The following is a 142983-nucleotide window of genomic DNA, read 5'->3' on the forward strand; positions in this document are numbered from 1 at the left end:
ACCTCCTCGGCAGCAGCTCGTTGCCGTTCCGGGGCGGAGCCCCTTTTCTTCTGCTTCACAGGCTGCTAGTTGGCTCACCTGGAGCGATGGACCATGACCTCAGGGTCAATTCCTGGCACGTCCGCGGCGACCAGGCGAAGACGTCAGCGTTGTCCCGCAGGAAGCTGACGAGGTGATCCCTCTCGCAGGCGCCAAGGCCGGAGCCGACCTGCACAGTTAGCTCAGGAAAATTTTTCGTAGTGGAACTTGAACAAGAAGCTCACCGGGCTCTACTTGCTTCTTCCAAGGGTGTCCCTCGCATCGAGGGTTTCTATGGGTAATGAGGGGCCCGTTGGCTGAATTGTTGCCCCGGTTGGTTGCTTTACTCCGTGGGCCGCCATGTAGCATTGCTTGGCGACCAGCTGGTCTCCGCGGACCTCGCCTACTCCTTGGCCGGTGGGGAACGCATGAGCAGATGGCGGGTTGAAACCACGGCTCGAAGGGCGTTTAGCCCTGGCCGCCAAGGATGGCGTTGTAGACTGAGGGCAGACGGACCACCAGGAAGTCCGTCCTCACAGTGCTCTCCCGGGGAGCGAGGCCAACTGTGACAAGGAAGCTGGCCTCCCTTCAACTGGGACTGAATCCCGTGAACCCACCAGTGGGGCATTATTCTCCGGAGATGTCCTTCTGGCAACCCCATTTTTTGGTAGGCATGATAATACAAAACGTTGGCTGAACTTCCATTGTCAACTAGGACACGCTTTACATCAAACCTATTTACAATCATAGAGATGACCACAGCGTCATCATGAGGGGTCTCGACCCCTTCTAAGTCCTCGTCCGAGAACGAGATGACTTCATCAGTGCGTGGGCGCTTCGGGGGTGCTCTCTGGGCGGCCGTTCCTGCCGAGGCCCTCCCAATCATGTTGATGGTGCCGGCAATGGGCCTGTTGTCGTCCGGATTCTCGGACGGTATGGTATTCTCCGCCGGCCTCCTTTCCTCATGTCGGTTCCTCACGAACCGGTTGAGTACTCCCCGACGGATGAGTGCTTCTATCTCATCCCGGAGCTGGAAGCAGTCCTCCGTGTCGTGCCCACGGTCCCGATGGAAGCGACAGTACTTCCTGGGATTACGGGGAACTCCCGTGTCTCGCATAGGAGGCGGGGGTCGGAAGAAGTCCCGACCCTCGATTTCCATCAGGATCTCGGCCCGGGGAGCATTGACAGGCGTGTAGTTCTCGTACCTCCCCGGTACGTCCGAGGCCGTGGTGGAGACCTCGGTCGAGGAGGGTCCTCTGCTGAGGTCGTCCCTGCTGCCGGGGCGGGCTCCTCAGCCGGGGGAGATTCTTCTCTCGACGGGGATCGACTCCTTTGTCGGCCTCGTCCTCGCGGCGTTTCTTCTGCTTCTTTGAGGCGGGCTCAATTGCTCCCCGCCTGAGGCGACCGCCTCCTCGGCCTTGGCGTACTTCCGGGCTCGGGCCAGCATCTCGGTGAAGTCGGCCGGAAGCTCTTCTCGATGGAGAAGAGGAATCGGTAGGAGCGAACCCCAGTCTTCAAAGCCGACATGGCTACGACTGGTCTAGCTCGCGAACTTCCCAGGTGGGGCGGTAAAGCGGTCCAGGTACTCCTTAAGGGATTCCCCCTCCTTCTGTTTGATGTCCAGAGGGAATCTGACGTCCGTCGCTGGCGTCGGCTGGCAGCAAAATTGTGGCGAACTGCCTGCCGAGTTGCTCAAAAGAGGATACCGTGTTCGGCTTCAGTCCAAGAACCAAAGCCGAGCGGTCCCTCGGAGGGTTGCTGGGAAGGCCTTGCAAAGTATGGCCTCCGAGGACCCTTGTAGGGCCATGAGGGCCCGATAGCTCTCCAAGTGGTCGAGAGGGTCGGTGATTCCGCTGTAGGGCTCCACCTGAGGCATTTTGAACCTCGCGGGAACCGGCTCGTCCTCGATCTGGCAGGAGAAGGGGGACTTGGTAGTGAACTCAAAGTCTCCCTCTGCCTCGCCTTCTTGTGTGGAGCGCCGCAATCTGGCGCTCCAGATGCTCCCTTTTCGGTCGAGCTCCCCCGCCCGCGGTATTGTTGCCGTGATCCGCGCCGGTTCGCGGTGGTCTGGGGCTGACTCAGCCTCAGAAAGTGGGTCTCTGTCGAAATCTTCCCCCAGTGCTCCCTCCGGGGAAGTCCGTTCTTCGTTGTTGGCTCTGGAGGAGCCACGCAGATTTGGCTTGAGAAGACCGGGCCGTTGGGGGACACTCCGGCGGGACCTGAGTCCGCGGGGGGCGTTGGTAAAGCTTCCTCGCGTCGTAGGCCCTGAACGGCGGCGGCCAGGGCCTGGACTTGCTGTACCAAGGCATTGAACTGTTCCGGCTGGACCTGAGGAACTGGGTCAGCCGGAGTTGGAGAATTCTGGACGGAGCGTCCAGGACTTTGCGGGGGACGCCGGGAGACGTTGGAGGCTCCCTTACTTCTCAACTTCATGACTGCTACTCGGGCCCTTCCTCTAGCGCCAACTGTTGCTGGAAATTGGACCCGGGGGCAATCTTTCGGTCGAGGGAGAGGGAGCTGGGGTCACCACGGCGGGGGCGGCGACCAGTCGGCGGGCGGCGTCCTCCGTTTGGGGTGGCCGGAGAGAGGGAGCAGGGGGTCCTCTCGGCGGGGCAGCGATCCGTCAGCGGGCGGCGTCCACCGTCTGGGGTGCCTGCAGGCAAGCCGGTGGCCGGGTTTTCCGGCGCCGGCCCTCCGACGCTCAAGTCAGGGAGGGGGCAAAGTGTGTAGAGAGGAGATAAACAGTGTTTGTAGGGCACGGAATTTCCCCCCCTCCTGAGAAGCCAAGGCTCCCTTTTATAGGTGGGGGTCGGTTTACCTGTGATGTAACAGGGCGAGGCCATAGTACGGCTCGGCATGTGGCTCAGGTCGGCGCACGGTCAGGCGAATCATTGTGCTGATGTCGGCGGTGAGGGCGTCGTACGACCCGAACCAGTACGCTACCAGGCGAATCATTGCATTGGTGTCGGAGGTATGGCCAAGATCAGAGACTTATCATGGTTGACCAGACTCTGCTGGGCTAACTTGCCGTGGAGAGCTGAGAGTCCGTAGATGACAGGAGCCATACGCATTAAATGTGGAGTAAGCCGGAGATCCGCATTAATTGAGTAAGCCGGAGACCGCATTGATTGTTGAGTGAACTGGAGGTTTACAGTAGCCATGCGCAATAAATGCTGAAGCAGCGGCAGGGTATGGTCCTCAGTTGGACCTCGGAGGAGTACGGCGTAGTAGGTGGCTGACAAGGGTAGACCTTGAGCATCAGGATTTTCCTAGGTCGGAGGTCTCGAGGTCGGATGTCTTGAGGTCGGGCGTTCCGAGGTCGGACGCCGACTTTGGCTGTTCAGGGTCGGCGATTGTGCGGCTTCTTGGGGCATTCGTGTCACTTGGGGGAAAATCTTATTCCCAACATATATATATATATATATATATATATTACATACATACATACATACATATATGTCACACACATCCACACAAACACACACACACCACCCATACAAACACACACACACACACCCACAGAGAGAGAGAGAGAGATACATACACATATACATACATACATAACATACATACATATACATATATACATATACATAAATGCATATACATATACATATACATATACATATACACATATACATATATATATACATACACACACACACACACACACACACACCATATATATATACATACTACATACATATATATACATATACATATACACACACATATATATACATATACATACACACACGACACATATAATATATATATGTGTCTATGTATAAGTATGTATGTGTCAACCACTTTCTCTCTCTCTCTCTCTCATTTCTTAGTTTAGAGGAGTCAAGGGCTAGCCAATTTAGTTGTAATCAATCTAAGATCTTTGCATAAATGAGACTTTGATTTGTTTTAAAATGTATATAAGATAGGAGTGGGAGAAAGAGTTCTGTTAAATAAAGATTCTACTAAAAAAGTGTAGTTTGAAATTCAAGATTTTTTCTATAAATAGTAAAGTTTTTTTTCTCTCCTACCCATTTAATAGATAAGAATATAAAGATAGGTGTTCCTAACTTCTCAAAAAAAAGAAAAGAAAAATTATCTAAACTGTTGAGCATGGTCAAACTTTGCATGCTTTAGTTTGACAAACCCACCTTCTAGAACGATCAAACTGAGAGGGAAATTTCAGTTTGGTATTGGCTTGAGAAAATTTTGAAGCAAAAAAAAGTCTTTCGATATCATTTTGAATTTTCCAGAAAATTGAATTAAACCGACCTAACCCAACCCAACCCATACATATGTGTGCACACACACAAACCAATCTGATCTGATTTGAGTTATATATATATATATATAATATATATATATATATATATATATAACTCAAATCAGATCAGATTGATTTGTGTGTGCACACATATGTATGGGTTGGATTGGGTTATATATTAAAATATTTTATATATAAAAATTAAACATTTTTTATTTAGACTTAACCAGCCTTTTTTAGTTTTGTCTGTTAAATATTAACCCTATTAAAAAAAATTATATTTAAACTTTGTCCAGTTGATTAGTCTAACTCATTGAACATCAACTTGATAAATGGAATCAATCGTATTTCAAATGGCTTTTCCTAGATGATGGTTTTTGCATCAGTTTTAGTTATAGAAATCAGTTGAAATCGGCTAGGATATATATTTGAAACTGATTCCAACTCATGCACACCCCCTCTCCCCCAGCCGCCCGAAAAAGAAAAGAAAAGCTAATCGTAATCAGTGACCGAGACAACTTCAACGCTTATGCCATCTCTCGGAGTTTTGAGAGAGATGGAGATTGAAGTAGTATTTGAGGTTGGAGGGCAATTAGAGAAAGTTCGTACACCGACAAATGGCTGGAGAATAAGCAAAGAATGGAAGACTACAAACCATCGGAGCCTCCCAAACAGCACGACGAGCGGATAAGTGAGCAGAGTATTTTTGCGCTCTCCGGGAACGCGCGCTATTTCCACGCGTCAAACGTACAAAGCCATGCCCGCTTTTTCTGCGGCCCCTCCAAAATTTTTTTTCCACGCGTTCAAACGTACACAAACCGTGCCCGCTTGTACGTGGCTCCTCCAAAAATTTTGTTCTGGGAACCACCAATCTATTTCTAAAACTTTGGGATTTGTGAATCCATATAAATAGAAGATATCATGAAGCATCTCGTCTCTTCAACTAAATAAATATTCAAACTAAAGATCCCGTTATCTTATCTAAACCATGCATCCTGGTGAACATCTCAAACTCCTCTTTTTTTGCACGCTCATGCCCTTCAAATATGCATGCAATTCCTCACTTATAGCTTACCCTTCTTTTATAAACTATATTCTTTTTTTTTTGATAAACTATATCTCTCTTAAAACACAAAGGGGTATTTGGTATGGGATTAAAAAATATATTATTATTTAAAAATAAATTTAAATGATAATAGGAATATATTATTGTGTTTTTTACCTATATAATGAAATCATTTAATATATTACTTCTATTTACCTTATTTTTCTGATCGAAATAACTATTTAGTATTAAAATAATATATTATAAGTATAAATAAAATATTATTTCTATAATAGCAATTAATATATTATATCTAATTAATAATTTATAGGATTAATAAATATATTTTATGCAATATATTAATAGTTTATTATAATATATTTTATATGATTAATAACTACATTTTTATGGAAGATATTGGCCGGGGATAGTTTTGATATTATATAGTTAGTAATTTTGGATTTTCATAGAATAACAAATAGAGCACTTACGGGATAGCTGAGGACCTTTGATTCACTTGATTACAAACAAATGCAATGATCTTAAATCATCCAAAATTAGATCATCTCAGGATAAGGATCATCAATGATCTAAGATCATCTTGATGATCCCATACTGAAAACATACTGAAGCAATATTAAAAATATATTTAACAAAAATAAATACAAATAATTATGAATAAAATATGAATTATTTTATCTAAGCAATAAAAGTATGAAAGAGAAGTCCCATTGCTCAGACGAAGAGCAAAAGGCCCCCATAATCTACCATAACAGACTAAGGTTTAAGAAAGCTAAAGTTTTCAACTAGTGCTTCCATTATCGTTTTCTTTGTTCTCATTGCTATTTCTTAAAATTAAAGACCAACTTTTTTAATTAACCTTTTCCATTTTGAGAAAAATATCATGATATATGGGATACTTTTTATTGTTGGTTGAATTTGTTCTGACTTTTTTGAGAAGAATTTTCATTATACATATTGGAAAAGAGGAATTTTGCTATAAAATTAGATTATAGATAATTTTGATGAGCAACAATTTCAATTAAACCTGTTCACAATGTTTATAACAATAAAAGCTTTTCTCAGAAAGAAAAAGAAAGAAAAGGAATCCTGGTTCAGCATCTGCATCCAAAGATTACTCATGCCCAGGAAACAGACTGATCCAACCATTTAATCCGTGCACAAGGTTTATCCACCCGGTTATCTCACATTTCATCTCCCTTGGTATCTTTCCATGCTATCCTCTTAAGTTTCCTAACAGAATTCAAGTATTACCTTCCAAATATTTTTCTCACCGGCATCCAATCATTAAAAGAGTATGCAAGGATACGACAGAGAGAATGTTTGACTTTTTTGTTAACCGGCTCAAGTGTTGTGCCTTCTAATTGGAAAGCCCAGCCCGCAAAGTTCCATTAATGTCCAGATTCCATTATCCACCATCGTAACATTTAGTATCCACAATTCCCAATTGCCATATGTTTTTCATTTGCCTCGTGCCAAAAGAGACATCCAATCTTATTCGCATTTGCCTTATGGTTTTTCAACTTTTCATTCGCCTTGTGCCAAAAGAGAGATCCAATCTTAATTATCTCCGCACTCATCAGAAGCATCAGTTGGTCACCTCGCCTCACAAATGTTGATGGGATATGAAGGTTATCCAGCATTTATGACCTCTCGAGTCTCGGACATCCTCCCTACCCTACTTTCACACCAACCAGCTAACTACTACATCAACATGACACGTCTAACCAAGATGGCAAAGGTAGGATATGTAAAAATATCTGTAAATAGGATCATGAACCAATCATGAAAGGGAAGCATATCTTGATCCATGAGTAATCTGAACGATCAAAGCTTCGTTTGTTTCTCCCTCTTGGCCCCTGTTCAAACACCCGGTGATGGAGACCGATTTCGTGTTCACGTTCTAAGGCAGAGGGTGAGACCCATTATGTTATCCTACCATCAAGGATAAATGCTTCCACTTCTCAAGGAGACAGTTACGGTAATCCTCGTAACTAACCACGATGTGGTCATGTGGGTCAAACCCAACATTCTCCCACTTGGCCCATATGACCATACTTTGGTTAGAATGATATAGACATTAGGCGCGCATCATTCTAATCCATAGTCAGTTGGGTCATCATAATACCATAATTAAACAACTTACTAATGCGAGTCAAGGCGGTTCCACATCAACATAATGACATAGTTCCTTCCAAGTACTACAACACTAGCAAATTATTTAACCACAGTCCATAAATGAGAAGTATCTTTAATGGTCAAACATTATGTCTTTATCAGTGACAATTCCTGTAATCATACATTCAAACCCATACATGTACATATATTTGAAGAACAGAAAAATCAGAAACATAATCAATTATATCTAAGTGTCAAAGAAATAAACATAATACAATCCTCAATTAATATCATGGATTACAACTAAGACCCATTCTTTCAACATGCTCTTTAAAAGTCTTCGGTTGTAAACCTTTTGTCAAAGGATCGGCAATCATGAGCTCTGTCCTCATATTTTCTATAGACACATTTTGTTTCTGAACTTCCTCCTTGATAACAAAATATTTAAGTTCAATGTGCTTGGCACCATTAGAATATTGTCGTTTTTGGAGAAATGGACGGCTGCAGTATTGTCACAAAAGATTCTCAGCGGCCTGGCAATAGAGTCGACAATCCCAAGTCCCGAGATGCAGTTACGCAGCCACAAACTATGAACCGTGGCCTCAAAGCATGCCACAAATTCTGCTTCCATGGTGGATGAAGCAGTGCTTGTCTGTTTGGCACTTTTCCATGAGATTGCTCCTCCAGCTAATAGGAACAAAAAACCAAACGTTGACTTTCTACTATCCACACATCCAGCAAAGTCTGAATCCGAATAGCCAATCACCTCAAGGTTATCTGACTTTCTATATGTAAGCATGTAATTCTTTGTTCCTTGCAAGTATCTCATCACCTTCTTTGCAGCTTTCCAGTGATCCATCCCTGGGATTACTTTGGTATCTTCCTAGCATTCCAACTGCAAAACTGATGTCCGGTCTGGTACAGGTCTGAGCGTACATCAAGCTACCAACTGCAGAAGCATAAGGTATATTTTCCATCTGCTTACGTTCCAATTCATTCTGTGGGCATTGCATGAGACTAAATTTATCCCCTTTCTGAATTGGAACAACACTGGCTGAACAGTTCTTCATACCAAATCTCTCTAAAACTCTGTCTATATATACCTTTTGAGACAACCCTAACAATCCATGTGATCGATCACGAAATATTTCAATGCCTATCACGTAGGTTGCCTCATTCATATCTTTCATTTCAAAGTTCTTTGAGAGAAAAAACCTTAGTTTCATATAATAAGCCAAGATCACTACTGGCAAGCAATACATCATCAACATATAGGACTAGAAAGATAAAACTTACTCCCACTGACCTTTAGGTATATACACCGATCAATAGTGTTTTCCTTAAAACCGAAGGAAGTGATGGTATCATTGAACTTGCGATACCATTATCGGGAAGCTTGTTTAAGACCATATATTGACTTCTTTAATTTGCAAACCATGTGTTCTTTTCCCTTTAATGGGAAACCTTCGGGCTGGTCCATATAGACTTCTTCATCTAAACTCCCATTCAGAAAAGCAGTTTTTACATCCATTTGGTGCAACTCTAAATCATAATGTGCAACCAAAGCCATAATGATTCTAAATGAGTCCTTTTTAGATACAGGAGAAAATGTCTCTTTATAATCAATGCCTCTTTTCTGAGTGAAACCCTTGGCCACCAGTCTGGCTTTATGTCGTTCAACATTACCCTTTGAGTCGAGCTTGGTCTTAAAAACCCACTTACACCCAACTGTCTTACAACCTTCGGGCAAATCAACGACATCCCAGACTTCATTCTGATCCATTGATTTTAACTCAGCTTTCATGGCATCAATCCATTTAGTAGAATCAATACTTTCTATGGCTTGTTTAAAAGAAACCGGATCTTTTCTTGTCCCTATATCAAAATCAAATTCTTGTAGATAAACCATATAATCATTTGGAATGGCAGATCTTCTTTCTCTTTGAGATCTCCTTAATGTCATCCCTTGTGGTTCTTCTACAACTTGTTCAGTGGTGATAACTTCATTATGGAGTGTTTGATCATTAATTTGTTGTTCATTGTTATTAAACTGTGTGACAACTGTAGGAACAACAATTTTCTTAGAAGTCATGGGTAAAGGGACTTGGACCCTAACTTCTTGAATTTTCACATTTTGTGGTTTATCACTCCCACTGGTTTCACCATTCTCAATGAATTTGACATTACCGGTCTCTATAATTCTTGTACTATGGTTAGGACAGTAAATCCTATACCCTTTGGATTTTTCGGGATAACCTATAAAGTATCCACTAATCGTTCTAAAATCCAATTTCTTTTCATGTGGATTATAAATTCTGGCCTCCGCTGGACAACCCCAAATATGCAGGTGTCTTAAACTCGGTTTCCTTCCTGTCCATAACTCAAAGAAAGTTTTTGAAACTACCTTACTAGGAACCCGATTTAATATGTATACAGCAGTCTTAAGGGCTTCCATCCACAACGATATGGGTACGGAAAATTATTTAACATACTCCTAACCATATCTATAAGTGTATGATTACGCCTTTCAGCTACTCCATTCTGCTGTGGCATTTCCGGCATAGTGTATTGGGCACGTATACCATGCTTTTCTAAGAGTTTAGCAAATGGGCCAGGGTGTTGTCCTGTTTCATCATACCTACCATAATATTCACCACCTCTATCAGACCTGACAATTTTCACCTTTCTATCTAATTTTCAACCTCAGTAATTTATACCTCTAGGACATCCACTGCCAGAGATTTTTCATGCAACAAATAGACATAACCATAACGTGAAAAATCATCAATAAAGGTGATAAAATACTTCTCTCCACCAAATGATGGGGAGTCAAAAGGCCCACAAATATCTGTATGGATAATTTCAAGAAGTTCTTCACTTCTTGTGGCAACTTTCTTTGTGTGTTTGGTTTGCTTTCCCTTAATGCAGTCTACACACATACCGAGATCAGTAAAGTCTAAGTTTGACAAAATCTCATCCTTTACTAATCTCTCTAACCTTTCTTTGGATATATGACCCAATCTTTTATGCCACAAGTTAGAAGATTTTTCATTTATCAGGTTTCGTTTAATTCCAATATTACGATGCAAGGTCATAAGAGTTTCAGCAAAATGATTATCAAGATTTACTTTATATAAGCCATCACACAAAACACCAGAACCAAGGAAGATATTGTCTTTGAAAAGACGCAAACTACCATTCCCAATTTTAAAGAAATATCCTTCAACATCAAGTTTAGAAACAGAAATTAAATTTCTAGAAATAGAAGGAACATAAAGAGTCTGAAGCAAATCTAAATGACAACCAGTATTTAAAAACAAACGATAGGTTCCAACAACTGTTATAGGAACTCTAACCCTATTCCCCAAAACGATAAAACTCTCATTTGGATCTTGCATCTGGGTTGTAAGGAATCCCTGCATCGTATTTGAAACATGAACATTAGAATCTGAGTCAAACCACCAAGTATTAGAAGGAACTTCAGTAAGGTTTGATTCAAAACATACATAAGCCAAAGGCTCACCTTTTTTTTCAAACCATGCCTTGCGTTTATGGCAGTCCTTCTGATAGTGTCCCAATTTCTTGCAAAAATGGCATCTATCTTTGTTTTGTTTCTTCTTATGAACCTCGGTATCATGATGAGGCTCTTTACCCTTGGATGGTCCACTCTTCATGCCCTTTCTTGGCTTCTTCCATTTCTTCTTGGCTCCATGACTTACAAGATTGACAGAATGATGTCCTTGTTGCTTAAATCTTGTCTCCTCTTGAACAAGCATACTGGTCAATTCATTCACATTCTACTTATCCTTAATAGTGTTATAGTGAATTTGAAATGATCCAAATTGAGGAGGCAAGGAGTTCAAAATAAATTGAACTAAAAAGGATTCATTCACATCCATCCCAAGAGCCTTCAGCTTAGCAGCTATATTTGTCATTTCAAGGATATGCTCATGCATCCCACAAGTACCATCAAATTTCATGGTGGTAAGCTTAGCCATTAATGTCCCAGCCAGAGACTTATCAGCAGATCGGAAACGTTCTTCCACAGTTTTCAATAATGCTTGAGCACTGTCACATTCAGGAAGCGTTGACTTGATATTATTCGCTATACTCATCCGCATAAACATAATGCTCAATCTGTTCGATCTTTCCCAAGTCTTATAAAAAGATCTTTCTTCCGAGCTGCTCAAATCAGTAATGTCAGCCGGTTTCTTAGATCGGAGTACTAAATCAAGATCCAGAACACCTAGGTGAAACTGGACTTGTTCATTCCACTCTGAGAAATTAGTTCCATTAAAGATCATAACAGATGAAGCTTGCGAATGAAGCGAAATAGGAATAGATACTGCAATAAAAAAATTAACAATAAGAAAATGCTTACAACATTAACACTTTGAGTTAGCAATAATGATGAATAACATAAACAGTATTACCATAATACACCTTTGGGTTGTAATTATGAAACACTAAATTACTATTATGGTGATTCCCAATTCACCTAGGAATAATTAATGATATAGGTCCAAAATTCAAATAGGTCTGTTGCCTTTGAGCATCCAATACCTATTAAATCAAGGATACTCATTAATTATCCTAACTCAGCAAATCAATTATTTAAAAGTGGTGCACCTTTGGGCCAATCCATAATATCTCATGATTGAAAAACTATAAGTCATAATTTGCAAAGTCATTATCTTAATATCTGGGATCAGAGTATTTGATGACTTGATGTCTATTAAACATTCTAGTTGGGTTACTTTGGTAACTACCAAACCATTTCATAATATAGACATCAAATTAAAATAATGACATTGCACATGATTGACAATTCATAATATGACATTAAAATAAAACTTGCATTTAAAATTTTACTAATCTACACAATTAGTACATGTGTCATATCATGCTATCAAGTATACAAAAAATGTAGAATAAAAGACAGAAAATTTTATCACATTACCCTACAAGGACCTCTGCATAAATAATATATTCTACAGGGACTACATTAACATATTTTGAGGACCTCTGCATAAATGATATGCTTTACAGGGACTAAATCAAAATATTTTGTTTCTTATAGCCCTGGAAGGATGTCTGCATAAATAAAATATTTTACAGGGTCTTAACAGAAACAATTTCATCTTTTAACAGCCCTCTAAGGACTTCAGTATAAATAAAATATTTGACAGGGACTTAATAGAAACATTTTTCATCTCGTAATAGCCCTCTAAGACTTCAGTATTAATAGAATGTTTCACAGGGACTTAACAGAAACATTTTCATTCTTTTAACATTCCCGGAAGGGCTGTATTCATAAATAAAATGTTTCACAGGGGCTTAACTGAAAATTCCCCTTTATTGGCCAAACGAATTCGGGTTTCGGGTTGAAACCCAAAAACCCGGACCCGTTATGCCTGTTATGCCCCTTTTAAATGCAGCGGGTTAACGATTACGGGTTCGGGTCGAAACTCAAAACCCGGACCCGTTATGCATAAATTAATATTTTTTTTAAAAAAAAAGAACTGAAGACGGGTCGGGCCGACCCGTCTTCCTCCTCTTTTAGCGGCGGGCTAGGGTTCCGCCGAACCCAGCCTGCCTGCCTCCGGTCGCCGGGCGACGAGCGCGCCACCTGCCTCCGGTGGACTCGCCACCCGATGGCGAGCCCACCGACGGTCGCACGCCAACAGGGGCAACGCCGGCGGGCTGGGGTTCCGCCGAACCCAGCCCGTCGGCCCTTAGGAACGGCGGGCGACGATCATGCCGCCAGACGAAGTGCCGCCCGACGGCGCCACCGGGATGGGCCTGACGCCGGACGAAACGCCGCCCGATGGCGTCACCCGCAGGAATACGCCGATCGACGGCGATCATCCGGTAAGTTTTCCTCTTTTTTTTTAAGGTGTGTAATGGAGGTCATGGCCGGCGGTTGCGCCGGATCCTTTGATGACTCTCGGCGCCATATGCCGGCCCGATCCGGCATTGGGATGGGATGGAAGCCATGGCCGAGAGTCGATGCTGGATCCCGTGTCGGCTCTCGGTGCCATGGCCGGCTAGATCCAACATTGGCCTTTTTCTATGATCTGGTTCTACCCTTTACTGTGATCTGGTTCTAGGGTGAACCAGGCTCTAATACCACATGTAAAAACATCTGTAAATAGGATCATGAACCAATCATGAAAGGGAAGCGTACCTGGATCCATGAGTAATCTGAACGATCAATGCTTCGTTTGTTTCTCCCTCTTGGCCCCTGTTCAAACACCCGGTGATGGAGACCGATTCCGCGTTCACGTTCTAGGCAGAGGGTGAGACCCGTTATGTTATCCTACTATCAAGGATAATGCTTGCACTTCTTAAGAAGACAGTTACGGTAATCCTCGTAACTGACCACGATGTGGTCATGTGGGTCAAAACCCAACAGGATATGAAATAAAATCCACAAAATCTGTGATGATATGGATCACTGATTAAAGTTTGTTAGAGAAAGATCCACCTTGGTTGAATTGCTTAACTTGAAGGACAGGTTATAGTTTTGCCATGCAGTCCCACAAATCTAACGAATAACAAAGTGATAGGAAAACCTCCTCCGCCGGAAAAAAAGAGGAAGAAAATCTGTTACAATGGTGCAATGAACTGCATGTTGGGGGATTTCGTGAAGTGATTAGTTCGGTAATGGATTAGACTGATATCTAACGTACCAAGACGCCGTAACTTGACGTCTGGATCGTGATGGAAGTTTCAAGACAAGACGATCATATATCGTTCCTTCCCGTGCCACCATGTACATTGCATCGGAAGCAATGACATCATAAGATATGACGTACATGAGTTCATCATGCCAAAGGTGGCAAGGGGTGCATGCATGGGTGGAATACATGTTTGGCTGAGGTGACATGCCATCCCATCTCTGGTAGCCGAAGACGACTCCTCTTCTCAGGGGTTGGTTTTTACCCCCAAGGCTCCCTCTCTGCTGGCCGAAAGATACGACTGACGAATGCAGATGTAATTAAAGCCTTTGCGCCCGCATGCCTTCAACGGCTCTCATCCGAGCCCATGCCCTCGCCGGCCACCGCCCTCCCTTTCGTTGGTTGCAAGGCTGCTTCACTACGGCAGTGTCGTTATCTGGTTTTGCATTCCGAGAACATCACGCAAGTGCCGTTATTCTGCGACACACACACACCTCCTCCTACTTTTCTGAGTGGAATTCGAGAAATTTGAGGGCCTTAGTACTCAATGACTGGAATAGTGAATTATATTAATAGTAGTAACGATCACCAGAAGAATTAATAATAATCATTACGAGTATGCGTACCAATAAACTGTTGAATTAAATCAAATATTTTAAAAATTTGAAAACTAAATTGGTTAACGGCTAAGTGGCAAGCATCTGTGCACAAGCAAGGGAGCAAACATGGAAAAATTTCTAAAAAAAGCAAACCATGATAAGTGTAATGCATCCAGCGTAGGAGCAAATATGGAAAAATTTCCAAAGAAAGTAACCATAATAAGTGTCATGCATCCAGCGCAAGAGCAAGCATGGAAAGGCCCCTCGAAGAAGGAAGGAAGCATGAACGGCCAAAATGCAATAAGCCGAAGAATCAAATAAGCACAAGAAGACACGTCATCAATCTGCGGGAGAGGAATTTTCTTCTTTTGACGTGCCTGAGCCTATATAAAGGGCTCTAAAGATCATTTCAAACGACAATAAAAAATTTTTCTTCTTCCTATTCCAAGAGTCTAGATAAAAAGGGCTATAGGGATCATTGGGGAGAAAAAATAAAGAAAATTTTTCTTCTCCTCATAATTTTTCTAAGTTTCTTTTGAGCTATCTGCAAGCGTGAACGTGCTCTTCTTTCTTCCCTGAAGGCGCACTGACGGAGAAGACGTGGTTCTGTATTGGGTCGTCGTATCTCTAGAAGATCTGTGCCAGCAGACCCGTGCGTGGAGGGCATAAACTTTTCTGGGACAATGCATCAGCGTGCTTCGATCCACAGGCCATCTTCTCTCTCTTTCTTCATTTTATTATTATATTGTCAAGTTAATTATTTGCTAGTTTATTCTTCTTATTTATTGTTTTTAAATATTAGAAATATTTAATTTATCAATTATATTTGTGCATCTAGGCTAACATAAACCACTACCACCAACACTATATATATTGAGGAGTGAGGACTCCTACTGAACATGGAGTGGTATATATCTTCAACATTATCCATAGGTAGGAAGAGTACAATTTTAATGCTTTTAAGCTTCCAGCAAACTTAAAATACCTCGATGGACTCCTTGCTTTTTAGTATTGTGGATGCAAGTGGTTTTGTATAGAGCCCTTTACTATTAAAAGGCTGCTTGCTTGACAAACGTGTTCATATACTAAGAATTAAACAATAGTTGGACTTACAATCGACCATTTTGATTTTAGTTATGAGACAATATTTTGTGGATGATTGATCGCAAGATGAACCGTTATTTGTGTTTATCTAAGCTTAGTTGGATGGGTAAAGAATTTTAAATTGATTGAACAGTTTTTGTTTTACATAGGTTGATCTTAATGCGTAACTCTAGGAGTCTACCAGTAGGATACCGGTAGACTAATTAAAAATTCTCTATCAATATGTCAACACCCTTTTGGCCAGTCTGTCAAGATTAGTTATGCCATGCATTCGAGTACGTAGATAAACCTCAAACAAATATAAAAGAATATGCATATATACATGATACACGTTTTTTCCTTTAATTTATTAATTTTTCAGTAAATTTAAAGGAATAAAAAGTCCTTTAAAATCCCTTACGTTTCAAACTCTTGCGTCTCCGAATCTCAGTTTGTACCTAACAATCACAGATTCAAAGGTCCAACCCATTGATTGAGTAGAAATCTCTCTCTCTCCCTCCCTCCCTCCCTCCGAAGCGACCTTTGTGTGTGTATATATATGCTCACAACGACATGGTTCCTCCACCATAAGGAAACAGATCCAAAACCTAATACGTTGCATTCTTTTGTCCCTTCTCCTGTTTGTGATGCTAGCAATGGCCCCACATAAATTTCTTCTGCTCTCTCTCGTCTTGTTCTCCTTCAACCACTTCTTCTGTTTTAGCAAACTGGATGAAGACCGCACCCTTGGCTACCTTGATGATATTTCTTCTGATGTCATGAGTACGCACCCATCATACTACGGAGCAGTACATGCAGAAAGAGAAACAATTAAATATCGACCCAATAGGTTTGTCCTGGAGAGAGTCGCTCGAGTTGCTAGCCTTAGGTCTTCACAAGAAGTGGTCAATGTGGAGGGCTACGGTGCTAAAGGTGATGGAACTGATGATACAGAGGTAACCTTCATGTCCTTGAATGAATGCCCAACTTTAGATGCAATCCCAATTCGGTTTAATGAACATGTCTATTATTTTTCCTTTTTTTCTTTTTTTCTTTTTTTCTCTTTGTGTGTGTGTGTGGGCGTATGTGTAGCATGCGCTTGTGTGCATGCTGAATTGCTGTATTATAGACTTTTTTATATGATATTGAAGACTTGAACATCTGCAGTCGCAGATAAGTGGGGTGACATTTTTCTTGTGGTTTTTTTAGGCATTTGAAGAGGCCTGGAAGAAAGCTTGCTCCTCTTCTACTTCAGCTGTCCTCATGGTGCCTGAGAACAAGCGCTACCTACTTAAGCCAGTCACCTTCTCTGGCCCTTGTAAATCCGATGTTTCTCTGATGGTGAGATGAATCAAACAATGTGATGCTTTTTTTCCTTTTTTTTAGGTAAATCGGATGCATTAAATTAAACTAAACATAAATAGATACATCCGTGTGAGTCAGAAAATAAAATATTTAAAAATTGAAGAGGAAGATCGGTAGAAGAAACCGATAATATCGATAAACAATATTTAAAAGCAATGCGATGCTTTCGCAAAGAAATATTTTAATGAATCTAACAAACAATGTGATGCAAAACCCACTGGTTTTCTGTTCAGATTACAGTTTTTTTCATGTCAAGTTCGCGCATCACACCAGCTTCTAATGTTCTATATGGTGTAAATCAGATCAAAGGAACAATTGAAGCATCTTCAGACCGATCAGATTGGAACGGAAAGAACGGCAGACACTGGATCCTATTCAGTGGCATCGAAAATCTTTACGTGGGAGGCGGTGGAACCATTAACGGCAACGGGAAGATATGGTGGCAAAACTCTTGCAAAATCGATAAATCACTAGTAAGCATTTGCAAAATCTCAAAATCTTTTACTTCTCCTCTTCATCGAGAAATGACTAACTTCGTAAGCAAAATTTTTCTCTCTTTCAGCCTTGCAAGAATGCCCCAACGGTACGTTTAGAATCTCTTTACGCGAGAAAAAAAAAATTATACATACATAGAGATTCTTCTATTGAAAAGAGTTGTTTCTTCTCCAACAGGCCATGACCTTTTACTCTTGTGACAAATTGACGGTGGAGAACTTGAACATAAAAGATAGCCAACAGATTCATGTATCATTTGAGAGAAGCACCAATGTGAAAGTTTCCAGCCTCACCATCACCGCTCCGGAGAAGAGTCCAAATACTGATGGCATTCACGTTACCATGACCAAAAATATAGCGATAACAAATTGTGTCATCGGGACTGGTACGATCGATACAAGAATGTTTTTTTTCCTTTATCTATGTTAAACATTTAATGTACTTAAAGATCTTCCATTAGATTCGCTAATTGGATATATAGCATAACTCCAATCACTTCTTACTAACCTATTCTCCTTTGCTACAAACTAATGAAGGTGATGACTGCATATCTATCGAGAGTGGGTCTCAAAATGTGAAGGCTACAAATATAGTCTGCGGACCAGGCCATGGAATCAGGTATATATAAAACTCGTTTTAACTCCAAAATATACGGGACCAATTCTAGCTAATTCATTCTAAGTACTTACTTGTGTCTATCGTTCGACATCACCAGTATTGGAAGCTTAGGAGATCGCGGCTCGGAAGCCCAAGTCTCGAATGTGATTGTGGACACAGCGCAACTGAAAGGCACCACAAATGGTGCCAGGATCAAGACCTGGCAGGTGAGTGTAGTTTCTCTCTTTCCCATTCATGGTGTAGAAAGAATTAACTTGCAAGGACTATTGGAAGGAGTACGTCGCCTTTCGGTTCCACTAAGAGATTCACAAGTGTGGAGACAAAGTTCCACAGAGGTCACTTTTCTTACAAGATTTCGACATATCTGATTAACAGATGTCAATCTCTGGATGGGTTTGAAAGTTGTGCATGTTTGGGACCCCTGTTGTGGAGTAGGCTACTTGTTCCCGTCATTAATTCTGGGTAGTACAGTCGTCACGTTTGGTAGTTGGTCACTACATGATGGCGAGAGTGCTTCTTCGATGGCGTAGAAGTTTACCCTTGGTTCTACGGTTCTACCCATATTTGGCAAGTAAAATAAACAAATTCTGATACGTCAGTCTGTTATATACGTATGATCGAAGTATCACTATGTGGCGTAAAAGTTTACCTTGGTTCTATCCATATTTAGCCGTTAAGTGGCAAAACCATAGCTTTATAATTATCACCTTCATGCTTTCAAACCAATGATGCCTGGGATATCGAACCATGAATAAAACAATATGAATATTAAACATTTTCATTATAAATGAAGCTGGCAGTATGTGTGTATATATGCCTTGGTCATTAGTCAAACCCAATAAATTAAGCGTAGTTCTCATGCATGCGAGTTTTCTTATATTTGTTTGATCACGTCATCTATAAATCAACTTCTTTCGCTTACTTGACATGCAAAGGTGGTTTACATACGTGAGTGCAGTTTCCTCGTCTACTCCATATTTAACTTCTGTTTTGATGTATAGGGAGGACGCGGCTATGCAAAGGATATCATATTTCAAAATTTGGTTATGCATGGAGTGCAGAATCCTATAATTATTGACCAAAGTTATTGTGATTCCCAAGAACCATGCAAACAACAGGTAGCATTTGTAACCTCTCTCTCTCTCTCTCTCTCTCTCTCTCTCTCTCTCTCTCTCTCTCTCTCTCCATCTAAAATACTATTGATCATTTTGTAGGATTCAGCAGTGGAAGTTAGCAATGTTACGTACAATAATATCAAGGGAACAAGTGCTTCGAAAGTTGCTATCAAATTTGATTGCAGCACAACTGTCCCTTGCCATGATATAGTCCTGCAAGATGTCGATCTAGTTGGAGAGGGGCATGCTGCAACAAGCTTATGTAACCATGTAAATTGGACCAAAGAAGGGAACGTGATCCCGTTGCCTTGCGCCAAATGAGGTCATAAGGAGGAAAGCATTTCCTGGCATGATTATACGATACCTATCTCACTGGGGGTGTACCATCCTCGACCTATCCCAAGGATTATACAATACCCATTTATAGTTCATAGAAGAAAATAAATTGTTTCTTATTCACATATTATTGCCCAACCACTTTTGGGTGGGTCCTCTTCTCATCATGCCAAAGAGAAGAACTAGAGAAGACATGTTTATAGATAGGAACATATGTAATACATTGCACTTAAAATTATACAGTTCTGTGGTTCATGATATCTTTCCATTGCATGCCTCCTTAATTTCTTAGTCTAAATAACAAGTGCACGTGAAATTATTGTTCCCATGGATAACACTTAATAATATGTATACCAATTTCCGAATTTTGAGGCAACTAAACACTTTTCACGCTGCCATGGGTTCTACAATCTTGCAATCCATCATCGAGTAGCTCTGAACTCTTGCAACAACGAATATTGCTAAGGTCATTCATTTTAAATGACCAAATCGTCAATCCTTGGGACGTATCGTCCATTTCCTACTTTTCCAGATCAGGAGAGCTGTGGGGGGCTAACTCAGGTGCAAGCACAGTTTGTGAATGCTTTGCTCCATTCAAGGCACTCTTGCCACGCTCAAGATTGGGATGTATATACGATGTCTCGTGTCGTAGTTTAGGCTAAAATATATCTAGATAAAGTTTTCCTTTCCATCTACACGAACAATCAGACGAGTCTTAGATTTCACAGTCAACAAAAATCAGCCAGAAATATAAATCTTAGAAATTTTTTGTCTCGGAGTATTCTTAATTATTCGGCCTCGGCAGAGTTATATATTTGATGAAAGAATGAAAGCAATGAAAAAATAAAAGAATACGCACTTGGCTGCAAGAAAATTCATGAAAAAAAAAAGAAAAAGAAAAACCAGGAGTTTTATATGAAAATAGAAAAAAAAAAGTTTTTAGAAAACTATTCTAAGTTTTCTAATTTTGTTGATTTTTAATAAATAAAATAAATAAATAAATTCAACAAAAATGAGTCTTGGAAGCAATTTTTCTTTTCATCCAAACATAACGATTGTAGTGTGGAACCAAGCGAGGGACCGGTTATCCCACTCCCCCTTTTTTTTCGATAAAGCGGACATATTATACATTTTTGGTATGAATATATAAATATTCTGGAGCACGATCGGGATAGCTGGTATTGTGGTCTACAAAAACTAGCATTATTGAAAACAAAAAAATAGGGAGGCGATGCTTAAGAGAAAGTAATGCAAGTGGGTCTGCTAGCTCCTCATCAAAAATTTATTGAAGAAATAGAGTCCAAAACTAGGACGTGGAGTCAAAATTTTAGAGTTCCCATTACTATAAGATGATTGCTGTACCCGGAGCAAAAAAAAATATCAAATTTATTAAGAAACTAGATCCCACATTATGGTAGGGTTTTGCTGCAGCTCCTGCTGTGGGTCCCTAAATCAACGATCTTAAGGATTCATCAGCAGCCGCATTTCTTAGGATTGGAATTAATGCAAACTCTTGGGAGAGTGTCCAGCCAACCTTTTAGCCGTCTGAAAGATATTTCTGAACATAAGTTCTATAATTGTATGCATAGCTCAGCTTAGCTCTCTCTTTTTTAATATTAGATCACGTTTGCATTGCAGCAAAGAGAGGTGTGTGGGAATAGATATTAGTTTCCTATGCCAATCCATTTTTATGTCTAATAACTCATTTTGACATGGGAATATGAACTCCAACACCTACCAGGTTCCCATAAAGAGGGTAAAACCAAGGGAGAGATTGGATTTCTTTTTTTTCCTGGTACTGGATATTGTGTTTGAGCTATAATAAAAAAGATTTGTTACCTATTATATTTGTTGATATTGATTATATATATATATAGTAAGATATTATATATTGGACAATTCGATATTGTATACCATACACTATAATTATATATAATATTTTATATTATAAACTGATCTTGTATATTTTTTATTCATATTATATATTGGATAATACAATATTCTATATATATAATATTTTTACATTGTATATATATATATATATTATATATAATAATATTCTATTATTATTTATTATATTCAAATTCTATGTGCTCATATTATTATTATTGTTATTTTATATTATCAATAATATATTATAATAATAATATGTTCCTAATTTAGCTCTCTCTCTCTCTCCTCTCTCTTCTCTCTGCCCCTCCTCCTCCACCCTCATTCTTATTTTCTCAAATAAATCTACTAGCAGATATCGAGTTGAACAAGCTGATACATACAAAACCCTGGCATCGTTCGTGCATAAGAAGATAATCTACTTTCCCTATACCAAAATGATCAGCTTCAAGCTTAATTGAAAATTTCAACACAAACGGACCTACAAGGAAAATTGGTTGGCATAAGATAATTATATATTGTACCATTCATATTCTTTATTAGCTGTGTAACATTATACACATAAGAGTTTCTGAGATGGAAATTACTAAGAATGTGATATAAAATCAACTAGAATATAAAGCGAGAATATTTCGTCTCCTGCATGTTTGAGAATATTGCGACTGCAACGATAGCCATCAGCCAATCTTGTGTGTTTGAGAATATTGCGACTGCAACTATAGCCATCAGCCAATCTTCTCTGTGTTTGTGTCATCAGATGGCCATATGACAGTATCCATTAACCGTTCACGCATCAACTGCAAGTTCTCATCAGAAATTTGTTGATACATTTTCGCATGATCACATTTCTGAGCATCAAACAGAAAGGATTAAGTTTATTTTTTATATTGAATAAGCAGTGATGCTAAATTATATTTATGTACATTACCTTAATCCATTTGCCATATAGGTGTAGGCGTGTAATCATCACTCTTTCCGCTAGGTCTTGCTTCTCCTACAAATTTTACAGGGGTAAAAGAAAATGTGTTTATGACTAGTCAACATAAACTATTGCCATTTTGATTGCTCAAAATGTATTTAACACTACCTTTCCAAGAATACGTAGAAAACGTTTACCATCACTTGGTTTGTTGGTTGCAACAAAACTGTAAGACATCTTACAATCATAAGCATGCAGGCCATGATATGCATAATACTAACATATGGGATAAATATAAGTTGTAAATTTTACATCTAAAAATGTCACATATACATTGACTTACTTATAGAACCACATGTACTTTTGTGGGTTCATTTCATAAAGCTGGTGAAGAACAGTCCTTGCAGCTTTGTAGGTGAAGTAATTGATAAGTTGCTGAAAAGCAAAAGTTCACAGTCAATGCCTCAAAAACACCATACGCTTGAAAAAACAGCAAATTCTAACTCTAGGTTTGTTTAATTATGTGTCCAGCCATCTCATATAAGATAGCAGTTAGCCAATACTCGAAAAGAACAGAACTTTAGATGAGTAGCAATAGCAATAACTTACAAGTTGAAAAACAGATTATGGAATTAACACCTTAATCAATAAATTATCATATTGGAAATGATCACAGCTAAGTTTTGCTAGAGTATTTGCAGATCGTTCTCTTAATACATAGCAAATGAATGAAAAATAACAACATTCTAAGTCCAGCACAAATTCTGCATATTATAGTAATTAAGTTATGAGTACATTAAACTGCAGCCCTGCATAGAAAATGCATATAAAACTTTGACCAATGTACGAGAGAATCTTTTTTCTAGTAGAACGACACAGACAACATCTTTTAAGCAGGCTTTTTTTTACAATGCGCTAAAAGCACTGTGACTCAAATAATGTATGCCATTACATGTTACTGGAAGCTCCCTAGTTTGTCCCACCAATACTATAAAGCACCTTGTTATCAATTACCACATTCTTTAAAGAAATTATAAAGAGAATCATCAAAACTAGTTTCTCAAGTTAGAAGAGCCATTTCCTCCGAATTAAGGTTCTTAAGTGACTTTGCCACTAGAGAATCCTATCAGTATGTTCACATGCTCAAAACGAATTAGTCCCTTTGATGTATATACATATGTAGGTATCCAAGAAGTCGAGAGAAAGTTGCAGCTGAGAAAAAGTTGGCCGTTTTAACTTTTTGGCTAGTAATGATCCCCAGAATGGTTTCATAGATAGCTTCAAACTGAATGTCACCAATCTTGCATATTCAAGCAAAAGTTGAGCCCGTTGAAGCAACAATGCATAGAAAAACTAATAATCGACTCCAATATTACAAAAGACATGACCATAATGTTCATAAAATCTTCTACAGCCAGTTATCAAGATATTAGCTGCATGTGGTAGAGGGGATAAGTTTTGGAAGGATATCTCTGTACTGTAAAAGGGGTAGGCTATTTCATGGTTAAGTCTTCTTTTGGCGTTTAGAGGGATAAGAGCCCAGGTAATAAATGAATACATCATTTTTCACAATGATTTGGATTTTTATCATAATGACAAAATTGCACTCTCGCTTTTTGTGTGTTTAAAGAGTGGATAAGGATAAAATAGTAATTGGAGGAAATAAGTTCCCCCTATTCCACAGGATAACTCTATTCTGCCAAAGTGGCGGAATAGGATGATCCCTTCTCTTACTTTTTGTACTTACCTGCATAGGCTTATTCTAGGCTTCTTTTGGAGTGGTTGGCAGGATATCCCCTCACTTATTCCCTATACCAAACACAGCCTTGGAAAATAATAGAACTGAAAATGGAAGTTCCGTAGAAATTCAATACCAAACACAGCCTTAGAAAAAAAAAAGGGAATCTTATTCGACTCAATCTGTAAATAAATCAGCTCGCACTTTTTCAGATAGAGTCAGCACAGATATTTCAGCAACTTTAAAAGTTTTCAAAAAATAATTCATTTGTCCACTAACTGATATTTAGCTATATCGAGTTAATAAACAAAAGCAAAGTCATTATAACATAGACATCAAGCAGGTTACAAATCAACACTGTATTACAAGTAACTCCATTTAGTTACTTATTCAAGAAGTAAAGTTTCAAGAAGTAACTCCATTTTGCTTCTTGAATAAAATGTATCTTCAATCAATGAAGTGGACATCAAGTGCATAACAACTACATGTGACATGTGAATGATGAGCATCAGTTCTACCTTGTGCAGCCTGTCTGCTTTGAAGGCCACAAAAATAAATAGTTATTTTTTTCTTTCTTCTAACAGACACTAGATATTGAATTGACCAACTATATTAGCACCAGTCACAAGCCCTGCTTATGCGTGTGATTAATGTTTTGTTGGCAACAAATCATAAAAAAAATTAAAGAAACTCCAAATAAATCATAGCTCATTAAAAATTTTCAAGACATAATATAGAAAGCTGACTTGAGAGAAGAAACAACCTGATACAGAATTTCATCGGAAAGTACACACCTTCAGAACATGCCCTCCTGACTTGCCCTTTTACATTTTCCTCTCGCTCACTTGTCACATCTCTCTTACCTCCTCTCTCAAGCCTCTCTTTCTAGCAAACATCAAAATCTTTAAAAGGAATATTCACCGTAAACTTTAATTGTTTACGTTCCAAAATAAATGTTGAAACTAGATCCGTAGAGAACTCTATGAAACCCAACTTATTAAAAGAGAACCGTAGTTCCCAGCTAAAAAAAATATTTTTTACCTCTATCCAATGCAATGCAATGCAATATACATGATTTACAAATAATTCTCTAACCAAAAATCCCAGACATGATGCATATTTCTTGATGGCATTGGGACCTTAGCATGAACCATTTATGCATTAGATTACTTTCCGAAAAAAAAAGGCTCACTTTCACAATAAGCTCCAGCTTAGCACACCGTCCTCTAGTTAACCTCATACCGTATACATGTCTTGATTGATTTTAATACTTAGCAACCAACTCCCAGCAGATCACTGCAAGCCACACCCTCTTTGCCACATAATATATTCTTTTTCTTGTTTTGTCCCTCGCACTTAAGCACATTCTTCACCTTAGAAAACTCCATCAAATTCAGAATCCAAGATCAACCATAACAAGAATTATATTCGTTCATCATAGTAAATTTCAGTTTAGCATTCATTAACCCATATCTCTTCAAGTAAGACCAATAAGCCTCTGTGTGTAATCTGTGCTTGTAGCGGTAATCTATGAGGCCTTCCATCCAACAGTAGTAGCAAGTCATCTCATTTTTCAAATTTTCACATCTTTTTTTCCTTTCATACAAGATGGAATTTCCTTAATATATCTGACCAGAAAGCTACAATGAACCTAAGTATTTCTACTAGCATCCTTTCCATGAAACAGAGTAACAAAGAAATGCTCAAAAGGAGGGAGAGAGAGCAATACCTTATATTCGAATAACGGTATTGAAGATTATCAAGATTCTTGAGCAGATTTCTCTATTCTTAGCCTACTCCATGTTGTTTTCTTGAGTTCAGCACAGAACTTTGCCTTATATGCATGCGTCTAACTAAATGGTAACTCCTTTGTTCTGCAAGATGTTCTCAAATCTTTCTTTTTCTTTATTGTTTTCAAAAGGTTTGCTTCATAAAGACTTCCAAGCACACCACAGCCATCGATCTTTAGTCTAGACTCAAATCAAATAATGCCTCGAGTGATTATTGGAGGAGTCCTTAATTAACTCAACAGTTAGCACTCTAACTCGATTTATAAATCCAATGGCATCAGCAAACATGACAGATATCAAATATATAAGTGAAATTCTGTAGAAATAATTCAGTTCAAATATCGATTAACACATGGACCAGAACAAATAAGAACAAAGAAGGGGGAATTAGAGAGAAGTTCCACTTACCACATGAACATCATCGAAGCCCTCTTCATACTGCCCGCCCAGTTCATCCAGGACAACAAGGCTCCTGCTCTTGCTCTTGCTCTTGCTCTGCCGCTTCCTGGAACGCCCCGAGGGACGCCGCCCTTGCCAGGTGTCCACGAAGGAGCTGCTCAGCTCCAAAGAGCCCGGCGCCGACCTCGACGGCTTCCGGCATGCCGTGATCCTGTGAGCGTCCCCGCTTCCCCTGAAATTGAGATTGGAGTGGGGCAGAGCATCGACGCAGAGGCAAGGGGAGGGATGGGAGTCGACGGCCACGGAACCGATCGCCATCGACCGAGCTCCAGCCATCTCGTCACCAAGAGTAGCTTCCCAAGATCAAATCTTTAGCTAGGACTCAGATGGAGTGAACAAAAACTACAAGAAGGAAAGGAATTGGCAATCAACGAGGGTCAGGAGAGATCTCTCAAGATTTAGTCGGGGGAGAGAAAGGGGGGCACTTTCTTTTCTTGTTTGGTCTTCGGCTTCTTTCCTCCTTCTGGGAGCCCTAGTTTTAAGGTGGGGTTGGGTTTCAACCCTCGCCAAGCAAAATTCTGAGGTCCAAATCGCCTCACCAACCCGGAGAGGGCGAAGATGCTCCTCTCCCTCCGTGGCAGCTATTCAATAGCACGCTTTTCGACGCTTTCCGACCGTCGGGGCTCCATTCGGCGTCATACGTGGAGCCGATTGATTGGGCCGGTTGGATGCGAGATTCTAAAGCGAGCTGGAATGATCTACCAGGTATCTTTCGCGCGAAAGAAGGATTCACCTTCCTTCGCGCGAATCCACCGTTGGATCGCGCAACGATCACTCTAACGCGCGAAAGATGCGACCCGAACCCGGAAATTGGAACTCGAGAAGTCCTCTACCCACGAGAGTGAACTGAAAAGAAGACCCGCTTGCGGGCGCTACGATTACTAGAGGCGTAGCATATTGTCCTTGAGTTGTTTGGTGTAACGTGATTTCTGCGCGTTTAATCAAATATAAGGTCACCATCTTCTACGACCTTTAACACCAAGTTGGACGGCTGCTTCTGTGAGGAGGGGAATGGTTGAGGGGACAAAGCGAACTTATTTTCCCTAGGGACATGAACTAGTTGCTCTCAGCTCAGCAAAAAATACGAAGCACATACCTTGTCATTTGAGCAAATTTACCATAATTTGGACCTGATAATAATAGCATGCATGTTTGCCCGAGATCAATTTTGATAGCGTATGACAAAAGAGCATTCGATAGAGCTAACTTCGTTATCAGAAATTCTTATAGCTCCCTTATTGCAGCAAATGGTATCTGAGTTTTTGATATTATTCCAATGGCAGAATTGCACAATGCATGAGAAGGATGGGCATAAATTGTGAAGACATTGAGGGCTTTCCATATTGTGCTAGAGGGGTTATCAATGTCAGACACCAAATGTGCAAATGATGGCTAGCCTTCGCTTCTTTGAGGTGACGCATATTTTCAAAAAAGCTAATAGCTCTATTAACCGGATGGCTGCTTATATAGCAAAACACAAACACATAGGGACTATGCCATGGGACTCTGCTTCTACTGCCTCCCTTTCACCTCCCAGCTCATGAATCCTATGTACTCTTAACTCTTGTACCATAAAAGAAATATATAATATATCAGCTTTACCAAAAGAAATGGCACTTTAAAAAAAATATACTGCGATCCTAATTCATGCAACAATATGAAATTTGCATCGTATTCAAGCTGATACACTAAAAATATCCAAGTTAGTTAACTACCTTGCAATGCAACTCCATAGCATAATTATTCAACGCATAGCATAATAATTCAACTGCAAGACAGTGTGCCATAGTAGCGCACTAAGGTCATCATTTGACAGCATCATCATAGGCTTGACAATGGAACGTGCAATTGTAGACCGAAAAATATGGATGGTCCAATTCAATTTCATAGCATGCGTGAAGAAACGATATGGTTAAGCTTGTACAGCCGACATTGTAGTACAAGAAGCCTGCTGGGGACAGGACTTACGGTCTTGACACTTTCAGCAAGTAACCTTAACACCTGGAGAGAAATCATGCAACACCTTGATTGGCATGGAAAATATTTGACAAATAGTTAAGAGATCAGTGCCTCTGAGGGCATCTTCACTCTCTATGATGGGTAGATTGATGATTAGTGCTAGCTTCCATGCCTTTCCATTTTATGGCAAACACAGTGGTTCCGAAAATAGTGCTAATGAGGATCGAGTAGCTACTTTGGAGCTTCCTGTGAAGGTTGTATGGGGGGGGGGTTACGGGATGCACATAGTACCATAGAGGAGTGTTGCCTAGCGTTGAGTGAGGGCGACCTCAGTGTGTTGTCTCTTCTGAAGAGGCGCGAGGCGCTGGTTGCCCGACATGCAGCTTGATTCACAATGGAGCCGCAGGGGTTCTGGAGTCAAATCATGGCTGCCAGATATGGCCGGACGGGCACTGTAAGAGCGATTCGCAGCGGGCGTCGTTGCTCATTATGTGAGATCACAAGATACCTACCAACAGTTGTGGAGAATACTGAATGGTTGATAGGCAATGGGTGGAGTATCGATGTGGTTGACGACCCATAGGTGGGTGCCCTACCTTTGAGACTCTAGCCGACTATGGTTGACATTGAGGTAGTGGAGGGACTGCGAGTTTGCGACCTCTTTGTCCCTGGCAGGGCTACTTGGGATGAGGCTAGGTTGGATCATATGTTTGGGACACACCTAGCTGAGAGGGTCCAGTCCCTTCTGATTTCGGGGTATGCGGGTCCGGATACTCGGGTGTAGAGCATGTTGTGTAGGACCAGCATTAGGGTGGGGGAGCTCTCCCGAGTGCTCCGGCCGGAGCATGAGCTAGGTCTGGAGTATGCCTGGGTCTAGGCCTGTTAACGGGCCGAGCTGCTCGGGCTCGGCTCGTTAGGCAAACGAGCCCGAGCCCGAGCTCAAAATGAGGTCCATTTAAATTCGAGCCCGAGCAGCTCATGAGCCTAAACGAGCCCATGACTTAAAGTTTGAAATTCAACAGTCGAGATCATTTGGAAACCAAACCCTGCATCCAACAGGCCAAAGCCCTCCTCCCCTAGCTCTCCCTCTCCTAGTCTCCTAATTTTCTAAACGGGCAAACGGCTAAGCCTCCTCGGCTCCTCTCCAACTCCAAGACAGACTCCAACCATCCTCCATTCCTCCTTCCGGCGGCCAGCGCGGTGCTTCTCTTCTTTCTCATCGTCCTCCTCCTCGGCATCACGATGAGTTCCCTCTTCTTTTCTTACTTCTCCTCATCGCGACGGAAATCTCTTTGCTCCTCTACCGTCATCTCTTTGCTCCATCATCTGTCTGCTTATCTGCTTTTGGTGCAACCTCCATCTCCGTCAGCGACCTCCACTCCAGGATCCTCCACCTCGCCAACCTCCCGATCTGCCGGTCGCCGATTTCAAAATCGCCTGACATCATCGATCTTGGCCATCATCCCCAGCCCTAGCTGGCCCGCCGACGTGATCAAGGACGAGAATAGCTGGACCGACGTCGACTATTGCAAGCATGTTGACCCCCTAATGGATTTTGATGAATACAAAACACTAGAGTATAATTTCCTTTATATTAACAATTTATTTGAGGATTTCAGGTGTTTAACTAAGAATATTGTTAAGAATTGTCAAGGCATGTTCCCATATTTTTCAAGAATTTATTGAAGATTTTTTGAGATAAAGAAAACAGATCAGGGACAGCCGAGACGTCTCCGGTTTGTCCCAGAGACGTCTCTGCCACGAAGAGGAAGAATTGGCACGTCTGGAGACGTCCCCGGCACCTAGCGAGGCGTCTCGCAGGGTTGGAGTCGACTCCCGACTCTGCGGAGTCGACTCTCTCAGAGACGGCAGAAAGGCCGATTTCAAAGGATGCGCGCGAGTCGTCTCCGAAGGACGCGGAGTCGTCGCCACGCATAAAAGACAAACATCCCGAGACGTCCCCAGAAAGCGCGGAGTCGACTCTCTCAGGGATTCCAGAGGACTTGTTTTTCGTTGATAAAACTACAGAGTCGTCCCCGACGTCGCGGAGTCGTCTCCATGCAAAAAGCGCAAACATCCCGAGACGTCCCCGTAAAGTGCCGAACCGACTCTCTCAGAAAAATAGAAAAACAAGCATTCAAGCTTTTCTTCTTCAGAGACGTCCCCGTAAAGCGCAGAGTCGACTCCAAACATCATCAAAAGAATTTTTATACAGCCGAAACGTCTCGCGTTCAAGCAGAGACGTCTCCGGAGCGCCTGGGACGCGACTGACACACTTTTGCAGGTTTGTTTGAATTTCAAACGGTAATATCTTTGTGTCTAACGGATCTATTGCTTGTAGGGCTATAAAAGGGAGCTTTTAAGTGCCTGTAAAACAACTCACCAAAAAAACACAAGATCATTCAAGAGAGAAGAAAGAGAAAGAGGTTCAAGGGAGTTAGAGCTTTCAAGAGGAGAAATCAAGTGCATTCAAGTTTTTCCATCTGATTTCGTGCTCAACTACTCACTCCCACTCGGCATTCAAAGCTCGCATTCAAGCAAACGTGATCCACATCGGAAGAACCTCCATCACCCACGCTTCCAACGGCAAAAAGGGTTCTTCCGGTTTTGTTGTTTTTCATTGATATATTTGCTTTCATAAGAGCTTTCAAATCTTTGTAAAACATTTGATTATTGTGCTTGTTCCAGTCAAGGGACTTGGAACAAGGGATAGGCGTCCCAAGCCTAGGTTAAATTGGGGGATTGTAGGGTTCGTTGTTAGCCCGGGATAAAACAACGAGTTGGGTAGTGCACTCGGAAAACTACCGGACTGTAATCGCTGATTATAGTGGAAATTCTCAAAGGTGTTTGGGGAGTAGATGTAGGAGCAGTGGAAGCTCTGAACCACTATAAATCTTTGTGTTTGCGATTGACTGTGCTTATAACTCTATCTTTACTTTAGCACATACACTTGTGTGTCTTGTTTTAATTAGACAAAAAGTTTTAAAACACCCAATTCACCCCCCTCTTGGGTGACCATCTCTGGGCAACAAGTGGTATTAGAGCAGGTGCTCTGTGTATTCTTGAAGACTTAACCGTCTTTGCCAAAGATCAAGATGGCAACACCCTTCAACAATGTTCCTGCTGAGGGGCAGGGAACCAATAGACCTCCACTCTTCAATGGGACAAATTATTCCTATTGGAAGACTAGAATGAGAATTTTTATTCAAGCACAAGATTATGCCTTGTGGAGGGTTATAATCAAGGGACCACACGAACCATCTCACATAGTAAATGGCATTCAAGTTCCCAAACCTGAGGAGGATTGGGATGAGAATGATAGTAGGATGGTTCAACTCAATGCTAGAGCCATGAACTCATTGTTTTGTGCTCTAGATGTAAATGAGTTTAATAGAGTCTCCACCTGTAGTTCCGCCAAGAAAATATGGGATAGGCTTGAAGTTACCCACGAGGGTACCAATCAAGTCAAAGAGTCTAAGGTGAACATTCTAGTTCACAAATATGAGTTATTTAAGATGGAACCCAACGAAACTATTTCATGCATGTTCACACGCTTCACTGATATAATAAATGGTCTAAAGAATTTGGGTAAATCTTACACTAACTCTGAACTTGTGAGGAAAATTCTCAGGTCCTTGCCAAAAGTTTGGGAAGCAAAGGTCACGGCGATCGTAGAAGCTAAAGACCTCAACACGTTGGCACTTGAACAACTATTGGGCTCATTGATAACGCATGAGCTCACAATGAAGCAACATGAAGAAGATGTGCCAAAGAAGAAGACAATCGCCCTCAAGGCTACTTCAAGTGCTTGTGAAGAAGAAAGCAGTGAGAGTGAAGAAGAAAGTGAAGATAAAGACTTGGGCTTAATAGTAAGGAAGTTCAAGAAATTCATGAGAAGAAAGAAACCCTTCCCAAGAAAGAAGTTTGGAGGGAGAAATGATTGGGAAAAGGAAAAAGAAAAAGAAAGAGACCCAATCATATGTTATGATTGCAAGAGACCGGGACACATCCGCTCTGAATGTCCTCAACAGAAGAAGCACTATGGAAAGAAGAAGAAGAAGGCGTTGAAAGCAACTTGGGATGATAGTGACACATCCTCCTCCGAGGAAGAGAAGGAAGAGACCGCAAACTTGTGCTTCATGGCATTCGACGACGATGAGGTATGTCAAAGCTCAACTACAGATTTTACTTTAGAAGAATTATATGAAGCTTTTCAAGAGCTCATGAGTGATTGTAGTATGTTAGGAGCAAAAAATAAAGAATTAAAAGCCTCCAATCAAAAACTAAAGGATGACATTAAAAACCTATTGATTGAGAAGGAGAGCTATGAAAATGATAACACCATTGACCTAAAGAATAAAAATTCAAAGCTTAGCATTGAAAATGAAACGGCAAAAACACTCATTAAGGAATTAAATCTAAAAGTCAAATTCCTACTCAATAGTAATACCTCACTTGCACAAAATGTTGAATCCCTTAAAAATGATAAGGAAGAATTGGCTAAAGAAAATTTGGACCTTAAAAATGAGGTACACAAGTACAAACCAATTGTGCAGAGATTTACACATAGCTCTGAAAAATTAAATCTCATTCTATCCAATCAAAGAGCTATTTTTAATAAAGCCGGATTAGGATACAAAACTAGCAAACAACAAAAATATCTAAAGAACTTTTTTGTGAAAGCAAAAGATATCAAAACTGAAAACCTACATGCTTTCATTGTGGGAAAAATGGACATAAAGCCTATTCTTGCATTCAAAGAAAGATTCAAACTAACAAGAATACATTTGTAAAGGGTAAAAACACAACTAAAGTGTGGGTGCCTAAGGAAACCAACTACACTAACCAAGAAGGACCCAAGAAAACTTGGGTACCTAAGAGCTTCACGTGATTATTTTGCAGGTATGCCTTGCAGCCGGGAGCAAAAAAAGAATGTGGTATCTTGATAGCGGTTGCTCAAGGCATATGACCGGTGATGAGAGCCTTTTCGTCACCTTGAAATCAAAAGAAGGAGGAGTAATCACATTTGGAGATAATGCTAAAAGTCAAATCATTGGCGTTGGTAAAATCTCCATATCATCCTCCTCATTTATTGATAATGTATTGTTAGTTAATGGATTAAAACATAATTTATTAAGTATAAGTCAATTTTGTGACAAGGGGTTTAAAGTGTCATTTGAATCTTCCCTATGCATAATTAGTAGTCCAATTGACAATGAGATCATACTTATGGGACATAGGCGTGGAAATGTTTACATGGTAGATCTTGATGATCTCACCATGAAAGATGGCCAATGTCTTGTAGCCATGGATGCCAAGGTCAATGAGACTAGCTGGTTATGGCATCGTAGGTTAGGGCATGCTAGCATGGATTTAATTTCTAAATTGATTACAAAAGATCTAGTCAAAGGACTACCAAAAATAGACTTTGAAAAGAACAAAATTTGTGCTGCATGTCAACTAGGGAAACAAACAAGAAGTTCTTTCAAGTCTAAGAACATAGTTTCAACATCAAAACCCCTAGAACTAATTCATATGGATTTATTTGGACCTACTAGAACTGCTAGTCTAGGGGGTAAGAAGTTTGGTCTTATAATTGTTGATGATTTTTCACGTTTTACATGGATTTCATTTCTTGCCCACAAAGATGAGTCCTTTCCCGCTTTTATCAAGTTTCATAATAGGATTTCGAATGAACTTAATCTTAAACTAAAAGCAATTAGGAGTGATCATGGTACCGAGTTTGAAAATCAGCATTTTGAAAAATTTTGTGAAGAAAACGGTATCAATCACAATTTCTCGGCTCCTAGGACACCCCAACAAAATGGGGTGGTAGAAAGGAAGAATCGCACACTAGCAGATATGGCTCGTACCATGTTGTGCGAATCGGATCTACCAAAGTACTTTTGGGCTGAAGCAATAAATACTGCTTGTCATATTTTAAACCGTGCTTTAGTTAGATCTATCTTAAAGAAAACACCTTATGAGTTGTTGAAAAATAAGAAGCCCAATATAAGCTATTTTCATATTTTCGGTTGTCGCTGCTTTATTTTAAACAATGGAAAGGACAATTTAAGTACATTTAGTGCTAAATCAGATGAGGGGATCTTCTTAGGTTATTCCTCATCTAGTAGAGCATATAGGGTCTTCAACAAGAGAACTCTCGTTGTTGAAGAATCCATTATTGTTGTTTTTGATGAAGCTAATGGAGATTCTTCTAGAAAAGAAGAAGATAGTGATGCAGGTATACTTGAAGACAGAATGAAGGAATTCTCCATACAAGACAAACAACATGAGGATGAAATCAAAAAAGATACAATTCAGCAAGATGAAGAAGATCAACCTCCAGCGAGAAATCAAGATCTTCCTAGGGAATGGAGGTATGCTCATGGTCATCCAAGGAATCTAATCCTTGGTGATCCTTCACAAGGGATAAGGACAAGATCCTCCTTAAGAAACACTAGTAATTATCTTGCATTCGTTTCACAGATAGAGCCTAAATCACTAGAAGAAGCCGAAAAAGATGAAAATTGGATAAATGCTATGCAAGAGGAATTAAACCAATTTGAAAGAAATCAAGTTTGGACTCTAATGAAAAGACCCCCTAATGTTTCAATTATAGGCACCAAGTGGGTATATAGAAATAAACTAGATGAAGATGGAATAGTAATAAGAAACAAAGCTAGGCTAGTAGCCAAAGGATATAATCAGGAGGAAGGAATAGATTTTGATGAAACTTTTGCTCTTGTTGCTAGGTTAGAGGCTATTAGACTACTTTAGGCATATGCATGCTTCATGGATTTCAAACTCTATCAAATGGATGTAAAAAGTGCCTTTTTAAATGGTTATATAATAGATGGAGTTTATGTAGGACAACCTCCAAGTTTTGAGAACCACTTACATCCAGATTATGTTTTTAAATTGCATAAAGCATTATATGGACTTAATGATCGGTTCTTTTCAATTTCAAAAATAAACCACGCAATAGCACGTATCCTGTAGGATAGTGATTACGGGTGTCGGTCCACAGGGATTGAAGAATAGGTTATTTTTCTTTTTAAAATATTTTTCTTTTAAAAATAACTCAAAAAGAAGAATTTGCTAACTTGATTTAACTAAATTAAACTATGAGTACGGATTGGAATTTATCAAAGTAAATAGATCTAGGGTTTGGAATCCACCACATAGCATTGCATCAAGGATTGTGTTCTTAATTTTTGTCTTTTGGAGAGGCATGCAATTTTGGCTACAAGCCTTTTAAAATAAAAGCATAAAGAGTGTTAGGAAGATCCATCTTCGGTGTAGCATGAAGTGTCTACCTAAGTATGCTAATCTAGGATGCAGCACACTTCATCTTCCTAGGCATGGATCATCTTAGACTACTTTAGCAAACATGATTAGTAACTAGCATGCTCGAAATTTAAATATCATAAAGAAATATTTCATTGAAAATAAGAATTTAAACAAGCTCCAAAATAATAAAAAAGTAAGAACTACAATTGCCCTGATACATTGCTAGGGCTTCATCCAGCCCTAGATTGGATGTTTAGCCAAGCATGGCTTCCGGACGACCTCCCATCTTCAAATGAAATTGATCAACTCCCATTATTCCCAAAATATCAAAACTATTCTCTTTCCTCCCCTTTTTCTCTCTTTTTTTAATTTTTTTTTCTCCCTTTTCTTTCGGCTGGTGTCTTCTTTTCTTCACCGAAACAGGGGTCTCCCCTGTTTCTTTCTTCTCCACCGAGCCCCCTCTTTCTTCCCTTCCTCCCCTCTCTTATAGATCGCCTGAGCTTGCGTGATGGCTGGATTATGGGCGGAAGGAGAGGGCGGACGCGGTAGAGGGGGAGGGCAGCCGCTGAGTACGCCTCGAATCCGGACGGCTTGGATCACTGGAGGAGCCGGGGTATGTGGTCGCGGGATGTCCGGACGCGGAGGCTGCATTGGTGGGATCGCTGGAGCTCCGGGATCGATCGCGGAATGAAGGAGGCGCGGGCTGAGAGGAGGCATTTTCGGACTGCATTGCGGGAGGTGGATCCGGATTTGGACAGCTGAGGACGCTCCTTGAATCGGCTAGGCGGATCGCGGGATGGTGCGATGGATGACAATGAAGGCTCGGGCTGAGCGGAGGAGGCTGCTGTGAGCGTTGATCACGAAGGAGTGACTTCCGGCTGCTGGGAGGTGGAACGGGTGGCGGATGGCACGCGGTTGATGCGGCTGGGAGGATCGCTCCGAATGGTGGGTGGCCGCGGGATCAACGGGGAGACGCCGGGATTTCGACGCGGCTTGATGGCGGAGCTGGATCTCGGCTGCGGGCTGCGTCACAGGCGGAGGACGAGGCGGAATCGACGGGAAGAAGGGGAACGGCCCGGATGCACTGCGGGGGAGGGGGGAAGAAGATAAACAGTGGCCAAGCCTTTTTTTATATATATATATTTTTTTTTATTGTTATTTATTTATTTATTATGTATTATTTATTTTTTCTCTAACACTGTTCACATGAACAGTGTTTTTACGGAACACTGTTCATATGAACAGTGTTCTCGGCATTTTAATTTATTATTATTTTTTTATAACACTGTTCATATGAACAGTGTTTTAACAGGACACTGTTTATATGAACAGTGAATCGTGAATTTTTAGTTATTATTATTATAAATTTTATATGAAGGCAGATAACGAATTGGTTGGGAATTGACTTTGGGTTTGAGGTGGGTCATGATGGTTGACTTGTCCTTGAGCCCATTGTCATTTAATTCTTGCTAAGCTGCTTCAGATCGAACTCGACCAGACAAGACTAAAGACCGGACCGTGACCTAATAAAAAGGGTTAATCAAACCTTTATCCCATACATAATTAATTATAACTTTCGATCGAATTAGGACCAAAAACCCATTTAATTATAGCCTTAGCTTGATTACAACTCCATTAGGTTACCAAATCGGGTCAACACAATCTCCTCCTTATATGTTTTCATGAAAGATTATAACCAGGAGAGAGACAAGTTTAGAGTCTGTTTTGAGAAAAGAATTATTTACCTCTTACCATATTTTAAATTTATTTCAATGTTTATTTAATTTTATGGTAAAATATATATTTATCAGTTTAAAAATATTGATAAGTGCTATGGAAAGATAACTAAATTATAGATTATTAAGCACTTATCACTTAAGCAAGCCCCTAGGGCATGGTATGATAGATTAATTAATTTTCTAATTGAAAATAAGTTTAAGAGAGAAAATGTAGACAAAATCCTCTTCATTAAAAGAAAAGGGAATGACTTATTGCTTGTGCAAATTTATGTGGATGATATAATTTTTAGTGCTACTAATGATAGTCTTTGTCAAGAGTTTGCTAAGCTTATGCAGGGAGAATTTGAAATGAGCATGATGCGTGAGCTCAATTTCTTCCTTGGGCTACAAATAAAACAATCAGAGGAAGGCATCTTCATCAGTCAGTCCAAATACATCAAGGAAATGTTGGAAAAGTTCAAGATGAAGGATGCAAAGGAAATCAGCACACCCATGGGCTCAAGTTGCAAGCTTGACAAAGATAAAAAAGGTAAAAGTATAGACTGCAAATTGTACAGAGGTATGATAGGTTCTTTACTTTACCTTATTGCTAGTAGACCAGACATATTATTCAGTATTTGCATGTGTGCTAGATACCAAGCATGTCCTAAGGAATCACACTTGCAAGCTGTTAAAAGAATATTCAGATATCTAGTAGGGACATCTAATGCAGGCTTATGGTATTCTAAACAATCTGATTTAAATTTAATTGCTTATTCCGATGCTGATTTTGCCGGGTGCAAACTCGACAGAAAAAGCACAAGTGGTACTTGTCAATTCTTGGGTGCTAACTTGGTTTCTTGGTTTAGCAAGAAACAGAATTCAGTTGCATTGTCCACAGCTGAGGCTGAGTATATTGCAGCCGGAAGCTGTTGTGCCCAAGTTCTTTGGATTAAGCAACAACTTGAAGATTTTGGTATCAAAATGGACAACATACCAATTAGATGTGATAATACAAGCGCAATTAATTTAACAAAAAATCTTGTCCAACACTCTAAATCAAAACACATAGAGATTAGGCATCACTTTATAAGGGATCATGTGCTGAAAAATGATGTATTGATTGAGTATGTATGCACTGAAAATCAATTGGCCGATATCTTTACAAAGCCCCTTTGTAAAGATAGGTTCAACTTTTTAAGGAATGCTTTGTGCTTGTATGATCCTAACAAATAGATTGAACCTGTAATGCAATGCTTTGTAAGCTCTAGAGATACATATGAATGCTACTCAAACTAATAATACACTTCAAGGTCACGTATAGCAAACCTAGTGCCTATGAAAACTTGAATCTATCAAAGTTAGATGACGAATTGTTTGACTTTCCGGAGGATGGTTACCCTCCCTTGGACTCTTCATGGAGATATTTTCAGAGCCTATTTCATAGGCATTCGAAATTTGGTCAAACATTTCTCATTTCAATATTGATAATTCAATATTGATAATTTGGTCAAAAGAAATCACACTGATTATTGTGGTTGAATAAAATAAATTGGGAAAAGATAGAAATCATTCTGAAATTTTTCAGTGCCGGAGACGTCTCTGGCAAATCACAGAGACGTCCCCCCGGCGAGACGTCTCGCATTAGTCACGGAGACGTCTCGAGGACCGAATGAAAGTTTTTAAATTAGGTCGAAACAGCTCGAGCCGTCCCGAGCTGCCTTCCTTCGTCCCCAACGAAAACATAAACCCTAGCCTCCATTTTCTCTACATCACAAACCGAACCAAAATCTCTCCCCATTTCCCTAGATTTCCAATCCATGGCACCTAAGAAAGCTAGGCGAACGGGTGGGAGGCGTCCTAGGGTAGCGAACGACGACGAGGAATGGAAGGAAGAGCCCTCCGCGCCGTCTCCTCCGGTTGCTCCGCCAACCGTGACCCTCTCCTGTGCGAATCGCACAGTAACCACAGGTAGATATACTGATTTTCAGTTTCTAGCTAGTGAGGGGTTCTCTATTGGAGAGAGACTCCGTGCCCAAGGTTAGGAACACCTATGTTCCCTAAATATGTCAACCTATCCCGGCCTAGTGAGAGAAATGTTTAGCAATATGGCCTTAGGGGACTCGGGGTACAGCGGATATGTCCGAGGCACATTGATAGAAATCAATGAGGACATCCTATCTAGCTTGTTACAAATCCCCAAATACGGTGAGGCTCCGACCACACATCTCCAAAGGGAGATTGCCCTAAACCTAATTTTAGGAAGAGAGGACTGCGGCCCTCTTGACATAGTTAAGTCCCAAGACCTCAATGCCGAAATGAGATTGCTTTTGAGCATAGTTAACCGGGTCTTGTTTCCAAAAACCGGTCGCTTCGATTTCGTTTCGGAGCGAGACTTAGCCATCATGCACCACATCTTGCTAGGGATTCCCCTAAACCTCCCTAGGCTCATGTTGAACTACATCTCCATATGTCATAGGTATTCCAGATTTAGCATACCATATGGGATGGTCTTCATCCTACTGTTCAAACATTTTAAGGTTCCAATTCCTGAAAATGAGCCAGAAAAACCTTTGAGAAACACTGACTACTACAATGAGAGCACATTACATAGGATGGAGTTTCACAAGAAAGACGGGTCTTGGGTTAAGGTCTCTAAAAGAAAATCCCAAACCATAGAGCCTGAGATCCAACATCAGAAGCCTGACCACCTCTCTCCTCCACATAGTCCTATGGCCTTTCCTGATGTACCTTCCAGCTCAGCTGGACCATCCACCTCAGTGCCTCCTCCTCCAGTCAGTGGATCATTGTTCTTATCAGATGAGCAGATGCACACCCTAGCATCTGTGATGTGCCAGCAGATGAGGGAAGAGATGAGATCAATAATCTCTGCTGGGTTAGCTCCCATCCGTACCTCACATGAAGCACTCCTAGAAGAATTGAAGGAAATCAAAGTTCAGATAGAAGCTACAGCGTCAGAATTGGTTCGTGTAGCAACAAACCAAACTCTAAGATCAATTGAGATAAAGGCTGAATTGAAGACCATATCGGATGGTCTTCAAGAGTTGACGAGCCCTGGAGGCAATGTGGGCAGTGTGGCTGCCCAACTTAGAGGAAGGATTGACAGGGCAACTCATGAGTTTGAAGTACTAGTGACAGCCTTCAATCAATCTCAGGGAGATCACTTTAGAACCCTAATGGATTCAATAAATGGATTTATAGAGGCTGCTGCTAGGGCTATTGAGCGTGGTCGCCGGTGAGGGACATTTTGTGGACGTCTAGGGTTCATCTTTTTGTAAAACCCTAGGCTTATTTGAAACTTCTTCTTTTGTATTAGCAATCAATACTTGTAATGGCCTTTTATACTGGTAATGGTTTTCTTTTTATCCTTGTAATGACTTCAAATGATTGCAATGATATATGAATGTCATACACTTCTTTTTGAATCTTGGTGTATGTTTTTAATTTTGTGATGTGCCATGAGAATGTTCAAATTTGACAATGTGCAACCACTTTACTATTTTGCCAACTTGTCAATGCATGTGAAACAGGGGGAGCACAACTTGTATTCACTGCATTCAAAAGGTCTGAAATGAATTCCAAACCAAAGGGGGAGTAAAATGAATGCTGAATTCATGGATGGCAATAACTTGGAAATCATTGATTGTTTCATTATAATATGAATGCTGAATTCTAATAGGCATCGCATTTTTAGGTACCTAAGGAAAATTTGTCCCCTTCATTGTTGATGACAAAAAGGGGGAGTAGAACCAATATATGGAATAGAACCAATATATGGAATGCAAAATATAAAATTTACACTCATACTTAAAAGTTGAATTAGAAAAGATAAAATTGAAGAATATTGGCTTTAAGACAATTGCCCTTCTGGAAAAGAAAGGGGGAGTCAAAAAGTATTTAGCTTTCAATTGTCTTTAGCATCAATATTTCATTAATTTACATTTTAACTTGATTCAAATCCAGTTGATATGCCAAAATTGCTCAAGAGCTACTAAGATTAATACTTATGCATAAGGATAGAACTGAAAGTTGACTATATTGAATTATGCACACTGTATCTAGCTCTAACCAAAACATAATACTTGTACATCTGAACAAATACTGTGTATATGTTTAAATTTTAAATTTTGCATATACTCAGTGTTTTGTCATCATCAAAAAGGGGGAGATTGTTGACCCCCTAATGAATTTTGATGAATACAAAACACTAGAGTATAATTTTCTTTATATTAACAATTTATTTGAGGATTTCAGGTGTTTAACTAAGAATATTGTTAAGAATTGTCAAGGCATGTTCCCATATTTTTCAAGGATTTATTAAAGATTTTTTGAGATAAAGAAAACAGATCAGGGACAGCCGAGACGTCTCTGGTTTGTCCCAGAGACGTCTCTGGCACGAAGAGGAAGAATTGGCATGTCTGGAGACGTCCCCGGCACCTGGCGAGGCGTCTCGCAGGGTCGGAGTCGACTCCCGACTCTACGGAGCCGACTCTCTCAGAGACGGCAGAAAGGCCGATTTCAAAGGATGCGCGCGAGTCGTCTCCAAAGGACGCGGAGTCGTCCCCACGCATAAAAGACAAACATCTCGAGACGTCCCCAGAAAGCGCGGAGTCGACTCTCTCAGGGATTCCAGAGGACTTGTTTTCGTTGATAAAACTACGGAGTCATCTCCGACGTCGCGGAGTCGTCCCCATGCAAAAAGCGCAAACATCCCGAGACGTCCCCGTAAAGTGCGGAGCCGACTCTCTCAGAAAAACAGAAAAACAAGCATTCAAGCTGTTCTTCTTCAGAGACGTCCCCGTAAAGCGCAGAGTTGACTCCAAACATCGTCAAAAGAATTTTTATACAGCCGAGACGTCTCGCGTTCAAGCAGAGACGTCTCCGGAGCGCCTGGGACGCGACTGACACACTTTTGCAGGTTTGTTTGAATTTCAAACGGTAATATCTTTGTGTCTAACGAATCTATTGCTTGTAGGGCTATAAAAGGGAGCTTTTAAGTGCCTTTAAAACAACTCACCAAAAAAACACAAGATCATTCAAGAGAGAAGAAAGAGAAAGAGGTTCAAGGGAGTTAGAGCTTTCAAGATGAGAAATCAAGTGCATTCAAGTTTTTCCATCTGATTTCGTGCTCAACTACTCACTCCCACTCGGCATTCAAAGCTCGCATTCAAGCAAACGCGATCCACATCGGAAGAACCACCATCACCCACGCTTCCAACGGCAAAAAGGGTTCTTCCGGTTTTGTTGTTTTTCATTGATATATTTGCTTTCATAAGAGCTTTCAAATCTTTGTAAAACATTTGATTATTGTGCTTGTTCCAGTCAAGGGACTTAGAACAAGGGATAGGCGTCCCAAGCCTAGGTTAAATTGGGGGATTGTAGGGTTCGTTGTTAGCCCGGGGTAAAACAACGAGTTGGGTAGTGCACTCGGAAAACTACCGGACTGTAATCGCTGATTATAGTGAAAATTCCCAAAGGTGTTTGGGGAGTGGATGTAGGAGCAGTGGAAGCTCCGAACCACTATAAATCTTTGTGTTTGCGATTGACTGTGCTTATAACTCTATCTTTACTTTAGCACATACACTTGTGTGTCTTGTTTTAATTAGACAAAAAGTTTTAAAACACCCAATTCACCCCCCTCTTGGGTGACCATCTCTGGGCAACAAAGCAGAACGAGGTGAGTCCTCAATTAAAAGAATCCCATTAATTGATTTTAGGCAGGAGGAAAAAAGGCGAGATTTTGAGGGGATTTTTGGTGGTTTTTTTTTTGAATCTTTTGAGGATTTTTAGATCGGCAGATGCACGTGTGTGCAGCTGGAGAGGGTGAGTTCTTAGCGTCTTCTTGGATTAATTTAATGCTTTCTTGGAAAGTTGGAATGGATTAGAATACAGAGGATTCTGATGTCACCCACCTTCTTCGCCTTTGTTTGGCATTCACTGCACCCATCTCTCTCCTCTCTATATCACTTTTCTAGTGAGCTTTCCTCTGTTCTCTTCATTTTTTTTGCTAATTGAGATTTTTTTTATGAGCATAATGTGATTCCCAGTTGGTTTTGGGATCTGAGATTGCCTAGTTTTGGAATTCTAAGGTATGTTGGAATGGGATATTGATTTCCAAGCCTGTCGTCTTTCTTTAGCCGAACATATGTTTTCTTTTTTGTCTGTGACCAGGCTTGCTGTCATTGCCTTTTTTTGTCTGTGACCATTTCAACAATTGCCAACCCACTTGATGGATCAACAGAAACAAGTTAGTCATGTTCATGGTTTCTACATCCTTTAGTTCTGGGTCGTCATTTTATGGTATAGATGGACGTCCATATTACAATGATGAAGATGGAGCTAGTGGTGCAGATAAAGATCATATGACTTCTTCGCAAAGAAATTTTGGTCCAAGTTCATCCACCTATGAGCAGGAGGTACCTTATTGTTATTCTTGTACTCAAGGTAATGCTTCATTTAGCATTTGTCAGTTGTATTTTTGTACTAATATTGGATGCAGAACCTCTGGAATCTTCAATAGTGAGCACTCAAAATGTTGACATTAGTTACAAGCTTTGCAGATCATTATTTGTCCTTACAGTAACTATTATTTGTTTTGGTCATATAGACTAATCTTTTGTTGGTTTTCAGCTTCCGTATGATGTATATGGCTATATTTTGATTTCTTAATATTCTTATCTTTTTCTGCAGAGACAGATGCTGTAATTTATGCGAAACTGAACAGCCGAATTTGTTCCCTAGTTTTGATGCATAATCTGGTGATTATTTTCCCAAATTATAAGATCAAAGGAAAGACATCATGAATTTAAAAAATCGCATGTAATTGCAGGAATTGGGTTTTAAATTTTAAAGATCTTTTTCAATTTCAGGAGCTAGGCCTATTAGCTGGAACATTGTTTGGAACTTCACTTATTTAGCAATGGATCGCGGCTGAAAGTCCTGATCTTGATAGAATGATAGGATCGCGGCTGATCTTAACGGTCTGGGAGGAAAAACGAGACCTTGTCGAAGTTGGGTCATTGAGCAGTGTTCATCAGCTATCCATCTTCATCTTTGTTTAGTTTATTATACCTTTTTATATAGGCAAGAGCCAATCCTGTTAACATCAATTCTTAGTTGTTTGAAAACAGGTTGGTGAATGCTACTTATCCGAGTCTTTGATTTGCCATTTCGAAACATGCAAATTAGTTCCCTTTCTTTTTTGAAAAAAAACCCTGCAAATTATTTCTTACATTTGCTTTTATAATCTTGTTTTGTTTAGCAGCCACAGCACCTAATTGCTTGTTTGCCATGATACAGTTTGACTTGCGTCCAAGATGGCCGTTGGGTGAGGAATACTCCCAAGGGAAAAGCGAAGCTCGTTCCTTGAAAAGAGCCAGGATACACCCATAGTTGACATCGCCATAATTGCTATCGTGCATCACAAGCTGAACCGATGCATCAAATAGCCAATTTTCTCCTTCCAGGCCACAGGATGTTACTGAAATGGAGCCATGAAGGTTATCAGCTCAAACAACATCCAGAACACCTGGCGGTCACCATAGCTTGCTCATGCAGCGCTCTCTTTGTAAATTAAGCAGCAGGGGACAGTGATGAATGTCTAATTTAAAACTTTCTTGTCCTTTTTATTGGCAGCCAATCTGATGAATACCATTTAAGATGTCTTCGTTCAGGAAAATGCATCTTTTTAACAACTTGTGTTCATACTTTCCCTTAATTTCATGTGACACTTGTATCTGTGGTCTTATGGTACTGCGAGGCGCTGAGCCAAAAAGAATTTATGCTGGCATAATTAAATCTCTCAATCTTGCTCGTCCATTTCCTACTTGTTTATTGTTCTACCACTTTATGATTTCTTTTATATACATTCAAATTATTTCTGTGCTATTTCAAGGAAACAAAAAACAGACCACCGGGCTCGTATCGAGCCCGAGCCCGAGCCCGAGCTCGTATTGAGCCCGAGCCCAAGCTCGAGCTCGGGCTCGAGCTCGTAATTAAAACTAGCTTTACGAGCTCAAGCCCGAGCCCGAGCCCGGGCTCGAGCTCGCAATTGAAACGAGCTTTACGAGCTCAAGCCCAAGCCTTTATTTTGCCAAGCAAGCTCGAGCTCGAGCCCAGTACAGAGCTCGGTACCGAGCCCGAGCCCGAGCTTCTGTGAAACGAACCGAGCCCAAATCTCCCAGGCTCGGGCTCAGCTCGGCTCATTAACAGGCATACCTGGGTCTGGCACCTGGGCCTCCATCCGAGGGTCTCACTGTTCTTATAGAAGGTCGTGTAGGATCAGTTTCCGACGAGAGCAGTACTCAGCGGATGGAAATTAAGGCTGCCCTTGAGTGCAGGGCATGTGGAGCCGATGAGTCGGTGGACCACACACTCTTTCAGTGCACATGGGCGAGGGCAGCGTGGCGTGCGGCAGGGTTGCTGTGGAAGGGTTGGTCTCGGAGGGACTAGTTCTTACGGACCATCCGTTGGTGGTCGGGCAACCTATTGACATGCCAGGACGCGATTAAAGCGACCTGCACAGCATATCAGATATGGCTGGCAAGGAATGCTCGAACTTTCAGTGAGCATAGCATGTCGCCAAGGCTCGCGGCGGAGAGCGCCCGGGCGCAGGCGGTAGAGATTAGTCATGCTTTCTCCTTAGAAGGACTTTTGACAGCTCGGGATATCTGGAATTCCCATTCTACCTCGGCAGCTCCTCGTACGGTGTTCTTCACCTGGGAGCCCCCACTCCAAGCTTCCTCAAGGTCAATTTTGATGGGTCAGTGCTAGATAGAGGCACAAAGGGTGGAACGGATTTCGTCATTAGGGATCCGAACTCCAAGGTCGTGGCAGCGGAAGGCTGTCAGTTATTTGACTGCACGGTTTCTGGTGCGGAGCTGAGAGCTGCCTGGGCAGGTCTTCAACACGCTTAGCATGTACTCTCAGCTGGTTCAATCATCTTGGAAGGTGACTCAACTACGGTCATCAGCTGGATCCAGAAAGGTCCGAGGGTCATTGCTGCTGGCCATCCACTGATTCGATATATCTAGATGATGATAAGGAACAGAAGGATTGCCTAGATGAAGCATGTGTTTAGAGAAGCCAACGAAGCTACGAATTAGCGGTCACCTATATAGCTAACCATGCCAGTAGCACCCTATCGACGAAGGATGAAGAGCTGCCTCAAGAGCTCCGTGATATTTTAATTTCTAATTTTATTGAGTACATCCATCCACGGATTGTATGAATCACCCGGTATAAAAAAAAAATTGAGAGAGAGAGAGTTAAATCCTACAAATTTTAGTGACCCAATCCTAGACAAGTGCGTGTGCGCATGCGCGCGTGAGAGAGAGAGAGTTCAATCCTACGAATTTTAGTGACAGTCCCGAATCCTGATAGCATTAAAACTAGTTTTTGAACAGATTAAATGTCGCGTAACCAGCCCTTTGTGGGGAAAATCGAAATCTGTAAAATGCTTAAGCAAGGGGTAAAATCCAGGAATTCATGCTCTGAATATCATACAAAGACTGTCAAAAAAAAATAACGAAATGTTGGAACCAAGAATGACCATATGACTTTGTTCAGGCTAGAGGGAGCCATCATACAGACTTACCCCCAGCAGCCACGGCCAAAAAAAAAGCATACCCAAGGTAACAGCATCACTATTCAAAGCCTATGCAGTTTGCTGGAAAAATCTACTGTGCTGAACAGCCAGAAGAGACTGTTCGAACCCAAATCTTCAGTTCATATGATAAGGAATAATAAAGGAACAGGTTTATTTAATAAAAAAGGAAGCTCTATTAAAACCAAAGGGCCCTTTGTAGATAAAGTGCAATATAGCAGATGGCCTGCTATATGGCAGGCAAAAAATGGTCCATAGACGATAAAACTCATGGCTCCATCCTCCGGAGCACCATCAGTATTTCACTTAAATTAAATAAAAACCCATCAGCTGTCTATATATTAAAGAACTCTTAAGACAAAGCAAGCACCTCTAATAACAACTAAACATTCAGCTGTCTCTGCATCATCCAGCTCTGATTACCTCCTATAAACCACAACGCATGACAGGCAAAACTGCCAAATAAAAAAGAAACTAAAATTCTCAGCATTCTAAGCTTCCACTCCTTCAAGATCCTCGATAACAATCGCTTTGGTGGGCTTCGCAAGGTAATCCGTGTACTCCTGGAATGGTGACTTGGTGAAGCGAGTTTCTCTCCAGAAGTCAGGTGTCAGGAATCCATAGGTCTTCATGAGACAATCAAAAGTAGCCTGCAACAACATTCATCACATTTTATATCACATCAAAACAATATTAAATCAATCCTAAACTAAACTGTATGCAAATGCGACACATTCAGATACTTATGTAGAGGTTAATAAATGATTTGGGTTAAATTACCACATTCATAGGAACATAATCATACACATAAAGGTATTCATGTCAAATGGTAAAGATGACAACATGGTAACCAACATGTGAACATATGATAGCACCATCATTTTCAATGGCTATATAAACAGAAGATAGAGAACATATACTTCAGTGTTCCACCTGAATGTCATCAACCTACACTGCTCCCAGGGTTGGGTAGAATTTGCATTGAGATGCCTAGCAACCCAGATGCAACCAGAAGCCAACCTGCTGCAGCATAACCTAGTTCATGCCAAAATTTTTAAATATTTATATATATGTAATATGTTTTTGACCATACAAAATACAAACACAACAAGATATATAATAACCAATTTATCCCTCTACAGATTATACACCATTCAAACTAACCTAGCAAAATCAACTAGACCTGACTACTTGTCAATCTAACGCAGCCCTCCCTTATTTAGCTTACATAAAGTTACGTAGAAGAAATTGCAACACAAGGCTGGGTTGGATCAGTTAGGTTAAAATATATAGAGCTCAAGTTCCCAAATATCCAGCCCTGCCAGAACCCAGAACCAGGCCACTGAAAATTTCGAGCCTGTGTTCCTTCAAATAGAATATTAACACTTGAACTTTATTAAATGATAAAGTTTAGTGAACTCCTTAGATCATACTGTCCTCTGATGTACATTTTAAAACAAAACCGACTGTTTTTTAAAATTCTTCATAACCTTAATGCCCCGAACTTACCCCTTCATAACCATTATTAGCTTCAATCATAATTTTCAAATCCACAAATGCTAGAATATATAAGATATTAATTTATCATGCAAAAATTGCCATAATATTCTCTCACACTAATCTTCTTACATTGAGCTCATAATAGGCAGTCTAAGATGATTAAGCTGAACTCTTCAAATTGACAAATTTCTTTCATAAGGTTGAGAAAATAGGAATAACACTCTATGTAGGTTCAATAATACATGTAATCTCGACAACTAGAAGGATTAAATCTTTCTAGTGCGAGTTTGATTTAGACATCATGAGCTTTTATTAATTCCATTTTACATAATAAAAAAATTTAAAACACACTAATTGCTTAAAAATACTGACGAGGGTTACAGGAGAATACATGATAATCAAAAACCTAAAAAACAGGAAGAAAAATTTTCAATGGAACTTTAGAACACATATTATAATGAAGAAAGAACATGATGTAACATTAAAAAAAAGGATAGAAAAAGGAGGCTTCTCATTATCATGAATAAAGATAGAAGCCCCAAAACATAGCCTCATACTGCATAACAAGCATGACTCCTCATAAAATATCACGAAAGGCTTTCCAGCTTTGTTTCTCCGTGCATCGTACTAAGCGAACTACTAGCAGTACCTCATGCAAACTTCAAACAAAAAAAATAAGTTGATTGAAATACAAAAAATACTCGATAAAATTTAAATTAGATGCCACTCCTCATGCTAAATGCTCATTTTTAGAACCATCCAAAATCATTCAATAATAGAACCATCGTCTAAGAGTGCAACAATGAACAAACATTATCAGTTGATTGAGAAGTAAGCTGCATTGAACATGAGCTACGCAAATCAAGGTAATATGACACATGAAACATGGAGATGAGTTTCAACAAGTGGCTAAAAATGACCATTTCTAATTATTTAAGAAGCTTATGCCATAAATATGCAAAAAGACTAAAGAATATCCACTACAATGACAAACTAGTTGGCAAATTTTCATATTGATATAGTGGGACGAATATAGGAGGAAAAAAGGCATAGGTTTAGATAAGTAACTAACATCAGATTTCTTTAAAAGCCTATGACTCAATATTGCCAAACACCATTAATTTCAACAATTGAATAAAATCATGAAACATAGATTTCCTCAAACGAAATTATCCATGAGGGCCAGTCAAAATCAAATCAAAAATATCCAGACTCCAACATGCAACTCTCTAATAATAAGATTGTAGTGCTGAGATAAATATCAGATTCACCAGCATTTCTTCTAATTCCTGTGCAAGTGTCTAGCTTTTATTGAAAGTACAATCATTGTGAATTCCAACACTGAAAAAACAAGCTTCAAAGATCAGAAGCAACACTAAAGTAGCACCACCATGTAACAACAGACAGAACAACTAAGTTAAGTGCCTAAAAAACCACATATAACATTTGCAGACAACAGCAAAAGAATAAAAAAACATACCTTTTTTCACTCTAGTACCCTTAGCTTTTATTTTCTAAACCACGCAAAGTCATGAAAGTCGTTCTCAATTTGCATCCTCCTTTCAAAATTATTCATCAGATGGAAATTTACCACAAACACTTTTGATGACCAAGGAGAACTCAATCCAATATCAAAGCTCCTAACTCTAAATCAGACATATAGAATACCATCAAGCATATCGTTAAAAACATTGTTCCAAAACATGCATCACATTACATAATACAAACCAGATGAAATGTAGCTAACCCGATGCAAACACATCGTTGCCAATCCAATTAATAATAAGTTAAAATAAAAAGTCGCAGGTATAAAAAAGGAAAAAGGGCATATTCAGCACCTAATTACTTCAACCAATCCAATAAATCAATAGAAGTAAGAAGACAAACAAAGAAGTAATCTTTATCATCCAAACCTTGACAAAGTTCCCGAGGGTCTTGGTGGAACCACGAGATGACGTGAAAACGTCTTCGATCCCTGCGAACTGGAGAACCTTCTTGGGGACACGGGCAGCAACGATCCCAGCACCACGAGGGGCCGGGACCATCCGAACGGTAACCGACCCGCACTTTCCGGTGACCTTGCACGGCACTGTATGGGGCTTCCCGATCTTGTTCCCCCAGTACCCCCTTCTCACCGGGATCACCGAAAGCTTGGCCAAGATGATAGACCCGCGGATGGCCGTGGCCACCTCCTTGGAGCACTTGACGCCGAGACCGACGTGGCCGTTGCCGTCGCCGACGACGACGAAGGCCTTGAACCGGGTCCTCTGGCCGGCGCGAGTCTGCTTCTGGACCGGCATGATCTTCATGACCTCGTCCTTGAGCTGGGGACCGAGGAGGGTGTCCACGATCTGGTGCTCCTTCACGGCGAGGGAGTGGAGGTAGATTTGCTCGAGGCTATGGATCTTGCCCTCCTTCACCAAGCGGCCGAGCTTGGTGACGGGGACCCACTTCTCCTCCTCCTCGCGGCGGCCGCGCCGGCCGCCGCGCCGGTCTCCCCGCCCGCGGTCGCCGCGGCCACGGCCTCGGCCGAATCCACGGCCGAAGCCGCCACGGTCGCCGCCTCTCTCCGCCATCGGGGGTGTGGGGGATGTAGGGGGTTAGGGTTTTGGGTGGAGTTGGAGGAGACGGAGCGCCCGAGGGTATCGTGGCTCGATGTTGGGGAAGAGGGGAATTTATAGTCGGAACGCTAGGGTTTTCTCTACAGGTAACGCCAATGTAGGGCTTCGATTGGGCCGGGCCGGGCCGTAGATTGACAAGCTTTAGACCGGATAGTTATGGGCCGCATCCAAGCTTTATTGATGGGCCCACAGGTATCAGTATGCCGCGCTGCTGCCACGTTCGCGATTAGATAGACGACTTAGGCCCTGTTTGAGGGAGCTGTTGGAAGTAGAGCTGTTATAAAAAGCTGTTTGATGTTTGATAACTACATTTGTAAAGTGCTGTGGTACTTTGTTTTGTGTTTAATAAACAAACTGAGAAAGTACTTTTATATGATAAAATTACCATAAAGAACATTGCATAGTATTATACAACACAACATAATAAAACATAACATAAATTAATACATAAATATACGATATAGTATAATATTATTGTAATATAAAATAATATTATATTAATATAGCATAATAGTAATATAATTATTAGAGTAAATTAATATTTGGTAATATAACATAATATTAAATTATTTAACATAACATATTAATGTATTATGATATAATGTAATATATATTATATTTATAATATAATACAATAATAAAAGTATAAAATATTATAATTATTAGCATAAATTAATTTCTCATAATATAACATAATATTAAATTATTTAAAATAACATATTAATGTATTATAATGTAATGTAATATAATACAATATTTATAGTATAATACAATAATAAAGGTATAAAATATTATAATTAATATTATAAATTAATTTTCCATAATATAACATAATATTAAATTATTTAAAATAACATATTAATGTATTATAATGTAATGTAATATAATACAGTATTTATAGTATAATACAATAATAAAGGTATAAAATATTATAATTATTAGTATAAATTAATTTTCCATAATATAACATAATATTAAATTATTTAACATACCATATTAATGTATTATGATATAATATAATATGACATTATATTTATAGTATAATACAAAAATAAAGGTATAAAATATTATAATTATTAGTATAAATTAATTTTCCATAATATAACATAATATTAAATTATTTAACATAACATATTAATGTATTATGATATAATATAATATGATATTATATTTATAGTTTAATACAAAAATAAAGGTATAAAATATTATAATTAATATTATAAATTAATTTTCCATAATATACCATAATATTAAATTATTTAAAATAACATATTAATGTATTATAATGTAATGTAATATAATACAATATTTATAGTATAATACAATAATAAAGGTATAAAATATTATAATTATTAGTATAAATTAATTTTCTATAATATAACATAATATTAAATTATTTAACATATAATGTATTATGATATAATATAATATGATATTATATTTATAGTATAATATAAAAATAAAGGTATAAAATATTATAATTATTAGTATAAAATAATTTTCCATAATAATTTTCCATAATTTTTTATAAAATAATTTTCCGCGGTCCAGGGGCTCCTCTTCATGGTCCACGCTCGAGGAGGACCTCAGCGTGGGCCGCGAGGTTGATGATAAAAAAAAAACAATAGATTGATTTTGGAAGGTATGGAAAAGGATTAAAATTTTTTTCTTCTAAAATATGGTTCAAGAGATGCATACAAAAATTGAAAAGAAAAATACCTTTTCTTCCAAACATAGTTTTTCATCTAAAAGTACTTTTGGAGGGCCAGAAAGTGCTTTCTGGCCCTCCAAAAGCTCCCCCAAACAGGGCCTTATTACTCACGCAAATTAAAGTAGGAATTGTGCCTAATCCTTTCATAGGGTTTGATCAACACTTCATAACAAGTGCCACACAAAGAATTAATATTTACAGATCGGTAAGGTTTCAGCAACATTGAAAACAAACATAATAAATATTGTTTTGCAGATTCTGTTTGAGTTATCGGTGATGAGTTCGATGAAAGAATTATGCACCAGCTATTATAAACTTTTGCATTAGATTTCTGTTTCTTCATCATTTTTCATTTGGGAAAAATTTCTACAATCAATTCATCCGGTATTATATTAAATCCTAATTAATACACCGGCAAAGCTTAGGCCCTGTTTGGGGGAGCTGTTGGCAGTAGAGCTGTTAGAAATAGAGCTGTTGGAAGTAGAGCTGTCTGAAGTAGAGCTGTTATAAAAAGCTGTTTGCTGTTTGGTAACTACATTCGTAAAGTGCTGTGGTACTTTATTTTGTGTTTGGTAAACAAATTGAGAAAGTACTTTTGTATGACAAAATTACCATAAAGGACATTGCATAGTATTATACAACAGAACATAATAAAATATAACATAAATTAATACATAAATATACGATATAGTATAATATTATTGTAATATAAAATAATATTATGTTAATATAGCATAATAGTAATATAATTATTAGAGTAAATTAATATTTGGTAATATAACATAATATTAAATTATTTAACATAACATATTAATGTATTATGATATAATGTAATATATATTATATTTATAGTATAATACAATAATAAAAGTATAAAATATTATAATTATTAGTATAAATTAATTTCTCATAATATAACATAATATTAAATTATTTAAAATAACATATTAATGTATTATAATGTAATGTAATATAATACAATATTTATAGTATAATACAATAATAAAGGTATAAAATATTATAATTATTATTATAAATTAATTTTTCATAATATAACATAATATTAAATTATTTAAAATAACATATTAATGTATTATAATGTAATGTAATATAATATAATATTTATAGTATAATACAATAATAAAGGTATAAAATATTATAATTATTAGTATAAATTAATTTTCCATAATATAACATAATATTAAATTATTTAACATAACATATTAATGTATTATGATATAATATAATATGATATTATATTTATAGTATAATACAAAAATAAAGGTATAAAATATTATAATTATTAGTATAAATTAATTTTCCATAATATAACATAATATTAAATTATTTAACATAACATATTAATGTATTATGATATAATATAATATGATATTATATTTATAGTATAATACAAAAATAAAGGTATAAAATATTATAATTATTAGTATAAAATAATTTTCCATAATAATTTTTCATAATTTCTCATAAAATAGTTTTCCGCGGTCCAGGGGCTCTTATTCGTGGTCCACGCTCGAGGAGGACCTCAGCGTGGGCCGCAAGGTTGATGATAAAAAAAAAACAATAGATTGATTTTGGAAGGTATAGAAAAGGATTAAAAGTTTTTTCTTCTAAAATGTGGTTCAAGAGATGCATACAAAAATTGAAAAGAAAAAAACCTTTTCTTACGAAAGGGAGTCTGACGGCTAGGGTTCTTGGCTCTAGCAGATTTTTAGGTTTATAAAGGGATAAACTATGTAATTATGTTATTTTAATATGGGCATTTTTGTCAAAAAAAACAGCTTTCCAAAAAAGCTGAAACAGCTTTATCCCAAAAGCTCCAAATTGGAGCTTCCTCCCAAAAGCTGTTTTCAACTTCCCGCAAAAGCTGAAACAGCTTTTTGAAAAATTTACCAAACACAGTTTTTCATCTAAAAGTACTTTTCGAGGGCCAGAAAGTGCTTTCTGGCCCTCCAAAAGTTCTCCCAAACAGGGCCTTAGGCTTTAGAGGTGCATTAGATTTAGGTCTTACCTAGGTATTTAAAGGACCACCATGCCTCGCAGCCTAGCACCATGTCGGCCAGCTTTGTGATGGTTCTCGCTCTAGGCTACGTAATTCTTCAGCAGCTCAATGTATTTAGGGGCCTAAGGCGAAGTCAAAGGCCCCAACATGAATGCATTTGGGAGCCTCAATGCATAAATAAGGAAAGAGATAATAAATTTCTTTAAGTAAAAAATACGTTCCAACATAAATGCATTTGGCGGCCTAAATGCATTTATAACTATAAGGATACGTAGCATTTGAGGCTTCAATGCATTTATAACTATAAGGATACGTAGCATTTGAGGCTCCCAAAGCCTCCAAATGCATTGGGGGCCTCAATGTATTTAGACGCTCATCTTGAAACTCACTATAACAAATGTATTTGGGGGCCGAGGTTTTTTTTTTTTTAATGAAAACGGCAATTCACATAGCTCTAATATGAGTACATCCTGCCAAGTCACCAGAAAGTAAAGAGTACAAAGAAAGGGGTATATTTACTGCAGATGTCCAGAGAAACTCTCCAGTATGTCGGGCGACAAAGGAGGCGACGTAATTTGCTGCCCGGTTCGCCTCCTGGAATACACATGCTGCCTGAAAATCGCTCATCTCCTGAACCAGTCTGTAAGTCTCCCGAAGCCAGGATTTTAGGCGGCCGCCTCAGTCACCTAAGAGTTAAGCCAGCCCTAAATTCTTTCCATGCATGAAGGTGACTCCCGTTGTAGCCCTTTTCTTCCAAGGAGTCCTTTCTACGGGTCATCCTTTTCATGACTTGAACTCCAAACATGAGGCTAGCTCTGATATCAAAAGTTACGACCGTATCCAATGCATAGAAAATGGCTATGCATTAGAGTTGTGTGAGATCTTAAACAAGTATGTATTATATCGGTCGCAGTAGGGAACCCAGGTGGGCACTAGTGGCAATGCAAGGAAAAGGAGGAGAAATAGCTAGATGGTCAAGGACACACATTAACTGTGGAATTACTTCGACGATATTTGATGAGCAAACCAGATCATGCGTGCATACATCCTTGGTATTACTTAATGAGCACCACTTTTTTTTTTCGAGTCTGACTAAAGCACCTTCCCACCACAAGCGCTAGGTGGAGACTTTGTGCAATCCGACACTGCGTTATGATTATCCTGCGCCTTGAAAATAAGAGGAGTTATAGCTTAGTATTCTGCAAGGCATGCATTTAAAACACTGACAATGAATTGTGTCTATAGTAATAGAATTGAAAGAAGTAATATTATTATCATTCCTGATGAATGATAATTAATTATAGAAGTGTTGGCCTGGGTTTCTTGTATGCTACACCAACGAGCCTGCCTCCTACCTGTCTGAAGTATGCAATAGTTTTTACCAACATAGGAATAGCAACTTGAGATATAGAGTGGCACATGAATTTTGAGCGACTATGAATTGCTAAAAGCTATTATATTATGGGATGATATTGATGATATTCTGAAAATAAGTATTTGCCATAAAACAAAACCTCTAGGGTTTCGCATTCTCAAGCTATCTGTGTCTATGGAGCCGATTTCACGAAGCAGTTGAGAAAGAAATAGCAACGAATTAACTCAGTCATGTTTGCATTCGTTAGATTGTAAGGAAACATGTACATCAATGCTGTAGTTAGACTTCCACATTTTAATAAAATCGACTTTTTTTACTACACATAAAAGCAAGTGATGAGAGGAGAATTTTGTTGACTAATCAGTATGAACCAAGACCAGGCCCTACTAGGGTTATTCGGCATTAAATTAAACTATCTATAATGGTGTAGGAGTCAGTCGATTCAACCAGGAAAAAGCATCGGTCATCCTCAACAGTTATGGCCAAATTGAATCAACAATGACCAATCAAAGTCAACCATATGTCATTTTGATCAAACAATTCATATGTCCGCTAAGGTAATTATTGAACAATGTACAAAGCAAAACAGGTTGGCCGGGATAACCTCAGGAGGGTAATTGAACACTCTTATTTGCAAGGTGACACTCTTCCACTAAAAGACAACCAAACACAGATTTTGAAATTTTAGTTTCTAATTACAGGCAACCAAAACAACTAGTTACTACAGTTGCACCTGCTTGCCACCAAAACAAGTTATGCCTGTATGCAGTTCCAATTACGATGCAATATCAGCTACAACCTAATGACCCTTGGACTCCAAAGAAAATTAAGCAGTAGGTAGCATCTTCCTGGGCATGATTAATTGCTAAAAAAAAAGAGTCATATTTGTTGAAAATCTATATGCAGAAAGAACTCAAAAGCAAAGTGTAAAATCTAAACTTTATCCAAGTCCATGGGAGTACAAAGATCATCAAACAGAAATTGAGATTCCATCACAGTCGAATCATTTTGCATTATTATCCACCAACTGAACTGCACTGATTTTATGCTGTAGCATCCAGTTGCATGTACTTACCAACGCCGTCAGTTGTTAAACCCCACTGGACTCGTCAAACAACACGACACAGAAGGTTAATTTGACTGGGTATAAATAAGGGTTCAGCTTCTCCTACCCAACCTCATGCTGCAGATAACAGAGCCCATTATTTTTTCCAACAACATGCCCCTCCCTTGATTAAGTCGGGAACGCCAACAGCATTGCATCTTCCACATCGTAAAAGAACAACACTACACAAAGAGAAACCAGAAGTCATCAACAGAGAACCTCTGAGGAGAACAGGGCAACAGGAGCTTCTTGTTCATGCCATTCTTCAGCAACAAAACTAATCCAAGTTGAACTTGATGCAAGGAAACAGTTCAAAAGCATGCTTGATTGGAGGAATCAGCAATCTTCAGAAGATGACTCTATACAGAATGAGTTATTTTTTGCCTTAGCTTTGCTCTGCCTGCACAATAAAATGGCTAAACTTGTGATGAAATAAACAAGGAGGGCACCAATGCACCCATGCTACCAGGGAAAGCTACTTGCAGTCAGAACATACAGGTGACAACATTTACAGCAGTGATGCAGATAAGAACATGAAGGTGTTATAGTTTTGCCTCTTTATGTTTCTGAGAGCTTAAGCGAACTGCCTGCTTTCCAATCTCCAAGGTCTTGGAACTTCCATCATCTGTACGAACTAATAAAGATGAAATGCCTTCAACAGCATGACAAACCACTCCCTTGTGCCTACATTACAGACACTTACACTTTACCCAACAATTTGGGACATCTCCATAAGTGGAGCACCACCTCAACTTTTCTGCCTCCCATCGAGGGAGTATGATGCAGGTGCATGGACGTCATACAGCTTGCATGCCATTTTCAGAGTACTAAATGGCCAAATTTAGAAAAGTTATTGACATAAAAGTTTCAAGTCTCTCTCTCTTCTTTCCAACAAGCCTAAGAATATTAAAATTCGAGTAATGGTTGGAAAGTTATAGGTATTTTAAGAGGCAGGTGTCTTTTGACCTTTTAAATTTTCCAAGAGAATTTAGTTTTGGCTTTGATATCTTTTATTGTGTGAGTTACCCATATTAAGGTGACTCTTGGCCATTCATTTTCTTTTGTCTTTTCATGTTACCCATGACTTGCCTATAAATAGTCATGAATTGTAATGAGGAGGCATCCAAATTTTTGAATGAAAGTTATTTTCCTCCTTGTACAAGAAATTGTTCTTGTCTTTTCTCCCACTTCCATTGGATTGCAAATTGATCCAAGCGGTATCTAGTGGTATCAAAGCCAGGTTATCATCTCTTGACATTTCGAGAGGAAACCTATCACATTTCTCGTGGTGGTGGTGACGCAAGCTTCAACCAACCATGGCGAGCCGAGGCAACCTAGGTCCTTCTAGCGATGAAGAACCTCGTAGAGAGCGAGATCTTCGCGACATAGAGAATGATGAGTTACGGCGGCAATTCCAAAACCTTATCGAAAGGTTGGCTCGTTATGAGCAAAACCCAAGTAAAAAGGAGGGCGGCACCACTGAAGAAGATCGCAATACCTTCCGTGACCAAAGTTCACGTCATGGTAGGAGGAGCAATTCTTCTTCATCTCACCAACATCGTCATCAATTTCGATTTCCATACATCAAGGTAGGCATTCCTGAGTTTGAAGAAAAAATGCAACCCGACATCTTTCTAGATTGACTTAACACTGTTGAGCGGATCTTTGACTACAAAGAGGTCTCCGATGAGCTTTAAGTGAAGATCGTAGCTATCAAGCTTCGAAAGCATGTATCAATCTGGTGGGAGCGCCTCAAGTTGAAAAAAGCAAAGGAGGGCAAAACCAAGATCCGTACTTGGGAGAAAATGAAGAAAAAGCTTCGCAAAAAGTACCTTCCCGAAAATTACCTTCAAGATGCATTTCTCACTATGTATCAATTCACTCAAGGGATGCGAACCGTGGAGTACACTGAAGAGTTCGACAATCTTATGGTTCGTTGTGGTGTAGCAGAGCCCGAAGAGCAAACAATAGCTCGTTACCTTAGCGGATTGAGGCGTGACATCCATGATATGGTACACCTTCATTCTTTTATTTCTCTTAATGATGTTATTAAACTTGCTACTAAGGTGGAACGCCAACTTCAACAACGGCAAGAAAATGGTTCAACAAATGCTCCTGGAGGCCGAAATTTCAAGCGTGAGGGCATTCCTAACCGGGGGAGTGCATCGCAATCTCATTCGTCCTCTACAGTCAAGCCAACCACAATGGTGAAAAAAAATGCTTCATCTTCTTCTCGGCCAACATCATCTCGACCTCAATGTTTCAAGTGTTCTGGCTATGGGCATATTGCTTCTGAGTGTCCAAATAGAAGAGTGGTTTCTCTTGCCGAAGAAGATGATGGTGAAGAAAATGAATCAGATTCTATATATAATGAAATTGAAGAAGACATCACATATAGTGATCATGGTGAAGCTCTTGTGGTCCGTCGAACCCTGAATCAATACGAAGCAAAAATGATCACATGTGGCTCCGGCACAACATCTTTCATATTCGATGTACGGCTCATGACAAAATTTGCAATGTCATTATTGATGGACGAAGTTGCGAGAATTGTGTCTCAATGGAGATGGTGGAAAAGTTGAAACTCAAGACAGAACCTCATCACCACCCATATTCTCTTTCTTGGCTTAAGAAAGGAAATGAGATAAAAATTTTCCAACGTTGCCTTGTTCAATTTTCAATTGGAAAAAATTACCGTGATGAAATATGGTGCGATGTGGTTCCTATGGACGCTTGCCATTTACTTTTAGGGAGGCTATGGTTATTTGATAGAAGGGTTGTTCATGATGGATACAAAAATACTTATGCATTCTTGAAGGATGGTGTCAAAATAACCCTTGGGCCTTCAAAAATGGACAACACACCCAAACCCTTTAAGGGAGAGGAAAGTACCTTTTTGTCCATGGCAGAATTTGAAGTTGAAATTCGAGAAGCCTCCCAAGCATATTCTCTCATAATGGTGGAATCTAACCCGGAGGGCAATTTATTTCCACCCAAGATTACTTCTTTTTTGCAGGAATTCCGAGATGTGACTCCTGATGAAATTCCTTCTGGTCTTCCATCAATAAGAGAAATTCAACATTGCATTGATCTTATGCCAGGTGCAACTTTACCAAACAAGGCGGCATATAGCATGAGTCCCAAGGAGCATGAAGAATTGCAAAGACAAGTGAACGAGTTGGTGGCCAAAGGTTTGGTACGTGAAAGCATAAGTCCATGTGCGGTTCCTGCCTTACTTGTCCCCAAAAAGGATGGAACATGGCGCATATATATTGGTATCCGAGCTGTTAACAAGATCACCATCAAATATTGTTTTCCTATCCCTCGGCTAGACGACATGTTAGATCAACTTGCCGGCACTTGCATCTTCTGCAAGCTTGATCTTCGAAGTGGCTATCATCAAATTTGCATGAGACCGGGTGACGAATGGAAGACGGCATTCAAGACAAGAGATGGACTATATGAATGGCTTGTGATGCCATTTGGGCTCTCTAATGCACCAAGCACATTCATGCGCCTCATGAATCAAATCTTCAAGCCTTATATAGGTAAATTTGTTGTTGTTTACTTTGACAACATTTTGGTCTATAGTAGAGATCAAGAGCAACACTTAGAGCATCTTAGACAAATCTTTATGATGTTGCGAAAGGAGAAGCTCTATGTCAACCTTCGCAAATGCGACTTCTTGACCGATAGCCTAATATTTTTGGGTTATATGGTCACCGCCAACGGCATCAAAGTTGATCCTAAGAAGATTGAAGCTATCTCTAGTTGGCCGGTACCTCATACCATTCACGAGATCCGGAGCTTTTATGGGTTGGCCACATTTTATCGAAGGTTTATACGGCATTTCAGTTCTATTATGGCTCCCATCACAAATTGTTTGAAAGGTGGATCCTATCAATGGACTATGGAGGCTCAAGAAAGTTTTGAGAAGCTTAAGGTATTAATGACAACGGCCCCTATCCTTGCCTTGCCAGATTTTGAAAAAGTTTTCGAGGTGGATTGTGATGCCTCTAATGTGGGCATTGGCACGGTGTTTAGTCAAGAAGGACGCCTTATTGCCTTCTTTACTGCCAAACTTGGAGATGGGCGAAAGAACTATTCAACATATGATAAAGAATTTTATGCTATTGTTGAGGCTCTTCATCATTGGCGGCACTATCTTGTGACTAAGGAATTTGTTCTCTACTCCGATCATGAAGCCTTGCAATTCCTCAATACTCAACACAAGCTTAGTGCAAGGCATGCCAAGTGGATTGAATTTTTGCAATCTTTTACCTTCACCATCCGTCATAAAGCCGGAAGTCTCAATCAAGTTGCGGATGCTCTTAGTCGAAGACATGCTTTGTTGTCAACCTTAGAGATTAAGGTAATCGATTTTGATTTCATCAAAGATCTCTATTCTAATGATGATTATTTTGGCGAGATTTGGGCTCGATGCAATGATGCTTCTCATGAAGATTATTCAATTCAAGAAGGTTACTTGTTTAAAGGTAACCAATTATGTATTGCTAATTGCTCTCTTCGCCAAGCAATCATCAAAGAAGCCCACAATGGAGGACTTGGAGGACACTTTGGCCGAGACAAGACTTTAATCCTTGTCAAAGAAAATTTTTTTTGGCCGAAGATGAGAAAGGATGTAGAGAGATATGTCAACTTACGTCGAACATGCCATATTGCCAAAAGCTGAGCTCAAAACACCGGCCTTTATACTCCTTTTCCTGTACCTCAAGCTCCGTGGGAGGATGTAAGTATTGATTTCGTTCTTGGTCTTCCTCGCACTCAACGTGGAAAGGATTCGGTCATGGTGGTTGTTGATCGATTCTCTAAAATGGCACATTTTGTACCTTGCGAGAAGACCTATGATACATCTAAAATTGCTGACCTTTATTTTCGAGAGATTGTCAAACTTCATGGCATCCCAAAGACTTTCACTTCGGACTGAGATCCAAAATTTGTAGGACACTTTTGGCGGACTCTATAGGCGAAATTGGGCACCAAACATCAGTTCAGTTCTTCTCATCATCCACAAACCGATGGTCAAACGGAAGTAGTGAATCGAAGCCTTGGCAATCTTATTCGAAGTTATTTGGGCAACAACAAGAAGCAATGAGACTTAATTCTTCCTCAAGCGGAGTTTGCATACAACCGCTCAAGTAGTTCTACTACCGGTGCTAGTCCTTCTGAGATCGTCTATGGGTGCAATCCTAATGGCCCCCTTGATCTAGCTCCCCTTCCTCATGTTGTTCGATTTAGCGGTGATGCAGAAGCAAGGCTAATGAAATCAAAAAGATGCATGAGCAAGTTCGATCCAAGATTGAAAAGAGCAATCAAAAGTTTAAGGAGAGAGCTGATAAGTATCGACGTTCGGCATCATTTAAAGAAGGCGACCTTGTATGGATTCATCTTCGTAAAGAACGATTCCCCCATGAAAGATATAGCAAATTACAAGATCATGCCGATGGACCATTTCGAGTTCTTAAGCGTATTGGAGAAAATGCCTATCAAATTGAACTTCCTGGTGACTATGGAGTTTGTGCTACCTTCAATATTTCTGATCTAATTCCATATCATAATAAAGAAGAGGCATTGGACAACTCGAGGACAAGTTGAGCTTCAACCAGGGGAGTATGATGCAGGTGCATGGATGTCATACAGCTTGCATGCCATTTTCAGAGTACTAAATGGCCGAATTTAGAAAAGTTATTAACATAAAAGTTTTAGGTCTCTCTCTCTCTCTTCTTTCCAACAAGCCTAAGAAAATTAAAATTTGAGTTATGGTTGGAAAGTTATAGTATTTTAAGAGGCAGGTGTCTTTTGATCTTTTAAATTTTCCAAGAGAATTTAGTTTTGGCTTTGATATCTTTTATTGTGTGAGTTACCCATATTAAGGTGACTCTTGTCCTTTCATTTTCTTTTGTCTTTTCATGTTACCCATGACTTGCCTATAAATAGTCATGAATTGTAATGAGGAGGCATCCAAGTTTTTGAATGAAAGTTATTTTCCTCCTTGCACAAGAAATTGTTCGTCTTTTCTCCCACTTCCATTGGATTGTAAATTGATCCAAGCAGTATCAGAGTAGACTACTGTCCTGTGGCAAAAATATTCGCACAAGGACAGTGACAACATTGTCTAATAAAAAAGTTCAGCTATAATGCACGGGCATGAATACAAGATATGGATATGGCAATATGAATATGCTGATACGGCAAACCTCGAAAAAGTAGGATACAATATAGCTAGGATACATCAATTGGTATATATTTTATACATTCATAAATGCATAAATACATAAACACACACACATATACAATAATAACTATGTATACATGCATGTGTTTATATGCGTGTAAAAAATCATCTAAAGATAACAATAAGCTATCAAAATAACAGCCCCTACGATACGTGATAGCATCAGTTTTACAATCTTATTATTTAGTCATCACCCAAATCCATAGAGCCCAGTTAATGCTTTATACTTTAATATTAACATCATAAAATACAAAATTGACCATGCATCATTAAAAGGTTGACATTAGAAAAAGAAGAAAACACCATCCTCCTAATTTTTGGAGGCATTAAATAAGTATCTCAATGAATAAAAGGTACACGGTACCGATTTTACCGACGTACCGGTGGGCATCGGTACCGGTACAGTACCGAACCAAACCGAGCCGAACCGGTACTGTACCGATGGGGCTAAAAGCCAAAAAAAATTTGAAGCCGGTACGGACTGGCCGGTTCAGGCCGGTACGGTTGGATACCGAAATATGTAGTTGTACCGTATCGGTAGGATCCAGTACCGGTATGTACCGACCGGCACCGACCCGTACTGACCGGTACGGCAAACCATGATCTCAACTGATTCTCAAGTGTGTTATCTGAAGTAAATTTTGAATAATAAAACACTTTACAAAAGTATCAGACATGTATCCGAGAAGTATCCAGCAAGTACCGCCGTCTAATACATATCCAATACAGACACGACATGTGATTTGAAGTATCTTTTTCGGAGTTACTAACTGGTAGGTTAAATCATGGGATGCTAAAAGCAGCCTTTGATCTCGTGCATGGGATTCACCTTATTTATTTATTTCAAGGTTTCCATCTTTATTACATGGTTCAATGATAATTGATAGAAGGCATGAAACTTTCACACACATCCATAAGATAAATATATGAATTTTCTGCAACATGTTTCGGCATGCATTAGTGTTTGCCAAGAAGGTTAACACAACCATATATCAAGATCATATAACAAACCATCCATTTCTTATGTAGCATTAAGCAGCACTTTTCAGATTTTATTGAATCTAATGATAAACCAATGAAGAACAGAAAACACAAGGTTTCAGTTTTTGTCTTAAAAAAATGATAAATTGAATGGTCCAGAACGCACGCATAGCACAATGTGGCCTCTACACTATAAGAGGATAAAGGTTTTCAGCTTGTCTCTGATATCAGTCCCAAAGAGGAATATGTATTATTCATCAAATTTCTATAATAAGAATTGAATATTGTGTCAAGCTTTTACAAGTCAAAATACTATGATTGGATGCAAGGTATTCAAGAAAACTCACCCAGAATTCTCTGATGCTTCATGAACTTCGACTCTTTCCAATCGCATCCTTACCCAGCTTCTGCAATGTCCAGTTTGCATCACCAACTTCATCTATTGGATCTTCCTGATTCGGCTGTGCCTTGTTATCATCCACCTGATTATTTTCTTTGTGAAACAATGGTCTCTTTCTCTTCGATCTCTGCCCTTTGACAGGATTCTTCTCCTCTCCTTCACTAGGTGCCCAAGAGTTTCGATGTTCAAAAAACGGGTTCTTGAATTTTAACTTCAATAATGGTTTGGGATCATCGGAGGACTTGGAAGTAAACGGTGATTCAGCCACATCATGGATTTCACTTTGCAAATTAACAGTTGTATTCAGAGAATTTTTCCCTGGCAAATCATCATTATGTGTCCATGTGGTCTGAGACCGAGTCTTTATTGCAGGGTCTACCTCTGTGCTTGTTTTTCTTATTATAAGAGGACTTCTGCAAGCAGTCATAGGTTCACACTCAGCAATATTGGCTCTTCTTTTCCTGTGTGTCTCGGATATCTTTCTAAGCTTTATCACACTATCTTCTCTATCTCCATGTCTTGAACTTTTAATCTGAGTTGAGTTTTCAAGTTTAGCCCCTGAAAATATTAGACTCTTATCTTAAGAATTTATGCCTAAGAATTTAGTCGATTAAATAACATCATGAGAGGGTTGAGAGCTTTCACCCATCAAACAGGAGCAAGAAGGTACTGAGAAAAAATATCAAACGAAAGTAGTTTCCTTAAAACTTAATGCAGGAAAAAAACAACACTACACAAGAAACAATCAGCTACCACATGATAACATTACCTTTTCCGTCATGATTTCTGGCAATTACAGGATGAGAATCAACTACATAGTTCTTAGATTCTTTCATTACTAGCTCGCTCATGCCTTCACTTCCTGCAACCAAGGTAAAGTAATTGCAATTGAGATGACAGTTAAATAGACGATTTAAATTTCAAAATGTAGGTTCGTATCTTTGTTTGCTATTAATACAACGGCTCAATATTCAAAAGCCAAGTAAAAAGGCAGGGATAAAGAAATTTACAAGTAGTTTTCCAAGGAAAAAGGGAAGAAGAGGAAGAAGAAGATGATGAATCAAGTAAATTTAGTATAAGTTCATTTACAAGAATTTTTTTGCTGAAATGCGTCGATTGTGGTAAGTTATCATAATGATAAATCAGAGTTGCCTGATCAGTATGGTGCATGCAATAGCCAAAGCTAAATCTGAGTACATTATGAATACCAAACAATTCAACAATATGACCAAATAAAGTTAAGAAATGTTTTGTGATAAGCTTTCACATTATTGAAACCATGAACTTGTCAAAATTGCACATGCTAGGGGCAATAGAAGTCCCAAGTGGTCATACTATACCATTAATCAGCTTCTACTTGATCCCACCAGTAAGCTCTTTTAATTTCAGTCAATAAGGGACAGTTTTAACCAATATCTTTCAGATAGGAGAGATAATGCTTTAAAACGAAAAAAAAAATAAGACTTTGGATTGAGAACATTTGAAAACAACTTAGTATGTAACTTGGAAAAGACTTATGGAAGATGAATGGAACGATTTCTGACGATTAGTATTTGTCGCGACAAGTTCTAGCAAACAGTGATGTAATGTCATGCCTTGGCACAATATTAACTAGATAAAAACAAGCATGTCAATTTCCAAACCAGGTGTAAAACTTGAGAACAGAGAACACGATCAACTGAATAACTGGTCAGGGAAAGGCACATACCTTTGGAGGCATTAACATCTTGATCCTTGTGAAAACTTGAAGCGTCAGACTTAGGGGGTGCATTTCTATTTTTTGCGCCAAAATGTATGACTAATTTAGTTCCTTTCACAGTCTCAGTTTTGCTCGATTCTTTTCCAACTCCCTCTTTCACATGCAATCCTGGTGATTTGCTACATTTTATATGGACCTTAGGCATCTTATCAGAGTTGTTACCTACACCTTCCTCAATAAACATTTGGTTATTACTTCCCATTTGATCAAAAGAAGATTTCCCCTTATCATTGCCTAGACTTCTGGTCAAAGGAGATGAGAAGTAGGCCTGGGCATCATTTCTGTATGGCTTTGTCTCATCAAACTTAGGGTCTCTGAGGCTGCTCTCCGGTGATCTCACCACATGCTGCCTTTCATTATGTTGATATGGCTCTTCAGGCTTACCAGAAAATTGCACCTGATGCCCCTTACTTGTATATTTCTTACTGGACGATCTTTTGGAGAAATTTATTCCATGTTCTTTAGAATTCTTGCTTGCTTTATCAGTCAAAGATTTGACAGAAATTTTTGATGATCTCCCATAATCATTCTTTGGTATAACTGGACTAGTTTCTTCATCATCTGAGTAGGGACAAATAGAAAATATCTCCTCCTGAGTTGGCAGTCCAGCAGCAGCTCTCAAGCTTGCAGTTAGATCACGGTCAGCTTTATCTCTCCTCCACCAAAGCTCTCGAACAGCATCTTCCATATCCTTGACCTGACCATTATGTAGTGCATCAGTTATAACACAAACAGGCTCCAGCAAATTTTCTTCCAACTACAAGAACAGTAAATGTCACCTGGTAACAATCTCCACGACATGCAAGACATTTGTAGTACAAGTTTCCATCTGCCTGGAACTGCTGATACTTTTCATCACTGCAAGAAATGTAGAACTGAGACACGAAGCTGACAATTGTGCTCTTCAAATCTAATCATAAGAAAAGATAATTCTTCTTCCAAGAAACTATAGTTTTAGAGAGGCGGTAAATAAGACAGTCAACTCGTGGATGCATCAAATGTGAAATGCAATTAAAGTTGGGTCCAGGACTCAGGTTTGCTTCCGATACATTATCACATCAAGAACAGTTAATCTCTTTATATATATATATATATATATATATAATGTCCATGCTGCAAGAACCTTTCAGACAGTATTAACAGTAATTTATTAGGAAATAAATTGTACCGAACCATTCATGATACTGACCAACAACCATGTGTTGATTTTGTCATAGTTAACAAACAATAATAGTAATTCCATTGCTAATAGGTAGAATCCCTTGTGTGCTTTAGACACGACGGAAAGTGGATGGAAAACTGCAGCTTTGAGGGAGGCTGCACACCTGTGTATAATTTCTTTTTAGGAAAGCCTGTTCGCTCTTTGTTTTCTGAATTCAGAGTTCAGAGTTGTGCCAAGTTCCTTTAAAATGCGGAAGCTCTTGGAGTCCAACACACACATGCAGGACTCCGAGGCCTTCCCAATATACATACATAAATAACTCCCAGTATATATAGAGATATACATAGTCCCTATACATCCATAGTCTGAACAGAAAATGTCACTCTTTAAGAAGTTAAATGAAACAGAATGAGAGATGAGGGTGAAAAAAATGCTAAAAGGCAGTAAGCCATTAGACAATTTAATACAAACCTGATGCCATCACATACACAGTGCACCCATTGTTGACAAACATCACAGCAAACCATGGGCGTCATTTCAGAATCTCTGTAGACCTACAAAATTTAAACATGAGAAAACTTGGTCACTCATTAAATCTATATGGACATACTGGTCCACCTTCATGCATTACCAGCAAACAAGAGAAGTAGTTCAGAAAAGGAAAGGGGAGAACATATCTAAGCTTGAGGTACGCCTACATCTTTGAGGTGTCTGTATCTTTGTTTTACAATATATCAAAATGTCTTTGAAACAAAAGCAGCTAAGCATGAAAACCAAGCATATATACCAAAAGCCCATTATCTACCAGAGAAATTTTCAATCACAATTTCAACAATACGAACATTTCCAGAGACAGTAATTCTGAATTTCTGTCTAGGGATATTTCAATAGAAAATCAGTTTGCTTATGGTTCTAAAAACATCGACCAGTACCTTCAAACAAACAGGACAATATTTTCCCTTCACAAACAATCTTCCACAAGCATCGCAGCAGGTATACCCTAAAAACCACCTGCATGACCAACAAACACATCATGCCATGTGAGAACAAGTTACTAGACCAACATATACACTGATTACCTTAACTTTGTTGTTCAAAAACACTTCATGCATCAACAATCCAACAAAAGAAGGCTAAAGCCCCCTGACAGAACACAAAAATACACAAACCTTAGGACAAAAATGAACAGCCAATACCTTGTGCTAAGTCCACTTCCAGGGACAGTAGATCCACAGCTATGACATCTTGTATGTTTTGGACATAAATAAGGCCCATGACTGACGTTCTGAATTTTTTTCAAAAAGAAATGTTAGTTATTTCAAAATTTTCAGACAAGAAAGCCAGAGAACTGAATTCACCTTGTGTGGAGGCTGTTGACAATAGCAATGGTAAGCACCATCACACCTTTTACAAAACATTAACTTAGTGGGATCACCTACTCTTCGACAAATCTGAAGAACAAAAAATTTAACTGACATCAACACCTACATGAAGTTCAGGCCCCTGGTACTGGCTACCTGATTACTTTCAGTACATTTACTTAGAAGGAAGTAAATTTGTCTTTGTAAGCAAAACTCCAGCAACCTGCTGGGAGTTGATCAATATGGAATAAACATCCATGCTATGCACCAACAGAAATAGGCAAACAGGATAGTCATAAGGTTTTTATGGCATACATTTGTTAGCCAAACCTTGGAAGTGGCAAAAATTAACAGAAACTTATTGTTGTGGGTTACTTTCGGCTTAGTTCCAGATGAAACTGATTTGATTTGGCCCATTTCCAGCAAAAAATCTCTCTTTTGGCCTTAACTTCAGAACTTGACTCAAAGGCCTTTATAGAAAACATCCATGTCTCCTTTTTTTTGTTCAAATCACATATTTATCTAAAGCCATGATTTATAACATGGAGCAACTGAGGCTTCATACCTACCATATTAATCAGTGGATCTCTTGAGAAGAAAGCACTTAATGGAGGATTGAAATTTGAACAGTTATCAAAAAGTTGTGTATGTTCGAGAGTCTCTTCTCCCAAGAGGCAAAATCTGAGCAAGTTACTTGTCTAACCCACCTCTTCTTGTTTGTAACTACATGAATACGTATACTTACCTGTGAACCATAAGAAGATGTATACCTGCTGGGAATATTTAATACTTAACACCATCTTTCTCCTCCTATGATGAAAGAATACAAAGAAGCTCTCTCGTGAATTCCACCCCAAATATCTAAAAGTTTGGTATCATGACATAAGGTTTGGTAGATATTAGATAATAAAGAGAGAGTAGAAGAGCTCAACAGCCTTCTCACACAGCAAAGAACTACTTGAGGTGAGACACAACTCCTGAAGCCTAAGCATCAAAGAAGCTTCTATCTTTCATGAACTTATCCAAAACAAAATCAGCAGCAGTAAAAAAATAACAACTGGAGATCATTCAGCAAACTAGTAATCAGTCAGAAGAGAGTAAAGAGTCTTTCCAACCCTCGAGAAGTTATAAATTCCAAAGAGGAAAATCTTAAACCATAATGAAAAGCAGTAAACAAAATTCCATCAACTTGGGCCAAGTCTAAGAGTAGACTAAAACTAAAATGCACATCCTTTATGTGACTCACAATGCATCATTGTGGTTTTTATGTATAGGTTAAGGGCTACTACCTTGGAGAAACAAAGAACTAACCTCACAAATGCGGCAAGAGGGGCATGCCCATGAACTCCAATGAAATAGATCTGCAAGTACAGCACGTTCAAGTACGTAAGTAGATGTAAATGGTTTTCTAAAAGAACTGAGAGGTTAAATCAGAAACCTCTATGTTCAGCCCAAACTTTCAAGCAACTTCTATGGTACTTCTTATGGCAGAATTTGCATGGCAGCATCTTCATAGCTCTTTCGCTGCCTTCACTCTCACCAGAGAAGCAAATACGGCACATAACCTTGATTGAAGAACATTGATCTTCTGTAACAAGAGTATTAGCTGCTTCTCCTGGTACCTCCTGTGACAACACAAGGATCTTTGTCAACCTCCTTCAAAAGGATCATCTACACTTTCAAAAGAAATCATTAAATGGAAAAACTAAATTCTTCAAGTGATGCTTCACTCAAATCAGATTGAAAACTAAATTACTAACATCTGGATTTCAACATAGTAAGAAATCCGTTAACACACTGAACTATTTGATAAAGCAACATAAGGATGTTAAAATCAAATTAGGTACATCTTCAGGATAATGCAACCTGATCCTTATAACAAAGTCAAGAATGTTTCATTTCAATGCATAAATGCTCTATAAAGTTATAATAACTAGCACCAACATCAAAGTTGAAATTACTTACTAAGATAAACTCTCTACAGTAGGGAAATGAGATGAAGGAAACGAAGCAAAGCTTGCAAATTCATATGTTGCAAGAATAACTTCCCACAGGTAAATAGTTACAGAGCTAATTTAATCGTCAGTTATTTGGAATTTCATTCTCAAGTCAAAATTATGACGAGAGATTCATCAACTACGAAATAAGTAATGAGACAGGTATTAAATGCTGGTCAGAATGTTGAATAAAAAGCAAGCTGATCAAATAGTTGGCTGGCATGCCTAATTGCCTAACAAATATGAAGCAAAATAGGAGGGGGCATTTCTGGACTAAATCTGACCCAATATCCAGCACCACTGCAGAATGACCCAAGAAGATAAATGAGTCAGTTATGGATAGAACACCAGTCCAATGAGACAATCACATGTCAATATAAAAATGCAGTAGCATTGCAGTAGTATATCTGCATATGTTGCTAATATTGAGATATCTTCAAATCATAACTTATTTTAGGAATTTTCTCACAAATCCCAAAATAAATGAATGATAAGTTTCATTCATGTAACCAAGGACCAAACAGGGAAAAAGTGGGCAACACAGTCGAGTAGCATTCAAGAGACTAAAAAAATCTGTAGTATATTTCAGTAAATAAGGCTAACTCAATCCAAATTTGAACCAACCCATCCCATCAACGACCCCAGCACACATTGATTCAAACAGAAAAGAAGCCAAAAAAAACAACAAAAAGAATGGCGTCTGAAGACTACCCAAACCTGTTTATCAAAACAAATATTGAAGCACAAATATCATAAGACAGACAGATAAGACATCAGTTAGGGAGAAGTGTTGAAGTTCCCCACCCAATACAAATGTGACAATGGCCAGTAGAACTTGGGTCCACTGTTAGGCACCTCTCTTGTGATTCCATGTGCTGGGGAGAGGCTTCCGGTTAAAAACCAGATGGTGGCATTCGCACCATATTTCTCAAATTAAAAAAGAATAAGGTGACAATAGTTTAGTAGAAAATTGTGTATAGTTTGGATGCCCAGGAAGTTGCTACTGGATACATAATGTGGGAGGCTGATAAAAGTTGAAGGTTTGGACAAATATAGGTATTGATTTCAAGACTTCTCCTATTGCTTCTTAAAGAAATGTTGTGGTAAATAATTACTTTGAAGCGAAAGGTGAAGCCATGGTCTTTTCCATGTCCTTAAAAACAAAACTAAAGGCCCAGCGTAGCATATTTACTCTTAGGGTTCATCTGGATGGGATATGTCAGATTACGAGGTAATTTGATGATTCCTGAGAATCATGTATCTAGGAAAATGATTGCGGAGAGAAATAAATTTTACCACATTTGGTTGGTAAAAAAATTACTCGAGAAAATAGCATCAAAAAAAGATTACTATGTTGATTCGATGTAATCTTATATAAGAATATTGCCAAATTTCCAACAATACCCTTAAATATACAATTTAGGTAATAACATTTCTTTATCAATCCATTTGTTGGTCATTATGGCTCGCACACATAAACACTATCAATATTGGCCATTTTGAATATTGAAATATATTTACATGAGTTAATAAATATTTTTTTAATTAATTATACATAAATTAGAAAATATATTTATTATTATAAATAAATTTTAGTATGTTTTGGTATATAGATAAATATATTAAATATAAATAAATCCTATGTTAGATTTATCGACAATTAATAAATATTTGTTAATTATTTTAATAAATATATTAATATTAAATATATATATATATATATATTATTTTTATAAATATTAGCAATATATATTATATTAATATAATATAAGTGAGAATATTTCCATCAAGAAATGATATTTTCAAATTACCGCCACTCAATAATCCAGCATGAAAAAACAAATACCACTTGAGGGTAGTATTTGTCTTGCCTTTTCTCTCAAAAAAAATAGACATGGGACTAAGGTCAGCGGAACCGATACCGGGCACCGTACCGGTTCTCTGGCGATAGAGTCGGTACGGGCCATGTCGGGCCTGTACAGCAGAGGAAACGGCACGCAGACTATAGAAAAGAGAAAAAGAGAGAGAAGGGGGAGAGAGGGAGAAAGACCGGCGGAGGGTGGCGGACGCCGGCGGAGAGCCGGCCAAGGCCACAGCCGGTTCCTCTATTTTGAACAAAACAGGGGTCTAGCCGCGGCCTCGCTTCCTACAGCCTCGGTCGGGCTCCACCGCCCTCCGTCGGCATCCCGCCCTCTCCCTCCCCCTCCTCCGCTCGCTCTCTCTTTCCTTCTCCTTCTCCGGGTCTGGCAATGAAAACTGTTGCCGGAACCGTACTAGTGAGCCACTGGTACGGCTTGGACCGGTCAGAACTGCCCGGTTCGACATGGTTCCACCGACCTTGCATGGGACCTACCATTTATTTTACCATCTCTCTCATCCACTTTTTATATAAAAATGGTAATATGACATGGGATTTATTTTTTCATGCCATATTACCCGCAACCAAACGGGCCTTAGTGCTTTGGTGGCATTTAAATGCCTAGATACCAAATTTATATAATATCTCTTTCATATGGTTGGTAAACAAGATTTTTAAAAAATCAATATCTCGGCCATCTCGATGAGTGGTTGATACCAAGATGAATTAAGGTCTTAATTTACCATGATTAAGTACCTAATTTATGTCATATCTCATATATGGTTGTTAAACAAGATTTTTAAATACCGATTCTCAGCCATCTTGATGGGTGGTTGATACCAAGAAAAATCCAAGGCTTAATTTATCTCAACCAAGATAGAATTCAGAAAATTTGGAAAGAACTGAGATATTTTATCTGCTAGTGTATAGGAATTAGAACCAATACACTAAAATATCATTAATACGAAGATTTAATATCTTTTAAGGTATTGTTTTTAATCTTTAATGGTTTATTTAAAGCCATTTAAAAAGACCAAAAAATCTTCACTAATCTATTGACATTGTATTTGAACAATATTTTGAGTTACATTGGCCAACGTAACAAGGGCAAAGATTGAGTTTGTGATGAAATTGTTTGCGTATAGTATTGATGAATTCCATATATTAGTACAAACTGATATCTTGGTCAACATGAAAATTATTGGTAGTAAATATAATGTTAAGACTTTAATTTAACTAAGGAATGGGTGGAAGAGGGGATGGAAGAAGTAGAAGGGGCTTGAGAAGCACCTAATCTTGCAATCTCAATACATTCAGGATCATTGAACAAATTTTGACATCTAATCTCGGGATGTAGTTGGAGAATTCAATCTCAACTCAAATGTTAAGAGGGTTCTCTCCCAAATTATCAAGCCAACTGCTCCTCCCCTCCATATAAGGGTTACCCTTGTATATCATACTCCCCCACCATCCTCATTTGATTTCTCATTTCTACCAAGATATGGGCAAGTTCGCTGCCCATGAGGGTAAGATGAACTTATTTTAAATATTTCTTTACTAATAGGAAAGGAGAAACATGGTCAATTTTGATCTACTAAAAGGAAAAGTGAGCAAAGAAAGAAACAACCAACAATATATATAATATGTGTGTGTGTATACAGACACACACACACACAGAGATATACATATACGCGCACGCGCAAAGGAGACAACCAGCAATATATGTATATGTACAATTGTACATACATATATACATATACACATATAAAGAGAGAGAGAGAGAAAGATTGGATAGGATTGCATCAAGAGAGTAAAGTACATTAGGATGGGAATATTATTGACAAGAACAAACATGGAAGTTTGTTATTTCAATTTCACCCATTAAAAATAATCTATATATAGCAACGTTTTAGCATTGTAAATAATTGCTTTGTCATTATAGGCAAAGTTAACCCAATTTTTTGCTTCTTAATGTAGTTGGCGTACAATCATATCAAGATCATGTCACAATGTAGAGGTCCTAGAAGATTCTTTTTTTGATTTATTTTAAACATTAAAATAAAGTCAATGAATATGACGAGTGAATAACATGATTGAATTATATTATAGTAAATAAAAAAAAAGATATAAGTTCACTTTTTAGTAATCCTGTACTCATCATATCCAAAAAACAAGCATTGTGCTTAATTGTTTAATATAGTCGTATACTGCCATATAGTCCATAGATATCTCAAATTGACTCCTAAACAATGTATGTTAAAATAAGCCTAGAAAAGAGAAGCGACATGTCATCATCTTCACTGTCATCATCATCATGTTCAAAGTACAAAACTGTCTTCTTTCTTTTGTTTCTTGAGAAATAAAATTTTCTTCCTCAACGAACCATACAGGACATTAACATGGAGTTTTCTCACATGTAGAAAAAAAGTATGAACCAAGATCTGTCGTACCGACTGTACCGATGTACCGGTGGGCACCCGTACCGGTTCGGTACCGGTTGGATCCAGTGCCGAACCGGCCAAGGAAAATCCACGAAGCCGACGCGCGGCCAAGGAAGAAAAAAAGCCAACGTGCAGACGCACGCGCGGAGGTCCACGTTAAATGCCACTCTGTGGCATTAAATGGCCCACGCGGGGCATTCCGTGTGGAAGTGCTGCCCTATGCGGGCACAGTTCCCAACGCAGGATACTGCGCATGGACTTTTTTTTCTTTTTTCTTTTCCTTCTCTTCGTCCTTCCTGAACCTTCTCTCCTCGCCTTTCTTCTCCACTCTCCTCCTCTCTTCTCCTCTCTTTTCCCCCTTCTCCTATGAGCAAGAAAGGAAGGAAGAAACTGACCAGGAGGGGGGTGATCCTCGTCACCGTCGTCGGGGTGCTCGGGAGGGGGTCAGCCCGAGGCTAGGTGCGAACTGTGAATCGGTACTCCTCTTTCTCCTCTTCTTCCTCTTCTTTCTTCCTCTTTCTTTCTCTTCTTCCCTCTTCTTCCTCTTCTTCTTCCCTACCGGTGCGAAACGTTTTCAAAGGCTGTACTGTACCGGTCACGAGCGGTACCGGTACAGTATAGGCCGAACCGGCCGGTACGGGCCGGTTCAGCAGACCTTAGAAAAAACCAAATCCTAATTTTGAATATAACCAACAAAATATGTTTAACAATGAGTTTTCACCAAATCCTTTAGGTAGAAGATCATAGAAGAAAAAGAATCTACTACCAAAAGTGATTGCAGAGATATCAAACTCTACTTCTAGGTCTTAGCTTCCAAATAACTAAATATCTTTTTCCTTACCGGCCGGTTCAGCAGACCTTAGAAAAAACCAAATCTTAATTTTGAATATAACCAACAAAATATGTTTAACAATGAGTTTTCACCAAATCCTTTAAGTAGAAGATCATAGAAGAAAAGGAATCTACTACCAAAAGTGATTGCAGAGATATCAAACTCTACTTCTAGGTCTTAGCTTCCAAATAACTAAATCTCTTTTTCCTTACTTTTGAAATTTAATATCCCTTAGCATATTTATAATTTTATGTTTTAAAAGCTCATTAATGATGAATGTGTCATTCTAAAAGTGAAATAAATCAAGTGGATTGTAAAAGATGGATCATATAAATGCTTTCATATGTAATAAGGAGATCTAGATATGGATCTGATGATCCAAGGATTGTATGATCCATTATCCGGGTCTCAAGTTCCAACTCTGGATCTTATGATAAAAATTGATCCTTATCCAAGGACCCTCTCCAATTTGGTTCTTACAATTGATTCCAGTTTGGCTTTATATTCATGATATCAATTTTTAACCAGAAATGCAATAACATTCCCTTTTAAGCAAGACAAGTTGTGGTCTGAATGTTTGAAACAGTCAAAGATTCAGCCAAGAACACAGAGAATATAATATTTAACACAAAGGATCCATGGCCAGCCATAAAAACAAAAAATCATTGGTTACTTTTCAGCATGGTTAGTGAGCATCATGCTTTACAATAGAACTTCTCTTTTAGAAAGATCCCGATCAGGAAAGATCTCGAACTTAAATTCAAGGTTTGAAGTACCATGGTATGGGCACGCACTAGCCACGTACCAACACAGTATGAACAGCAGTATGCCCCCATATAGCCACATGATTCGTAACGTCAATATGGGACACTACTTGGAACACCTTGGTAAGGGAGTTCCTTACTGCGGTAAGGTTGGTTCTTCAAACACTGCTTAAAATTACTACAAAGGGTGGCACTTTTTTTTCACGTATTTCATTTCAAGGCATTTGCGTGTCTCTTAATGAAATGATATGACATGAAGACACTCTCATGATGAATAGCAGGGCCAAAAATAATCCAATGAAGGCTACATGTGCAGCATGGGCCACTACAGAAGAAATATTTATTTGAGGCATCACAATCAGTGAAGGGGTTGTCAGGTACTCAAGTCGTCTTAAGTGAGCATCATGCATCCCAACCATGTATCTTCGACACCTCTTACCAAGTACCGGATCACAAGTTTGCGACCATCCGTCTAAACCGATCAAGCATACCGAGCTCACTAGGTTTACTACAAACAAGGTTTTTAAGGCATATTCAAAAAGCAGCAGAAATATAACTTATCAACAAGAATATGTCCATTTCTCTGATTGGCTAGTTCTGATATACTGTAGATGCTTAAGGGTTTCATCATAAATATACAAAAGATTCATTTTCTAAGCCTGAATTGGAAAAATTTTCACAAAAATATCTTCTGTAGATTGTTCAACAGAGGGGCTGACACCAGCATGCACATCGCTTGAGTGTTCCTTTACCAGACTATATCAAAGTTACAGATAATGAATTTCAGTATGAAATAGCATAATAAAATAAGACTGTTTTTTGACCAGATTCTAGGTAATAATGCACATGTTGTAGGAAACTGGATGCCATGCCATGCCAAGCATGCCCTCATGCAACACACGCCACAGGCCAGAAATCCAATTCCACAATAAAAATAGGAAATTTTTGTAATTATCATAAATAAGAAATCAAATGAATCTTGCTCTTTTATAAGTAGACATATGCATATTATATGGATTATTTGCCCAAAAAAATAGGAAGTCTAGTAGGAGTCAAGGAAAAATTAGAAAGTTTCCAGCTGGGTTGCAAAGCGGCATACAAGTGGGGTGCAAAAGCATCTTAACAATGTATCTTCATCGAATTTTATCAGGTTGCATCCATTCATCAGATAGGCCTTCTGAACCCACCAGGCACAGTAGACATGCCAATTTTACTACAGGAAAGGGCAAAACAAACAGAAACTATTTCAAAAGCCACAAAAATAGAGCCTATCAAGCTGAATTTCTGCACTTTCTGTCTATTGAAAAGGCCAGTTCGAACCTACTATAAAGATATATAGATGTTTCATCCTATAGATAAATATTGTATTTCACGTCAATTAACATTAGCCGGACAGAACCATCCTTTTCTAAACCCTATGCGTAACACTTCCACATCATACTAGAACAGTAGAACTATATGTCATTTCATGCCTATCATGTCCTTACTTGGCATGTAACATAGGCTGGCAACCTGGGTAAACAACAAATTGGTTTAAACACAAACTTTCATAAGAAAATCAAATAAATCCTGTCGTCTTGCAGATAGAAAGCTGCATGTCATACAACTAACTAAACATATATTCATGGAGCAACCAAGAATTAAGAAAGTATAACAAGAAATTTGTCAATGGGGATTCTGTTCTTCTAAACAGGCACAAAAGGATGGTGTTGATCGAGCAGGAAAATAAGGAAAGAGGCTGTGATGCCTGAAATTAATGTGTATGTGGTGGGGCCGCTCCCCTGGTTCTACCACCGAAAACATATCTGCTTATCACAGAAAAAGTGAAATTTTAAAAATTCAGGTCAAATTAGTGCATCCTTTGACAGCGCATTGTATCTTGTGCATCAGTCTCCGGCACATGACGTCAAAGTGCAGCAAGTCGTGCCAGACCTTTAACAATGTGAGGGTGATATGAGAATATCTTCAGTTGGCTTTGGGACAAACTCGACTTCTTAAGGAAAGGGAAAAGTATATATGAGCAATTGAAAAGAAGATACTACAATAAAATCATTTATGAGGAAATGAATGTGCACAAACATCATTCCAGCAAAAATTGTGATTAATGTATACCAATTTCAAATATTGCTCCTGTTGGTTCAATTTTATAATATCGCTAAAAACTAGCAATAGATTGCATTGATCGCAAAACTGACTCAAGAGGAAATCACAAGGGATTATACGTTGCATTTCTCGAGCAAACGAAAGCAAGAGCAATATACTTCAAAATCATGAAAATTAGGAATAAGATTAAATCTCTCCCCCGTCAAATTCATTTAAAACCTCAAAATTTCCCAAAACCCACGGACGACGGAAACAAACCCCGATTAAACAAGAAACCCCAGCCCATGAATCAAGTAACACAAAAGAACCAACGAGAAGAACTCACCGCGGCCCCGCCGGCCTCCAATCGCCGGACGTAATCCTCCGCGGCCATCGACGCGGCCGCCGCCTGCCGCTGCAACGCAGCCCACCGGACATGCGCAGACGAGAGCGCGTCATCCCCGCCTCCGCCATGGTCCCCCGAGGTCGACGGCGGCAGGGGAGGTGCCGGCGTTGGCACGACCTTGGGAACAAGAACCTGGACGGTGCCCCCTCCTCCGCCACCGCTGCCGGCCCTCACGAGCCACGGGTCCTTCAAGAACTCCTCAAGCCTCTCGCCCTGCTCCTCGAACTCCCTCCGCGCCCGCGGGCTCCGTAGCTCCTCCGGGAAGCCGAGCTCGCAGTCGCATATCAACCGGCTGCCAAAAACTCACGAAACTATTTAGAAAGAAAAGAGCGTTTTAGAGAGAGAGTAGGGAGGGGGGAGGGAGAGAGAGGGAGAGAGCCGAGAGGGGGGAAACGAACCAAGTGATCGGGCACGCGACGTGAAAGGCCATTGGTTTTAAGCGGGGCATGGCGCTGCGGGTGATTTGTTTGAAAAGAGGGGCGACATAAAAAAAAAAACAAAAAGGAATAAGAAGCGGATGGAATAAGTATAGAATTGGGAGAAAATAGTGGGGGAACCAGGAGAAGAGGCGGTCGGGTGGGGTGGACCGTGGGATTAAGATAGGAACGAGGGGGGGAGCATGTTATGCTGCGGTCAGGATTTGCCGGATTGACACGTGGTGAGAATCTTGATTAGAAGAGGAAGAATCTAGACAATGCCGGGGGAGGGCAAGGAAGGGTGATGATTGGTAGAAATGCAAAGCAAGATACTTTGGAGGTGTTCTGCTGGGGTACTACAGTTAAAAGGTAGACTTGGTTAGGAGTGAATTTGGCAAGTGTTTGATCTTTATCGATTCTTGTCATGTCAGTCATGGTTTTATATTTAAGACATGCTTGATTCGGAATACAATTTTTAAATGGTTAATTTTTGTGGATGTTGTAGTTTTGTATGATCGTAAATTTTAGTTGGGATAATTAGAGGTATATTTAGCATGATGAAGTACCGAATATGTATATGGGCGATGGATAACAATATCAAAACTGCTATTTGCATCTACCTTTGAATTGCAGTTTGACCCATGCAAATGGGAACACTAGCAGCTTGCAAGCGTATTCAATTTACTAGCAATGGAATATCTTAATCTTTATACTAGCATGTTGTCGACTTGATTGAGTGCTACCCAACTTGGCGGTTTCATCTTGTACATCATTATGGAAAGATCCTGATCAGGCTTTGAAGATTAATATGACTCTGATCTCCAATAAAAGAACTAGGAGGACAAATTCGAGATCAAGGGGCTGGCCCTAATTCCAAAGATCCATTACAAGGAATTGGAGGTCCAATGACTAGAGCAAGGGCAAAACAAATGAAAGAAGCTTTATATGGACTAGTCATGGAAATTCAAGAGAAGGAGGCTGCTCTAGAAGACTCTAAGGCTTCACCAAGATTGATCACTTATCTTTACATAGTAAATGCTGAAGAACAAAGCTTGGAGCCATTCAACAAGGCTAATCCACGTGGAGATGCTATTTAGGCCCATTTTTCGTGGGTACTTTTGGGCTTGAGTCTTGTTGTGTTCCTAATTACTTGTACATGAAGTTTTGACTTGTCAACTCGTTTTTCCTAAGTTATTCATGTACTTCGTAGTTAGGAACCTTGAAAGTTGTGTCATTTATTATTTTGAAGTTATAACTTGGAAGTTGTGACTTGGAAAACGTTTTTTACTTATTGCCTTGGAAAGGGATGGTGTCCTTTCCAATAGCTTAGTTTGAAGCCTATATAAAGGCTGCCATATGTAACCAAGGGATTATTATGAATGAATTAAAGTGTTGGCAAGCTTTGCTATGCTCTTTTGTGTTCTTGGATTAGAATACAAAATTCTGACTTATCAAAGGGAGTGATCAACCTTTGTGGCGTCTTCAAGGATTAGGGTTTTAAGGACTTAGTTTCCTTAGAGTTCTAATCTGATCTCCTACAACTTGTTTTTCTAGCAATCTCGGGGCAAGTATAGCAAATTGATTCAAGGGTTCCTAGGGCAGGTCTCCTGGTGGGTTCTTGTCATTTGGTATCAGAGCTTTGGTTCTTGAAATCAGGTTACTTATCCTTTATCATCTTTGTTCCTTTGTTCTTATTTTATTTCTTTAAGTTTCTTTGTTCGTTCTCTTATTTCTGTTTTTTTTTCAGTTCCTTGTGTTTCTTGTTTCCTCTAATCTGTTTTGTTCTTTAATCTTCTGTTACTTAGTTTGATTCAAAAAAAAAAAAAAAAAAGACGAAAAAAAAAACGAAAAAAAAAACGAAAAAAAAAAGAAAAGAAAAGAAAGAAAGAAAGAAAGAAAGAAAGAAGGTTATTGATTAAGGGGCATTAATTACAAGGCTGTTTCACTTGTTGCAAAGCTGAAGACCCCTTGTTGCAAGGTTGTTTCACTTGTTACAAGACCGTTTTACGTATTACAAGGCTGCTTAGCTTGTTCTTATTTCTCCTTGCTTTCTAGTTGTTTCTATTACATATCCTTTACTTCCTTTTGAAGTCTTCTTATGTTCTTGATGCTTTAAGACAATTTTTCTTGTGAGTACCATTTGCCTCATCGAAGTCCTTAAAATTCTGATTTTCTTGGAGATTTGCCACCATCCATCTGATCGCTCTTGTGATTTGTTGATTTTGATTCTTTCAAGAACATAAAGAGGGCTGGCTTGAGTGGTAAAAGGCAAGAGTGTGAGTTCATCATCAAGAAAAAGCCATAAAAGAGTGTCCACCCGAGAGAGGAGTGTGTGAGGACCTATTCTGTTTATACTAATCTTTTGATTGCAGCATACAAAGATGAGTAGTGGAGGTAGTGAACAACCAGATGTTGATATGAAGTTATGGATGAAAGCCATTGCTGATCAACTTACTAAGCTTGGTGCACGAATGGATGATTTGGAATCACCAAGCAGAATCAAACCTTTGAGGGGGCAGATGTTTGAAGATGATGAAGAAGATTTAGATTATGAATCTTACTCTAGAAGGGGAAAGAAGGCCGATGATTCAAAAGATAATAATCTGGGCAGCATCAAGATGAAGATTCCTATCTTTCAAGGAAAGAATGATCCCGAACTTTACTTGGAATGGGAGAGAAAAGTTGAACATGTGTTTGATTGTCACAACTATTCAAATGAGAAAAAGGTGAAATTGGCAGCCGTTGAGTTCACGGATTATGCAAGCATATGGTGGGATCAATTGATGATTAGTCGGCGAAGGATTGGAGAAAGGCCAATTCGGTCATGGGAAGATATGAAATTGGTAATGCGCAAGAGATTTGTACCTAGCCATTACTATAGAGATTTACATAGAAAGTTACAAGGGCTGGTTCAAGGCTCCATGAGTGTGGAAGACTATTATAAAGAAATGGAGATGGCAATGATTAAAGCTAATATAGAGGAAGATCGAGAGGCTACCATGGCAAGATTTATTGGAGGCTTAAACAAAGAGGTTGCTGATGTGGTTGAATTGCAACACTATGAGGAGATGGAGGAGCTGTTGCACAAGGCCATCAAAATAGAAAAGCAAATCAAGTCCAAAGGATCCAAATCGGGTTTGGCTTCTAGTTCCACATGGAAGTCTAATTGGAAGGATAACAAATCTGCCTCAAAAACAAAAGAAGATGCAAAGCCAAAAGATTCGGTTGCTATTTCAAAAGGTAAAACCGAAACTAACACTTCTTCTAAATCACGTAATGTTAAGTGTTTTAGGTGCCAAGGATTTGGGCATATTGCTTCCCAATGCCCAAACAAGAGGATTATGATTATGTTGGAGAATGGTGACATTGAAAGTGCTAGTTCAAGTGAGGATGAGATGCCACCCTTAGAAAATTGCAGTGATATTGACATTGAAGAACCTGTACATGGAGATATGTTGGTGACAAGAAGAGCACTAAGCATCCAGCCTAAGGATGATGGTGATAAGGAGCAACGTGAACATATTTTCCATACTAGATGTCATGTGAAGGGAAAGGTATGTACCATGATTATTGATAGCGGAAGCTGCACTAATGTTGCTAGTACTTTGTTAGTAGATAAGCTGGACTTACCCACCATGAAGCATCCTAATCCATACAAGTTGCAATGGTTAAATGAATGTGGAGAAGTGAGGGTAAACAAGCAAGTGCTCGTTTCATTTTCAATTGGCAAATACACAGATGAGATTCTTTGTGATGTGGCACCAATGCATGCTAGTCATATTTTGCTTGGACGACCATGGCAGTTTGATAGGAAGGTTACACACAATGGATACAAAAACCATTATTCTTTTATGATGAACAACCGCACTGTAGTCCTAACCCCTCTCAAACCTTTGCAAGCTTATGAAGATCAGATTCGGATAGCGAGAGAGTGTAAAAAGAGAGAAGGTGAGTCCGAGAGGAAAAATGCAAATGAAAGGAGTGAGATTGAGAGCAGAGAGAAAAGTATTCAAAAAAAAGAGAAAAGTAAAAAAAATGAGTGTGTTTGCTGAAAAAAATGAGGTTAAGAGTGTTATGTTCTCAAGACAGCAACTACTTGTACTTATGTACAAGGATGTTTATCTTTCTACTAACGATCTTAACCCCTCCTTGCCTAGTGTTGTTGTGACTTTATTGCAGGAATTTGAGGACATATTTCCAAAAGAGATTCCTAATGGACTACCACCCTTAAGAGGCATTGAGCATCAAATAGACTTCATGCCCGGTTCTACCATGCCAAACAGACCTGCATATAGAGCTAATCCCGAAGAAACAAAGGAAATCCAAAGACAAGTGGATGAGCTGGTGAAAAAGGGAATTGTCAGAGAAAGTCTTAGCCCATGTTCGGTTCCTGTCATCCTAGTCCCAAAGAAAGATGGAACATGGCGCATGTGTGTGGATTGCCGAGCCATCAACAAAATAACAGTTAAGTATAGACATCCTATCCCAAGATTAGATGATATGCTTGATGAATTACATGGCTCTTGTTTGTTTTCTAAAATTGATTTGAGAAATGGCTACTATCAAATTCGTATGAAAGAGGGAGATGAATGGAAGACATCATTCAAAACTAAATATGGATTGTATGAGTGGTTAGTGATGCCTTTTGGTTTAACTAATGCACCTAGTACTTTCATGAGATTGATGAATCATGTTTTGCGTGCTTTCATAGGTCAATTTGTGGTAGTTTACTTTGATGATATTTTAGTCTATAGTAAGAACTTGGATGAACATGAACAACATTTGCATGCTGTTTTTAGCAAATTGAGAGAACACCAATTATATGCTAATCTTAAGAAGTGTACATTTTGCATGGAATCTGTTGTATTTCTTGGTTTTGTTGTTAGTTCTCAAGGTATTAGCATGGATGAGGAGAAGGTGAAGGCAATCAGGGACTGGCCTACACCTAAGAATGCGAACGAGGTAAGAAGTTTTCATGGTTTAGCAAGTTTTTATCGAAGGTTTGTTAAAAATTTCAGTTCTATTGCTGCACCTTTAAATGAACTTGTTAAAAAGAATGTTGTTTTTAAGTGGAATGATCAGCATGAACAAGCTTTCACTGATTTGAAAGATAAGCTAACTAATGCACCTTTGTTAAGTTTGCCTAACTTTGATAAAGCTTTTGAAGTTGAATGTGATGCATCCGGAATTGGAATAGGAGCTGTTTTGATGCAAGATTCCAAACCAATTGCTTATTTTAGTGAAAAGCTAAGTGGGGCAGCCTTGAATTATCCAACATATGACAAAGAACTTTATGCATTAGTGAGAACTCTTCAAACATGGCAGCATTACTTGTGGCCGAGGGAATTCATCATTCATTCTGATCATGAGAGCTTGAAGTTCTTGAAATCCCAGGGTAAGCTTAATAAGAGGCATGCTAAGTGGCTGGAGTTCATAGAAACATTTCCTTATTTCATCAAGTACAAACATGGAAAAGAAAATATCGTTGCTGACGCGTTGTCTCGAAGGTATGCTTTACTTACTACCTTGCAAACTAAGTTACTTGGTTTTGAATTGATTAAGGACTTGTATGCCAATGATTCTGATTTCTGCCAAACATGGAATACATGCAAAAAGAGTGCATCTGGTGAGTATTATAGGCATGACGGATTTCTATTTAAGAAAAATCAGTTGTGTGTGCCTATTTGTTCTATTCGTGAATTGCTTGTCAGAGAAACTCATGGGGGTGGTCTGATGGGACATTTTGGTGTGCAAAAGACTTTAGATATCTTGCATGAACATTTTTATTGGCCTAACATGAAGCATGATGTGCAAGCTGTTTATGATAAATGCATTACATGTAGACAAGCGAAATCTAAAGTTTTACCACATGGCTTGTATACACCTTTACCCGTGCCTAACCAACCTTGGATTGATATTTCTATGGATTTTGTTTTAGGATTACCAAGGTCTCAAAGTGGAAAGGACAGCATATTTGTTGTTGTTGATAGATTTAGCAAAATGGCTCATTTCATTGCATGTTCTAAAACCAATGATGCAATACATATTGCTGACTTGTTCTTTAAAGACATAGTTCGTTTGCATGGTTTGCCTAAGACAATTGTTAGTGATAGAGATGTGAAGTTCCTAAGTCATTTTTGGCGCACCTTGTGGAATAAATTAGGAACTAAACTCTTATTTTCTACTGTTGCACATCCTCAAACGGATGGACAAACTGAAGTAGTTAATAGGACACTCACTACTTTGTTACGTACCATCATTCAAAAGAACTTAAGGCAATGGGAAAAATGTTTACCACACATTGAGTTTGCATACAACAGAACTGTTCATTCTTCTACTTCATTTTCACCTTTTGAAGTTGTCTATGGCTTTAATCCTTTAACTCCCTTGGATATTCTATCTTTGCCTACTAAAGAACGTGCTAATCTTGATGGAAAGCAAAAGGCAGAATTTGTGAAGGATTTACATGCCAAGGTTCGGGCTAACATTGAAAAGAAGAATGAGCAATATGCTAAGCAAGCCAACAAAGGACGTGTGAAGATTGTTTTTGAACCTGGTGATTGGGTCTGGGTGCATATGAGGAAAGAACGGTTTCTAACACAACGAAAATCCAAACTACAGCCTAGAGGAGATGGACCTTTTCAAGTCTTAGAGAGGATCAATGACAACGCCTACAAGCTGGATTTGCCAAGCAACTATAGTAATATTAGTGCTACTTTTAATGTTGCTGATTTATCCTTATTTGATGTAGGTGATTCGAGGACGAATCCTTTCGAGGAGGGAGGGAATGATAGAGATCAAGGGGCTGGCCGAGTGGTTCAAGCTAATTCCAAAGATCCATTACAAGGAATTGGAGGTCCAATGACTAGAGCAAGGGCAAAACAAATGAAAGAAGCTTTATATGGACTAGTCATGGAAATTCAAGAGAAGGAGGCTGCTCTAGAAGACTCTAAGGCTTCACCAAGATTGATCACTTATCTTTACATAGTAAATGCTGAAGAACAAAGCTTGGAGCCATTAAACAAGGCTGATCCACGTGGAGATGCTATTTAGGCCCATTTTTCGTGGGTACTTTTGGGCTTGAGTCTTGTTGTGTTCCTAATTACTTGTACATGAAGTTTTGACTTGTCAACTCGTTTTTCCTAAGTTATTCATGTACTTCGTAGTTAGGAACCTTGAAAGTTGTGTCATTTATTATTTTGAAGTTGTAACTTGGAAGTTGTGACTTGGAAAACGTTTTTTACTTATTGCCTTGGAAAGGGATGGTGTCCTTTCCAATAGCTTAGTTTGAAGCCTATATAAAGGCTGCCATATGTAACCAAGGGATTATTATGAATGAATTAAAGTGTTGGCAAGCTTTGCTATGCTCTTTTGTGTTCTTGGATTAGAATACAAAATTCTGACTTATCAAAGGGAGTGATCAACCTTTGTGGCGTCTTCAAGGATTAGGGTTTTAAGGACTTAGTTTTCTTAGAGTTCTAATCTGATCTCCTACAACTTGTTTTTCTAGCAATCTCGGGGCAAGTATAGCAAATTGATTCAAGGGTTCCTAGGGCAGGTCTCCTGGTGGGTTCTTGTCAAATTCATCTTGATTGTTATGATTATGCAATATGATTCTTCTAATATTGCAATGAATTGCCCTGTGGTAGTTTGCCTATGAGGACCATGCCAAAATAGGCCTATTTTGGATCAAAGTCGGCAGGCCGATTTTGATTGAAAATTCAAAAAAGAAATAATACTTGCTGGAATAGGAGATCATGATTCTCCACCCAAACAGTCGCCCTTTGGGATGAGGTCAGGGAGGCATGACTGGCACGAACTCCTAGGATTGGTACGAATGGCTAGCAGTCATTGGGGATTGCTGCAACCAACGAATGGCCGTCCTTATCCACCATTCGGTTGAGTTGGTCCAAAACCCCTTTTAAAAACCCCACCCCCTCTAGACGATCCACCACCAAGCTTCATCTTCCTTTTTTCCTCTTCTTTAGTGCCCGTCATGCTGCTACAGCCGAGCGCTATCACCCAAAACACCCCCTTTCTCTCTTTAGCCTCCAGGTGCTCTTTTTTTTTTTTTGTTTCGAGATCTATCACTTTCTTCTATCAGAGGCCACCGCTGTCAGTTGGGATTTGCTGCCGCCACCGCTGTCAGTTGGGATTTGCTGCCGCCACTGCTGTTAGTGATCCCCCTTCCCTCGCCCTCTTCCATCCTCCCTCAAGCTGAGCTCGATTCCACCAATTTTCAGCCGAGTCGAATGCCCTATCCCACTTATTTTCCTTCTATGTTCGACGTGTTCCAGCCAGCCACTGCAACCATCGGTGGTCGTTGCACCACCCCTACTGCCACGCTGGCTGCCACCACCCCTCCCCCGATCCCTCCTCTTCCTTCCCTGCCCTCTCTTCCTTCTCTATGTTTTCACTTTCTTCTTCTTCTAATTTCACACAATTGCTTCCCACTTTTCCTTATTTGTTATTTCAAAAAAAATCCTCTTTTCTCTTCTTACTTGACTTGTGAACTAGACATCGTGATTAATTCGTGTTATCGATGGACCAAACCCAAAGCTCTAAGTAAATCCAGATCAAGTCTCTCTTTTTCTATGTTGGCCAACCCAAACTGAATAAGTCAAGCTCCTGATTGGACCTAAATCAAGTGGATCAAGCCCAAAAGCCCAACTGGCCTTAGATCCGGTGTCTCTTTATCCTTTCTATGTTGGTTGACCCATGGACCGGATGTAGTGATGACCCATGCCACTGACAAACCAAACCTTGGCTCTCGATTGAACCCAAACCGAGTGTGTCTCTTCCTTCTATCTTTATTAGTTAATCTTGATCAAGCATTATTTTTTTAATTAGTTTAATTTTCTTTCAATTGATAAATTAAAACTAACCCAGGTTCTTTAAATTGATCGGGTGGAAATCAGGATCCGGATAGCAAAGCAGCATGATCAAGACTGATTCCCTTGCATTCAGATGATCATGAACCCCATCTCCTAGAGAAGTTCATGTATTAGTGCTAGGTTATAATTAATTGTTAAATCCAAAAGGTGGTCAAAACCCCTAGATGTTAGGCTAAATTCACTAGTCTGGACATAAACTGGACGCTATCTTAGGATATTTTAAGTTATATAGAAGTCTAATAAGACACTCGATTATTTTAGATTTTTGGACAATTTTCTTGATTGGCGAATTTTGAAATATTTTAGAGTGAAATTGTAAGAAACCTTTATCCCTAGTGTATTTAATCATACCCATAATCTGGTATACATTATTAGGAAATTAATCTTTTTCTATTATGTTGAAATTAAGTTTTGCATGCATGTTGCATGAAATTGAATTGTAAAATATTGGATTAAGTATGATATGATTTACTCAAGCATAAATCGTACTTCATTGCATTGATACATTTTTTAATATTATATATATTCTGATTTTGCTATTCTCTAATCTAACTATGATCACATAAGCTTAAGATTTAGCCTCTAGTGGGGCGATCACTGATGCATATTGACTGACCGCATAATGAGTTAGGAGCTAGTTTTCTTTCGGTCATAGCCAATCAAGGCTAATTGTTAGCACATGCTAATATAAGCATGTTCTCCATATGATTTCAAAGATAGTTTCCTTCTTGACCTCTTGTGGGGTGATCACTAGTGTATAACCGATGATAACATGTTGCTGTCAGAATTTAGTCTCTTTCGAAGCTTCCCACATACCGATTATGGCTATAGTCACGAAGACCAGTAGAGTGAGAATGAATAGTCCATCTCTATTTGTTTTAGAGAATCTATTTTGGCCAAATACATTATACATCTTCAAATCTATATTGATAGACTAAATATGTTTGTTGGTATGTTTTTTTATATATGAAAAAATAATATCGACTAAAAATTTATTTTTTCTTGTATAATAACTTAATCTTACTAGAGAATTTGGTAAGTTACTAGGCTGTGAAGCTCATCACATCTTTTTTATTTTTTTTACAAATGCAGCCAGATAGACGGTGCTTGGGATTGAGTAGTAAGGAGCTTAGGATTTAGAAACCATTTAATTAGCATTCTTAGAATAATTATATATATATGTATTTTATAAAATTGAAGTAAAGATTTTATCTTTATTTTTTCAAGTGCACTAGATCATGATTAATTCTCAAGATAATTACCATATTTGTATTATTATACGATGAAATTATTAAAATTTAGATTCGTTTGCCAATACATTTTTTTGGCAATTCCATTTAGACAATTTAAAGCTGAAGTTTTTTTTTTCTAGAATATTAACTCTATGCTCCAATAAATTAAAAGATGCCAAATTAATTTTTTCTTCCATGTAACTATTTATTGATATTATAAAATTCACATATATAAAATGTTACAAGTGGTACCGCGTAAAGTTCATAATTTTCGGTGACGTGATTCACGCAGACACGGCAAGACGAAAACAACCGCGCCGTAGCTGTTCACCGGCGCAAGAAGGTACGTTCGGACGCGGAGCGGGGAGACAACTCAGACACCGTAACGGTTCCTTCACGCCAGAAACAAATCGTGGAACCTAGGTCACCCCTAGTCGTCAAATCCTGATCCGACGGCGGATACGACAACAGCCCAAGAAAAAGAAGTCGTGATCAAGTCAACCGAGCGGGAACGGCGCACGCGAACCGGGTTTCCCTGTCCGAACCCTTCAGGGGTTCCAGATCCCGTACAAACCCGAATTTATAATTTTCCACAACCAGCCCTTGCCACGACCGCCATACCAACGCATCACAACCTCATGAGCCCCACGCCAAATTGCCACATCTGTTATACGTGGCAACCTACTACTGGTTCAGATTCAGTACCTCCAAAATCCTCCGATACGAAAGATCTTCCCTTCTTCCGTCGACCCCTTGCGCGGTTCGTTGAACCCGTCCCCAAAAAAGAAAAAGAACAAGGAGAAAAAAAAAAGAAAAAGAAAAAAAAAGAGAGGGAGGGAACGAGGGCTAGAGAGAGAGAGAGAGAGAGAGAGAGGAGAGGACGGCGATCCCAATTCGAATCGGACTATATCTATCGCCGTGTCTCTCTAGTCTTCTTCATCTCCTTGGCCTCCTCTTAGATTGATCTGGTCACCCTCCTTCCATCGATGGGAACGCCGGAGTTCCCCGATCTCGGTATGCACTGCAGCGTCGAAGACTGCCAGCAGATCGACTTCTTGCCCTTTACGTGCGATCGGTGCAACAAGGTTCTCCTCAATCTTCTCTCTCTTTCTTTCCGTTTTTGATTTCTTAATCTTGGAAAACATCAGGATAGCTTATGGAATCACTTCTAGAATTGATGGAATTTATTAGGATATTAATGGAAGAACTTAATTGGATCTCATGCCTTCTTTTCTAAGAGGGAAGTGGGGTTTATAAAATCTGATGGAAGATCTGAGGATTTGCATTTGTATAGAATGGCTAATTATCTGGCTCTTGGTAGCGAAAACTTCAACCTAATATGTCATACTCCGGGGTTTAGACTAATAATACAAATCTTTTTGTGAAAAAACAAGGGAAAAGGCTAATCTTTGTGGATCTGGGACCAACAATTGATGTCAGGGGACAAAGAGTGTCGTTATTTGTTGTCGGGTACCAGATAACGGAAAGGAAGGCATTGTTCGGTTGGTTTTCTGATCACGAACTTGTTATAGGACTAACTAATGTAGAAAAACAAGGTCCATACTCCACAACTGAATCAAACATTCTAATGACACAAATTTCTGAGGAGGTTGGGTGGTTGATCTATCTAAGAGTTTCGGGTTGTCAAAAAAGAGTGTGTTTATGAAGCCATTATGTGAAACTCCTGTGGTAGGGTTGGGGAAAGGGAAAAAAATAACATCAGTCTTGTTGATTCTCGTTCCTAGTTAGCAATTTATGATTTACACATGATAGATGAAAGGATATATCCTACTACATTTGTATAACTTGTATCTGTTGAACTCTTCTTTCCCATTGTGCATCATCCAATCATTGCAAAACCATCCAACTCTTGCTCTCAATTTTAATGGTAGTAGAGCTCAATGGTCATTGTTTGGACTCAAAAAGAAGGCATTGCAGGTTTATTGTGAGATGGGTTAACATCAATGTTTTTCTTTCAAGTTCGCGATCCTCTTAAGTTTATAGGCCATCTCAGGTTCCGCAATTACGACTTTCTGTATATTGCAGGATGGCCATGATGCATTGGGTGCTGTGTATGTATTGTGGAGTCACTGTTCCATGTACAGCATGGGCCCTGATGCATCATGGCTGCCCCAATAGTTGGACAACCATGATTGGGAAATTAGACTGTCAAGTTCGTTCTCTGAACTTGACAGGATTCAGACTCTTTTCTTGCCCCCTTAAAATGTGACCATTGTGTTAAGCCCACGCCTAATCATTAGAAATTCGGAAAAGAACCCTCGTTGAAGTAGAATTCATTAACGTTTCTGATTGAAGTAGGCCAGACTCACATAATAAAAATGACTAGCATGGCTCTGCCCCCTATATTTAAGGGGATTTCACTTAGGGCCTTGAACTAGTTATGGGGTTATAACTTGTAGTTTGCTGACACTTATCCTTCACTAACACAAAATATAATGAAGGATTTCTGTCAGACCCACAATTATCAGGCTGACACGTTCTAGCTTTCCTTTTTGCCTCTCTCCTGTTTCTTTTTTCTTTTTTCTTTTTCCCATTTGGGCTATTTTTGATTTCTTGCTTGCGGGAAGGAGACATATTTGAACCCATCACACACTTGTATGATCAAATTATCATTGTAAACCTTACTAAAGCTGGTGCCAGTTTAGAAATAATACTGGACATATGCATTACACTGTCTAGTTACTTGACAAACTACTAACATGAATTTGGATCATAGTATATCATTGAAGCAATAACATTGAAGAAGTTGATATCAGGGAGCTTCAAGAGAGGAAAATTAAGAAATAAGCTTTAATGGTATATTCAAGTTTGGCTACAGTAGGTTGTATTCAAGTTTGGTTTATCCATTGAACAACTTGTATGTGCATGGACCATGGCGTCCTAGCAACATATGTTATATATAGTCCAGTACATGTTGGTACATGTTGATATTAGAACCATCACGCACTCTTTCAAGCATGCTGGTATCTGTGCATCATGGTTTGTACTTCATGGCATGGTATGGTATGGGCCCAACACCTAGGTCCTTGCATATGCCTTTTGTTCATTTAACTTTATCACATGGTCGAACCGTTACTTCTGGTTATTGACCCTTTTTCCTTGCATTTTTTGATTCTTCATGCATCATATTCCCCATAATCATCACTATTCCCTCCTATATCAATTTTTAGTTAGCCTATAGCATCATTATGGAGCTAAGCCCAAATTTTTCTTTAAAGGCTTAAGGTCGATATTCTTAGAAATTGACATTTTAGTTCTTGTTCCCTCGCTTCCTACTTCTTTTGCATATCATATGGTCAAATTTTCATCGGGAATTAATTTAAAATCATAAGTTGATTGCTCATCGTTTAAGTGGAATAATATATCCATAAGATCTTGACTTGCTATTGAATTTGCCAGGTGCCAATCTCTTTTTCTAAAATTTATTTTGGTTGCTATATTAAAATCCATTGCATGGTCAAAGTACCATATCACTTTGCATATTCATTTATCCTCTATCAAAACAGTTGTATAAGTTGGTTGTAAATCTGTTCTTTTCAATAGAATCAACTTCTGATATAGATTACATCATTTTAGTTGTTAACTTCATAAAGATCATTTTTATTAGTTTTATTCGCGGTCCACATTCACAACCGTTAGTAATTATCCTCCATTTTTACCAATTTAGTAGCTTATGATCTCATCTTTTTACTAAGATAAATTTATTTTTGTATTATATTTTCAGTCTCTGTTGTGCTGAAAATTGTCAAACAGGTAAAGGGAATGAAAGAAAAGGGTTGTGGACCATGAAGCGGGGAGGCAAAAGATGATGAGGAAGAGATGAAAACAAGAAAAAAGTAGAAGAATTTATGAACCACAATTAAAAAAATTAACCTATCAATTAGTTACTCTATCTTAGATGTAACCAGAATTTTTTTGATGGCATATTTTTAACATATGTCAACTTATTATTATGGATAGCTATATAACCAAGCCTCATGCCACCAATTTGACATTAGGTTAGCTTTGCAAAGCCTTCTTATCCGGTTCATTCCAATCATGGGCCATATGAACAACTAAATCATAAAACTGCAAATATACGAACTCAGAACACGTAGATATACCCATATGAATGCTAAACATATAATGACATACATGTTTATGTATATTTTATGGTGATTATTAAAATTTTTGTGTCCGTCTTCTTTAAGTCTGAAAAGTTTATGTAACAAAAGAGATGTAAATATACTGCATTTATCATGAATTATGTATTATTAAACAATTTTTCATACATCATCTATACGATAGTATTTGTATTAATGTGATACATACTTGATCATGGTACACCGAACTGGGTATACCATACAATACCAGTACCAAATTGGTACGCAATACTGGGGGCATATGGAGTGTTGGTACGTCGAACCGACCCTTATACCTAGCATTGCTGACACAAGGTACTGGTACAAGGTTTGGCACTGAGATTGCGAACCTTGTACGTGATGATGTTGTCAAAATGTATCTTTGCTGCCTACTTGATGATATATTAACAAAGTATTGACTTAAGTATAGATTAAATTTATGCTACTTTATATGTATAGATACTTAAATATATTTGATATATGTTAGGTAATGTACTTGGTACTTTTTTGGGAGTAGCAATGCGGTAAGCCTGGCCAGGAAATGGAAGCAGGATCCATAGGCTCTTAAACAGCTTTCACAGTGCTGATTTATGAATCATAACCATTTCCTACCAGTCTTATAAAGGCTAACCAAGGTTGGATTTATGAATCTTGTCGACAATACATTCCTCCCAATAACTGCATCTATTGCCAGCTTTCCTGAACCTTTTCTTTTGCAATTTAATCCATTTTATTATGTCTATCAAAATAATAGAGAGTAACTCTATCTGCAAGTGCCATCTACTTATGTTATTCTTCTTCTTAGTTATTTGCATGCAGCTTGACTTTTGCTATTTTTTATCCATTTTTCAAAATTATTATTATTAAATTTGCAGCTTGCCTTTAACTTGATTATAGCCACCTTCTTTAACTGGGCATTGGTAAATGACTATCAGGGAAGTTACTTTGAAGGAAAATTAATTTAATGAGTCTAAGCTATGTGCAATTGACAGATTTCTGTGTAAAGCTGCCATAGTCAAATGTAAGATATCGTATTTACACTTGAATCTAAATTGTGGAACATATATTTCAAGTTTTCCCCCGGTATCAGTTGTCATGTATTAATATATAGCAATCCCAAAGAAGGTATTATCCCTCGGTTAAGTTAATCTATCTGGTTCCATCCAAGAGTAGATTAACTTTTTAATGATCTTTCGCATGATCCCCTTCTATATTAAGGATTCCCTTTTCATCTAAGATGAGGAGTTTTTTGGGCCAACTTGGTTCTCTAGCTCTCACTTTCATCAAGTATGGATCAGCATTTCTTATTAATAATCATCTGCAGTATTAAGGAATTGGCACTTGTGCATTTTTTTGTGCGTTAGGTATGATTCAAGAGTCAAGATTGTTGTTGGAGTACTTGTATGCTGATGGTATTGCAAAGTAAACATGTGGCACCTAAATACAATTTATTCCATAAAAAATACTAGCTTTTTGTATCACATGGTGACCATGTTCAGTTGGAGAGTCTAGACCTAGTTTATAGCTGAACTATATAAATGCTAGATGGAGACCAGTTATATTCTTCTTTGTCAAGAGTATCAGGTTCTCATACAAATTAGGAATTCCTGCTATCTCCTAAACCAGGATGATGTAGCATTCATCTTGCAATTATTTTTGTGTTGTTTTTATTTTGTTATATTTACATCAGACACCAACTGATTCTGCATTGGAATGGTGACTAGGTATTTTGTCTGGAGCACAGAAGTTACATCAAACACCTCTGTCCAAATGCAAACCAACAGGATGTGACTGTCCTAGTGTGCCCACTCTGTGCTAAAGGAGTTCGCTTGATCCCAAATGAAGACCCTAATATCACATGGGAGTCTCATGTAAACAGTGACTGTGACCCATCAAACTACCAGAAAGCAACCAAAAAAAAACGATGTCCTGTTCCTGGCTGCAAAGAAATACTAACTTTTTCTAACACGTTAAGATGTAGAGACTGCACCAAAGAACACTGCTTGAAGCATAGATTTGGGCCTGACCACAAGTGTCCTGGACCAAAAAAACCAGATTCTGGCTTCCCATTTATTGGTCTGCTAAATAGGAGTCAGAAACGCGAGTCGTCATCGAATAACTGTTCAAATGGTTCCTCGTGGTGGGGTTCAGGCTTGCTTAGCGCAGCATCAAATTTGAGGGCTTCTGCTGAAGCAGGCATGCAGAAACTAGGCAATGCAACTACCCAAGCTTTGCAAAGGGCAAAGGATGGAACGGCACAGGGCAGTAGGGGCGGTGCACTTTTGGAGCAGTGTACTCAATGTCCAGCGAGGTTCTCCACTGTGTCTGCTTTGATTGAGCATGCTGAAAAATCTCATCAGCGCAATACTCAGCAGGCTCATAGTAGGGTGATGATCGATGTGTGCCCCAAATGTAGCAGAGGATTTCAAGATCCAGTATTGTTGGTGGAGCATGTTGAGAGGGATCATGGAGGGTCTTCAATTGCTTAAAAGTAGGCACAACTGTGCATTACATTTTTCCACCCTCCAAAGCTGTAGGATTTTGCTATATTGCTAAATAATTAGATTTTTCTTTGATATTGAAGTACCCTATCCATATTTTTCAGTCAAATGACAAAGACATTGGATCACTGAATAATTCTCTACTGATTCTTGCATATTTGTTCAAAGGATTATTCCAATGTATTAAAAATAATGAATAGGCATATATTTTTGAAATTTTAATTACTATTTTGGATATCTCGCAATTTTTTGCAATAGAATCATGGATTATTTTTACAATTTCTGAATTTTGCTTTTTGATAGAGGAGGCTAAATTTTGCTTCCTGATAGAGGAGGCATTACTGATCTTTCCCCTCATTTCAGAGATATAGTCCTTGTCTTCCTGATTTCTCCTTGACGTTTGCCAGATCATATACTTATATAGAATATGCTCTGATCCTGATGTTGTAACTAGTTTTCGTGTAGATGAAGGAGGATTTTATATTTGTTTTTGGAAAGTTAGTTTTCTAGACAAACATGTGAGCGCGTGCACACTCACACCAGAGATGATCGTAACAAAATATTTATCTTTATTTTTTTCTAAGTGACCATATCTGCTCTCTGCATTGTCTTGACTTCAGTTAGATGCACTCTCTTTAACAATATTATCTGTAGTGCTGCTTTTATTTGTGATATATCAATTTAGCTGTGCTGATTACTCTCTTGGCTTGTTTTCAACTTCTTGCCTTACGTAATCTCATATTACACACAATTGCTTTGTGCAAATAATTCAACTACTTTTTTGAGTTAATTTGCATAATTGCGCTGGTCATTGTAACTTTCTATTCCTCATTGTTAAACGGATATCAATGCACACCTGCAGCCTGTATGGCAAATTAGTCTCTGTAGACTGTTTGAGCTCGTGTGTGCTTATATGCAGAGAGCTTCGTGCTTGCTTCTCTCCATGCTGTTTATCTTATTCCTAAATCGTATTTCTTCCTTTTCATTTCTTTTTGTAGTTGGACCTGCGTTACCAAAACTGCCGTTGCTGTTATAAGTGTGCATATGGATGAGGATCTTCAAGCAGATTCATATTAGCTCGTATTGCTGGATGGATAATCGTTGCTTCTGCTTTGTTTGCTGCAAGCAGTCTACTTTCGCTGTAGTGTGCTCAAATGCTGGCGTTCTCCAATTATTGGAGATATTACATCAACATCGAAGTTATTTGACATTGTTGCTTAATTCCTGTTGCCTGATTGGATTGAGAAATGACTTTTTCCTCTCTCTTTTTGTCTTCATCATTTGATTAAAAGTTGGTTCTACTTCGATATGTCTATACATGCGACTATGTTGATGGCTATTTATGGCATTAGAAATAATCGATAAGATGATACCCATTTAATATGATGTCATCAACAAATGAAGTTAACTATCAAGTTGTCTTGCACGAGCACATATTTTTTCAGCATCCACTTCTGGCGATGTGAAATGTTAATCTCTTACCTCTCATTACCTGTTGGGCCAAGGAATTGGCCCCTTGGTTGGTGAATTGGTGCATGATTCTGTAAGTTGTCACAAGTGGATGCATTATTATTATAATGCATTTCTTGAATTGTCTAAAGGCCCTTTAGATTTACCAGGCTGGTTTACATTTGACAATCAATCAAATTAGACTGCTTGGAGCCTAAATCAAAGCATAGAGGATTATTTATTTAGGAGCATTATTTATATGGGTGTTTCTTTTATTACATGCGCTGAATATGTAGTGAAAAGCTCCACTGATGTAGAATGTAGATATAGAGAAGTTCTGCAATTTTGCCGTAGGTTATTTAAGCTGTCCCTTGTGGATATTCTATGTTGATGGCTGAAGAATTTTGATCCAAGTAATTGATAAAACACAAAGACTTGCAAAATCCAACTTATGTACCCATCCATCCGAGTAGGGCTATTAATGAGCCGAGCTGCTCAGGCTCGGCTCGGTAAAAGTTTACACTCGAGCCCAAACGAGCTCTAGTCTTCCAGCCCAAATAAAAGGCTTTCAGCCACCCAACCCAAATAAAAGTCTCCCAGAGTTCCAGTACAGCAGTACTATTTGGCTTTGCTGAATAGTGAATAATCTGAATATCTGATCGACTCCCACGGACCCACCCAGCCAGCCCCCTCCCGAGTCCCGATCGAATTCGACTAATCCCCAGTCCCCACCGCCACCGACCTGGCGACCCAGATGCCCTAGTCTCCCTCTCGGCCTCTCCCACTCCCAGCCCTCCCCCGATTTTCGAATCCCGATCCGGCGAGGCGGCGATCCCCTTCCCCGACTTGCTGCGGCGTAGCTCTACCCTAGTTCCTTCTCCATTCTCCAACCATCCTCCACCTCCAAAGCTCCAACCAGCTGGTCCAGCTCTGCCGGTCTGCCCGACTGCCCCCATGGCCTTCGAACTTCGAAGGCTTGAAGGCTGAAGCCCCAGCCCTGCCGCGCTCCACCTCCCTTCGCCCACACGCCGCGCCGCCGGCCGTGAAGCCCGACTCCATAGACAGCACCACCGAAACCCCCCTCCCTTCAAACCCCCCTTCACCCCTGCCTCCCTCCAAACCCCTGTCGCCCTCCAAACCCCTCCGGCCCTCCCTCCCCTCCGAGGCTCTGAACCCCTCACCCCTTCCATCATCTGGACCTCGACGACTCGACCCCTCGACTTGCTCCTCCCGGATCTTCCCCGACCCCCGACCCCGATTTGCTGAGTTGCTGCGGTGCCGACCCCCGACCAGCCGACCTCGACTTACTGGTGAGTTTCCTCTTCTTTCCTCACCGTCCATCACTCCTCAGCTCTTCTACCGACTACCGTCCATCATCTGTTTTTGTTATTATTGTTATTATTATTTCTTTATGAAAACGTGTTTGGGACTTGGGAGGCCGGAGGAGGGCTGAATGTTATGCTTTCAAGTGTTTAAATGAATTGGTGTCCAAATTTGATTGGTTTTGTTTTGGCCTTGAATAGGCTTTGTATGGCAGTATGGGATGCTTATGTACTAAATATGTAATTTGACTGGTTGTTTATATTTTTCAAGAAATGTTAGATGGCCAACGTGAATTCGATCAACATGCCTCTACTGCTTATAGTGCAAACGAACTTGTTGAATTGGAAAATATTATTGATAAAGATGATGCAATGGATGAAATGAAAGAAATGGGTACAAAACAATCTTGGAATGACCCAAACAGGAGGAAGAGATCTAAGGTGTGGACTGAATTTGATATCGTAATAGTAGATGGTAACACAAAGGCAAAATGCAATTATTGTAGTGCTAAATTGGCATGGAAGAAGGGGGTGCCACAACTCATCTCAAAAGACATTTAAAAGCTCGTATGCCTCGAAAACTTTCTAAGTCTAGCGAAGACAAAGAGTTAAAACAAAGCTTATTGTCATTTGATGTTACTCAAGGTCATGCAATGCTGGCAACTTACAAGTATGATAAAGACAAGATAAGAGAGATTCTTGCAAAGATGTTTATAGTGCATGAGTATCTTTTTAGGATGGTGGAACATCAATTCTTTGTTTTATTCTGTAAAACTCTTAACCCAAAATTTGAGCTAATAAAGCGGGTTACTTTGAGGAGTGACTGCATGAAAATGTTTGCAATTGAGAAGCAAAAGTTGAGATCAATGTTAAAAAATGTTGATAAAATTAGCTTAACAACTAATCTATGGACCTCAAATCAAACAATAGGGTATATTTGCCTCATCGAACATTTCTTAGATTCTGAATGGAAGTTGCAAAAGAGAATTTTAAACTTTTGTAGCCTGGCACCTCCCCACACGGGAATTGCTATTGCTGATTATATTCTTCAGTGTCTAACTAAATGGGGGATTGAAGATAAGGTTTCCACTATTACGTTAGACAATGCATCTTCGAATGACACAGCAGTCAAAGTCCTGAGGGATAATTTTGCAATCAAAGGAAAGCTTTACTTCAATGGAAAAATATTTCATGTTCACAGTTGTGCACATGTTTTGAACCTAATGGTACAAGATGGTTTAGCAGAAATACGGGATATAATTGAAAATATCCGCGAAAGTGTGAAATATCTGAAAATGTCTCCTTCATGACTTCATAAGTTTACGAAATTGTTAAACAGTTGAAGTTGTCAACCTCTAAAATTTTTCAACTTGATGTGCCTACTCGATGGAACTCAACTGAAATGCTAGAGTCAGCATTGGAGTTCAAACCAGTGTTTCCAATGTACAAGGAAAGAGACTCCAACTATAAATGGTCACTACAAGAAACTTGGACATTAGCGACGCTTTTTTTGGCTATTGGCGACGCTTTTAAGTGTCGGTAGAAACCATCCCGACATTTTTCAAAGCGTCGGTAAATCGTGGCCTATGCTACAGTGGAAAAAACATTTTCTGACGCTTTTAAAAGCGTCGCGAATTACTATTTGCCAAGAAAATTACCATTTGCTATCTACATCTTCTCCTCCATTCAGAAATACAAACAACCTCCCCGATCGATACCTTCATTCTATCTGTGCAGAGTGGTTGGGTTTGGCTATATAAACAGTTTTTTTTTCAGATCTGCCGATGTGGGACTAAAATGAGGTGGTTTTTTGGATTCCGACGATGCTTTTTAGTGTCGTCAATTACATATTAACTTCGACGACGCTTTTAAGCGTCGTCATTAGCCGACGCTTTTAAAAAGCATCCGCAAATATTGACGGGAAAAAATTTTTGCTGACGCTTGGAATAAACGTCGGCAAATAAGAGTCGGAAGTTTTCTTTTTTTGTGTAGTGTTACCATCCGAGGAGGACTGAATACGAGCTACAGAGGTTTCAAAATTTTTGGAAGTTTTTAATGAAGTCACAGAAGTGTTCTTGGGACATCAATATCCAACTTCAAATTTGTTCCTTAATGAAATTTGGAGAGTGAAGGAGAAATTAAATGATATGTCCTTCGATACTAGAGATTTTGTGATGCGCATGACTCGAAGAATGAATGAAAAATTTGAAAAGTATTAGGGTGAATGTAACTTGCTAATGGCAATTGGAGCAGTTTTGGATCCTCGCTATAAAATGCAGCTTATTATATTTTGTTTTCCAAAAATTTATGGTGAGGATGTTTTTCAACGCCATGTTGATGATGGTCATGAACCTTTAGATATACTCTACAAGGAATATGTATCTTCAGATGGATAAATAGATGTTGAGACTAGCAATATCCCTAGTATTATCTCCTCCAAATTGAAAAGAAAAGGAAGGGCTAATCATGCCTTCATATGTGGGCTCAACAACATAGGAATGTTATTCCTTCAAACAAAATTGAGTTGAACATATATCAAGAAGAAGATATTTACAAGCCTAGTGATGAAGACTATGACAAGTTTGATGCTTTGAATTGGTGGAAAGCCAACACTCTAAAATTTCGCTATCTATCAAAGATGGCTCGAGACATACTATCCATTCCTATTACTACTGTTGCTTCAGAGGCTGCATTTAGTGCTGGAGGTAGAGTGCTTGATCAATATCGTAGCTCTTTGAAGCCTGAGACTATACAAGCTTTGATTTGTACTGGAGATTGGTTGCGTCAAGAGCTTGGATTGCAGCAGTCATCAAATGTAAGTATTATTTATAGTATTTAATATATCTTTTAGTAGTTAGTTTTTCAATTTATAATTTCTGGTTTCTTGTTTAATTTATAGGTTGATGGAGAGTTTATGCAAGGGAACACAGAGACTGGTCTAAACTAGACTACTTGAGAACTTGAGATTTATTATGTTTATTGTGTGTCTTGAACTCTTTTGTAGAACTTGATTTGTATGGGATGTTTTTTAGTTTGTTGAGGATGACCGATATTTTATCATGTACTCATGTTAGATCTCCACCTTTAATGGGGAAAGTGTTATGGATCTATTTCCAACATTACTATGGCACATGCAATCTTCAAAATGGTCAATGTATTTTCTTCATTTGGTATTTGCTGCCCCAGTTACTAGTTAGAGCTCTGAATCCACGGCACTTTTTTCGTAGTGCACCCTCTTCTCCCTTTGGATACTTACAGGTAGAGAAACATGAGAAATATATCAACCAGAAGGGTTAGTCGTGTCTACTCTCTTGCTGATGTTTGATCCCAGCTTCATTCGGTCAGCATTCCTGTGACAAATGCAGGTATAATGTTTAGCTTCTATTTTTTGGTAGCAACCATTCTGATATGTTGCAACATTAATTGTGCTCCTCTTGGGTTTGTATCACCTGCTTTAGGGTGCCAAAACTGAGGGCAATTACAGGTGACATTTGACTACTGTCACTTGGAAATTACAGGTGACTGTTTACTCAGCCAACAATGTTGTTATTTGAGTTTTGCCAACAATGTCAGGCTAATTTACTCAGCCATTGCTAATATCTTGGAGAGAGAATATTTAATTACTAGTATCTATTTTCAAACATGTACGACCTATTGACCATTCAGAACAGGATAGCACTGATAATGGTTATCTCATGTTAATATTTGAGTTAGTCTCACTAGAAAATCTTATTTCAGCATCATAATTTATAAAAATCTGACCACAAAGAGAAAAATAGCTTGTTTGTGGAAATATGGTGTCAGGGACAACAAAATTTTCAACCAAAAGAGATTTGTATATGCCCAACTTTCAGCTCGTAATTATTATCGAGCCCGAGCTCGGGCCCGTTCTGGAGCTTGTAATTGAAACGAATTTATGGAATAGTAGAAATAATTGGAAATCCTTGTAGTGCATTTTTCAAAAAACAAAATTACTTATTTTTTGTTATAGGTTAGTCAGTTGTCACCGTCTCCGTTGTAGTCTAGTTGGTTAGGATACTCGGCTCTCACCCGAGAGACCCGGGTTCGAGTCCCGGCAACGGAAGTTTTTTGTGTCCTTTTCTTTTTTTTGCTCCAAAGGAGCAAAAAGTCGAATTTCTCGGTCAACAAATGCTTCTAGCTTCGTATATCGGGCGACTTGTTCCATCTCTCCTGGTAAGGCACCATTTCTCCTTCGGTTATTTGATTAAATGCCAAGCTTATTGACATCAATATAGATTCTCTTTAAAACATCAAACCGCCAACCAGATGTTCGATGAAATGCCGCAAACGAACCAGCCGTCATGGCGCCAATGATCATGGCTTTGTTCGTGGACGGGCAGGGACAAGATGCGCTGCGGCTCTTCAAGATGGCAGAGCGAAGGGCTATGTTGGGATGAGGAGGAAACGAGCGTGGGAGAGAGATTGAGGGTGTCGTTCTTTGATCAAGGTTTCCCGCGATTTATTTGTTGGCTAACGGCATTAGGGAATAAACTTTTTAAAGTTTTGGAGTTGCAAAAATTTGCAGGGTTTAAACGATATTTTTTGCTAAAAAAAAAGAATTCAGGATCAGAGAAATCCTGAATAAAATCTAGATGAAGGCTAGACTCAAAACTCAAATTCTCAAAAACTTTATTAACTGCGCTAATTGAGACTCAAAGGACAAATACCTGTATTTTTTTTAAAGATTATTATTTATATGAAAAAAATCATGCCCATTTCGATCTTTAGATTCTTTACACCATAATAACTATTTTTTTGACCATGCAAAATAAAATAATTATGTCTGTGCGCGCATATGTGTGCATACGTGGGTGCGCGTATGCACACACGTGCAGGTGTGCTTGTGGGTGTTTGTGTTTGTGGGTGCACGTGCGTGCGTATGTGTGAGTGCATGTAACAAAATATAAAGAAAAATAGATTATAACAACAAGAAGAGAAGCAAAAATAGAGAACTAGAAAAATGTGGCAAGCTATTATTGATTAAGGCCTAACCCAAGCTGCATGATAATCAAAAAAAATATCAAAATGGGGATTAGAGCAACCACTAAATTGAAAGCAACTTTAAGGATAAATGCTATTTCTAAAATCCCAGCTTGAATCAAGAGGATAACAAATAGAATCCTAGATTTCTTCCTCTATCTCGAGGCTGGTTTAAGGGACGAAGGAGAGTAGACAAGAAATTTAAGAATCCAAACCATGGAAGACAAAGTCCTTGTCTTTACTTTTAAAAACCTCCTACAAATCATAATTATACATTAGGCATCTCTTCTTAACTGGATCATTTATGTGCATTAACATGCTACGTGATGTGGAGCAAAATGATGAGGTGAGTTTATATGTATTACGTTTGCATCTCCAAACATATAATAATACAATCAAACAAAACTTAGAGGGGCAACATAGAGATTCTCTTAAAAAATATTGCATGTATGGTAATCCATGGAAATTTGCCTTTAATCGTAGAAGTTTCATATCGACATAAATAAACCCTCTAGACTATCCATTGGGGCTCTCCCTAGAAATTTTATCTTTTTAAAAGTTTCTCATGTAAAATAATATTTTATGGCCCCACCTCATAATAAAAAAGAGAGTTTTATGACCGAAGCAAGGTGAGAAGCAGATAGATCTAACCTCTTGAATATTTTAATTTTTAGATAACATATTTAGATTTAAATGATTTTAGTCACTAGAATCATACAGTTCTGATGTAGTCTACATTGATGAAAAGTTTTACCCGGCTAGTCTTGGATCTTGATGATGTGAGTTCACATTTTAGACAGTACATCTTGATGCTACTCAATAAAAGATAATTTGGACAAAAAATGATAATTAATTGGAACTAGACACTTGCATGTGTGAGTTGGGGCTTTTCCCAAAGGAAAGGTCACACTCCTTTGCTTAACAACCAAAAAAAATATTTGAATTTTGGATGGTACATTCACATATATTTAAATTCGGATAAAATAACGTGGCAGGGTCTACCTCTGTTTTTTTCTCTTATAAAAATAAAACGACAACAAGTACACGCTAGGCACCCTCATAAAATTTTATGAGGGTGCTTTTTCTAGTTCTCCGAGAGGGTGTGAGTACGTGAATATGATGCAAGCAAGACACGTACCCAAAAGCCAATATCCCTAACCATCCGGTAGTAGTACACAAAGCATCAACCCCATATTTGGTATGTTAAGGTTATGTACCTTAAGCTGGTGGATTTTTTTTCTTCAAATAAATAATCCATACAATTTTAATACAAACATATTTAAAAAAATCAAAATATAGTACCTTCTAAAGCATTTCAGGCAGCTTTTTCTTTATCAATTTATAAAATATTTTTAAAATGATTAACCACATACAAAATCATTCAATTCATAATACAGTTAGGCTAGTGATCCATATCCTCAATCATGCATGAAACTTTATAAAATTCAAAATTTCAAACAATATATCAATGCGGCAATGCATAGAGTCGCACTTCTGGGTCGCGGCCCGCGGCCCACTAGATCAGGTTTTTCGTTTTACTTTTTACCAAAAAGAAAGAAAGTAAGAAAAAAAAAAAAAGCAGCTTTGCTCAGTGTAACACTATTTTGACTCTCATTTGGCACGCGAAATGAATATTATGACAAAAGAAGTATTTTTTTATAAGATATTGCCAGGTTTCTACGTAATTCAACCATAGATATTTTTAACGACCAGTGTAAATTGGTAGATGCTTATCAATATTACTTTCGTTTTCTATTCTCGTGCGTAATTTAACTATTTAAACCGGGAGGGCACGGACTTCCCTCTTTTTTTTTTTTGTTTTTTTTTTTTTGTTTTTTCGGGGGGAGTTGGAGTGGCCATTAAAACCGGGCGAGGGTCCGAGGGAGAGATGGGGCGAATGGTAGGAACCTTCTGGAACCACACAACCAATAAAACGAAGGCTCTTGTACCCTCTCGATTTTCTCTTCCCTTCTCTTCCCCCAATTAAGCGCGGTCTCGGTCTCGGTCTCCTCGTGCTGCTCTCCTCTAAAAAGTGAGTCATCCGGTTCTCCCGATCTCTTTCGTTGCTCTGTTCCACCATTTTTTTTTTCCTATCCTTCCATCCCTTGTTGAAATCTAAGGAAAAAAAGTGACTGAAATTTTGCAGATTCCTGGGATCCAATTCGAGAGGGCCTTATTCAGAAATGGAGGATGCTCAGGATCGGAATAATCAATCCAATGGTGACCCCTCTCACTCTTGTTAGTGTCAGCCATCAGATTCCAGATATCTTTTATCACTTATTATTATTAGTTTGCGGGGGTTGGGGGGGTTGGTGCTAATCGTAGTTGCTCATTTTATTTCTGGAATGTCTCTGCTAGACCATAGCAGTTCAATTCAGCAGTCCGAGATTGGTACATCTTTGCTCAATTCAAAAATGTCTGTTTCAATTTTTATCTTACATGACAGGAAGATTAATATCAAATAATTTTGTAGTGCACATACCTAGGTTTGAATGTGTTCGCTTTTCGTCTCATTCTAATCCCATCTCCTTTCATTTTCTTCTTTTCTTGTTTGTTCTCGACATCTTTTTCGTTCATTTCATGGCATTATCTCTCAAAATTGTTTAACATCATAACCAGCAGACCAGCAAAGTTGGGCTGACCTTATCTTTTCACCATGATGATCAATAAGCAGTTTTGCCAATGTTCTTGAAGTCTAGAAAAAAAACATTGATTCGTGTTTTGTTTTGTTATGAGTTTGTACGGAATAAAATGAGGGGCTGAAGATCCTCAACTTTTTGGACCCTCATTTCAGACGATGCAGAGTGACAGTGATCGTTAATGCTGTTATTCGAATGTTGAAAGACACATAATTTTCATTCTTACGTAGTTCTTAGATACTTAGTAGGAATTGGATATTTTACTTCCTATTCAAGCTTCTGTTTAGTCTATACTTTTCTTTTTTATCTTGTAATATATCCAATAGCTGTATTGTTATGCCAAGGACAGTATATCTCCCCCCCCCCCCCCCCCCCCCCCCCCCCTCATTTTAATAAATTTCCTTACACACCTGTTTCATATAATACACATTCAAGATCTCTCTGGCTAGACATCTATATTATTTATTCCATGCTTTTATTTTGTTCCTGATTCTCCTCCTAAGTTTTACTTTAGGTATTGCTTTATGCTTATGTCTTTGAATTGGTTAATATTTTCTGTTCTGTTACTTGCTGACATATTTATTTGGTAGGCAATCATATATATGGTTTCTTTTGGATCTATTGAAATTTAATAGTCACCCTGGATGCGTAGTTTTTCATTCTATATGCATTGTGTAGATCCGAATGATGATAATGATATCATCACTGAGAGTGCCGCAGTTGTGCGTGATGAACCTCCCCAAGATGACAAAGGACCCCCGAAGATTGACTGTGAGATGGAAGTCCTTCACGACAAAGTCAAGAAGCAAGTAATTAAGGAGGGTCATGGTCAGAAGCCGGCAAAATTTGCGACATGCTTTTGTAAGTGCTGTATGGTTAGGTCTACCATGTCTTGTCCCTTGAATGAAGTTCACAAGCTATTTAGTGGCATTGTGGTTTCTTTTATTTGAAGTGATGCTATGATTATGTTGCGAAAGGTTTATGTGCATAGTATTTAGATGGCTGTTTCCCTTTAGTTTAATGATGCATCAATTTTCAGCTTTTCATGTGATAAAGAGGCAATGACAAATACCTTAATCTTCAAGTTTTATTTGATTTATGGGGGTTTGCTATTTATGCTAATACTGAGCATATGTGATGCATGGAAGGGTTGAAATGCACATACTAAATGTTAGTTTTGGATTTATAAATCTACTTGCCTGATGACCAACATGCATGTTTTTCAGTCTTAGTCATGCTTTTTGAGAAGGATGTAGGAGAGTATTTGTGAGATAGAAGTGATTTACTAAAGATGTTTCACATCTTCCCAGGCTCTGTAGTTGGTTCATAGCAAATTTCTTCTGACCCATCACACCAATGTTGTCCAAGCTGGGAAAAAAATATTCAGAATAGTGACCTCTTCTATTAAAATCAGTTGTAAACACAAGAGCTGTATCCTGATATGGGCAAGCTCCAGATCAAACAGGCGATTGAGTCTTCTGATAACGCATTCCCAACCTGTTTGACCAATCTTATCTGGTCCTAAGAAATCTGCTATTTGGCAATAGCCTATTGTCTGGAAGACAAGCTCTATATTTCAGGCATTTGGTGCTGTTAGAAAAGAATTCTATCAGTTTAGTCTGTTTGTCCAAAAACCAAGTCTAAAACCAACTCTAAGTTGGAGTCTTTATATGCTATTGGTTGGGATGAACTTTTTGCACATATATACATTATAGTGTGGTAAGACTGAATGTCTCAGACAATTGTTCATCAAGTCAAAAGGAAACCTCAAGTGTGTTTTGGCATTTACGCATGAGGTTTTGAAAAGCAAAAACCTTTATTGGTTAGGTCTGGCCCAGTAATTTTTCTTTTATCCTTATTGTTCTTCCTCAGTTTTGTCTTCCAAGTAGCCGACTAGCTAGCAATTAGGATAATTACAATTTACAACTTAAAATAGGTAAGAAAATGGAAAGCCAAAACATGACAACAATTTATAGAAATAGAAAAATTATAAAAAGGATTGTAACACAACTTAAGCAGCAAATAACAATAATTGATATAAGAAAATTGGCATCTTCATGTGGCAGAGGAGGCAGTATAGCAACAAGTTTAGGTGCAAGAGGAAGAAGAGGGGAAGAAGTAAGCAGCAACGGCCGAAAGGTGTGAAGGGTGAGGAAGGACAGTTAAGACAATAAGAAAAGAAAAGAGATATGACACATTTGGAGCATCGGTGGAAGAGGCCCGGCAAGCATAGGGTGGCGGAAGAGTCGTTTGGTAGGGTCAAAAGATGAGAAGCAACAATAGGTGTCACGCCCCAAATTCAGGATATAACACGGCCATGCTACCAAGGGTTACAACTCACGATAACACAAAATCAACCATTACATTTAGCCCATAAATCCATCACAAATAAAATATAATAAAAGAATTTAATTCCATCATCTATTAAATAACAAATTAAACCTTGGTTCGGAGCATCTAAATCCAAATATAATTACCAAACCCATAATCTGCAATAATTATTAAGCTACAAATTCATAACCAACTAATAAACTAAATTTCTTCTATAAAATCAGCAAGCTTGCTAACGCAAACTTCAAGCCTGAACCATCCTTCGTCCTTACTGGCCCTAGTCGTCTGGAGAGAGAAAAATAAAAATAGATATTTGTGAGCGACACAGCTCAGTAAGCACATCTTATGTAGGAAAAACATGATAATTTGAAAAATAATAAGGAGCACAATATCTACTTACCTCTTTCGTCTTAAACTTTCAAACTTCGTTGGGTAAATCTGCTAAACCTATTTGAAAAAAATATTAAATGCAAGATAAATTTCTATTTAATGATTTTAATCGAATTAAAATAATAAGGAAAGGCGACGGTTAGTCGGGTGACAGTGTTTGGCGGCCCCGGATAGGTAAGGTTTAAGCAACTTGATCAATGAATCATGAGGTATGGACTTGATAGTCAACTTTAAATACCACGTAATAGCACGTATCTTGTAGGATAGTAATTGCGGGTATCGATTCACAGGGATTGGGGTACGGTTGTTTTCTTAAAAATAATATTTGAAAAAGAGAGTTTGTGAAGAATACTACACTAAGCAATTTAATAAGGACTGTAATAAAAAATGATATGAGTAGAAGAGCCTAGGGCAAGGAATTCACTACTAAGATCGTAACAAGGATTATTTGTATTTTAATTCGTTCTTGGATTAACATGCAAATTGATTACAAGCCCTATAAGCATTCAAATAAAAATTCACTTAAGTAATTTTAGGAAAACCCATCTTCAGTAGGTATGAAATGTCTACCCTAAAATAAGGTGGCAGGACATTGCATCTTCCTTAAGCATGGATTATCTTTATACTCACTCAGTGATCATGAAAAATAGTTGTACGAACATCATATTTAAAATCACAGAGATTAAATATGAGATGAAAGAAAAATATTCATTTAAGAGTAAGAGGATTCATACAACTCCAAGAACAAAAATTAAAGATACAAAATCCTTATTTCTCTGTTAGAGCTTCATCCAGCCCCAGTGACGGAACTCAGCCTTCCATAGGATTGTGGATAGCAGCAGCACAGAGGGCTTCCATCACCTTCCACGTCTTCTTCTCTCTCGGTCTTCTGTGGGAACTCCAATAAGAAGAGTGAATGGGATCAGCCGGGGAGAATCAATGCCCCCTGTTCACGTCGACTCCCCTTTTTATAGGCTGCCAACTCCTTCTCTACTCCCCTCTTGAGCTGATCCGGTCGCTGGTGATGCGGCTTCAACGCAGAGGAGACGTGGATGTTTGAGAGGATTTCGGAGGGATGAGATGGTTGGGAGCGAGCTGGGAGCAGGGGATGAGCTTGGGACGTTGGGAGGCCGTAGAACCTGGGATCTAGCCTTGGAAGCTTATCCACGGATGCTGAGAAGTTAATCGCGAACGGTAGGAAGTTGTGGACGCGTTGTAGGATGCATCTGGTTGCGATCACTCGAGCGGGGGACGCTGGGATCAATCCGAAAGAAGCTGGGATTTGAGTTTATCCCGTGGATCATGCGGAGGATCTTGGTTCTATTCTTTGGATGCGGCAGATCACCCACGGTTGGCTGGGTCAATCCGGGAGAAGAGGAGAGTTTGAATTCGGCTAATGGCTGATCTGTGGGATAAGGATGATTGCGAACGGATTCGTGAGCTGGGAGGAAGGCTGCGGACGACTTACGATCGCGGGAGAGAGGAATCCGGAAGAAGAGAATCATGGACGTGGGACCTTTTGCATGCATCACGGGAGGATGGGGCATGGCGAACGGCTGGGAGGCTTGGGATTTACTGGGACGAAGTTGTTTGGGATGCTCACGGGATGAAGATGAATCGTGGAACACCCGGTCGTGGGAGGAGATGGGATGCTGGGACGTGATCCACGGAATGGGGAGAGGATGAACTCTGTTCTGTTTTTGTGGCTGGGAGAAATCTGGAATGACTCCGGGTGAAGAGATGGCTCCGCGCGGACAGGAGGAAGGTTGGATTTGTGAACGAGATGTGAGGAGGGGTTGTGGATGGCTGGATTCATGCGAATGAAGGATGTGGCTATAGGATGGACTCGGAACAGGGGAGAGGACACGTGAACTTGGGATGGCCACATGCTGAGAAGGGAATTTGGGAAGTTTGGACACGTGGGAAGACTTGTTTTTGATGGGTGAATGTGTGAAGAAAAGGGAAGAAATTGATGAAATGCAGTGTGGGTTTAAGCATCATTCAATTGGGTTTGACTCGACCTGTATACATAAGGCTTTTAATCAATAAATAATCAAATCAAACTTGAATTACCTTTATTAATTTATTATAATGCAATGATGAAGGAAAACACATTTTCTCATGTTTTGATTTAAAATATGTGCATAAAAATAGGGATAAGTGCTATGTAAAATAAATTAATTTATACATTATTTAGCACTTATCAGGACTCGTTCGACAGGGTTCATCAATAGTGGTTTAGGGACATTCAACAGAGCCGGGATAACCGGTCCGGTAGGCGGCCCGAGTGCCAGAGCAGTTTAGGCCCTCTTTGCAGGGGTCAACTCAAGTTTGTAGAATAGGTAGACGGGACTCTATATTGGAATTCATGGGTCTGTTTAGAGAGAGAAACAAGTAGATGCGAGAGAAAGAAGAGAGAAAATAAGAGAGAGAAAGAGAGGGATGGGCTCTCTCTTTCCTCTTCTTCTTCGTCTCTTCTTTTCTTTCTTTCTTCTTCTTTTATTGGTAAATAGGGGAAGGAAGAGGGTGGACTGGTGGCTGACTATGGTGGTCCGACGAGGTGGCAGTTGGCGGTGGGGACATGTGGCGGAGGGCGGCCGGCCGGCCAATCAAACCAAAAAACAAGGCCAAACAGGAAAATTTCTTGGCTCGGTGATTCTTGGGTCTCAACCCACTCGTCGGCGGCTAGGGATCCGACATCTGCTAGGGGCCAACTCAGAGATTGGGGCTAAGGTCTCGACAATGAACATCGCCGGCGGAGGCGGCCGGAAGAAAAAGAAAAGAGAAAAAGTAGGGGTTTTTGTTCTCGGGTGGTTTTCGAAAAAATAGAAGCTGGCAGCGGGTGGTTTAGGACTATGGAGAGAATAGGAAGAAAAGAGAAAGAAAACCAAGGCTTTACCTTGCTTCGGCGAGCTCTCTGACCTTGATTCCCGACGGGCACGGTGACGGGAAGCCATGGACTCAATGGGAGAACAGAAGACAGACAGTGGTGGTCGACATTCGATGACGTTGGAGGGAGAGGGGCCTTTTAAAGACGGAGGCAAGCCTCTGACTACTCGTGGGAGTTTGACTCCTACTGCGAGTCGATCGGGAGTCTTCTTCTCCACCATTTTTCTTTTTTACTTTTGATGGAAACATGGGCTGGGCTAAAGCCTAGTCGGGCTAGTCAAGTGGACCGGGCCTTGACCAGGCCATCACAATGGGAATGACCAAGGAGATGGAGGAATTTTATTGGAAGAAAATTGTTCTCCTATGTGGCCCATGATGGAGCACGTAGATTGGGACATCATTGCTGATGAACACCAATTTTGTGATATTTCAAAGATGCCGTAACTTTTGAATCCAACTATGGGGAAGAGCTTATTCTTATTAAGCTATAATTTATCTTTGTCATCATTGTTCAAAGTAATGCGAATTACCTTTCATCAACTGCATCTAGTTGTGGTTAGGATGGGTTCATTGTATTGCTGCATGTAGCAAACCTCGTCCTTGGTTTGCCTATATGGCTATCTATAATTGGCACAACTTGCATTACTAAGAGTTCTTCTTGTCTCATGAAAGATTTTTAAAGAATTAGTGATGATCTGTGTTTATTGTACAAGTTTTTTAAGTCTGTCTTTGATGTGGCAGTGCACTATAAGGCATGGGTTGCAAACTCTTCACACAAGTTTGAAGATACCTGGCAAGAACAGCGACCAGTTGAACTTATCTTGGGAAAAGGTATTTCATGTCATTATATTTTTCAATGCATCTTTTGTTTTTACAGTAACTCCTATCTTTGCTGTTTCTCTGCTCTCATTCTTCTCTTAGCGTCCCAAGCAGCATGGAACTTGTATAGTTGGTTCTTGACTTCCCATGTTGCTTAATAATGTCTATAGATCATTTCTGCCTATTAATCCTGTCTCACATGGATATTTTATCAATATTACAAAGATTCAAGTGTTGTTCCAAAACAATAAAAAAAAGGGGGGTTCTTCTGGCTCAATTTCAAGTGGTGCCATGCTGTATTTACCTGTCAGTTTGGAATGGGTTGATATCCTGCATATCTGCTGGAAATTGCATCAGACTTGCCTGCTTTCCACCTGCTGCACCAGTTCGGCATCAGTGAGCCCTCTATGTGATCATATTGTGCCAATACATGGAAAAAATCAACAGAATATGCAATGCTCCATGAGTAGCTACTTTGAAAATGCACAAGCTAGAAAAATCTATGATCCTATAGAGATCAATTATGTTTAGCTTCAAAATGATGAATAGACTTGCTTTTTAATTGTAAAAGGCATAAGTTATTCTCTTGAGCACTTTTTGTTATATTAGCAACACCAAAACATTAAAAGATACTATTTATTTTTAAAAAAAGTTTCAAGTATCTACTTCATTGGTATGTATAGTTCTGCATTTTGATGAATACACCCCGACAGCAAGCCATGCTGACCAATTCTTGGTCCCCAAAATACATAAATTTGCTTGTGTTGCCTAGCTGTACTATGCATTTTATTATACTATGCAACAATACTGTCAACCATGGTCCTTAGTAAGTTATCCTAAAATTAACTACTATATAGAAATTAAGTATATGTTCTTTTAAGAGTTCACGAGCACTCTGGTCCCCATTCATGCCACCTAAGAGTAACAAAATGTCTTATAAATTATGACATATTATAACATCATTAATATCCTATATTCACATTTAATTTCTTAAGTGTGCTTTAATTTACTATTGCATATATGAAGATGATGTACGGAATTAAATGAAAGAAATGCGACAAACTTCTCATGCGTAGGAAGTGTAGAGAAAATTTTAAATCACATATTGAACCAAAGAGAACTTAAACTGTATAGTTTAACAAAAATGTAAAGCGAGATGATATCTCGAGATGTATTACATGTTTTCTGAATAAGAACAAAAAACAGGACCTTAATAAATCAGATTGTTGTAACAGATAGAAAATTATAAATCACATTAAAGTTTTACAAAGACCTTAACTGACAAGAAGTTTCAATGGTTGACTCAAAAATGAAGAAAACTTCAATGAAAATCTTATAAATAGATTAAAGCATACATGCCCATTATCATTTAAGAAACAAGGACATGAGCTTAGCCTAGAATTTTGTTTCATAACCACATCAAATGTTAATGAGGGCGTGAGCTTAATCAATTACATTATCGTAGTTTTATTTCAGATCAGGCACTCCGTGCCTTTCTTTCTCTTCATATATTTTATAGAAAGAAACATATTGGAAGTGATCAACTAAAAGTAAAAGAAAATTTTGTATTTTATGTGTATGTGCATGTATATGCATTGTACACATAATATATGTATATGTATGAAACACATATCTTTTTTTTCTTTTTTTGGAAATCCTCTGATGCAATTGTTAGGAGTTGGTTGATTCTGTTAGCCTTTATGAGCAGCTGGAGAGGGTAAGGAGGTCAAGGATAAGGCTGTCTATTCCTCCACCCACCACCCCCCACCACCACCACCCTTTGCTGCGGGAAGATCACTCCATCTTTAGCCCTGGTCATAGTAGCCATGGCTGTTGATCTCTATTACTGCCTAATATATGGGTTCTCTCTTCTGCTGGTGGCTCTCTTTTGGTGTTACTGCCCTGGCAAAGGCTACGGCTACATTCATTTTCCTTGCTTCCTCAATATCCACCTATGCCCCCATTACCTCCCTTCCCCATTTCGTGATTCTCACGCCTTACCCTGTTTCCCTGGCCAGTGGCTCCAAGTTTGAAATATTGGTATCTGGTAAAAAAGTAGGAATTCTGATAGTTTAATGTAGGAAATTGTGAGCATTCAAACCATGTAACTTGTGCATTCAAATGCATTTGCCTGTATCCTTTTCTGAGTAATGAACTAAGAGATATATTATAGTTGGGGGACAGGTAAAGTTTTTTCATTCCCTGCTCTCCTCTCACCAGAACAATTTTAGTGCAGAACTGCAAGATAAGGCCTCTATGAACTCAAATATTATAAGAATACGTAGTCACACCAAGGTGTTTCTTGAAGGAGGATATGGAACCTTGTTTAAGTATAATTTATTTCTATCTGGAAAAAATCATTTCCTAACAGGGTATACAATGGTATACACAAGGGCTATCTGATCCATGAGCTTAAAATCTTGTTGTCAAGAAACTAAATAGATGAAGGGAAAAACTCATACGGTCTAATTCAATTAATGACTAGGCTGATGCCTTATGACTGTCAAAATGGAATTTTTTCATGGATTGTTAATTATGGCCATATAATGTCAAAGAATTAAATAATTAAAAATTATAAATGTAACTTTCAAGCCTTATTCCAACTATTTTTAGTTAGCCTTATGGATCCTTTTTCATGAAGAATTCCTGTTTAGGACCAATATGTTCCTGATTCTATTCCAGACTTAATTTTTTCTTTTATTACTTTTAATCTTGACTAAATAGTCCTAGAAGGCTAAAATCAATATGGTGAAAACTTTGATATGATTTCAAAGAATTAAAAAAAAAACTAGAAGTCTCATGGAAATTTTAGTTCTGTTCCACACTAATACTGGAAGAACTTGAAATTGGCCATGTACCTGAGCCATGTCGTAGACTGAATCACTTCTTTTCCTATATAAGTGATCAACTAGTGAGAACTCTGTATTCATTCTTGAATTGATTAGGGAGAAATAATATGTAGCATAGAAATAATTCTGACTCTGCTTATGCCACAACAGAAAAGACAGAAATGACAGGGTTGGGCATCGGTGTGGCAAGCATGAAGAGTGGGGAGCGTGCGCTGTTGCATGTGGATTGGGAACTAGGCTATGGAGAAGAAGGAAGTTTTTCATTCCCAAATGTCCCCCCTATGGCAGACCTTCTGTATGAAGTTGAGCTTATTGGTTTTGATGAAGCTAAAGAAGTATGTTGCCTCTTGTTTATTGCTACTGTGGCATCTTATATCAATAATCGTCTCTTGTTTTTTGCTATTGTGGCGTCTTATATCAATAGTCTTCTAATGCTTGGTGTGTTTATATTGCCAAATTTGTATGCAGATTTTTATTATAGGTGAACCTTGAAGCTTAGATAATTAAAAATTTAAGCTTGATATATTATTGTGAGTTTGTGACATATGTCTGTTAACAGGGGAAAGCCCGAAGTGACATGACAGTAGAAGAAAGAATTCAAGCAGCTGATAGAAGGAAAATGGAAGGAAATTCTTACTTTAAGGAAGAAAAGCTTCAGGAGGCCATGCAACAGTATGAAATGGTTATCAACTATATGTCCCTTGGATTTCTTCATTTTTGTCCTCTTTTGTAGTTACAAGTTTTGTAGGAAGTCATAATGAACTTTTCCTTCGTGTCAGGCAATAGCATATATGGGCGATGACTTCATGTTCCAGTTATTTGGAAAATACAGAGACATGGCCCTGGCTGTTAAAAACCCATGCCATCTTAACATGGCTGCATGCATGCTCAAGCTAAAGAGATATTCAGAAGCTATTGGACAATGTAGCATCGTACGTTTATTGATTAAGTTGGTTTATAATTGCTTGCATTACTTTGTGCTTCTTTTTTTTTTTCTGATCATTGCTTGACAATGACAGAGACCTGGTAAATAGATGATTCCTATATGCATGTTATATTTGAAGACTATGTTTTTCAAAAATTGTTTTGATTTTCTGTTTAAAAGATACTATCATATAGTTCGTCTTTCCTTTTCAATATTTTCTATTAAAACCCACCTCATTGTTTCTTTTCTAAAACAAAATTTCTTTTCAACTCCCATGGAGAAGTAGCATAAGGTAATTTTGTTTTCAAGCATTTTGTACCAGTTGTAGAGTGTTGACATCATGTTGAGGACTCGTTGCAAATAGTTCTCATTCAAAAAAGTATAACATGAACCAGTAGGTTGACCATATCTAAATGAGACTAAATAGTGCTTTGTGGAGTCATAATATTTAGCTATAAGGTGGGTACAGATATACGCACTAGGTTTTGCAAAGCTAAGAATTATGGTATGCCATACTGTACCGAACCGGACAGTATGGGCCGTACTATACCAATTCGGTACTGGTATATGGTACGGAAGGCGTACTGATACTCAGTACGCCAAACTGGATCCCATACCGGATGTATTGACATAGTGACAAGGTGGCACCGGTAATGGGGCTCAGTATTGAGATGCCATACCTTGCTAAAAATATTGAATTGGATTCATGACAAAAGTGTGGTGATTGAGTAGTAAATAACGAAACTTGGGGAAGCTTAAAAGTTACACCACAAGTGTTTGAGGGGATGGAGAACTAATTGAGCTTGTGCGAGAAGGTCTCAGTAGGGTTGGATGGAAGTTGTAAGATTGGAATTGGAAAAGTATTGTCTATTAAGGGTGAGCTTTAATAGGAGCAAACCCCCAGTGTAGTAAGCCTTGTCAGTGTTAGCTACTGTTATATTTTAGAACTTGGTTTCCTTTGTTCTTATTTACCTTATGAAAAGGAAATATACAATTCTGTAATGAAACATCAATCTTTTTTATGTTTTCTTTTTCACCTCGTGTCTATTTTACATGATCGTCGTAATTGTTGAGAGCTGGTGCTGGTTGGTTCTATATTATATTACTATGTTGTAAGAATGAAAGGAATGATTGTCATTCTATTCTCGAAGTAGGGCATTTGAGGGTTATACCATTTTCATTTTTGTTTACATAAATGCGGTCTTGATCTTGAAACTGTTAAATTTATAAATACTGTGCACTGATTGGAGTTTTGTTGCTATTGAAGTTTGGAGTATCTTCTTTTGTTTGAACGTCTTATAGCACCAAGAAATCCATGTTAGCTGGTGTCTTGGTGAGAGAAATTTTTGATGTCACTAAATTTTCAAGCGCAATGGGCTTTCAGGTGTTATCAGAAGATGAAAACAATGTGAAAGCATTATTCAGACGAGGAAAAGCTAGAGCAGAACTTGGTCAAACGGATGCTGCCAGGGAGGACTTTCAAAAGGCAAGAAAATTTGCCCCAGAAGACAAGGCTATTGCGAGAGAGCTGAGGCTGCTCGCTGAACATGACAAAGCTATCTATGAGAAGCAGAAAGAGATTTATAAGGGGATTTTTGGAGACAGGCCTGAACCCAAACCCAAGAGGTTGAGTTGGGTAGTTGTTTTCTGGCAATGGCTTGTATCACTGATTTGCAGCCTATTCAAGCGCCGACAGCCTAAAGCTGACTAAGCATTATGTGGTAAGCACTAAGCACCAAATGAGACCATTGAAGAACTGGTACCATTTTGTCAGGATGTCTGATCTTCCATGCTTGCTATTTTAATTTCTTTCGAATCCCATAAGGATCGCGCATTGCTTGTTTCTTCATATTTTGTTAGTGTTGGTGCTTGTTTTTCGTATTGAATAGAAAGGGCACTCTCTCTCTCTCTGTTACACACACACACCCCTTTCTTAGTGCTAAATTTGGGTTTGTGTGAATAAATCGCTTTAATGGTGGTGGGCACTCTATGATCGTTTAGAAACAATTCCAATTCTATGCCGGTCACAGATGCATGTGATGCAATCAATCCAAATACCGAAATTTAATGCCTTTACAACCTTTTATGAACGCAAGCTTCTTAAAAATCCCACATTTTCTCTGCTGTTTAACAATAGCAAGCTGTAAGGGAACCATGTATCTTGCAGGCACCTCTGCATGTTTTACATGTAAACTTTTGCACGTCTGATTTGCGTGAAGTGAAATTTTAGTGGGCTACATGCTAAAGTAGTTTGTGATGGTGGGACTGAAGTTTGCTTGGAAAGACAGCTCCTTATAACTTGCAAATGTGATATCATCTTTCCAGTTAATCTCTAGGAGAGGGAGGCGTGGATGTTTTGTGTAAATTATCTTCAAATCCTGAAGAGATTAATAACTTTGTAACATTTGTACGCCAGATGGAAAAGAATCCCGAAACATGCTTTTGTTATGATGTTGAATCTGTATTTGAGGACATGGCTTATGCTGTTTGTTTTACGAAGTCTGTGCATATACGAACAAATTCCATGAGTCAATGTAGAATCTGCAATGCTATTTACCTTTCATTAACTTTTACATATGTCCTTGGAAGAGGTGGTGCTATAATTTGCTGCAGCATGAATCTATCATTTACTAGCTCTACTAAGTGAAGAAAGTCAACATTGACAAGGACAACAAAAGCATGAAACCAGTTAGTTATAGGACATGTCATTGGAAATATTAGAGAAAAGAAACGATAAGCCAGGTCTCACCTTTAATTGCGAAGTCTTGGTTTGTATTTAAGTAAGGTGGTTTTCCTTGTGGTGTCTGAAATTCTTTTTAGAAGATTTTAGTCTCTCTAGTCTCTCTCTCTCTCTCTAGTTTTCATGGAACAAAAAACTGGCCACATAGGGTATTTCAAGCAGCATCTTGGAATTTCCTTTCTCGCTGCTTGGTTATGAGGCTTAATTATGATGCTGCTTTTGTGTGCAACAATAGGGAATCCATCAACAGGTGATTCATCATGATGGTTCTTGAATAATAATCAGCGAAAGTTATTCTGAAAAAAAAGGTCTCTTTGGGTGGTTGTGGGGAGTGTAAAGGGCAAGTGGTATTGCCGGTGCCTTCTCGGCCCCAATCAGCAGGTGTTGGTAGGCATCCACTAGCCGAAGCCACAAAGTATGCCTGATTTCTCCATTTATATCATCTGCGACATTGCCTTGATCAAACACAAAGCAAAATCATTGCATCAACTGCCACACCAAAGGGTCTAAAAATTCTCCGAGACCACTTTATAGGGAATCAAACTTATGACTCTCTATAAGTGGTTCGTACCAAACATTTTTTTATAACCTTTTTTTTATAAAAAAAATATAAGCAGAAGAGTGACAACTCCACCTAGTTTCATTGAGAAGAAAATGGTTGCGCTATAATTTGCTGCAGCATGAATCAATCGTTTACTATAATAACTGAAGAAAATCAACATTAACAAGGACAACAAAGACACAAAACTAGTTTGTCATAGGAAATGTCAAAGTAACGATGAGCAGCAGCAAGTTCAAGTAGGTCTAAACCTTTATTTAATTGCCAACTCTTAGTTTGTGCTTTGAAAGAGCAAGGGGTGATCACCCCCTTTTGCTCCAAAACTTTTGGCGGTGTGCTAGAGAGTGTACCTTCTTATGGGCTAGTTATATTTACCGTAAGACCAATAGAGCGGCGAATATGCTCTTCTCTTTTTGGGATATTTTGTTTTTTGATTCTGCTGGATGTATTCATACGAGATTTGTGTGAGTTGGTCGACTTATCAAAAAACAAAAAAAAACATGAGGTGATGAAAAGGATGGGCAAATGAAATTGATCCAATAGGTGTGGGACCACATAAAGTCCCCGCAGGCCATTTGTGTAACGAGATTCCTTGGCAAGATGAGCAAAGTTTAAAGCCATGAGGGCCCTTGTTGTTTCTAAGTTGTGGGACAACCCATGACCTCTAAAGCCAAGTCCCCTCCTCCTTGTCTCTCTAAACGGCCAATACCCCAGCTCGATTATTGACTTGGACCAACATACCTTCTCGCTTTATCTTTTTGAGCGTACCAAGGCAACTTACTAGGGAGGGCTCCTCCATCCACCACTAGAGCTGGCCTGTCCCACAGTCTTAATCAAAGGCTGTTAGTATAATAACATTTGTAGATTCACAAACAAATTCATCTTTCTAGTTTATGTCATTCATTTTTTTTAACAAGCTTTTGGAAACAGGCTGAGTAAGCAAGTCATCGAGTGTATTCTTAAAAATTTCATCCCTGAGCAGCTTTAAACTGTTTTTGCTACCACTTTAGGAAATGGCAAAGAACATAGGCGCATCGCTGATGCTCTGGGCTGCATGATTGTCTGCAAAAATTTCTAATGTCCGGCGTATGTCACATTCTAATCCTGTTTATATTTCATTTATCATTTGAGTTTCTTTGTTGCAACAAATCTTTATTGGTGGAATGATGACAAGAGATGAATGAGCTAAATTTACAATTTGATCTATGATAAAGATGGAGACGTTTAGGGGTCTTGGGAAAAAAACATTTCACGAAGATACGATGCCTAATACTCGCAAAACTTCAATTAAGTATCGCTATATATATATATATATATATATATATATATATATATATATATATATATATATGCTGTGCAGCTAATAATGAGGTCATCATGGTAAAACATAATTCACTTTCTTCTATAAATGCTTGGCAACAAAGCAAATCTGGCATGAGAAATTAGCCTAAGACACGCCATTTCAAAACATACCTGGCTCATTGGTCTTCGAGAAAGGGAAAAAAAAAAAAGGAGTATGGTCCATGAAAAAATAAAAAAATAATTTATAGTTGATTGGAGTTTAAAAAAGATAAAAAAATATTTTTTATGGGAATAAATTTTTTATATTATGGCCTTATTTGGATGATTGGGTAGAAAATTTTTTAGGATTCGTGATTTGGAATAATACAACATGCAAAATTATAGGATTATAAGTTGGGCTAGATTTATATTCATAAATACACAGATCTAGCTTTAGAGTTGGCCGTTCCAAATCCTATAGAGTTGAGGGATTTTTTTTTCTCTCTATAAAATTCGGGCCGTCCCACTCCAAAACAAGTCTTAGGTATTTATGAACACAAGCCTAGTCCATCCTATAATTCCATAATTTTATTGGTTGTACGGTTTAAACTACGAACCCTGTAAGATTTTCAGTCTAATCATGCAAATAGATCCTTCATGAAAAAAAATTATGTGGGATATAGAAAAGTGACTTTTCCACATGATGAAAATTAGAATATTTTTTCTCTCAAAGCATCTTTTAGATTGAATGAGATAAGATCTTTTCTTTTATTAAAAGCACAATAGGTATTTTATATAATTTTTTTTAGAAAAATAAATTTTTAACCAAACATAAATCATGATTTATGAAACCTATCTCTTTTCGAGCATCAGCTTTTTTTTTTTTTAGATATTTTAATATTTTTTTTTCCCATCGAACCATACGATCCTGCAGAAGCACCAAACATACTGTACTTAGATAGGGCAAACAAGCGGTGCGCGTGATCAAGCTAATAGTCCGAAAATGGGTTTCCCCTGGCTCCTAGAATCCCTAGTCCAGAACAGGTGCATCAAGATATTTTTTAGTCTTCGATGTAGTGTCCATGTAGAGCCTAAAACTAGAATAATATATACTCAAGTCCCCTGTTTCACGGGCGAAAATGTGGACATCGGCAGCAAGAAAAAGCCGAGTTAGGGAGCCGTCTTTCCAAACAGAGGATCCAATGTCCCGATACTAAAGCCGGAAGACAGGCGCGACCCCCGAGAAAAGGCCAGAAAAATGCAGCCAGAAAACATATGGCCAATCCATATTCCCTGTTCATCGAAAGAAATATGCTCTGTTAATGAGATGCTACAGTCTAATTTGTTGCGATTTCACTCGACTCGCATCATGAGAATAATATATTCTCAGTTGTACTTATCTTGTCACCAGACCTAAGATGTACAGTAGAACAATAATACAATCAACCTATGTTCTTTTTTAAAAAAAGGAATAAACAAGTTCAGCATGTGTAAACATCCATTCTCATTGTCCAAGTTTACATGAAGATACGTTACCAGTATGACCCACAGCTTAATACTAGTCTAGAATGAAAGTGGACGAATTAATTAAGGTTACTGTTTTTTCGCCTCTTCAGCTCCCATAATCTATTAATACTTTCTCCTGTTTTTTTGTTAAATATTTACTTCTAATCAATGCTTTAAATAATGCATCACCTTATTAGATCACTTGTAGTGTCATCTCGCTATTACCTCGTGGAAGTCAGTGATTGGTTAAGAAATACCAAGAGCACGGCACCTATCTTTTGGGCACTGCACCAATCTGGGACAGCACTCACAAAATAAACTCAATTCTAAGCAACTGCAGCTCGGGTGAAAGCTTAGAAATTAGAATCTCGAGAAGCACAATTGCACAGACCTCAACAAAAAGCTCCCAAAAGACGACACTCATTTAGCGGGAGATAAATTATTTTTAAATTAAGCCTCGCTTGCACTGGTCTGAAGCATTTTTTTGGTTGCCACATCTTGGTCAATGGTCAAAGGTTAATGGACCAAAAAAAAATAATAGTCATAGATTACCGAGATCTAGGGATATCTCCAGCCTCGTCCGGGTAACGACCGCCCACCGCGGTCGCTGCCCACAACATCAGCCTTTGGAACTGTTGGTCCCATTACCAATCGGCAATACGCCATTAATCCGTCCTTGTAAGACAAAAAAGAATTCTTCGCTGTGAGGAGAGTCAAATGACATACTCATGGCGTCGAGCACTAGAAATCTGATCTCTACAGTTCATTTCTGCCTTTTTGCATTGAGAATAACCTCTAGGAACCCATCTCAATTGGTAAAAAGTTTTTAAGAAATATTTAATGAATTCTTTGATAGGGAAAAATGGGCGAGAGAGAGAGAGAGAGAGAGAGAGAGAGAGGAGAGAGAGGTCATGTCAACCGTAGCAGGCCCCAATGGTGTACTGCTGTGCTGCTGCTCCACCCATGGCCCAACTACTACTCACTCATAGATGAAACGAGACTTCTGTGATGTCGCTGCAAAAGGACTGGGTGCCACGCCTGTTTCTGGCTTCCGGTCTCCTTCAACACATCCCCACCCATCTCTTCTCCTTCTCGTGTTTGCCTCTTACAAAGCTTGCTGTTTGCTTTTGTGCCCAACTTTTTTTTTTTTTATATGTTCGATAGAAGCATCAAGGAAGGGACCAGGATTTCTTTCTAGGTATCCTTCACTCGTCCACCCAGCTCAAGCTGCTGTCATTTTGTGAATCATGTAAATATCTCTCTTGTATGCTTTGGATTTGAGGGGGGGGAGGGGGGGACTAGTGATTCTCAAAGGGAAATCAACTCTTCCTCACAGGTGTGGGCTTGTTAGATGAGAGATGGGTCTCCACCAGCCCTCTAAATGTATGTCTTGAAGCAGAAAGTGGAAAGAGATTGTTTCTCTGAAGAAAAGAAGATATAGAACATCATCTATATACCAAAAAGAAGAGGAAGAGGAAAGAGGGTACTGGCTCTGCCAATGGCTTCTTTTGGCTGCTGCTGTTTTGCTCTTCTGATGGTTAGTCTTCTACTTGGAAGCCAGCCAGCCACTGCCCAGCTTCAGGATCAGCCCACTATGGTGGCTCTCCAGAGAGAGCTCATGGTGGCGGACTGGGAGCTCAACAGCACAAGCTACTGCTTCTGGCGCGGCGTCACCTGCGGCGGCCCGAACCAAGCGGTGGAGGCGCTCGACCTCCCTCGCCGCAACCTCCGAGGTAACATCTCGCTCATCTCCGAGCTCATGTCATTAAAGCGGCTGGATCTTTCCGGCAATTCCTTTCATGGATCAATTCCTTCTTCTCTTGGAAATTTAGCCATGCTCAAGTTCCTCGACTTGTCGATGAACAAGTTTGAGAACAGGATTCCATCATCTTTAGGCAAAATCAGAGACCTCATATCATTAAATCTTTCGAACAACTTCCTCTCGGGGGAAATACCCGATGAGTTGAAGAATTTAGAGAGGCTTCAGGAGCTTCAGATTTCTGGGAACAATCTTACTGGCTCCATTCCTGATTGGGTTGGCAACCTCACTGATCTGAGAGTCGTTTCGGCATATGAGAATAGTTTGGTTGGTGTGATTCCCAGAAATCTGGGCTCGGTTTCTCAGCTTGAGGTGGTGAACCTCCACTCCAACCTGCTCGAAGGGGCGATACCAGAGAGCATTTTCAAGTCGGGGAAGCTGCAAGTTCTGGTGCTGACTGTAAACAGATTGAATGGCAGCCTTCCCAAGTCGTTGGGGAACTGCAAAGGCCTCTCGAGTCTTCGAATTGGAAACAATCAGCTCGCTGGGAGCATTCCTGCGTCCATTGGCAACGTTAGCAGCCTAACATACTTTGAGGCAGACAACAACAACCTCTCTGGAGAGATTGTTCCAGAGTTTGCACAGTGCTTGAACCTCACGCTATTGAACTTGGCCTCTAATGGCTTCACAGGGACCATACCTGAGAGGCTCGGGGAGCTGAAGAACCTCCAAGAGTTCATTGTCTCAGATAACAGTCTCACAGGCGATTTCCCAAAGTCTATCCTCAGGTGCAGGAACCTTAGCAAACTTGACCTGAGCGACAATCGATTCAATGGAAGCCTACCTGAAGACCTCTGCAGCATGTCGAGACTGCAATTCCTACTTCTGGATCACAACTCCATCAGTGGAGAGATTCCTGGGGGAATTGGGAACTGCGGAAGGCTGCTCGAGCTGCAGATGGGCAGCAACTACCTGACTGGTAACATCCCACCTGAGATCGGCAAGATCAAGAATTTGCAGATAGCTCTAAATCTTAGCTTCAATCACCTCAGAGGACGATTGCCTCAGGAACTGGGAAGGCTCGACAAGCTGGTCTCCTTGGATGTCTCCAACAACCAGCTTTCTGGAGGCATTCCATCGGAACTCAAAGGCATGCTGAGCTTGATAGAAGTGAATTTCTCAAACAATCAGCTCGCCGGCCCGATACCAATCTTTGGTCCATTTCAGAAGAGCCCTCGTTCAAGTTTTTCAGGAAATAAAGACCTATGCGGTGATCCGTTGGAATCTAACTGTGGGGATTATTTTGGATCGGCCGATGGTTCGGACCGACACAGGGTGTCCTACAAGATTGTATTAGCTGTTGTTGGATCTGGTTTGGCTGTTTTCGTGGCGGTATCGGTTATTGTTGGCCTGTTTATGCTGAGAGAGAGACAAGAAATGGATGCCAAGGCTGTCGTGGTTGCAGGGGAAGTGGTTGTGACTCCTCCACAAATAGCTGCTGGGAATGTCTTTATTGAGAGCTTGATGCAAGCCATCGACTTTGACAGTGCTGTCAAAGCAACCTTGAAGGATTCAAATAAATTGAGCAGCGGGACATTTAGCACCGTCTATAAGGCAGTGATGCCATCAGGACTTGTTCTTTCAGTCAAGAAGCTGAAATCCGTGGATAGATCGGTTGTTCACCACCAGAATAAAATGATAAGGGAGCTTGAAAGGCTTGGAAATCTTTGCCATGCCAATCTGATGAGGCCTATCGGTTACGTAATCTATGAGGATGTCGCCCTCTTGCTGCACCATCACATGCCTAATGGAACACTAGCGCAGCTCCTCCACGACACCACGGGCACTGGGTTCGATTCCAATTGGCCAAGAAGGCTGTCCATTGCTGTTGGAGTTGCTGAAGGATTAGCCTTCCTTCACCACATTGCCATTATCCATTTGGATATATCATCTGGCAACATTTTTCTTGATGCTGATTTCAATGCTCTGATTGGGGAGATAGAGATATCCAAGCTCTTGGATCCATCAAAAGGAACTGCAAGTATCAGTGCAGTGGCTGGCTCCTTTGGTTATATTCCTCCAGGTAATCTTTTTTTTTCCTCCTTTTTCTTTCATTTCTTTCCATATACTGAGCCCAAAAGAAGTGCAGTGCTAGCATGTTGTTCATTACCAATCTCTTTTGACAGAATATGCATACACAATGCAAGTTACAGTGCCAGGGAATGTTTATAGCTTTGGAGTGGTGTTACTTGAGATCCTAACATCTCGATTGCCGGTCGATGAGATCTTCGGGGAAGGGATAGACCTGGTGAAATGGGTCCATAGCGCATCAGGAAGGGGCGAGACTCCAGAACAGATAATGGATGCGAGGTTAAGTACTGTCTCATTTGCTTGGAGAAAGCAAATGCTGGCAGTTCTGAAGGTTGCGATGCTCTGCACCGACAGCACACCAGCAAAGCGGCCTAAGATGAAGAAAGTATTGGAGATGCTTCTTGAAGTGAAGGAAAATTAGATGTAAGATTTTTTAGAAACTTCTCCAACCCTTCATTTGAGGTTTATGTGATGATAGGTACAAGGTTCAGAACACTTAGTTGATTGGAGCTTCTGCTATGCTTCCACTACTTGCAGGTTAGGCTTGAAAGTAGAACTTAAATTCTTGGGGGGAGAAGGGTGGGGAAAAAAAATGCTAGAACTTGTACCGTGTTTCAGCGAAAGCCGAATCAAGATTTCTGTAATTACGGTTTATATTGAATTTGATGGTGAATTTGTTGTGAGAAGAACATCTTGTGATGCAACGGTGCCTATCTTTGAAGTCGATGGATGTCAAACAAAAAATGTTGTTATATTCCTCTGCTGCATGACCATATCTATATGAACGTGAGTTGGTCTGAAGACTGAAAAAGAACCAACAGTCCAGTTCTGTTCTGCTTTCTGAGCTGTATGGAGATGTTGGTTTCTAATGCGTAGTCTACTTTTAATATTTGCATCTTCCTTGAACTGATTGTTAGCCGAACGTTGAAACAACAAATTCATCTTTTATCATGGCTGTCAAAGTAACTCTTAAGTCGATAGGAAGTCTTAAAGAGGAGAATGATAGAAAAGAATTCTATTTCTGTCTATTTGTTACAATGTACTGGAGAAGAATTCTATTTCTGTCTATTTGTTACAATGTACTGGAGCAACCTATACATAGATTAGGAGGCTGAGAAAGTTTAGTAAGGCCGACTAAGTTTGATATAATCAATCACAAATTAATCAAGATGAAATTTGGTAAAGCCAGCCAAATTTGGCATAATGTCCTGCGCAATGATTCTAACAGGAGGGTCATACTTTGCTCAGCCTATCGCTTCAAAAACAGGGGGCTTCCATCAGTCAACAGTCAAACGTATATTCTTGGCTCAACATGTTCATTGGACCTTCTGATTTTTCTGTTGTTTATGTGCCATTAAAGTTTGTTTAAACAAATAAGCAATGAAAAATTAGTACTCGTTTCTATTTGCTTATGGATATGTGAAAGATGGGCTCAGAGTTGGAGTCCTCGAATGACTCCAGACCTCTAAATACCTATCCAAAGAGATGCGAAAGATTGGGCGGCTAAGTTTGCTGCGGATCACAGCAGCTGTCGCCTGTGGTCCTGGGCTCCAAGGTTCATAACCTGCTCACTGGTACTAATATCTGTCTCTGTACTCGAGTGGTATGAGCTAAAGATCATTTTTTTTTATTAAAAAAAGAAGGCACTTCTTTATGTGAGGATTGCACCGCATACCATGACTGCACATAACGCTATTTGATCAATCCGCTTTGGAAGTTCAAAGAATTGGACGTAAATTGATTTCCTGCTGCATGTTACCCATTGCTTATTGCCAAGAAAACGGTGCTAATCGCACTTGTAGAAGCACTCCATAAACATAGATATGCATGATATTGGCCAAGTCTTGTGTCCGCAAAGAGACTTCCTGCATTGCCTTTTTTTTTTTTTTTTTTTTTTTTTTTTTTTTTTTTTTTTTTTTTTTTTTTTTTTTTGCTAAAGCCGGGTTTTTCAGACAACGCGTGTCTGAATACACCCAATAAAGTCAAAATACACAATCTCACGAAGTGCCAATGGCAACTCTCTCTCTCCCACCCACAGAGCGTATCCAGAGTGGTGGGCCGCGAATGCAGCCACCCAATCAGCCGCCCCGTTGGCCTCCCTGAATACATGCTTGGCCTCAAAGGCCACGCCATCCCTCACCATCATCCTAATGTCCCGGATCAGAGGATGGTCGATGCTCTCACCACTCAGTCCCCGCTGGATCCAGCCAATAACTGTAGCCGAGTCACCCTCCAGGATGATCGAGCTGGCCTGCAGCACCTGCCGAGCATGGCGAAGACCTGCCCAGGCAGCTCGCAGCTCTGCCCCTGGAACTGATGTGACGAACAACTGGCAGCCACCTGCTGCCACAACCCTAGAGTGAGGGTCCCGTATGACGAAGCCTGCCCCGCCTCGCGTACCTCTGTCCAACACCGACCCATCAAAGTTTACCTTGAGGAAGCTCGGGGGTGGGGGCTCCCAGGTGAAAAACACCGTCCGAGGAGCTGCCTGAGCAGTAGAGGAACCCCAGGTGTCCCAAGCTGTCAAGGGTGTGTCTGAGGGGGTAGGAAGTCTGGACTCCATCGCTAGTGCTCGAGCAGACTCCGCAACAAACCTCGGCGACATCCTGCGCCCACTGAAAATGCGAGCGTTCCTTGCCAGCCAGATCTGATGGGCTGTGCAAGTTGCTCGGATGGCCTCCTGGCATGACCCGGGACTGGCCAACCCCTGTCGTATCAAATGCAGGAAGAGGCTCCTCTCCTGCCACACCTCCTCCGGGATACCTGTCCACAGCCATGTCGATCTCGCCCAAGTGCACTGAAATAGAACATGATCCACAGTCTCATCAACACTGCAAACCCCACACTCCGCGAGGATCCCCAAAGCACGCCGGCTCAACACTGCTCTCGTCGGAAGGCGATCCCACATCACCTTCCATAAAAAGAGTGCTGCCCTCGGCTGGAGGCTGGACCTCCAAATCCAGGCGCAGTCTGGTCCTCGCTCATGCTCCTGCTGGATGACCCGGGATAGATCACCCAGCCTGACACTGGCCCTGCATGAGGTGCCCCAGACCCTAACGTCTGGCCCCTCGCAATCTGGTACTGGAAGGGACCGTACCCTCGCAGCAAGATGTGTCCCAAACAGCTGATGTAGTCTGGTATCATCCCACTCTGTCCTCCCTGGTGCTAGGAGGTCACACACCCGAAGCCCCTCTGCTGCCTCAGTATCCACCATCGTCGGCCAACATCTCAGAGGCAAAGTGTCCACCCATGGATCATCGGTCACATCGACGCTCCGCCCATCGCCTATCAGCCACCTGGTGTTAGCCGACACAGTCGGCAAATACCTCGCAATCTCGCGCCACATAAAGGAAGTTCGGCGGCCACTCCGTGCCACCTCAGAGCCCCCTCGGCCAAATCTGGCTGCCATCACCCTGCTCCAAAGCCCCTGCGGCTCCAGCAAGAAGCGAGCTGCGTGTCGAGCAACAAGGGCCTCACGCCGCTCCAAGAGGGAATGCACTCCCAGACCACCCTCACTGATGGGGAGGCAGACGTGCTCCCAAGCCACCAGATGTACCCCATGGCCCCCACTATGAGACCCCCACAAGAAGCTCCGAAGAAGACGTTCAATCTTCAGCAGAGTCGTCTTTGGGACCACAGTGTTGGCCATGAGATATACCGGCATAGATCCTAACACCGATCTGACCAGTGTCAATCTCCCCATCATGGATAGAGATGATGCCCTCCATCCCTCCAGCCTGGCCTCGACCCGCTGTACCAGCCCAGAGCACTCTGTCACCCGCAGTCTCCGGCCTGTGATAGGGACTCCCAGGTAGACCAATGTCCCCTCCTGCTCTGGTATCTGCAGAATCCTCCTGATCTCCAGTCTGACTCTAATCTCCGTGCTAGGGCTGAACCGAATGGCTGACTTCATGAAGTTAACTCTCTGTCCGGACGCCGCGCAGTAACCTGCCAGCACTCTAGCGAGTACCCGTGCATCAGAAGCATGCGCCCTGGTCAAAAGAAGACAGTCGTCAGCAAACAATAAATGAGAGATAGGTCCCACCCCCGGTGCTGGGACATAGGCCTCCAGCTCCCGACTAGTGCACGCACCCTGCAATGAACGAGACAAGATATCAGAACAAATAATGAATAAGTAAGGGGATAGGGGACATCCCTGCCGCAGTCTCATAGTGGACTCGAAAAAACTCGTCGGTGTGCCGTTGACCAAAATGGAGAATTTTGGCCTCTGGACGCACCCTAGGACCCAACCAATCCATCTCCTATGGAAACCGTAGGTCTCTAAAGCCTTCCGCAGAAAGCTCCACCTGATCCTATCATATGCCCTCTCCATATCTAGCTTGACTACCATCAAGCTGCGCCGCTTCGATGCTCGCTGAAGATCCCACATCATCTCCTGAGCCAACATAACATTGTGGGAAATGTTTCTCCCCGCCACAAAGGCCCCCTGCTCTTGGCTGATAATGCCCGGCAATAGAGGCTTGATCCTGCCCACCATTATTCTCGCCACAACCTTATACAAGGTTGTGCACAAACTGATGGGCCTAAAGTGTCCCGGCTCTACCGCCTCCTGGCGCTTCGGAATGAGCGTGATGAAGGTGGCCTTCCAATCCTCAGGCATAGCTGCCTGAGTGAAGAAGCACTGCACAGCCTCAACCACTGAAGCCCGAATGATACCCCAATATCTCCGAAAAAAGAAAGGGGGGAACCCATCGGGTCCCGGAGCCTTATCCGCTGCCAGGGCCCAGACTGCCTCCTCCACCTCCCGCGCCGACACCGGTCGAACCAGTGTCATATTCTCATCATCAGCAATACCCACATCAGGCCTCGGAAGGAGGCCATCAACATCAGGGCCTCCATCCTCCGTCCATCTGGTGCGGAAAAAATCAAGTAAAGCCTGTCTGACGGCAGGCTCACCCTCCACACGCTGACCGGACCCATCTCGCAATGAGTGAATCATACTCCGCTGTCTCCGGATAACCGTCGTCCGATGAAAGAACCTAGTGTTGCGATCACCCTCACGTACCCACTGGACCCGAGATTTCTGTCGCCAAAAAATCTCATGCTGCCGTAGCAGTGAATGGTGGGTCGCTAGAAGTCCCCGGAGATCGGTCATGTCTTTCGCCGAAAGTTCACCTCCTAGATCCTCTCTCCTCTGTAGATCAGCAATCGCAGTCTCGACCCCCTCCACTCTCCGAAAGATATCGCCCACTTCCTCGCGATTCCAACGACGAAGCCGCCGTTTGGTAATCTCAAGTTTGCGGGAGACCCGTTGCATCGCATTTCCCCGTACCGGGACACGCCATGCATCGCGAACGATGTCCCAAGACTGAGGGTACGATAGCCAAATCTTCTCGAAGCGGAAGGGACTATGATGACCAGGTCCCTATGAAGTGGAAATCAGCAGAGGGCAGTGGTCAGATGCAATCCGGGGTAAGTGACTAACACAGCAGGTAGGGAACCGGAGGATCCAATCTGGGGTCGCAAAGGCCCTATCTAATCGCTCCCAAACCCTAGCACTACCGGATTGATTGTTACACCAGGTAAACCGCGGTCCCGAAAAACCTAGGTCCACCAGACCGTTCCGCATTACGAAGTCGCGAAACTCCCTCCTATCCACTCTATCCGTGAACTCCGCACCTCCCCTCTTATCACCCGCACTCTGGATACAATTGAAGTCACCAACTAACACCGTCGGGATACCCTGGGCAGTCAGGTTGGCGATCTCTTGCCAAAGAGCTCTCCTAACCCTGTAGTCCGTGCTCGCGTACACACCGCACAACACCCACGGGTCAGTATCAGGTTCCGATACAACCATGACTACCTGTTGAGGGCAGTAGTGGAAGACATCAATCGTCGCCACCCCTCGCCTCCACAGGACCAAAAGGCCACCAGACAGCCCCTGGGACTCAACTGCATAGGTCTCCCAGTCCCTTCCCAAGCGCCGCCTCAGTCGAACCAGTCCATCGCCCGATAATCGCGTCTCGCAAAGAAAACAGATCTCTGGACAATGGACCTGCACTAGCCGCTTAAAGGAAGACATGAAGGCCGGCTTGGCCGCCCCCCTACAATTCCAGGCTAGAACCTTCATGGATCACAGTCCGCAGGGTCGACCTCAGGCTCATCCTCCCCCTGGGTCGTGGGAGCTATGTCAAGCTGGCGACCTAGGTCGCCCTGCTGCTCTACCACACCAGATGCATCGCCAGATGCATCGCGCATGACCGCCGCCCTAATGAGTCGCACGACAGCTGGGTGGTCCCCCTCTGCCATAGCTATACCCATGGAACCATGGCCCCCGTCACCACTGTAAGAGGGCCCCTCACAGGGTGCCCCTCCGGGCGGCACCCCAACCACACCCTCTCGTGGCGTCAGTGGCTCGGTCGGACTCTCCTCCAAATGCAGTCCAAGATGAGCCCTGGACTCGCATCCCTCAGGAGCAGCCTCCAGCCGCTCACCCAAGGCTGGGGTCGGAGAGCCAAACCGATAGACCCCATCTGGGCCTCTCCCAAGGCCCTCCAGTGTATCCCAGGGGGCCCGCACGAGGGGGGTCTGACCAACAGTCAGAGGGGTCCCCTGCACTGAGGCCAATCCCCCACCCGGGGACCTATACTGAAACGGGCCTACTAGCATCCCGGGGTCCTCTGTCGAATCTCCCTGGAACTGCAGGTCCCGCTCATCCTGGGTGCCCATGCATGCAGCTAACTGAGCTTGTGGGCCCCCCCCAAGCTGGGCTTGAGTAGCCCCCCCAGGCTGGACCCGCGGACCCTGTCCCTGTAGCAGGGCCCGCTGTCCATGAGTAGCCCCCCCCCCGCGGTCCACGCTGGGCCCGCGTGGTGAACGAACCCGGATGGGCCCGTGCACTCCGCGCGCCCCGGTAGGCCCAGCCTGCCCGCGCGCCCCGAGCACGCAGAACTCGCGGCTCGCAGACGACACGCGGCGCGCCGACAGCACGCGGCGCGCCAACGGCGCAGTCCCCGCTCCCGTCGCGCGGCACGTCTTGGGCCCCGCCCGCTGGCCCACGCGAAGCACGCCGGGCCCTGAAGGCCCTGGCCCGCTGGGTCGACCTAAGCAAGGCCGACTGGGCCCGCGCTCCTGGGCCCTGTGGATGACCGAGGCCCACCGGGGCCCTAGCCCGCTTGTTACCGCGAGGCCGGCTGCACGGTTCACTGGGACCCGGGTCAGACCACCTGTGATCCGGGCTCCTCCTCTCCAGTGCGCGACCAGAACTCGGCTTCGGGTCTACCTCGTCAAGGTCATCGACGGTGTCAACCCATAGCGGGACAGTGGCTGCCGGGTAAGCCCCACCCCCCCACCAGCCGGTGACCGTCGCCGGGCCACTTTCGACGGCTTTTGCCAGCCGTCGGTGTCCGACGGGGACACCGGTTGGGTGAAGAGGGCAACCGGCGATGTCGGCCTGGCTAAGGATGGCTCAGGAACTGAACCAGACGCGGCCCTCACCGATTGGGCCGGGGACACCGTTAGGGTCAGGAGGGCAACCGGCGATGTCGGCCTGGCTAAGGGTGGCTCAGGTCCAGGGCCAGGCGCGGCCCTCACCGGTCGAGCTGTCGGGGGTGGGAGTGGCGGCCGAGACGGGGCGGACTCGGGTCCAGGTTCGGGCTCCCTCGGCCGTGGTGGTCGCGACTCTCGCGGCAGAGGTCTCTGCCGTGTCGCCACCATCTAAGGGCCAAAAATCGGCCCTTGGGTCTCCATCCCCGCTGCAGGAGCCGACGGAACAGAGCCACCCCCAGGGTCCCCCTCCCCTGGCGGCCCGCCCTCCGCCGATTGAGTAAACACCGGAAAACGGCACGCTGCCTCCAGGTGACCCATCCGCCCACACAGGGGGCAGAGAATGGGGACGTTCTCGAAGACGAAGGGCTGCCACCGCACCTTCGTCTTCCCTTGGATCAAAATCCCAGGTCTAAGGGGCGCGGTGGCATCGACCACCACCTTCACCCGAGCGAAACCCATCGCCCGTCGCTGCTCGGTGACCCCGTCCACAGCGATCGGCCGGCCTGCCCTAGACGCGATCTCCAAGATGGTTGACGGCGACCAATACTCCGGCGGCAGGCGGGGGAGTCGAAGCCACATCGTTACCGAAGTAACGGCCTCCTCCCCTGGCTCAAAATCAGGGACCCAAGGAGCCATGGCGAGGAGCTGCCCCGCCACCACCCAGGGTCCCTCATTTAAGGCCCCGTCCCGGTCCGCCGTCGACCGGAAACGCAGAGCCAGGTAGCCGTCCGTTAGAGGGACGGCCACCACCTCCTTAAGGTTAGCCCGGGTAGCCACGTCCTTGGCTACCCATTCGGCCGGAACACGGCGGCCAAGGCTACGCACCATGACCGCCCGCCCGTCCCACTCTTGCCGAGCCGCCGCGATGGGTTCCTCCGGAAGTGTGACGACTTCCGGGAAGCGGCGGCTCAGCCGCTCCACCTCCGCGGCCGAGGGCCAGTGAGTCACCCACGGCCCCGGCCTCGACCAGGCACCGGAGTGCTCCCCCCGACCGCCGCTCTGTTTTCCAGAAGAAGATTTAGACTTACCGTTTCCTCTCGCCGTTCCTTCCTCCTTCTCCCCCGCCGGCTGCTTCCCCTTCCGGTCCATGTAGTGGAGCCCTATGGAGATGGAGCACCTGCAAGACAGAATGTTAGATGAAGGCGAGAGCTCCCGATTCGTCAGAAAGCCCACGGGATCCCTGCCGTTGTGCCCCTCCAGGAACCAGGCGGCACGACGCGTTGCAGGCGAGCCTCGTATCCTTGACCAGCGGCGACCTCACCAGGCACTTCGCCGGTGGAAGATGACCGTTAGACCACCTCCGAGAAGATTCCTCTCTCCAGGGTTTCCTTTCCCCAGAGTTTCTCTCTCTTCCTCCTGCATTGCCTTCCCCGGAGAATGCTCTATAGCAAAATAGAAAGAGCAAATTATACCCCACACTGCATGCACCAATGTGCCATGCACTATGCCAATCAGCCCGTCTCTTTTCTATTTATGAGCCAATCGCTAATACACTCATAAACAAGATCTATAGAAAAGAGACAAGATGATTGATATGGTGCATGGCTATATGGTTACACATGGTGTAAGATATAATTTGTCAAATATTAAGTTAGTGATAAAAAAAATTTACCACATGCAACAACAATTAATTTTACCATTTCTTCAAGTGATTCAAATATAACTACAAAGTTTTTAGGTTCCAAACAAAGACAACCAAACCAACACCGATTATACATACAAGCCAACAGCTAGTTTACCCTTGCTTCAAATTGTGCGCGTTGGAGTTACCAAAGAACCACTCTAATAACCTAACGATGCAGACGTGGGAGAGGACAGGCCCTTGAAGCTTATAAAAAAAATTTATGGATAAAAGATTTTCTATGAGAGTTGGGCTTAGAACAAAAAAAATATATGCTTTATTATGACAGTCAAAGTGTCGTCCCCATCTCTCAAAGAATCTAATATTTCATTCGAGATCCAAGCATATTGGTGTGAGATATTATTGGGTTCGAGATGCTTTAGAGATGAAGTTACTCTGTCTTGAAAAAATTCATAATGATAATAATAGGTTAGATATGATGGCCAAAATCTTACCCATGAAAAAAATTATTATTTATAGAGAAAAAGCGGACTTGGTAGAACCCCCCATATGAGTCGGGAGGGAGAGTTTTGTTGGTGTGGTCTCTCTTTATGTAGGAACCACCTCATTTGAAATGGCTTGGTGGAACCCCACATGAGTTGGGAGAGGAAGATTTGTTGGTGTGGTCTCTCCTCATGTGGGAGCCACCTCATTTATTTTTTTTAAAAAAAAAATTAAGGGATAAGAAGGCAGTTTCAAACTGCCGGCTTGGGCAAGGTAATTGCAAAAAAATAAAAAAACAGGAAGTCTGAGACTATATGGAAAAGATAAAGAAGAAAAAAAATAAAGAAAAGAAAAACATGGAAGAAGAAAAGGTGCTACATTATCGGATAGTTAATTTTATCTAGATTTAACTGAAATTTCAGTATGTTATTTTCGACATTAAGAATTATAGATTGAATGATTTAAATTTTTGAAAAACCTTCTTTATTAATTATTTCAAGCATCAAGATAAGATTTATCTTTTATTTTATTATTTATTATTAAAATCTCATTGTAAAAACTAAAATTAAATTTTGTTAATATTTACCCCGTCTCTAAAGATGATCTATTATAATTTTATTATTTTAAATAATAAAATTTTTTAACTAGACTAAATTTCATAATTTTTTTTTACATCAAAAACTTTTTTATATTAAAAAAATTATATTACCGCTTGTGTGTAGATTACTTAATTATTATAATTTTTAATTATTTAAATAAATTATAAAGATTATTCCTGTTTGGTGAATAATATTCTATTTAATTATATAAAAAAATTATGATATTATTATTTTTAATTGCATATTTTCAACAATTCCTGCATTGCCTTTCTTGGAGAAGGCTCTATAGCAAAATATAAAAAGTTATACCCCACACCGCATGCATTAACATGCCATGCACTATACCCTGCGAGCCAACTCCTGATAGGCTTGTCAATAAGACCCATAGAAGGAGACAGGATAATTGGTACAGTGCAGGGCCACACAGTGCCCATGGTGTAAGATTTAATATATCAATATAAAGTTAGAGATGAAAATGATTTACCACTCGCAACAGCAATTAACTTTACCACTTCTTCAAGTGCTTCAAATATAACTACAAAGTTTTTAGGTTCCAAACAAAGGCAGCCAGACCAACACCGATCATACATAAAAGCCAACAACTAGTTTACCCTTGCTGCAAATCGCACACGTCACAACCACTCTAATAACCTAACGATGCAGACGTGGGAGAGGATAAACCCTTACTTGATCCAAGACTGGTCCACAAAGAGACCCAGGTTGGTCAACTCTAGTGTGGTAGTGGTAGCTGTAGAATGTGAGCCTAGTCCTGCTCGAAATCGCCATAAACTTCAAGCTTGCAGCTTTAAATCCACCCTTTCCATGGGATCGTAATGCCACTGACAGTGTGCTATTGCCAGCGAAAGCTTCGACCTGCATCGCGCCATGGCAGCCATTCTTTGCATCACCAACCACAAAACTGAGATTGTAGTACTTGTATTGGATTGTCCTGATGACTTGAGCTATCGCACTCTCTCTCCCAGCCACAAGCTCCACGGCATATTGGCCGACGGGGACAGAGAAATGGGCCGAGTCTACAAATCTGACAGCCTTCAGGGATTCAATGATCCAGCCAGGGAGAGGAGATGTAACGTCCTGCTGCTTGGGAGGGAGAAGGACGCCAGTTGTGGAGTTCTTGAAGACATGCGGACCTTCCTCGAAACCTCCATTCTTCACAAGGTTATCTGCAGTATAGAAGAAACACAGCAAGCCAGAGATGACTCAAGGAGATTAATGAGAAGTATATCGAATTTCTTACATGTTATGTATTATGGAGAGCAGCCCAAGTTCCCTAATGGAGAGATGGATGCCTCACCAAACAACACAAGACACCAGAAGCAAGATACTATAACGTAGATGAAGTATGAATATTTAGTCCAGGCTTGGCATACTGCTAGCAAATTAATTCCTTCTTGTGACAGACTTCTGACTTCTTGCAACCAATGCAAAGAATGGCAATAGAACAACATAAACCTATAGCAAGCCTAAGATTGAACTATCTATAAGCATGATCTACTGGCAGAATTGCATACCAAGATACATCTAAGTGTCGCTGAATTCAAAGTAAAATAAAACTTAGACAACCAAGTGGTGATCAGTAGTTTTGAATATCCTGCAAACATAACAGAATTCAACATTCCTCCCCTGCACGACTCTTAACCATCAACCAACAGCAAAAGCCACACATCGATCAATTAGTTATCGAACAAAGCTGAGCAATGACACCCTTGCAGAAATTCATGCATGTAAAAGGATGGATTAAATTCACAAGCTAAAAAAGGTTTAGATTACAGAGTGTTACTTCATGATATATACCTCTTGTGGGCATTGGAGGGAGGAGCACCTTAATGGCCACAGCATCCAGGAGAGGCCCGCATGCTGGGTCCTCCTGGACCCCAATGTTGTGGAAGATCACCTGCGCCGTTGAATTGGTAGGCCTGAAGGCCCAAGCATAAGTATCGCCTCCGGTGGAGCTGTACAGTGTCTGGATTGGGACATCACCGAGGAGAGGAGGCACCGAGACCCTCAGCACCTCATCCTGGGCACAAGTCCTGGTGGCACTGAACGTGAGGGCGTAAAGGGAGCCGGGCTTGACGGTAATGTTCTGGGAGATGGAAGCCTCGTTGCCAAGGCGCACGGCATGGACGCCATGGGGCACGGCGAAGAACATGCCGCCGGGCTGCGGCCCACCGGACACGTACTCGACGAGGCCATGGATGGTCCAGTTGGGAAGGGAATGCTTGCCGACGATGACACTTTTGTTCAGTTTGTGCGGCCTGGGGCTCAACTCAAAGTTGCCATTGGGAAGGAGCCCTGACGACAAACATAACAGAGAGAGAAGGAGGGAGATTACTTGTATATTTGATGAAGCTGAAGAGAGAAAGAAATCCAAGCATATGAAGAGAAAGGAGAGGAAACGAGAAAATTGTTTTAGCAATCTTCCTGTTTGGTGTTTCTTTATATATATAGAAATCCATATGATATGATATGAATCTATAGCAAAACTTTTCTAAGATAGCAGAGGCATGCGAAGAATCATTCGTAGATAAGGAAAAAAAATCTAGAAACCACGACAATGAAGAAATGTGGGGTGAGATCGAGATGAAAAAAAAAATAGACCCCTGCTGCAAGATAGTGATGCGATCTAGTTTCTACTTGAGCCTTTGATGAGACAATGCCAAATATCTTCAGCACATACATAGGAAAGCATTTTCCTATTGTTATGCAGAGAAAACTCAAGAAGAGGGACTACCAACCTATTTAAAGGGAGAACACATGTTTAATGAGTCAGAGATAAAACGTTCCTAGGGACACAGCTATATTAGAACTGGGTAACCCAGAAAGCGAGACCTTATGTCCTTTGAAAGATACCTCATTTCTTCTTCTTCTTCTTCTTCTTTGGATTCTTCACCCATTTTAATGGCTAATCCACCCATTTTTTTCTTGAGAAAAAAAAAAGATAAAGGGCTACATACATCAAAATGGAAATAGAACTAACCTCGGTAGAACAGAACAATGAACCTAAGCTAATGCTGCAAATATGGGATCTTGCAAAGCATTTTTAAAAAAATAAATTACAGCTTTTCTACCTAAACACTTGGACCCTCCATAGAAACAGGGGAAACTAATGACAAGAATGACAAGAAATAGAAGCTTCTCTCAAAAAATGAGACACAAAAACTCCTTAACAATTAAAAAGCAAGTATCACCTAAAAGATTAAAAAAAAAAAAAAAATGCAATACAAAGACCTCTTTCAAGTTTTTGAAGTCGTGTAAAACTTCTAAAGCATAGAATGAAAGAAGCCAACATAGTAGACGTACTCCACGCATTACTAGCAGAAAAACAAAGAAAAGGAACCTATTTTACTTCAATACCATCAAGAGCTTCTTGAGCTCCAAAGCCATGGACGCAGAAGGGGAGGCAGAGCAGCAGCAGCAGAGATATCACACCCATTTTTTTACCGCAAGATCTACCCTGGGTCAGCAGGGAGCATGGAGCTACATTTATTTTGAAAGTTGAAGTTAAGATGTTCCTCCAGAACCTACGGCTTCAGGATATGGCTTCCTTTGCCCAATCCTTTTCCGTCTCCCATTCGGAATTTGGAGTCTAGTTTTAACACTTAGACGGTTGATCCTGAGGTACATCTTGCTCCCTTCTGTGGGAAAAATTAAAAAGGAGACAGCAGCCACGCTACGGGGCTGTCGGGTTGCTGCAGACTGCAGTGCGCATCGAGAACCGTTTCCACGCTTTGCACCAAAAGGAAAGATGCCATTAATGATAATAGCAGCATATTCACAAGTCCCAGTAGATGACCACGAGAAGTGACCACCCAAGCCGTGGCGTCTCACTAACTCCATGACTCCCTGGTTATTTCTGGTGGGACTCGCAGCACTGAGACTGGGGCCGGGAATTCAGAGTGACCATGAGATGGCTTCGTGGCTGCTCCAGAATGAGTTTTATAAAAAATAACCTGAAGGGGATTAAAAGAATTCCGGAAGACAAGATCACTGTCCATGATAGATAGAGAACTAATATTGCGTATCCGCTGATTCCGCTTGCCTTCCTCCCATGCCGGGGTTAATGATGTGTGGGCTTGGGCTCGTAGTTTAAGCTCGTTAACCCGAGCCAGATCCCTTTTTTTCTTCTTTTTTTTTTTTTGGTTTTGGTGTGGTGCACTTAATGCATCTTATAGGAAGCAGATATTTTACTGCTCGAAGAATCTTATGAAAAAATCATGTTGGCATCCCATGTATTTTATGATAAGAATCTTTGTGATAGTAAATAACAGTAAACTAGTGTTATGATGCACAAAATGCATGACATATTTGGTGCCCACGACACAAATGGGTTCTAGACGGGAAAGAAAAAGGTTCCATACAATAAAAAAAATTTTTATATCCATATGCACTATATGGCCTTGCACAGAAACGGCTTAATGCATTTAGAAATCTAAGACGATTTTATTGAAAGAAGCTTTTTTTTTAATTTTATTTTTAAAATTTTTTCTGTAGTGGGCCAACCTAACAACAGCTTATTTTTATAGTAGTGTATTGAGATAAATACTTGATGAATAAAACTTTCAGAAACGATTTCGGTAAATTTCATTCATCAAACTCTAGTAGTTTTGATTGGTCTATGATGTATGTTGTGTAGAATATAACTTCTTTTGGTGTAATATACCTACAATTTATTTGGCCTCTCAAAGCACTAATTTCAGTTTCAAAAATGAGATATGACGGTGAGATCCCACCTCCCATGCACTACGTACCATGCATTAGCTGCTCACAACCGTATCATGACATGGCAATTAACTTCATTAGCATGCACCAACGGATCCGAAGCCCCGGGATTCCTCTCTCACTTACATTTGTATGCAGATATCGATATATTTATATATTTTGTTAATTTCAGCTACACAAGATTTACACGGATAAAATATTCGCTGTTACAGTAAACACCGAACAAATTCGCCTGATTTTGATTTTGTTATACAACAATTCACATAAAAAATGCATTTCATGTGCAAGGTATTAAAATCTGGCCTTAATTGGCATGTTGATTAAGGAAGCCTAGCATTATAATAATTAGCATGCTTGGTGAGGTCGGCTCGGCGGACTCGATTCGGAGGTCAACTTGGTAGGGCGCCCTGAGCTCAGGCCGGGGCGTCATTATGGATACAAACGGTCGACGGAGCCTCTTCAGCTCTTGGTCAATCATACGGGCTCATAGCAGCGGAAATATCTGGCTGAGATCGGCTTGGCCTTCGGCGAGGTCCGAGGTTGGATTGGC

At 40.1% G+C, this 142983-nt stretch overlaps 11 protein-coding genes, 1 long non-coding RNA gene and 1 other non-coding gene across 18 annotated transcripts; 7 read left to right on the forward strand and 6 right to left on the reverse strand.

Annotated features, from left to right (window-relative positions):
• The first annotated feature begins 16441 nt into the window (after positions 1 to 16441).
• LOC103703726 (polygalacturonase-like) lies at positions 16442 to 20023 on the forward strand. The gene is made up of 9 exons (XM_039116753.1): positions 16442 to 16790; positions 17044 to 17175; positions 17502 to 17672; positions 17762 to 17782; positions 17872 to 18079; positions 18231 to 18312; positions 18410 to 18518; positions 19314 to 19430; positions 19527 to 20023. Exons 1-9 carry the CDS (start codon positions 16482 to 16484, stop codon positions 19746 to 19748), a joined length of 1371 nt encoding a protein of 456 aa, XP_038972681.1. The 5' UTR covers positions 16442 to 16481; the 3' UTR covers positions 19749 to 20023.
• A 2112-nt stretch (positions 20024 to 22135) lies between these two features.
• LOC103703694 (chaperonin-like RbcX protein 2, chloroplastic) lies at positions 22136 to 27066 on the reverse strand. The gene is made up of 5 exons (XM_008786638.3): positions 26509 to 27066; positions 22916 to 23007; positions 22741 to 22798; positions 22582 to 22647; positions 22136 to 22501 (listed from the first exon to the last, which is right to left on the reverse strand). The coding sequence occupies exons 1-5, from the start codon at positions 26833 to 26835 to the stop codon at positions 22379 to 22381; spliced, it is 666 nt and encodes a 221-aa protein (XP_008784860.1). The 5' UTR covers positions 26836 to 27066; the 3' UTR covers positions 22136 to 22378.
• Positions 27067 to 29887: 2821 nt separating this feature from the next.
• On the forward strand, positions 29888 to 45355 carry LOC103703696. 3 transcript variants are annotated; one of them, XR_005507222.1, is made up of 5 exons: positions 29888 to 30054; positions 43222 to 43373; positions 43857 to 44308; positions 44420 to 44680; positions 44850 to 45355. It is a non-coding gene; the product is annotated as an uncharacterized LOC103703696 (long non-coding RNA). The 3 variants fall into 3 exon arrangements; XR_005507223.1 differs by having other exon boundaries at positions 43222 to 43227; positions 43349 to 44308; XR_005507221.1 differs by having other exon boundaries at positions 43222 to 44308.
• Positions 45356 to 47332: 1977 nt separating this feature from the next.
• On the reverse strand, positions 47333 to 51308 carry LOC103703697 (40S ribosomal protein S2-3-like). The gene is made up of 2 exons (XM_008786643.4): positions 50568 to 51308; positions 47333 to 47804 (listed from the first exon to the last, which is right to left on the reverse strand). The coding sequence occupies exons 1-2, from the start codon at positions 51228 to 51230 to the stop codon at positions 47646 to 47648; spliced, it is 822 nt and encodes a 273-aa protein (XP_008784865.1). The 5' UTR covers positions 51231 to 51308; the 3' UTR covers positions 47333 to 47645.
• A 5911-nt stretch (positions 51309 to 57219) lies between these two features.
• On the reverse strand, positions 57220 to 80287 carry LOC103703699. The gene is made up of 13 exons (XM_026803248.2): positions 80184 to 80287; positions 79726 to 80077; positions 70844 to 71030; positions 70717 to 70766; positions 69403 to 69495; positions 69241 to 69329; positions 68977 to 69055; positions 68516 to 68598; positions 67662 to 67740; positions 66832 to 67579; positions 65893 to 65985; positions 65071 to 65681; positions 57220 to 57886 (listed from the first exon to the last, which is right to left on the reverse strand). Exons 1-12 carry the CDS (start codon positions 80231 to 80233, stop codon positions 65089 to 65091), a joined length of 2496 nt encoding a protein of 831 aa, XP_026659049.1. The 5' UTR covers positions 80234 to 80287; the 3' UTR covers positions 57220 to 57886; positions 65071 to 65088.
• Positions 80288 to 91136: 10849 nt separating this feature from the next.
• Positions 91137 to 98373, forward strand: LOC103703698 (zinc finger AN1 and C2H2 domain-containing stress-associated protein 16-like). 2 transcript variants are annotated; one of them, XM_017841919.3, is made up of 3 exons: positions 91140 to 91412; positions 96194 to 96960; positions 97969 to 98373. In XM_017841919.3, exons 1-2 carry the CDS (start codon positions 91314 to 91316, stop codon positions 96956 to 96958), a joined length of 864 nt encoding a protein of 287 aa, XP_017697408.2. In that variant the 5' UTR covers positions 91140 to 91313; the 3' UTR covers positions 96959 to 96960; positions 97969 to 98373. The 2 variants fall into 2 exon arrangements, with proteins under 2 accessions (XP_038972682.1, XP_017697408.2); XM_039116754.1 differs by lacking the exon at positions 97969 to 98373 and having other exon boundaries at positions 91137 to 91412; positions 96194 to 97198.
• A 3738-nt stretch (positions 98374 to 102111) lies between these two features.
• Positions 102112 to 102914, forward strand: LOC120104862 (zinc finger BED domain-containing protein RICESLEEPER 2-like). Its single transcript, XM_039116735.1, has 2 exons — positions 102112 to 102556; positions 102641 to 102914. The coding sequence occupies exons 1-2, from the start codon at positions 102218 to 102220 to the stop codon at positions 102686 to 102688; spliced, it is 387 nt and encodes a 128-aa protein (XP_038972663.1). The 5' UTR covers positions 102112 to 102217; the 3' UTR covers positions 102689 to 102914.
• Positions 102915 to 103752: 838 nt separating this feature from the next.
• Positions 103753 to 103825, forward strand: TRNAE-CUC. The gene has a single exon. It is a non-coding gene; the product is annotated as a tRNA-Glu (tRNA).
• Positions 103826 to 106620: 2795 nt separating this feature from the next.
• Positions 106621 to 120079, forward strand: LOC103696296 (peptidyl-prolyl cis-trans isomerase FKBP42). Of its 3 annotated transcripts, XM_026800838.2 has the most exons (9): positions 106621 to 106774; positions 106889 to 106980; positions 108060 to 108242; positions 113733 to 113822; positions 116810 to 116994; positions 117219 to 117341; positions 117439 to 117591; positions 118969 to 119305; positions 119752 to 120079. In XM_026800838.2, the coding sequence occupies exons 2-8, from the start codon at positions 106926 to 106928 to the stop codon at positions 119293 to 119295; spliced, it is 1116 nt and encodes a 371-aa protein (XP_026656639.2). In that variant the 5' UTR covers positions 106621 to 106774; positions 106889 to 106925; the 3' UTR covers positions 119296 to 119305; positions 119752 to 120079. The 3 variants fall into 3 exon arrangements, with proteins under 3 accessions (XP_026656639.2, XP_017695902.3, XP_008776088.4); XM_017840413.3 differs by lacking the exon at positions 119752 to 120079 and having other exon boundaries at positions 118969 to 119494; XM_008777866.4 differs by lacking the exon at positions 119752 to 120079 and having other exon boundaries at positions 106889 to 106962; positions 118969 to 119494.
• A 4314-nt stretch (positions 120080 to 124393) lies between these two features.
• Positions 124394 to 128224, forward strand: LOC103696298 (leucine-rich repeat receptor-like tyrosine-protein kinase PXC3). Its single transcript, XM_008777869.2, has 2 exons — positions 124394 to 127512; positions 127616 to 128224. Exons 1-2 carry the CDS (start codon positions 125169 to 125171, stop codon positions 127939 to 127941), a joined length of 2670 nt encoding a protein of 889 aa, XP_008776091.2. The 5' UTR covers positions 124394 to 125168; the 3' UTR covers positions 127942 to 128224.
• Positions 128225 to 129468: 1244 nt separating this feature from the next.
• Positions 129469 to 133611, reverse strand: LOC120104859. The gene is made up of 3 exons (XM_039116733.1): positions 133114 to 133611; positions 130115 to 132906; positions 129469 to 129922 (listed from the first exon to the last, which is right to left on the reverse strand). The coding sequence occupies exons 1-3, from the start codon at positions 133609 to 133611 to the stop codon at positions 129469 to 129471; spliced, it is 3744 nt and encodes a 1247-aa protein (XP_038972661.1).
• A 1586-nt stretch (positions 133612 to 135197) lies between these two features.
• LOC120104860 lies at positions 135198 to 136118 on the reverse strand. Its single transcript, XM_039116734.1, has one exon. It carries the CDS (start codon positions 136116 to 136118, stop codon positions 135198 to 135200), a length of 921 nt encoding a protein of 306 aa, XP_038972662.1.
• Positions 136119 to 138172: 2054 nt separating this feature from the next.
• LOC103696299 lies at positions 138173 to 141332 on the reverse strand. The gene is made up of 3 exons (XM_008777870.2): positions 141069 to 141332; positions 139509 to 140006; positions 138173 to 138877 (listed from the first exon to the last, which is right to left on the reverse strand). The coding sequence occupies exons 1-3, from the start codon at positions 141145 to 141147 to the stop codon at positions 138345 to 138347; spliced, it is 1110 nt and encodes a 369-aa protein (XP_008776092.2). The 5' UTR covers positions 141148 to 141332; the 3' UTR covers positions 138173 to 138344.
• Between the last annotated feature and the right edge of the window lie 1651 nt (positions 141333 to 142983).

This window comes from Phoenix dactylifera, unplaced genomic scaffold (genome assembly GCF_009389715.1).
Source record: "Phoenix dactylifera cultivar Barhee BC4 unplaced genomic scaffold, palm_55x_up_171113_PBpolish2nd_filt_p 000130F, whole genome shotgun sequence".
Classification (NCBI taxonomy): domain Eukaryota; kingdom Viridiplantae; phylum Streptophyta; class Magnoliopsida; order Arecales; family Arecaceae; genus Phoenix; species Phoenix dactylifera.

Coding starts and splice junctions, on each gene's coding strand:
- LOC120104862 (XM_039116735.1), top strand. CDS start 102,218: ATGTGGGCTCAACAACATAGGAATGTTATTCCTTCAAACAAAATTGAG. Junction 102,557..102,640: donor GATTGCAGCAGTCATCAAAT/GTAAGTATTATT, acceptor TTTAATTTATAG/GTTGATGGAGAGTTTATGCA.
- LOC103703726 (XM_039116753.1), top strand. CDS start 16,482: ATGCTAGCAATGGCCCCACATAAATTTCTTCTGCTCTCTCTCGTCTTG. Junction 16,791..17,043: donor ATGGAACTGATGATACAGAG/GTAACCTTCATG, acceptor TGGTTTTTTTAG/GCATTTGAAGAGGCCTGGAA. Junction 18,080..18,230: donor AAATTGTGTCATCGGGACTG/GTACGATCGATA, acceptor AAACTAATGAAG/GTGATGACTGCATATCTATC.
- LOC120104860 (XM_039116734.1), bottom strand. CDS start 136,118: ATGGACCGGAAGGGGAAGCAGCCGGCGGGGGAGAAGGAGGAAGGAACG.
- LOC103703697 (XM_008786643.4), bottom strand. CDS start 51,230: ATGGCGGAGAGAGGCGGCGACCGTGGCGGCTTCGGCCGTGGATTCGGC. Junction 47,805..50,567: donor CCCTCGGGAACTTTGTCAAG/GTTTGGATGATA, acceptor ATGTTGTTGCAG/GCTACTTTTGATTGTCTCAT.
- LOC103703698 (XM_039116754.1), top strand. CDS start 91,314: ATGGGAACGCCGGAGTTCCCCGATCTCGGTATGCACTGCAGCGTCGAA. Junction 91,413..96,193: donor CGTGCGATCGGTGCAACAAG/GTTCTCCTCAAT, acceptor AATGGTGACTAG/GTATTTTGTCTGGAGCACAG.
- LOC103696296 (XM_026800838.2), top strand. CDS start 106,926: ATGGAGGATGCTCAGGATCGGAATAATCAATCCAATGGTGACCCCTCT. Junction 116,995..117,218: donor GTTTTGATGAAGCTAAAGAA/GTATGTTGCCTC, acceptor GTCTGTTAACAG/GGGAAAGCCCGAAGTGACAT. Junction 117,592..118,968: donor CTATTGGACAATGTAGCATC/GTACGTTTATTG, acceptor ATGGGCTTTCAG/GTGTTATCAGAAGATGAAAA.
- LOC103703699 (XM_026803248.2), bottom strand. CDS start 80,233: ATGCCCCGCTTAAAACCAATGGCCTTTCACGTCGCGTGCCCGATCACT. Junction 69,496..70,716: donor CCTCTTGCCGCATTTGTGAG/GTTAGTTCTTTG, acceptor TTTGTTCTTCAG/ATTTGTCGAAGAGTAGGTGA. Junction 65,682..65,892: donor CAGAAATCATGACGGAAAAG/GTAATGTTATCA, acceptor TAATATTTTCAG/GGGCTAAACTTGAAAACTCA.
- LOC120104859 (XM_039116733.1), bottom strand. CDS start 133,611: ATGAAGGTTCTAGCCTGGAATTGTAGGGGGGCGGCCAAGCCGGCCTTC. Junction 132,907..133,113: donor GGAGGGAGTTTCGCGACTTC/GTAATGCGGAAC, acceptor TCCACTTCATAG/GGACCTGGTCATCATAGTCC. Junction 129,923..130,114: donor GGGCGCAGGATGTCGCCGAG/GTTTGTTGCGGA, acceptor GGTGTTGGACAG/AGGTACGCGAGGCGGGGCAG.
- LOC103696299 (XM_008777870.2), bottom strand. CDS start 141,147: ATGGGTGTGATATCTCTGCTGCTGCTGCTCTGCCTCCCCTTCTGCGTC. Junction 140,007..141,068: donor AGCTCAAGAAGCTCTTGATG/GTATTGAAGTAA, acceptor GTTTGTCGTCAG/GGCTCCTTCCCAATGGCAAC. Junction 138,878..139,508: donor CCCTCCAATGCCCACAAGAG/GTATATATCATG, acceptor TCTATACTGCAG/ATAACCTTGTGAAGAATGGA.
- LOC103696298 (XM_008777869.2), top strand. CDS start 125,169: ATGGCTTCTTTTGGCTGCTGCTGTTTTGCTCTTCTGATGGTTAGTCTT. Junction 127,513..127,615: donor CTTTGGTTATATTCCTCCAG/GTAATCTTTTTT, acceptor CTCTTTTGACAG/AATATGCATACACAATGCAA.
- LOC103703694 (XM_008786638.3), bottom strand. CDS start 26,835: ATGGCTGGAGCTCGGTCGATGGCGATCGGTTCCGTGGCCGTCGACTCC. Junction 23,008..26,508: donor GCTTCGATGATGTTCATGTG/GTAAGTGGAACT, acceptor TTTGCTTTTCAG/CAACTTATCAATTACTTCAC. Junction 22,502..22,581: donor TATATGGCAAATGGATTAAG/GTAATGTACATA, acceptor TTTGATGCTCAG/AAATGTGATCATGCGAAAAT.